This window comes from Thalassophryne amazonica, chromosome 13 (assembly GCF_902500255.1).
Source record: "Thalassophryne amazonica chromosome 13, fThaAma1.1, whole genome shotgun sequence".
Lineage (NCBI taxonomy): Eukaryota > Metazoa > Chordata > Actinopteri > Batrachoidiformes > Batrachoididae > Thalassophryne > Thalassophryne amazonica.
The window spans coordinates 67,532,023-67,676,201 of record NC_047115.1 but is presented as its reverse complement, the minus strand read 5'-3'; the positions used below and the strand labels follow the sequence as shown (position 1 = coordinate 67,676,201).

At 40.3% G+C, this 144,179-nt stretch overlaps 2 protein-coding genes and 1 long non-coding RNA gene across 3 annotated transcripts; 1 reads left to right on the top strand and 2 right to left on the bottom strand.

Annotated features, from left to right (window-relative positions):
• Positions 1 to 50,298: 50,298 nt before the first annotated feature.
• On the bottom strand, positions 50,299 to 91,576 carry si:ch211-195b21.5 (E3 ubiquitin-protein ligase RBBP6). Its single transcript, XM_034184627.1, has 8 exons — positions 91,301 to 91,576; positions 69,523 to 69,668; positions 68,855 to 69,422; positions 63,096 to 63,633; positions 59,721 to 59,779; positions 59,514 to 59,610; positions 56,023 to 56,141; positions 50,299 to 51,328 (listed from the first exon to the last, which is right to left on the bottom strand). The coding sequence occupies exons 1-8, from the start codon at positions 91,493 to 91,495 to the stop codon at positions 50,843 to 50,845; spliced, it is 2,208 nt and encodes a 735-aa protein (XP_034040518.1). The 5' UTR covers positions 91,496 to 91,576; the 3' UTR covers positions 50,299 to 50,842.
• LOC117523186 lies at positions 69,605 to 71,593 on the top strand. The gene is made up of 3 exons (XR_004564441.1): positions 69,605 to 69,763; positions 70,760 to 70,762; positions 71,582 to 71,593. It is a non-coding gene; the product is annotated as an uncharacterized LOC117523186 (long non-coding RNA).
• A 694-nt stretch (positions 91,577 to 92,270) lies between the features above and the next one.
• On the bottom strand, positions 92,271 to 124,216 carry fam98a (family with sequence similarity 98 member A). Its single transcript, XM_034185192.1, is given in 10 exon segments — positions 92,271 to 93,910; positions 93,912 to 94,041; positions 94,044 to 94,416; positions 98,866 to 99,033; positions 101,605 to 101,721; positions 101,809 to 101,888; positions 109,053 to 109,235; positions 113,505 to 113,639; positions 116,744 to 116,892; positions 124,063 to 124,216. Coding segments are annotated over 6 exon segments (999 nt in total). The 5' UTR covers positions 101,878 to 101,888; positions 109,053 to 109,235; positions 113,505 to 113,639; positions 116,744 to 116,892; positions 124,063 to 124,216; the 3' UTR covers positions 92,271 to 93,768.
• Positions 124,217 to 144,179: the final 19,963 nt, after the last annotated feature.

The following is a 144,179-nucleotide window of genomic DNA, read 5'->3' as shown; positions in this document are numbered from 1 at the left end:
AGATTACGTTTGTAGCACACTACACTATCACAGTTTAAAATCCTGCAGGGCACGCAAGGTCCCCCTGCTCACTCCAGCACATGTCCAGGCCCGTTTGAAGTTTGCCGGTGCCCTTCTGGATGATCCAGAGGAGGCATGGGAGAGGGACATGTGGTTAGATGAGACCAAAATAGAGCTTTTTGGTATCAACTCCACTCGCCATGTTTGGAGGATGAGAACAACCCCAAGAACACCGTCCCAACCATGGGGGTGGAAACATCACTTTTGGAAGTGCTTTTCTGCAAAGGGGACAGGACGACTGCACCGTATTGAAGAGAGGATGGATGGGGTTATGTATTGGAAGATTTTGGCAAACAACCTCCTTCTCTTAGTAAGAGCATTGAAGATGGGTCATGGCTGGTTCTTCCAGTATGACAATGACCCAAAACACAGAGCCAGGACAACTAAGGAGGGGCTCCGTAAGAACAATTTCAAGGTCTTGGATTGGCCTAGCCAGTCTCCAGACCTGAACCTAATGGAAAATCTTTGGAGGAAGCTGAAACTCAAAACCTGAAAGCTCTGGAGAAGATCTGTATGGAGGAGTGGACCAAAATCCGTGCAGCAGTGTGCAAACTTGGCCAATAACTGCAGGAAACGTCTGACCTCTGTAATTGCAAAAAAAAAAAAAAAAAAAAAAAAAAAAAAAAAAAAAAAAAAAAAAAGGTTTCTGTACCAAATATTAAGGTTTATTTTTCTACTGTATCAAATACCTATTTCATGCAATAAAATGCATATTAATTATTTAAAAATCATACAATGTGATTTTCTAATTTTTATTTTTTATTTATTTATTTAATTTTTAGATTCTGTCTATCACAGGTTGAAAATTGACAGTGGATCAAATACTTATTTACCTCACTGTAAATGTGGTCTAGATGAGCCGCTAACATTCAAATCAAGTATCACAATAGACAAGATATGCACTTTAAGTGAGTTTGAATGTGTTACTGAGTTGTTGTGTGTGCCAAACAGGCTGCTTGAGTATTTCAGAAACTGTTGATCTTACTGGAATTAAGAATGTTCCAAATAAAGAAGCAACATCCAGTGAGTGGTGGTTCTCTGGGTAAAAATGCCTTGTTGATGGTAGAAGTCAGGAATGACTAAACTGGATTGAACTGGTGGAAAGTCATTATATCCAAGGTAGCAGATGAGCATCTCTGGCACAACACATTGATCCTTGAAGCAGATAAGCTACAGGAGCAGAAGACCACAATGGATGCCACTCCTCTCAGCCTCAGATGAGCCTGTACCCACTGCACCCTCAAGTTAATGTCAGTTCAGAACAGAACCCTGAGGCTACAGTGGGTACAGGCTCACCAAAGATAGATACTAGAAAATTGGACAAACATGGTCTGCTCTTGGTTTGCACTGAAGTCCTTCATCTGGTAACACTCGAATTAGACTGATTCAATGGTTTTCTCGTTTATTTCAGTAAAATATATGTGGACTTGGAAATAGCCTATGACCAGGTCCCCCTGAGGTGTCTTGTGAGGTGTGCTGTGGGTGTATGGGATACCAGGTCATTGCAATGCACAATACAATCTCTATATGACCAGTGTAGGAGCATTATATTATACCTGATTCTGGTGGGTGTTGAACTCAGCCAGGGCCGCTCATTGTCACCGGTCCTGTTTGTGGTTTTCATGGACAGCATTTCAAGTTGGATTGAGGAATAGGGGACCAATTTGGTGACCTCAGAATTGCATCTGTTTTCCTGTGGATGATATGGTTCTGTTGGCTTCATCAGACAGTGATCTCCAATGTGCACTGGCAGGTTTGAGGCAAGAGTGTGAAGCCACTGGGATGAGGATCAGTACCTCTAAATCTGACGCCCCAGCCCTCTGCCAGAAAAGGGGGTTTTGTCACCTCTGGGTCAGGGGACAATTTATGTATCTCAAGGTCTTGTTCATAAGTGGAGATAAGATGAAGCATGAGATTGATAGAGGGATCGGTGTTGTATCTAAGGCAGTATCGGACCTTCATGGTCAAGAAACAGCTAAGCCAGAAGGTGAGGCTCTCTATTTACCAGCTGATTTACACTCCTATCCTAAAGTAATGTCATGAGTTTTGGGTAGTGACCAAAAAAACAAGGTTACAGATACAAGCAGTGGAAATGAGGTTCCTTCATAGGGTATCTGGGCTTGCAGACTTGGAGTAGAGCTGGTGCTCTGTCAGATCGAGAGGAGCCAAACGAGGTGGTTTGGGCATGTGATGATGCCCCCTTTTCATCTCTTCAAGGAGGTCTGCCAGGCATGTTGAACTGGGAGGAGACCCAGGGGAAGACCCAGGATACATTAGGGGGATTACATCTAGCTGGCTTGGAAACATGTCAAAATCCCCCAAGAATACTTAGAGGACTTGATAGAGGACATGGAATTGTGGGATTAGCTGCTTAGTCTACTGCCACCGTGACCTAGACCCAGATAAGCAGTAGAGAATAAGTTAATGAATATACTGTATTAACATGTTTTTACTGTTATGTTGCTTGTTTTACAGTTATCTAGTTGCATATTGTCAAACCAGGATGTATTTATGAGGTAACAAGTTTTGAATGTCATCATTAAAAAGAATTTCTTAGAAGCTAGTTATTTATTCATTGGTTGCTTTTTTGTTTTATTAATTCAAGGTGTAGAGGCTGCAGAATGCTATACAACAGAAGTCGTAGGCTACTTTAGAAATATTATCCACATGCTTAACACACGGCTTCGGCTAGCCAAACTGCCAGAACACTCTAGATACAAGAAGGATGGCACATTTTTCTTTTAAAGAAAAAAGAAATGGCAAGTTATTCAAAAGCAAGTCTGTTTTGTTGTTGCTGTATGTGTCTGTACTGTGTTTTGAACATGAAACATCTCAGATATCATTTGCTAATGTAATGCAATATTTTCTTCACATGCTTCTTAAAGTCATTCTCCTTGGCGATAATCATAAATAATTAACAACTAAGAAAAGAGCACTTCCCTGTCAACTAATCAGTCATCTTTCTGTTCTGACACTCTTTTTCCACTGACTGTGTGGACATCAATGGACTAAAGAGGACTAAGGGGATATAAATGAATGAATGAATAATAAAAATGTCCATTGCACAATGACAAATGTTTCTAACAGTGAAATAAAAAATGCTGATATGAAATGTATGCATGATAGTTGTTGACACTCTTTGATGAATTTGCAGTAAATCATCACTTTTACAGCCAGTTTTCTTTAGAAAAGTCAGGGGATGATTACATGAACATTTCCAATTCACTGAATATGTCTTGGACCCGATTTCCATTAATCAATCAATCAGAAATACCAACAGTATGGTCCTATTTGGTCACTGTCATGGCAATGCCTCAGTGGCAAGGAATATTATCTCTTGATGCATTCCTGGATGGGATGGTTGACGTGGAGATGACTGAACAGACCCAGTCTTGATGCACACTGTTTTTGATGGGCCCTGCATGTGGTTGCTGCAGGAAGCTTCTGCTGGTCAGGATCTTGCTGTCTTTATTTGCTCTTTCTCCTTTTCTCTTCTGTGTTGTTTGTCAATTTTTTGAAGACTTCCACTCCTGTGTGGCTCATTGCTTGCCAGCTTGCTCGGTCCCTCACTTGTTCTTCCCAGGTCTTCCAGTTGATGGAACAGCTCTTGAGGTTGTGCTTCAGGAGGTCCTTGTAGTGTTTTTTTTCCTGCCCTCCTGTAGACTGTTTTCCTTTGCTCAGCTCAGAGTAAAAGATCTGCTTGGGAAGTCAGCTGCCATCCATCCTAACGATGTTCTACAATTGCCGTTGGAGAAAGGAAGCGCGTTATTTAAAGACCTCAGTGGGAATGTTGTCTTCCCCGTGTGCTTTGTTGTTTTTCATGCCTTTAAGGGAAACAAGAGTTTCTTCGAAAGTTGGGGTTCAGCTGAGTTCTTCAATCATATCTTGTCTTGGTAAATGGCTGAAGACTTCCTCCTCCTCAATATTGGGTTGGAGGAGGAGGGTTGACTCAGGCCATGATTGGTTCAAAGAATGCTTGTCCTTGGGTGGAGGGGCTGTAGAATATTTTGGTGGCATTGAAAAAGCCTGTCTGTCAGCAAAAGTTTGGATTCCAGCAGCCTTGTTTATCCACCACTGATTTTTCAATTTGCGAGTTTCATTTTGTAGAGTTGCTTTGCTTTGCTGGAGTCAAGACTTTTTGTCTTGTGAAGTCAGATCTTTTTGGAGTTTGAAGAAAGCATTTTGCTTTTTGTCAGAGTCATTGGAGGACTTGATTATTCTCCTCAAACCAGTCCTGGTGCTTCCACTTTTGGTGTCCTTGGCAGGCTGTTGTTATGGTTGTCTTGAGCTCCTCCTAATGTTTAGGAGCTGGGACAGAGTACTTCATGAGGAGTTCTGCACCACCCATTGCACTGGTGGATAGGACATCTTTCTGATTGCACTTTCGGACAATGATGTAGTCAAGCAGGTGCCAATACTTGAGTGAGAGTGTTGCCAGGAGACTTTGAACTTTTGCTTTGGCCTGAAGATGGTGTTGGTGATGACAATCATGTTCAGTGCACTTCATGAGAACCAGGGTGCCACTGACATTGCACTTGCTCACTCCATTTATTTAGATGGTTCTGTTCCAGAGCTTGTGGTCCTTTTTGGCCCGGGCATTGAAGTTGCCGAATATGATAATCTTGTCAGATGCTGGGATAGCAGATAGCATGGTGTCCAGCTTGGCATAGAAGGTTTCCTTCTCTTCATGGTCGATGTCAAGTGTTGGTGCATAAGCACTTATGATAGTGGCATGGCATTCACTTACAAGTTGGAGACAGAGTGTTATCAGTGTTATCTCTCACTGGCAGCTCAGTAATTTCTGGAAGGAAAGAGTTCTTTGTGGCAAAACCGATGCTGTGGATTCATCATTTCTCCTCAGGAAGCCCTACAAAGGTGTAGCCCCTTGCTTCCTCCATAGCTGACTTTCTCCTGCTTTTCTGGTTTCAATCAAGGCAACAATGTTGAGGTCAAGTTTCTGGAGTTTGCCTGAGATGAGAACTATTTGCCTTTCTGGTCGGCCTGAATTTTTGTTTCCATCAAGGTTCATATATGCCATGTACCAAATGTCATCCCTTGTGTTTTTGTTTTTCTTCTGCAGAGTTGGTGTCCCTCTGGGCGTGGTAATCCAGACAGGTTAAGGTGAAGCAGACTATGTTTAGGACACCTTTTCTAATCCACTCCCTGCTCAGGTTGAGCAGAGCGGATCCTAAATACAACTGCTCCATCGCAGATGAAATTAGTGAAAAAACCCTCTTGCTTCTTAAAAGGGTCTGGTGACTGAAACACAAGTCCGCCCCTTCCTTGCCGGGTCATAGCTAAAGGCTTCCAGATTCACAATTCTGCCCCGTCACTGTTTACTAATCGCTGAATGACTTGGTGTGCAGTGCAACATAGAAAATCTTCATCCAGGGTGGATCTAGAGATGTCTGTGCATGGATTTGTTTCACACGTCATTGCATGCCAACTGACACACGGTCAATGACAGATCCTTAGCTTGGTCCGATGGGTAAGAAATCCCAGATATTTGGGTGTGAGGACCTGCTGCAGCCTTCATTCACCTTCACAGGGTTAGAAGCCACCAACTCCTGTGTTTGATTCATCATTGAGGACTTCTTGTGTCACCAGAGCACCGATAGGTGTCTCGTGTTCAGGGTTGTTCGTGGGCCTTCATGGTTACTGTAGCGGGCATGGAGCTCACAAGGTCCCCACCATATTTCACCCCAACAAGCAATCCACTACTTGATCCATTACCCAAGTGTCATGATGTGAATGAGGGGTTGGATTTTGACATTCTCCTTTATGGTATATCTGTATGGAGAAGGCAGTTTTCAAAAACTGAGAGAATGTGCATGAAGAAAACATCAGGGAAGCCACCAAGACACCATGACAACTATGAAGGCATTAGCCTTCTCTACCTTTGAGAGAGTGCACCTTGCAATTTTTGTCTGTTGCATCAAAAGTTACACAACTTCAATGATAGAGTAGAACAGAGAAGTACTTTCTTGAAAAGAAACAAAATATTAGCGGCAGTTTGGCAGATGGCACACAGGAGACACCAGCCTTGATTTTACCTATTTTTCTTGAGCAAGACTGTATTGGACGGAATGACACTTTGGTCAAATATTGTCCAATACAAGAAATAAAGTTTTATTTGAACTTAATAAATCCAGGAAAATGAAAGAAACACTCCTTCTTTGAGTTTTGACTGACAAACCTGAGATTTTAGATTGTAAGGACCATGCTGTGCTGCAAAATAGCAATTTCAATCCCTTTCATTGTAAGCTTTTAGCATCGCCTGTTTCAGCTTCTGTGCAAATGGCATTGAAAGAAGGAACTTTTGAAAAGCAATTAAGTGATGTTATCTTTTACTCTTCCCCTCCATCAGTCACCCATCCTTCCCGCAACATGGGGGGATGTTGGGGTCAGAGAAAGGACTAGTCAGTTACAGTGGACAGCACTTAGCTAGGGATGGAAAGAAGCAGAGTGGTGGGAAGGCAATAAGCAGTGTCAAATGACAGCAGATAGTTAAGTGTGAATCACTCCCTTTTGTGTAGTCTTTCTCACATTTTTGTATTTGTTATCTTAAATTCTCACTGCTCCCCCACTTTGCCTTGTGGAGACACTCTTGAAAAAGTAACTAACGATGAGCTACTTCAGTCACTTTGGTACTTTAATACAGTATGTAGCACTAAGCCTTTAGTTAACAGAGAGCCCAAAGAGGATAAATAGAGAGGATAGACATACAGTACATTAATATATTATTGTCAGACTATCAGGCAGATTATTTACTGATGATGATGAATGATTAACACAGAAATAAACCATTCTTCTGTCCTTTATTTTCCTGCTTCTTTCTGCAACTATGGAGCAACATGTTTCAAGCATGCAAGCTGTAGTGTTTAATCAAAACACACACACACACACACACACACACACACACACACACACACACACACACACACACACACACACACACACACACACACACACACACTCACTCATCTCCAACCACTGATCCAAGATCAGGTCGCTGGAGCCTATCCCAGCAGTCATAAGTCAGGTTACACCCTGGACAGGACACCAGTCTGCTATAGGGCCACATATAGACAATCACATTCACACCTGCATGCACACCTATGGACAGGAGTGCCAAAAAGGGGAGGAGAGGGAGAAGGATTCCAGGGGTCCATGATTGGCAGCGGGCCCAGAGAGGCCCCTAATACAATTGTAATGCTGACAAAGTAATAAAGGTTACTGACAAAGAAGCATATTACTTTATCAAAAGTCTGGGGCTTTTAGTGAAGCATTGGGCTAGTGGACGGCGATCATCTTAGCATTTCTTCTGTTTTTCTTGTTGCTTAATGCTGACAAATTATACCTTATTTGTTGTCTTTCTGCCATCTGATTCTGTTTTTTGTCTCTGTTTGAGGTGCGGCTCCATCCAGAAATGGGAGTGGGTGTCTTCTTCTGCAGACCTCCTGTCCTGTGCACCAGCATGGACTGACCAAAATTTCCTGTATATTTCTATTATCAATTGTGTCGATAGCATGGCTCAAGCAGAGGGTCACCCCTTTGAGTCTGGTCTGCCTGAAGTTTCTTCCTCAAATCATCAGAGGGAGTTTTCCTTACCATTGTCGCATGTGTGCTTGCTCTAGGAGTGAATGTGAGGCATAAAACGCTGATGCAGATGGAAAAGTGCTATATAAATGCAGTCCATTTACTATTTATCCAAAATCCTTGGCAGCATCCCTGCCTATGGACAATTTAAAGCTTTCAGGTCACCTAACCTACATGTTTTTTGATGTGGGAGGAAGCGGGAGGGAACCCACACAAACATGGGGAGAAAATACAAACTCGACACAGAAAGGCCACAGGTGGGAATCAAGCCCATGACCTTCTCTCTGTGAGGCAACAATGCTATAACTATTAAGCCACCGTGCTGCCTTTAATTAATGCAATCTTACCAAACATACCTGTACATATCTACAGATGTATATTGTGCACAAGCTGAACAAACATACAATCTCTCTCCCTTTGCATTTCATCAAACAAAATGCTGTATAAGATAACCACTAGAAATGCCATAAGCAGGTACCACGTTGGACTGAACACAGCAACACAGTCACCATGTTTGGGTAGCAACAAAGTGAAACATGTCCAGTTGTCATGGTGCAAGTGAGACATTTTCTGCCTACTGACAGGAATTAAACATGCTTCAAACATTGCTGTGTTCTTTATTGTACTATAAACCAAGAGAAGAACCTGCACCTGAAGTGTTGTTTGATACCACTTAATGGAAATCATGGAAGGAGGTGCACAAAAACCACAGTAAAGTCTGGTGTCCAAAACTGAAGTACACATGTCTGTTGAACATTTTTGTCAGCAGCAATTTTTTTTAGAAAGTTTATTAAGTGACATAAATAGGTTTGTGCATTTGTTTGATGGGGTTTTAGAATTGATTTTAAAAAAGAAAAGCAGATGTGGTTGAGAGAGATAAAATTAGAATTTACATGGATAAAGTCATAAATTTACCATAAAAAGTCATAAGATATCTCTGTCCCAGATACTGTCTCAAAACACAAATCCTCAAAAAAGATGATTGGACTCTGGTCATCCACTAATATGCAGGTTTGTACTCAAAATAAATATGGCCAAAGCTGTGAAATAAAGAATTTAAATTAGAGTAACGTCATACTAACGAGGTTTATTGACTGATTCACCCGTGCATTTATTTGTGCCGCCTCCTCCATAATCACAAATTCAGTCACTTAAGAGAACAACTATGGCATGTTGGAAATGTAAATAATTTTAGCAAGTAACATTCATACAAAAACTTGCAACTGAAAAAGGTAGCCTGCATTGTCTAACAAGCAGCCGTGATTGATGAGAACTGGTGAGCTAATAGACAAGCACAAAGCTACATATTTGGAGAGCCGACTGCATGTGATCAGTGTAACAGTGAAAGCTATTTCCATGACTGTATGTTGAAGCATTAGAAAAAAAATTGTCCAGAAATGTTTATTTCATCTGAAATGTTTATTTTCTTTGAAACGTTATATTTTGGCTTTCAATAAATTAAATGTGAATTTGTGGGGTCAAGTTTTATCTGAGTTCATGTAATCGCAATTTCTCACTGTGTACATGATCTTTGTATGCCAAGTGTGAACAAAGGTGATGTTTCACTTTTTGTCATGTTGGGGAAATGTGAGAAAAACCATCAAGTTTCAAGTTGAAAAAGATCACTTTGGGGTTTTCTCTGCTGTTGCACATAGCAGTAAGTCATCTTAAAGCCTGTAGTCTAAGATTAAAGGACAACAATGCTGAATGTTGGCAGGACAGGAGACATTTGTCTTCATTGGGGAAGTGTATATGCTTTGGACACAGTCATCCACTCTCACCTCGTCCTGTATTTGCCAGTATGACAATGATATGATGCCCATCCACTTTTCTTAAAGTGTATATGGGAGAGAGACGTCATTGCTAAAACACCACCACAAGAGGTGACGAATGCGGATGACCTAAAAACCCTGCAGGGAGTGAAGCCAGGAGGAGCTATAGAACTGCATTCCACCCGTGCATGCGTCCATGCTTCAGTCAAACTTTATTGTGCACATTATAACTTCAACATAATGTATCTGATTTTCACCACATTTGAACTGGATGTTCCAAATTAGAGTATCTCAGATGTGCTTGAATTTAACCATGACTGGATTTCACCAAGACCCTCTTAGAACCACCCACTTTACTGAACAGTGTATTGATTATTGCAATTTCAGATGACTGTTCCATATTCCTTCTCAAACCAGTCTGCCACAAAAAACTCAAAATTTGGTTTACATAAATTATAAGCATTCCAACTTTAAATTTTGAAAGCAGAACTGTGAATATTCGATTTATCTAAATCCCAGTGTGGTAGAGGGTTAATGAGCAACACAGTTGGTTGTTTTTGCTTCCAAGTTTTAATTAATTTAATATAATTTATTTGAGCAACACAGCTGGTTGTTTTTGTTTCCAAATACAGTATCACAAACAAAAAGACATGCTTCAGTGAATATTTCCTAATTTATTAACAAAAGTGACAACACTAAACCAACTGAATGCCATGCTACAAATTGCCAGCAGGAGATCCATGGCAGACAACTGTGTTTTGATTTTGTTCTTTACACAGAAGCGGACAGTTTTTTTTTTTTTCACATGGCAAAATAACGTGAATAGCAAGAGCAATCAGAGATTTCTGACATCCCCCAATCTGGATCCAGATCACCTCCAAAATTCAATGGGCTCTTCCATGCCTTATTATATTTCTGTGGTACAACTTTGGTGAGAATCTGTGAAATAGTTTTGACGTAATCCTTAAAAGCCTATAAAATGAAACTTGATCCAGAATCTGGATCTGGATCCAGATCACCTCCAAAATTTTATGGGTTGTTCCATGGTCTAATATGTATCTGTGGTGCAAATTTGGTGAGAATCCTTGAAGTAGTTTTGACTTAATCCTACAAAGTCTATATAAAGTGAAATCTTGATCCAGAATCCGGATCTGGATCACTCCAAAATTTAATGGAGTCTTCCATGGCCTAATATCTATATGTGGTAAGAATTTTGTCAAAATCCATGCAGTAGTTTAGACGTAATCCTGCTAACAGACAAACAGACAGACAAATAAATAAACATCAATGATTTTATTAGGTCCTTGGCGGACATAATGAACAGCGTAGCAGGGAGACTTTATGCAGTTCTATTTCAAAGTTATCCAAGGAGTTCAAGGCTGTGTATGAACAGATGTCCTTGAGTTGTTACTGTTCCTGTCCAGCAGAAGCTGATAAGCATTTCTACTCAGTTTACTTCTGCAAATGCTTCACTGGTGGCGCAGCAAAGCAGAAACCAGAATGTAAAACTTCAGTGAACCAACGTGAAAAAACAAAACAAACATCACTTCAGCTCAAATACTGTGTGATATTTCTAGTAATCCCAGGAACAAAGTATAACCCCAGATCAGAAAAAGTTGTGGAGATATGGAAAATGAAAATTTACAAACACACAAAAAACAAACAAACAAACCAAAACACAATAACTGACTTTTTTTTATTGCAGACAATATGGACCCAAGATATTTCATATTTTGTGTGGTCATGTTTTGTGTCATTTAATCTCTGCATATGCATGCATTCCTGCAAAGGCATCAACACATTCCAAATAAAGTTGGGACACTGGCGGTTTATTCTAAATATAAGGCTTAAATCATTACTTTTACAGCCAGTTTTCTTGAGATAAGATGAATACGAGGTCTGTTAGAAAAGTATCGGACCTTTTAATTTTTTTCAAAAACCTGATAGATTTGAATCATGTGTGCTTGCATGAGCAAACCTTGAACCTTCGTGCGCATGCGTGAACTTTTTCACACCTGTCGATTGCGTCATTTCCTGGTAAGCAGCCTTTGTGTGTGATGTGTGCAGTGCGCTCGGCGGATTTTCATTTCAAGGAAAAAGACGGAACGACTGGAGCAGCGGCGCATCAAATTTTGCCAGAAACTGGGCGACAGCCAGGTGGAAACCATTCGGATGATTCAGACGGCTTTCAGTGACGATGCTATTGGCATCAAACAGATTAAGGAACGGTACAACTGGTTTAAAGACATCTGCACAATGGTGGAGAGCGAGCCACGCTCCGGTCAGCCATCAACATGCTGAAATGACCAGATCATTTCCAAAGTGAACGCTGTGGTTATGCGGCACCGTCGTGTGACTATCCGAGAAATTGCGGAAAAGGTGGACATCAGCACTTTTTTGGTACATTCCACTGTGACAGAAGATTTGGCCATGAAAAGAGTGGCTGTGAAATTCATGCTGCTGCTGACGGAGCAAAAGCGCCTTCATGTTGAAGTCTCACAGGACATGCTGTGACATGCCCACCTCTTCCACCGTTTCTCGGATTGTCACACGACTGAAAAGTCACCGAAAGCCGTCTGAATCATCCGAATGGTTTCCACCTGGCTGTCGCCCAGTTTCTGGCAAAATTTGATGCGGCGCTGCTCCAGTCGTTGTCTTTTTCCTTGAAATGAAAATCCGCTGAGCGCACTGCACACGTCCCACACAAAGGCTGCTTACCAGAAAATGATGCAATCAACAGGCATGAAAAAGTTCACGCATGCGCACAAAGGTTCAAAGTTGGCTCATGCAAGCACACGCGATTCAAATCCATCAGGTTTTTGCAAAAAAAAAAAAACAGGTCCGATACTTTTCTAACAGACCTCGTACATGAACATTTCCAAGTTACTGAATATGTCTTGGACTTCATTTATATCAACCATTAAGAAATACAAACAATATGGTACCGTGTGGTAAATCTGTGTTAAGGCAGTTCTCAAAAATTGAGCAACCATGCTGGAAGGAGACTAGTGAGGAATGCCATCAAGACACCCAGATAACTATGAAGGAGTTATAGGCTTCTGTGATTGCGACTGGAGAAACTGTGCATCATGCAATTTTTGTCTCCTCAATCATCACTTATACAGCATCACGATGAAGTGGTATAGAGGAGGATTTTCTTAAAAACAACATGCCAAATTTCAGTTGCAGGTTGACAGATGGCTAGATTTGGTCGGTTTTGCTGTTTTGCAATCCGTCTCTACTCCATTCCAAGGTAAAGCTGTAAATGGGGATGTGACAGGCAAACTTTACACCATTCCCAGTTTCTTCATTCACATCCACAGAAGTCTATAATTCTTTCAGAGTTGCCTGGATGTCTTGGTGGCTCCCCTAAAGCCCCGGTCACACGGCACGAAGGACACCAAAGCCAAAACGAAACAAGCAATCTGGACCTACGCTGACTTTTGGAGGCATCGTTTAACCGTTGTCCAGCCTCGTTTCTGCAGCTGGTATTTCGTCAGAATTTTGAAACTGTTGAAAAATGTGAACGAATCCCGCAATTCATCTGTATTTCGTTTTGCTTTCTGTCTTGATAGTTTGCGTAGTTCCCGTAACGTCAGCGTTCTGTTTGACTGAGGTACAACTTCATCCAGCCTCCCAAGTCCGATGTCTTATATGAACGTTGACGATATCTGAATGGATAAATAACTAAAGCTCTGAAGAGCTGCACGTAACACCTTTGTATCGCTGATGACTCGTGCATGTGTGGGACGAAAAGCAATGTTTTCAAAAATGCTTTATCAACTACTTTAACTATTTACGCATGTTCCAGCCGTTTGTGGCTGGAACATGCATGTGCACCCACATTGTTGTTGTGAAGATAAACCTGTTGTTAAGACAACCAGATCCCGCACCTGCAGGTGCTGCAGACATGGGGACAGGGCTGGCTGCATTTGGTCTCATACCCGCTGTCGGTCACATCATCATGAATGTTACATTTTGATTTTGTTTAAAGTGTCAAGGTCGACGTTTGCTTCATTTTTCTTTTGTTAGTTTTGGTTTTGTTTCGTTCCTTTCTGCATTCTTGATTCGCATGCAGGATCGTCCGTCCACCTTTTCTTGACAATTTGTGACTTTTTTCCTTCATTCAGCTATCGCCGTGTGCTGTCTGACCTGGCCCTTACTCATTTTCTTTCAGCAGTAAATGTAAGGATCTCTGCATTTTTTCCTTAATTTTCCATATCGCCTGACGTTTTTCTTGTGGTTATAATTTTACTTTGAGCAGCTCCTGGGCTGAAAAGAAAGAAAGAATTTCCTCAGAGCAAACACAGAGCAGGTCCCTTCCCCCCACAGAGAGGTGATGTTGCACATTCCAAGAGTCCCCGTCCAATACTACTGCCCTTTGCCCAACAGGTTTTATACCCCTGTTACTGACCCTGCAGGTGCTGAAGACTGAAACACTTCCATATTGATTACTTAGCCTCCGCCCTCTCCATTAAGCGAGTCATGTGGCCAAACCAGGTGTCCTCTGACATTAACAGACATGGCTCAGAACAGAAACCTCACTGTGACTGACTGAACGTCTCCTACTAAAGCTGAGAGATGATTTCATCATACCCGTAGGTCATGAAGGTTTTATTTGTGGTGTCCCTCCCATGAAAGCTGATGGGCCTGTGAGGCATACAAGGCATCATGGCGAAGTTGAGAATTATGATGGTTAATCATTGTGCAAGTATGGGGGGGGCATGACTTCTTTGGTGTTTGCACAAACAACTTGTTTTTCCAGTCCTTTATTCAAACTGAGAAACTGACATCATCAATCTGCAGTTTGTATGATTTCTTTGCTCATTTAAATTAAAGGGGTCATGATATACTCTTTTTCATGAAGCTAAGGGTCTTGAAAAAAACAGACGGTAAAAAATGTCACCAAAAGTAAGATGCTTTCATTAAAGTGCAATTGACATGGTTTGTCTTGCTTTATATAACAACAATGTACATAATATACTAAGTCACATATAATATATTAAAACACAATAATTTAAAATTTCCCGTGCAAAATTTGCCTTCTTACGTCCCTGTGAAACAGCGAGGCGCATGCGATGTCACTTCAGGAAGCTTTCACTTTGAAAGCACAGACACCAGATCTCTGACACTGATAAGAAAAGGCCTTGTTCAGTATGGAAATATGCCTCGTACATGTGCTGAGTGGCTGAGTGCTCAAATGAGAGCGAGGACAGGCAGAATGTGAGCATTAAGGTGCACTGAAATGTGCATGACTTTGATTCACGCACTTGCACGACCTGTGTCGTGCAGGAGAGTAAACTCGTCTTTAACAGGTGCAGACTGAATGTGAGAGGGGTGCCGGTGCGTGCAACTGTGCAAAGAGAATTTTGAAATGTTCAAAAAAATCCTTTACGCATAAAAGTCATCACTTCAGAGTGCAGCTTGTCTGAAGGATTATAACGAGATGTTAAATCTATCATAAACATACTTTAACAGCTGCACACAAGAAGGAAAGAAAATGCAACTGTTTTACCAAGCCATGACAATGTAAACATGACAAATAATTACCTTTTTAGATGGCTCCAAATGCTTTCTCCAGCTCATTCAGCGCGCATATGCGAACAGGGCTGCTGGAGTCCTCTGTGATTCAGGAAGCAATTACAGCTGTTTTCAACAGACAACTTACAGAGAAAATGATTAATCCACTACGAAATAATTATTTTATATATGCAGCGTCCAGCATAGAGTGCGTGGCAGGCGGTGGAACAAAGCATGGCATCCAGCTGGGAACACAGTGGGTGGGATCATCACAATGACGTGTGTGCAAGTGCATGAATCAAAGTCATGCACGTGTCAATGCACCTTTACACCTAATGTAAGAGAACTACAAAATGGATCTATATTTGGACATATTTATTATGTATATTTTGGCAAATTGGGAACTTCAAATTGAACATAAGAGAGTGTGTTTGTCTGTCTATCTGTGGCCCTGCAATAAACCTCTCACCGTATGACTGCTTGGGATAAGCTCCAGCTCCGGTGTGACCTTTAATGAAAGTAAACAGGTATAGAAAATGAATGAATGAATATTATGTATATTTTCCTGTGGATCGCTTTGTGGAAGGACCCATGCTTTTGTTAGAAATGGGAATAAACATAAAATGTGGAGAGATCAACTTTTTTCTTTTCTTTTTTTTTTAAGTGTGTTGTTGTATTACTGTTGAGAGAGAGGAACCCCCCAAATGAATGAGGTCAGAACCAGGCACACACACACACACACACAGACACACACACACAGCTGCATGTCAGACGCCTGCTGCTGTGCTCCGATTGGTCCACCATCTATTATTACGAATTATTATTATTATTGCTGAATTTATGTGGAAATGATTGTTGTACAAAAGCTTCAGATATCGGTCGCTGAGATTGATGATGACTGGAGTGCAGTTTTAAGCAGAAATGAGGTGATAATCAGTTAACCACAGCTGATGCTTAGAAATGATGATGCTGACGCTCCGAAATGACGCATGTGCAGTGAAGGCAGTGGGGACCGATTTTTAGGGGGGACTGTTCGGTCGGCGACACCGCGTGTGCTGCTGAGCAGGCGGAGCCACACTCTGATGCACCAGCTTGGAAGAGGACTGCATGGCCCCAGTCTGCTACACTTGTTGCTTTTCATATAAATTTTTGTTTTTTGTTTTTTACAAGTGCTTGTACAGATGGGATTTGGTTAAAGAACTAAGGTAGAACATCCCCTGCTTAAAAAAATAAACTAAAAATCCTGTGTGCATGTGGACCAATCTGGTGTTAGGTTTATGCTGGCAAAATCCTGTAATTTCATATATAATATATAATTCATATTTAATGGAATAAATATAAATGACCATTAATTCTTATTAATATCATAAGACTGTTGAAGATTGTGGGAATTCTGTTCCTGTCACCTACATCCAGTCAGTCTGTGTTACATCCACTGCCTTTGTCATCTGCTTCAGGTTAATTTGGCTCAAACCTATCCTCTGGTCACCAAATATAAATGACATGTTACCTTGTCCGTTTGTGTTTGAAGTGTCTGTGTCATACTAGCTTTCAGACACTAACAATTAAGTTTTTCATTGGAGCTACTGGTGGAGATTGACACTATTTTCAGTTTAGGGCTGGTAATTGTGGCCTGGGTCTGTACAAGTTTGGCCTGAGTGGTTTGAAGGGTTTCAACCAACTGGGAAGGCTGACAAGACCTCTGAAGAATCACTTAAGTACCCAGCATGCAAACTAATCCAATCATATACTCACGCAAGCTGTAACAGTTCAGACACCTTGACTTTTGCACAAATTTGCACGGAATCTGGCATACCAATGAGTAAACGCATCATCAACTGTGCGTGAACTGTGAGTGGCTGCATACCACTGCGCAAAGAAAATTTTGAAATGTTCAACACTTCTGGCACGCATTAATTTTGTGAACTAGTCATGAACATTGTGCAACCTATTTGAAAACACTGCGTGTCACTGTGCGCAGGACATCTGAACTTGAAACTGAGATTATAACAAGATGTTACATCTATAATAAACAAACTTTACAGATACATTATCTAACTCATAAGAAGGAATGAAAATGCAACTGTTTTACCAATTCATTACTATATATATATATATATATAAATTACTTTTAATACAAAGACAGAGACAAATGTGTTCTCCACCACACGATGTGCACAAGACAACCCTGCAGCTGTAGATAATTTCTCTGTGATTCTGGGAGCGATGCGAGAATGGTTTCATCAGCCAAGTTCTGAGAGCAAACACGGCATCAGCTATGAAATGATTATTTTATAGAGTGTAGCATCAAGCGGGACAAAATGGGATACACTGGCACGACAAATTGTGCTGCAAAGTGCCTTTACTCAACACGGTCTACTAGACTACAGCAAAGGTGAAATGGGTGGGCAGGACAGCCCAAAGGGTGTTATGGCCATATTAATACTGGTAGGTTCATGAGTAACCAATCATTGTCATGACACGCAGAACGCTGGCAATTAACAGGATAGTTAGTCTGTACTCCAATGCAAAATACTGACTGCCCATTCTCACCAGGTTTATGGTCACAACAAATGGCACTTTCAAAGGTATTTAAACGATAACTGTGTTATCTATCACCTGTGAGCCCTTTCTCTGGCCCACTCCCTCTCCTACTGACATGTAAATGGGAGTTGGTCTAGTGGTTAAAGCGTTGTGATTGAGAGGATCCTCGGTTCAAATCCCAGCCTCACTGGAAAATCACTAAAGGCCCTTGGGCAAGGTCCTTAATCCCCTAGTTGCTCCCAGTGTGTAGTGGGTACCTTGCATGGCAGCAGCCTGACATCGGGGTGAATGTAAGGCACTGATCTGTAAAGCGCTTTGAGCACCATTTATTTATTTATTTATTTAAAGACTCATCAAAGCACCACAGATATTCAAAACATTGTCAGGTAGTTTGTACAAGGTCGGCATGTAGGCTGAAATCACCAGGCCGAATTCACTACAGGCAAAAATCAGTCAAGCCTGAGATTGGTAATATTTTGCTGAAAAAATGTGTGCATGTGCTCATATTTGCATTTGTTTTCTGCGTTTGTAAACGTTTTTTTCAATTTGCAAGACATTTTTGACACAACTATATATATATATATAATATTGGTGTTTTCTACGTTTGCTAGTGTTGTCTTAAACCGTAAGTGTTGTGGCCAGTCTTGGCCACTGTACAACTGTGCAGAAAATGTGAAATAACAGAAATGACAATAACGTTCTGTTAAAGCTGCACAAATAATGTGTTTGACCTCGAGATGTCGTGTCAGCTGTGAGACAGTGTTTATTCTGAGCACTTTTGTTATCCACTTTGGAATTTCTCACAGTGAAATATTCCCTCTCACAGAAACAAACACTGTGTCCCTCACTATCACACTGGAATATAAAACAACCATCCACACTCCAGATGAACCTGACTCTGGTTATTAATTAGTGGTGAAACTGAAAGGTGGGAAAATTGAGCAAGAAGCAGACAGTCTTAAACTGGTTAGAATCTTTTAAGTGCTACCTGTAAGTGGGGACAGCTGGGCTATATGCAACATGATGAGATGGGAACCATCCCAAAACACTGTTTTGTTCTATTTCACCTTCAATTTACACACATGACCTTATTCCCTGTTTTGTTAGCACTGAAGTAAAGGAGAACAATGTGATCCTGAAGCAAGCAGTCACTTCAAAAGGCGCGCAAGGAAGTGTTGGTGAAACTGGCTAATAAGTAATTCTGACAAGATGTTACTGTGCAGAAATCTTAGGCATGCTTTTAAAAAATTATAAAGCACAGATGCAGTAAAAATAACGAAAGGTTTCTATATATCAAGTAATTTATCATAAATAGTGTCAAATATGAAAAGCAAAACAAAACAAATATCCTTTACCTTTAAAATGGAATAATTGTGATGAACTATGTCATGGTGCAAGAAAAACATCTTGATCAATTCATTATCTTATTGCTTTATTTGTTGTTTTTGTGGAATCATGCATTGGGCTGTGAAATGACTAAATAATCAGGTTTTTATTATCTGATAAAGTCTGCTGTTTTTCTTAATGTACTACTTGAAAATATAAAACACCAAATTCTTTAACATAAAAAAATTTCTATGTAAATTTAAAAATTTCAAAGTTGGTCTTTCACTGACATTTATTAAAGTCACATTCATGCAAGAACACTGGGGTGCTTAAGACGTTTGGACAGTACTGTGTGTATCAAACTGCATGCATGCTTATTACTCATTACATATTTCAGTATGAACCTAATGAAGTATTTATGTTGTGAATTTTATCTTTTCTCACTTAAAAAAAAGTAACATTTGGAAGCAGTCATGCGTTACAAATAAACGTGACACGCTTGTCTTTTTACAACCTGGCACCTCATTTAACGCTGTCAAGGCCATTAGTGCCAAAGCGACAGTTTGTCAATTATTAACTGTCAAGTCAATGTTGATCTACTATCTGTCAACAGCAGCAGAGAAACACTGAAGTATTCACTATCTTTACACCAGGAAAAACCCAAAGTAGTTTAAGACCAAAGTCTAACAACTACGTAAGTAGCTGATGAATTTGGTTGTTTTAGGACATCACAGTGACAGTTTCAAAAAGTGGTCCATTAGAACTTGTAAAAACTTGCATCTTGTAAACAATTTCACACCATAATTAAAACGATAAGACCAGCAGCTCACGTGATAATGGTACAACATTCATGAAAGTCATTTTATAAAACAGGAGTGGCCCTGAAACTAAAATAATATCTCACCATTATTATTTTAAAAAGCAAGATTAGTGAATTCTGGGTTACAGAGTCATGAAATAAAAATAAGATCAAGGGAATCTTCAACTGGAATGGATCAAAAATATAATAAAATTATTTCAATTAAGAGATGGCAATCTGCTAAACACTATTAATACCAAGAATACTACACTAAAAATGTTTCCAAGCACAAGAAGATTTTATTGAATAAAGTCTTCGTGAGGTATCCTATAACAGCAGAAAAACAACTTACATTTGCAGTGGAATCCAAAAGGATGCCTGGAATTGAATTTAATGCCAATGATCATATTTCAATGTCATCTTTATTTATTTATTTTTATTAATCTAATTTATTTTCATGCAGTCACTTTGGGCTTTTTAAAATGTATTGGTCAATGCAGGCATTATTGAAAAACATGAAGATAAAAAATATAAAAAACTAGCAGCAGCCCAAAGAGAAAATGACATGTCTTCACGGCAGTGCTGGTGAGGCAGCAATGTCTGAATAATGGAAAGTGCGACCAAAACATTCAGTGCATCAAGCTAAATTTCATTGTGTTCAACTGAGAACAATTCTGGAATTGCGATTTGCTCTCTGAGAGCTGTTTAAAACAAATCTCCATTTACTCCTGGACTAACAATATTTGGCAACTTTCTGAGCAGATCATTTTAAACTAGATTTGCAGAGTAGAGTTTAATTCGATTTTGATCCACAAATTTTTAAGTGAAATAAACTGAGTTTGATTATAAAGTACATTTTGGCCTCGAACTAGGTTTAATCAATTAATACAAAACATCCATCCATTCATTTTCTATACCTGCTTACTCCAATTAAAGGCCATTGGGGGGTTGGTGAATGCAAAGCCATCCCTACATATTATTATTTTTTTAATAACCTAATTTTGAAGTTCTTCCATCTTTGGATTAGTTGAACCACGGGTTGTGCAATCATGTAACTTATGACCACTTTAAAAAAATTTGATCATCATATAAATACGTGCATCATATAAATATGATGTTATATAATCATCATCATGGCAATTCCTACACCCTAAAAACAGATTGGTTGAAACAACCAAAGATTGGTTGAAATGTTTTGGTTGTTTCAACCAAAGATTGGCTGAAATGTGTCCAATCCAACCAATCTGATTTAGAGTGCATGATTATTTTGCAATTAAGTATCAGAAAATGTTATGAAATACTTCAGATATGTAGCTAAAAAGGAATCCACCCCAACAAAAGACTTTTTCTTCCACAGCATGCGGCTGGTCACATCAGCATTTCAAAACTACTTTTCGATGATCGAGTGCATTTGAATTACAACCACAACAAGTAGGCTCTCCCATGGAGGCAAACTACAGTAAATATGCATGAGACATCACATAAAATTTTTAAGTTTGATAAGTTTGACATGCAAATTCACCCTCAAAGATCACTTTCACATGAGTATGCCAACAGTGCTGAGTGCTCAAGGGATCACACAGTGAACTGGAGAGGAGGCACTTCAAGTTCTCTTCTCATGCAAAGAAGAGCACATACCACCAAACCTTCCTTCAAGGCTTTTTGCACAAGCCACAACTACCAATGACAAAACCTAGTATCTTCCATTACTTGTAGATCCAACATTAACGATTTTTTCAAACAACACTGGAAACAGCTGATATTTACAGTAGATGGTAATTCTTAAAATATTAGTACATTATTATGTCTAAAAAGTGGTTATCCCCACTGATAAAACATGTACATAAAGTAATTTGAAAAAGAAAAAAAAATTGATTAATTTCTAGTGTTTTCAATTATTTTTGTAAGGCTGATGATGTCTTCCATGTAACCAATCACCATTGTCATGACTGGAGTACTACAAATGGTCAGCAATCCAATAATGATTGCTCTATTGTTTGGTTGATCAAGCTTCCAATCAATATCCTTCATGCTCAATCCTATTTTTAAAGGTATAATAAGGTCAGGGAGCATGTGCTGGTGCTTGAAAAATTCTCAAATCATATTAAAACTATACCATATTATTTGTCTGATCACAAAGATTTCAAAAAGGTAAAGTTTGGACTATCTGTGATGGAATGTTATGGAGTTATGGGGTAAAAAAACAGCAAGAATGGTGACAAAGGTCAGTTTCAGTTTGTACAGGGTTAAAAGTTAAAGTTGCTCCAAACGTGATGCCAATTATTGGTTGAGTTAATAGGGTTTTAAAAAGGAATAGTTTGGACCATGTATCATGCTTAGTTATCATGTTATGGGGTAACATATGTCACATGTCATAGAATCCAATGGACATTGACCTTGTTTGACCTTTACTTTGGAGACCAAGCATTCAACACTGTCAAAATTACTCCATTTATTAATCCTATTAGCTCAACCAATAATTTGCATCACTTTTTACCAAAATTGGAGCAACTTTAACTTTTGACCCCTGTACAAACTGAAAATGACCTTTGCCATCATTCTTGCTGTTTTTGTCCCTTAACTCCAGAACATTCAGTCATAGATAGTCCAAACTATACCTTTGTGGAATCTTTATGATCAGGCAAATAATGTGGTGTAGTTTTCAATATGATTGGAGCATTTTAAAATTTTGACCCCTGTGTAATTCTTCAATTGACCCCGACCTGACCGCCGATTGAAAATTCAACTGGCCAATCAGTTTTTCAAAAGAATAAAGTCTAAGGAGTATTTGTGCCAAATTTGATGCTTGTTTCACCTTTTGAAAGATTCCTCTGTAAATATTCTGTTATCTGTTTCACTACTGAGTTTTCAAATATAAACCTTTTCTTGTGTTAAGCAGTTGTGTAAACAGCGATTTCTTTTATCCCAGACACGTTGCACTCTGTGGTGTGTCGTGTTCATTGGCCCAGTCAGTTTACAGGAAACGTTCTATATGGAGGAGGACATTCTGTCTGCTGGTGAGGACACAGAGGAGTCCAGTGTTGTTTATCTTTATGTCGGCAGCTGACTGCAGCATAAAAGCAATTCCATCATCCAGTAACACTGGACTTCCTGTTAAAAGCCTATAATCATGCATTCATGGGCTGAAGCTTTTAGTTCCCATCAAATCTTTATGGTAGCAGAGCTGTTCGCGCTCTGATTAGGGTTTGCAACCTCAAGCTGGAAGCTTCTCTTCCACAAAAACAACACAAACATCTAAAGCAGCCACATGCAATGTGTGCAAACACAATCACAAACACCTTAGGCCTTAAAGTGAAACGGTACGAAGACAGGCACCTGAAACATCAGGGGACAGGAGTTCAGATTTCACAAGACTGTGGGTGTGGGCGTATTACAGGCTTAGACATGATTTTTTCCTGGAATGTGTGTGGTGTGCTTGTGGTTTCATCTGAAGGAGCACATTAAAGCACCAGAGGTGACTATAGAGGGAAGGGGGAGGAGACGTGTATGTGGAAGAGGTGCTCATCCAGTTTCTGACGGGGGTTTAACACAATCCTCTAAACCACGTAACAAATGTACGTAGAAGGGCTGTCCGAGAGCACATACCTTTGTCAAAGTTCCACAATCCCATTTACGTGCATTCACTCTTTTCCTGACAATTGATCTGGCTCACACATTTGATTGCAGCTGTTTGATGTAATAAAAATGATTAGTAAGTATTCCTTTATGATGTCATGTGACCACAATGTTAGGTTTTCTATTGTGATGTCATTAGGCAAAATTATTGCGTTTTCTTTACTTTAGGATTTCCTTTATGATATTACAGGGCAAGAATATATAGGTTTTCCTTTATTAGATACTATAATTGGGCTGGAATGTTATTATGTTTTCCTCTACAATGTCAAAATGCTAAAATATTGATTTTCTTGTCCGGTGTCATCAGGGTAGAGTATTATTAGGTTCTTCTGTATAATGTTATGGGGCAGGTAAGTTTCCCTGATGTCATAAGGCAAGATGCCTTTTCAAGTCAGACTGAACAAGTCAACATAAAAAACAAAAACAAAACAAAAAAAAAACTCATCAGTCTCACAACCAGAGAGCACATTTTCTTGAGGAAGTGTCATGACACGGACCCACAACAGGGGGCGTTAATGAAGGGACAATGGAATAGCCAAAAAGTAACATTTTACTGTTGTGAAGGTGCACAACGTGATACAGACAGATACAAATATGTGTTATATCAATCCAACAAAAGGTGACGTGTGGCAGGCTCGAAGATAGGAGACGTCCGGTGAGAGAGAAGCCGGAACCCACACAAGCCCCACCACCAACGGACCTGAAGAACACCGGAGCCGCCAAGCCCTGCGCCCCAGGTGGCCACTGTCTTCAGCAGTCAGACCCGGTACTGCTGGCAGAAAACAGAAACAGTTCTGGATGAGTGTGAGTCCGCACACTCAGTAATCCCACAGTCTGTGTTCAGTTAAGGAGGGAGAACCTCCACCTCCAATCACACACTCGTGCAGCTCCTGTTTAACCACTTATCTGGTTTGGGGTGTGAGGTGAAGCCGTCACAGTCCACACCAAACGCCAATCCCACAGATAAGGACACACCACAGGAAAACGGCTGCAAAGAAGTTCAGATTATTACTTAATGTAAGTCAGCAGAGAAGTTACCTGTATGGTAGACGATTTCTCGGCGAGGAGGTGGAGTTGCAGTCCGGTCTTTATAGTGGTGGTGATGGGTGACAGCTGGTGTTGATAGATGACAGCTGTCACCTCTAGCGGCTCCGACGCCCTCTCGTGCTTGGAGCCTGCACTCCAAGCAGGGCGCCATCTGGTGGTGGTGGGCCAGCAGTACCTCCTCTTCAGCGGTCCACACAACAGGACCCCCTCTCAACGGGCGTCTCCTGGCGCCCGACCAGGTTTATCCGGGTGCCGGGCGTAGAAGTCGGCCAGGAGGGCCGGGTCCAGGATGAAGCTCCTTTTCACCCAGGAGCGTTCCTCGGGACCATACCCCTCCCAGTCCACCAGATACTGGAAGCCCCGACCCTTGCGACAGACGTCCAGAAACCGACGCACGGTCCACGCCGGCTCCCCGTCGATGATCCGGGCAGGAGGCGGTGCAGGTCCAGGGGTGCAGAGCGGTGAGGTGTGGTATGGTTTGATCCGGGACACGTGGAAAACAGGATGGATCCGCAGTGAAGCTGGCAGCCGTAGCTTCACTGCGGCCGGGCTGAGGACCTTGGTGATGGGAAAGGGTCCGATGTATCTGTCCTTCAGTTTTTGTGATTCCACTTGAAGGGGGATGTCCTTTGTTGATAACCATACCTCCTGCCCAGGCTGGTATGCAGGGGCCGGGGAACGCCGGCGGTCTGCATGGGCCTTGGCCCTCGTCCGGGCCTTCAACAGGGCAGAACGGGCGGTCCGCCACACCCGGCGGCACCTCCTGAGGTAGGCCTGGACCGAGGGCACACCGACCTCACCCTCCACAAGCGGGAACAATGGGGGCTGGTACCCCAAACACACCTCGAACGGGGAGAGGCCGGTAGCAGATGACACTTGGCTGTTGTGGGCGTACTCGATCCAGGCCAGATGAGTACTCCAGGCCGTCGGGTGCGCGGAGGTAACGCAACGGAGGGCCTGCTCCAACTCCTGGTTGGCCCGCTCTGCCTGTCCGTTCGTCTGGGGGTGATACCCGGACGAGAGACTCACGGTGGCCCCCAGTTCCTTGCAAAAACTCCTCCAGACCTGAGAGGAGAACTGAGGGCCACGGTCTGAGACGATGTCTGCTGGTATCCCATGCAGACGCACGACGTGGTGGACCAGGAGGTCTGCTGTCTCCTGGGCCGTAGGGAGCTTCGGGAGGGCCACGAAGTGGGCCGCCTTGGAGAACCGGTCCACTATCGTCAAGATGGTGGTTTGGTCCTGGGACGGCAGGAGGCCCGTGACAAAGTCCAGGCCGATGTGGGACCAGGGGCGATGAGGCACCGGTAGGGGTCGGAGGAGTCCTGAGGTCTTCTTGTGGTCTGCTTTGCCCCTGGAGCAGGTGGTGCAGGCCTGGACGTAGTCCCGGACGTCGGCTTCCATAGACGCCCACCAGAAGCGCTGCTGGACTACTGCCATGGTCCTGCGCACTCCAGGATGACAGGAGAGTTTGGACCCATGGCAGAAGTCCAAAACCGCAGCTCTGGCCTCTGGTGGGACGTACAGCTTGTTCTTCGGGCCGGTCCCCGGGTCCGGGTTCCGTGCCAGGGCCTCCCGGACGGTCTTCTCCACGTCCCAGGTGAGGGTGGCCACGACAGTGGACTCGGGGATGATGGTTTCTGGGGGGTCTGACAGCTCGGCCCTGGCTTCCTCTTCATGCACCCGGGACAGTGCATCCGACCGTTGGTTCTTGGTCCCAGGGCAGTACGCAATCTGGAAGTCAAAGCGCCCAAAGAACAGTGACCAGCGGGCTTGCCTGGGGTTCAACTGCTTGGCGGTCCGGATGTACTCCAGGTTCCGATGGTCCGTGAAAACCGTGAAGGGCACTGTCGCTCCCTCCAACAGGTGTCTCCACTCTTCAAGAGCCTCCTTCACCGCCAAGAGTTCCCGATTGCCGATGTCATAATTCCTCTCAGCCGGGGTCAACCTGCGGGAAAAATAGGCACAAGGGTGGAGGACCTTATCGGACTCCCCGCTCTGGGACAGCACGGCTCCTATCCCTGAGTCAGAGGCATCCACTTCCACTGTGAACTGGCGAGTAGGATCGGGCTGCACCAGAACTAGCGCAGTCGAGAACCGGCGTTTCAACTCCCTAAACGCGGCTTTGCACCGATCCGACCAGGTGAAGGGGACTTTAGTGGAGGTCAGGGCTGTCAGGGGGCTAACTACCTGACTGTAGCCCTTAATGAACCTCCTGTAGAAATTTGCAAAGCCGAGGAACTGTTGCAGTTTCCTACGGCTTGTTGGGTGGGGCCAGTCTCTCACCGCCGCAACCTTGGCCGGATCAGGGGCGACGGAGTTGGAGGAGATTATGAACCCCAGGAAGGACAAAGAAGTGCGGTGGAACTCGCACTTCTCGCCCTTCACAAACAGCCGGTTCTCCAACAACCGCTGTAGGACCTGACGTACATGCTTGACATGAGTCTCAGGGTCCGGAGAAAAGATGAGGATGTCGTCTAGATACACGAAGACAAACTGGTGCAGGAAGTCCCGCAAGACGTCATTAACCAAAGCTTGGAACGTCGCGGGGGCGTTTGTGAGGCCGAACGGCATGACCAGGTACTCAAAGTGACCTAAGGGGGTGTTAAATGCCGTCTTCCACTTGTCTCCCTTCCGGATCCGAACCAGGTGGTACACATTCCTAAGATCAAGTTTAGTAAATATTTGGGCTCCATGCAGGGGCGTGAACACCGAATCCAACAGAGGTAACGGGTATCGGTTGCGAACCGTAATGTTGTTCAGCCCTCTGTAATCGATGCATGGACGGAGTCCGCCGTCCTTTTTACCCACAAAAAAGAAACCAGCCCCCATCGGGGAGGTGGAGTTCCGGATCAACCCGGCAGCTAACGAGTCCCGGATGTAGGTCTCCATTGATTCGCGTTCCGGACGTGAGAGGTTGTACAGCCTGCTGGACGGGTACTCAGCGCCCGGAATCAAATCGATGGCACAATCGTACGGTCGGTGCGGGGGAAGGGCGAGTGCCAGATCTTTGCTGAAGACGTCAGCAAGATCGTGGTACTCACATGGCACCGCCGTCAGATTGGGCGGGACTTTGACCTCCTCCTTAGCTATCTCACCGGGTGGAACCGAGGATCCTAAACACTCCCGGTGGCAGGTTTCGCTCCACTGCGTCACAACCCCAGACGGCCAATCAATCCGGGGATTGTGTTTCAACACCCATGGAAAACCCAAAATCACTCGGGAGGTAGAAGGTGTTACAAAAAACACTATCTCCTCCCTGTGATTCCCAGACACCACCAAAGTCACTGGCTGTGTCTGGTGTGTGATTAATGGAAGAAGAGTGCCATCTAGTGCTCGTACCTTCACAGGGGAAGGCAGAGCCACCAGAGGGAGCCCTACTTCCTTTGCCCATCTGCTGTCCAGCAGATTCCCTTCTGACCCCGTGTCTATAAGTGCTGGGGCATGAAGGGTTAAATCCTCACAAAGGATTGTGACTGGGATTCGTGCTGATTTTCGGGGTTCCCCCGTGTGCGTGTTATGGCCCACCCTTAGCCCAGTTTCTAAGGACGGGCGTTGTTGTTTGACCGTTTGGGACAGTTCCTCTGTATATGACTGTTAGACCCACAGAAAAAACACTCCCCGCGGGCCTAATTAATAATAATCATAAATCAAATTAGTAGCTGCAGAAAACTGTTGTGTGCCGTGGATGAAAAGAGGACCATCAGTGACATTTAAAAATCACTTATTGTTGAGGATTTAAGGATCCTGTTTGAGTTGAATAAGTGAATGTGACAGAGTCACGCTGCAGTGACTCTGTCTGGTCATGCAGTATTAACAGGAACTTGAACTGAAACCGCTGAAAGAAAAAAACAAACTCCTACCTCATCATAGACAGTAAGTGGGAGAAGACTGACTCATATCATCTACGACACTACAGAGGACGTGCACGTACGACATCATTTAAGGTTGAATCTTTGGAGTCATGTCCTTAATTCAAGTTGTAGTTTGCTTTTTATAAACACCTTGTTAAAAATATGTTACTGATCTACATATTGAAAAGAAACTATTTTAAGCTCACAATATACTGTTGTTACTGACACCAAGGAGGTCATCCTGGCTGGCTGGAATTGTTTGTAACCATGACTACTTCAAAACTTATAGATGTCCATATGTGCATTAGGTAGATTCCCGAATTGCCCAGAGAAAGTCAAATTTTGATATATATATATATATATATATATATATATATATATATATATATATATATATATATATATATATATATATATATATATTCAGTGGTTTAGAAATGTTTATATCTTGTCTCAAGAAAACTGGCTGTAAAAGTGGTATCCTTGAAAAATAATCATGTTTAATTTGTCCAATTACTTATAGGCTCCAGAAATTGAGACTCTCTCTCTCTCTCTCTCTCTATATATATATATATGTGTGTGTGTGTGTGTGTATATATATATATGTGTGTGTGTGTGTGTGTGTAAATTAACTGTGTGAATGAATGAATGACAGTGTGAATGTGTTTCTCTGTCTGCACGTGTTTCTGTGATACAGTGGTGGCCAGTTCAGGCTGAACCCCACCTCTTGTAGACAAACACATTTACATCCACATAGTCAATTTAGAGTTACACATTTACCTAATCTGAGTGTTTTATAGAAATTGCATCACTGTCCAACAAGCTTATGGATCTGACAGCAACTTATAATGATATGAAGACAAAGAAACTTGTTACAAAATGTTTGCAGACATTCCAGTGTCCATTGTCACATAGTTGTTTTTTGTAGGCTATGAGATCATAATATCTGCTTGCAGAGGTGGTGACAATCAAAACTTTTATTCTTACGTAAAGTCAGAAAAGGATGAAGCAGTAACTGAGCTCACGGAAAAAAAAAACCCTAACCATACTGAGTTGAAACACATCTGACTCCCTGTTCTGACATGTTAGATGAGAATTCCCCTAAAAAGAAATGCACTTCTTAGTGGAGCAGGTAACTGTAACAATTGTTCATTTCTGCAAATAAGCATCAAAACTGGCACACATACTCCTTATACCTTACTCTTTTGAAGAAAAAAAAAAGAAAAGAAAAAAACAACAACAACAAAAAACGATTGACCACTTCAATTTTCAATAGGCAGCCAGGTAGGAGTCAATTGAAGAATGACACAGGGGTCAAAATTTAAAAATGCTCCAATCATATTGTAAACTATACCACATTATTTGCTTGATCATAAAGATTCCAAAAAGGTATAGTTTGTACTATCTGTGACTGATTTTTATGGAGATATGGGATAAAAACAGCAAGAATGGTGACAAAAGTCAATTTCAGTTTGTACATGGTCAAAAGTTAAAGTTGCTCTAATTTAGGTAAAAAGCAATGCAAATTATCAGTTGAGTTAATAATGTTTTAAAAAGGAATAGTGTGTGCCATGTGTCATGCTTAGTTATCACATTACGGGGTATGTCACATGCCATAGAATTAATGGACAGTGACATTGTTTGACCTTTACCTTGCAGACCAAGCATTCAACACAGTCAAAACTATTCCATTTATTAATCCTAGTAACGCAACTAATAATTTGCACCACATTTTACTAAAATTGAAGCAACTTTAACTTTTGACCCTTGTACAAACTGAAATTGACCATCACCATTTTTACTGTTTTTACCCCATAACTCCATAACAATTAGTCACCGACAGTCCAAACTATACCTTTTTGGAATCTTTATGATCAGACAAATAATGTAGTATAGTTTTCAATATGATTGTATCATCTTTTAATTTTGACCCCTGTGTAATTCTTCAATTGACCCCTTCTTGGCTGCGTATTTAAAATTCAAGTGGCCAATCAGTTTTTTTCAAAAGAGTAATGTCTATTTGTGCCGAATTTGGTTCCTGTTTCACCATTTGAAAGATTCTGTAAATATTTTGTTATCTGCTGCACTACTTGTCTCATCACCCACGTGTTGTGGACTTGCAGTTAGTCCTGTGTCCAAAGAACACAATTCCACAAAAGTAGTCTTTTCTTTCCACAAGGGAATTACTTGTATTGTGTTGATCAGGTGAATTGTTTGCTTCCCCTTTAAATCTGCTGATAAAGCTGACGTGTGTGCCAGAGGCCTCGGCCTGTCTGCTGATTATCTCGTTTAACTGCAGACCACACCCGGCACCTGAACCTCTCTTTATATCCACTGTGTGTGTGTTTAACTGCCAGTCTATTGTCACCGCTCAGCCAGCGTGGGTGTGCCTTCTCTATAGACCTACAGCCATTGACATTAGTGAACACACCGTGTTTCAGGATAAAAAAATACAGCTGACAGCAGAAAACAACCAGAACTACACACACGTCGACTCATATCTCAGGTTTACAGGAATGGCTGGCTCCTTTTAAGCATAAGGAAGTGAAAGGGAAAGACATAACACTTCCATTTCTTTGGTTTCTATTTATGTATCTGTAGCTGTGTTTTTGTTCTTCTTCAGTGTGCTCTGAGTCTGAGATGGCTGGAGTTAAAATAATTAAAGACAATGAAGATGTCGTAGCCACCAGGGAGTTCCATATCAACGACACACATTCCACCACTTTAAATTTTTTTTATTATTATTTTTAAAGTTCATTATTTATAAAGCTGAGAAACTCAGCTTTGTCTGAGTCACACTGAGAGCTGTGGTTATTTGAACTCTCCTTCCTGTCAGCTGAAACCAGTCTGACGTTTATCTCTAACAGTTCCCCCGTATAACCAATCTGTTATTTTTTTCATTTTACCCGCACATACGAGGTGTATTAGATAAGAAACCGACACTTTTTTTTTTAACTATATGGATTTGAATGACGTGCGATTACACCAATCATGCTTGAACCCTCGTGCGCATGCGTGAGTTTTTTCACGCGTGTCGGTGACGTCATTTCCCTGTGGGCAGGCCTTGAGTGAGATGTGGTTCAGCCCTCTCGGCTGAATTCCTTTGTTTCACACGCTGCTCGAGACAGCGCGTTGCTTTATCAAAATTTTTTCTGGACCTGTGAGGAATATACGAGTGGACACTATTCGAGAAATTTAGCTGGTTTTCGGTGAAAAGTTTAACGGCTGATGAGAGATTATGGGGTGTTTCTGTCGCTGTAAGGACTTCCCACGGAGCGGGACGTTGCGCAGCGCTTCCAGGCGCTGTCGTCGGCCTGTTTCGACCTGAAAACATCCTAATTTAAGGCTTAATTCACCCAGGACGTCGTGAGAGAACAGAGAAGATTCAGAAGAGGTCGGCATGAGGACTTTATGCAGACATTCCACTGTTTAAGGACATTTTTTAATGAAAGACGTGCGCGCAAATTCGCAGAGTCGTTTAATTTGCTGTGTGTTAGGAATCTGTGTGCGCCGCGACAGGAAAAACACCTCCGTGTTGAAAACCATTTGTAAAATTCAGGCGGCTTTTGATGGCTTTCAACAAGTGAGTAACTGAGAAATTGTTTAACAGCTTGGGCATGTTCCAACTTGCCCGTTAAGGTTTCCAACGGAGGTGTTTTTCCTGTCGCGACCCCCCGCGGTCGGGTCCGGCCCGACATGCAACTCTGTCCGCACGTTCTTTCATTACAAAATGTCCGTTAACAATGGAATGTCCGAATAAACTCCTCATGCCGATTTCTTCTGAAAGTTCTTTGTTCTCTGACGACTTCCTGGGTCAACAGAGCCTGAAATGTGGAAGTTTTCAACTTGAAACGGCGAGACGCTGCCGCCCCGAAGCGCAGATCGCCGTCAGGCGCCGTGGGCCGTCCTTAAAGCGACACTACCAGACCAAAATCTCTCATCAGCCGTTAAAATTTTTACCAAAAACCAGCTGAATTTATCGAATGGTGTCCACTCAGTTGTGCCTTACAGTTTTGAAAAAATTTTGATCAAACAAAGCAGCAGTCTCTGAGCCATTCCTAAACAATGAAAAAAATCGACGAAAGGGTGGGCCACTCCTCACTCAAAGACTGCCCACAGGCGAATGACGTAACCGACAGGCGTGAAAAAACTCTTGCATGCCCACGAGGGTTCAAGCATGTCTGATGTAATCACACGTGATTCAAATCCATATGGTTTTTGAAAAAAATAATAAGGTCGGATACTTTTCTAATAGACCTCGTATGTTACTGACTGTATGCTTTTTGTTACTCCTATTGTATCTGAAAGGAAACTTTTAAACACCATGTTTGCATGCTTTGAAGTCTTCACTTTCTGTCACATAAATGGCTGACCAGATATTTGCATTAACAAATAGGATCATCCAATAAAGCAGCCCGTGTGTGTTCCACATGTCAAAACATGCTGAGCTCTTTTATTTACAGTGAAATTTTTAAAGAGATTTTCACATGTTCACATTTTCACTCTATGAGTAGAAAGAATGTTGAAACCTATCTTGATGGCATAATTCTGACACACAAACACTTATGTGTAATTTCCTGTTGGCAAATGTGTAATATGACTCATAGCATATTGAACAACATATTCATATGGTCCATGTTGTGTAAAAACTACTTTCATCTACCTTTTACAGGTAACAATACAGGTGTGTCTCAAACAGCCCAGTCTCATGTTTTTGTTTTTTTTCATGCTCCCATGATGAAATGAGTCAAATTTTCGTGACGGAGCTTTTTTTTTTTAACTCACTATTACTAACCGTACTCCCACCCCCAACCCTAACCTTAACCTAATCTTACTCCTTCCCCCCACCCTATCCATAACCACCCCGACCCCCTGCTTCACTTTTAATTTCGTGCAGCCATCACGGAATGAATGAGAATGAATTTGTGCTGCCGTGACAAAAATGAGGCGCTTTTCGTCACAATATCACGAACCAGTAGATTAATGTATATTTTGTGCTGCTGAATCACGACTTGCCATGAGACCAGGTTGTCTCAAAAGGGTAGCGTATTGTGAATAATTTCTTTTTTTTTTTTTGTCTGGAATTTCAGAAAGTAAACATTGTATATATTCCAGACTCATTACATATAAATTAAAATGTTTCAAGTTTTTTTTTATTTTTTATTTGTTAACTGCAGCCTACAACTCCATAAAAATAGAAAATGTGTATCTCAAAACAAAAAGAATTTATAATACAGAAATGTCAAACTTCTGAAAGGTTTATTTATCCACTCAATACTGGGTTGAGGCTCCTTTTGGATGAATTATTGCATCAGTGCATTGTGGCATGAAAGCAATCAGCCTGTGGCACTGCCGAGATGTTATGGAAGCCCAGGTTGCTTTGATAGTGGCCTTCAACTCATCTGTATTGTTGTATCTGATGTCTCTCATCATCCACTTGACAATAACCCCTCAGATTCTATGGGGTACTGTTTATGGGGGCCAATGAAGTACAGTAATATAGTATGGTCAGAAAACCAGTCGAGTACTTTTAGTACTGTGGGCAGGTGCCAAGTCCTGCTGGAAAAGGAAATTACAACCTGATTTCATGTCAGTTCATGATGGCATCATGAAAAGTGAATTCATGTTTTAGTTCATGACACCCTCTTGAAAATGTGGTGCATTTAGTGACACGAAATTCATATTGTGAGGGCAACACGAAATGTGGGGTGATGCGGGGGGGGGGGGGGGGGGGGGGGTCAGTGGGGGTTATAGGCTAGGGTAAGGGGGTAAGGTAAAAAAAAAAGAAGTCACAAAAAATGCGACCAATCTAGTGACGGGATCACAGTCGTATGAAATGAAGTACTGACACTATGAGAGGAAAAATGGGTACCGTATTTCCGTGATTAAAAGCCCAGGTGTTTATTTTTTCAATCCGTGCTCAGACCCAGTGCCTAAATGAGGCAGGGTGTAATTCAAGGCTGGCAATTATTAACAAAATGCTACTTGCTGCCTGCACTGTAATATGGTGTTAGGTTTCAGACGTATCCCTGGGTGTGGACAACAAAAGAGAACTGCTTTAGATCAGAGCCCTCTGGGAGGCTGCGAACCCTCTCCATAGCCTAGTTGAAATGATGGCGACCGCAAGGGCTGTGACTGGTCAATTTTCTGGCTTCACTCATTCCTCTTCCGTCATATTTAAAAAAATTTTGCAATGCACATGCCAATTACATTTCGATCATGGATCAAAGAGGAACATTTAGCAGAAAAGTCTGGAAATATGACCATCTTCACAACACAGAGTTGGAAAAAGACATTCAAATGGCCTACAATTCATGAAGGGAAATTACAAGTACCGTTGGTTTGGAGGTTGATGATTGTATAAAGAAGCGGAGCTTGTTGAGAGACAAACTGATCCAGAAAAAGCCACTGTTCCTGCAGTAAATTGCATTTGACACCAAACGCGACGGAGAACTTTAAAAGGGTAATGTGGACATCGCTGTCATTGCATGGCCATGGAGTTACGGAGTTGTAGAAGCATGAATCAAGCTTTCGGATTTTAAGGTACCACTCTGCAGAAGACTTGGAAAAAAAGAGTGACCCAACCAAATGTAAACTTTTTAATGCACATAATGCCCGGCACTTATTTAAGGCAGGTGTTTGTTTCTTTCAAATGAAGTTTTGACACGGCCATTAAATGAGACAGCCCCTATTCAAGGTCAGGTGTTTAATCAAGGAAATACATAAGCCTAATTGGTGCTGGGGATTCCCCGTAGATCATTCAGGGCCTCCTGACTGTAACAAGGTAATCTGTTACAGACATATAACGGATTTTGTACATTTAATACCTATAGGAGATTTCGATTTTAATGGACAAAATTTGCCTCGGAGGATGTTCATTCAGGTGTTTAATTTTGTAGAAAAAAGCAGATCACAGACATGACACAAAACTAAAGTCATTTCAAAGAAACACTATAAGAAATCAAGAAAAAAAATTGTGGCAGTCAGTAACGGTTACTTTTTTAGACCAAGCAGAGGGAAAAAATTATGGACTCACTCAATTCTGAGGAATAAATTATGGAATCACCCTGTAAATTTTCATCCCCAAAACTAACACCTGCATCAAATCAGATCTGCTCTTTAATCTGCATCTAAAAAGGAGTGATCACACCTTGGACAGCTGTTGCACCAAGTGGACTGACATGAATCATGGCTCCAACACGAGAGATGTCAATTGAAACAAAGGAGAGGATTATCAAACTCTTAAAAGAGGGTAAATCATCACGCAATGTTGCAAAAGATGTTGGTTGTTCACAGTCAGCTGTGTCTAAACTCTGGACCAAATACAAATAACATGGGAAGGTTGTTAAAGGAAAACATACTGGTAGACCAAGGAAGACATCAAAGCGTCAAGACAGAAAACTTAAAGCAATATGTCTCAAAAATCAAAAATGCACAACAAAACAAATGAGGAATGAATGGGAGGAAACTGGAGTCAACGTCTGTGACCAAACTGTAAGAAACCGCCTAAAGGAAATGGGATTTACATACAGAAAAGCTAAACAAAAGCCATCATTAACACCTAAACAGAAAAAAAAAAGGTTACAATGGGCTAAGGAAAAGCAATGGTGGACTGTGGATGACTGGATGAAAGTCATATTCAGTGATGAATCTCGAATCTGCATTGGGCAAGGTGATGATGCTGGAACTTTTGTTTGGTGCCCTTCCAGTGAGATTTATAAAGATGACTGCCTGAAGAAAACATGTACATTTCCACAGTCATTGATGATATGGAGCTGCATGTCAGGTAAAGGCACTGGGGAGATGGCTGTCATTACATAATCAATAAATGCACAAGTTTGCGTTGATATTTTGGACACTTTTCTTATCCCATCAATTGAAAGGATGTTTGGGGATGATGAAATCATTTTTCAAGATGATAATGCATCTTGCCATAGAGCAAAAATTGTGAAAACATTCCTTGCAAAAAGACACATAGGGTCAATGTCATGGCCTGCAAATAGTCCGGATCTTAATCCAATTGAAAATCTTTGGTGGAAGTTGAAGAAAATTGTCCCTGACAAGGCTCCAACCTGCAACGCTGGTCTGGCAACAGCAATCAGAGAAAGTTGGAGCCAGATTGATGAAGAGTACTGTTTATCACTCATTAAGTCCATGCCTCAGAGACTGCAAGCCAGAGGTGGTGCAACAAAATACCAGTGATGTGTTGGAGCGTTCTTTTGTTTTTCATGATTCCATAATTTATTCCTCAGAATTGAGTGATTCCATATTTTTTTTCCCTCTGCTTGGTCTAAAAAAGTAACTGTTACTGACTGCCACAATTTGTTTTCCTGATTTCTTATAGTGTTTCTTAATGCCAGAAAGTTGCCATTTGAAATGACTTTAGTTTTGTGTCATGTCTGTGATGCTTTTTTTCTACAAAATTAAACAACTGAATGAACATCCTCCGAGGCCAGTGATTCCATAATTTTTGCCAGGGGTTGTATATATATATATATATATATATATATATATCTATATCTATATATATCTATATATATATATCTATATATATATACTACAAAGTAACTTAAAACATTTTTTTTTTGTTAGAGGTAGGCCATAATTATCAACATTTTTTTTAAAAAAGCTTGAAACATTCTACATTTTTAAAATCAGTCTAAATATATTTTCCCTTTCTGAAGTATGTGACAAAAATACAAATTTGTTTTTTCTTACATGCACCTGTCATTGGTCTGTGTATACATTTGCTTTTATCGAACATAAGGTATGTCATAAAAGTCCATATCTGAACTCCTGCTTGCTCTGTGACATCCCCACAGAGAGTGTGCACTGGCTTGTTGCAGTGTTGTGCAGAGAAATGTGACGTTCAGTGAGACCCACATCAAAAGTTCAACTTTGTTGAACTTTCACAATGCAACACACAAACTGTTACATGTACAGCTCATAAGTGTAGCATACGTTTGTGATTGTATTTATAATGCAGAAGAAACTAAATAGTAGCAAGTCAACAATATAACTAATATGGAAATAGACTCAAGTAATGACGTTGGTGCTGCTGATAAAAATACCATCGGGATGACGTAGTGTGCCTGGTAACCCAAGAGCAGAGACCAATACAGGTGGATAAAAGTCTGTCTTTATTTACAACATTCATCAATAAGCACCAGAAGAGCAGTCCATTGTTAGATAACATCAGTGCTAATTCCTTATTTTATTATTTTATGTTAGTTATCAAGTATTTGCTTTTGTTATCTGTTTAGAAGTGCCTGGAACCTGGTTCAAAGTCTCAACAGAAGAGTTAAGTTTCACTTCCATTACACATGTGCAAGTTTCAGATGTAGGGAGGGCTTTCCTCTCTCTGTGGGGAGCCAGTAAGATTAGGTTTGTGAGACTAAAACCCACCCACTGTACCGCCTACATTGTCTTGTATAAAAGCAATTTATTGGCCATGTTTGGGGTCTTTCAGAAGATGGAGACCTGTGTGAGCTGCATCTCTGAGGACCCGGGCCTGGTTTTCAGCGTGACTTTCAATAAATTCAAACTGAGGAATATATTGTCTTTGTTCTTTGTAAGGGACAGCATTACAATAAGAACTGGGAGGATTAACACCATGGAGACACAGTCTTTGAGCATGACAGTAAATGAAGAATCCAGGCAAACCTGCAGAAGGTCAGGTTACACACTGAATGCAGTCCGCACGACAAAAATGTCTGTATGGAATGATCAGAGAGGCTATCCAGGAGACGATGCCAAGGGCCAGAATACAGTAAACCAACATACAGGAAAACAGTGTCCACTAAGGATAGCTTAAACTCTGGAAACACAAGGAGATCACAAGGGTCAGCAACAGGAGGTCAAACAGACAGAAAACGTGAAAAGACTGATGGAGCTAGATGTTCTGGCTCTGGAGTGAAGAACTGTGAACAACTAAAAAGTGTGTGACAATGAATGAAAAAATGAACATGCAAGTGAACTGTAAGCCAGTGTGCCCATGAATAGGAAGTAAAACCACAGAAATACACTAGGAAATATAGCATAAAAATAAAAGCACCAGAGGAAGCAATCAAAATGTGAGCCATGACAAGAAGAAAAAGATGAAGAAGAAGAAGAAGAGCAATCTGAGATTTCCGATATCTGTCAAGGGTTGAAGATGACTCAAAACAACAGATATGTGATTCACAGTGTGACCTGGACTTTATCTGGATCCGGATTCCACAACACAATGCAAAAATTACATACTGATCCAGAATGGTCCAACTGATCAGATGATGCAATCTGATATTTAATTCATAAGCTGAAACAAAAATAGTGTCTTCCTGATCTCAGTTTTACATTGTGATGTCCTATCTGTGAAGTAGTTTTGACGTAATCTTTTAAAGTCTACAAAATGAAATCCTGATCCAGAATCCCGATCCAGATCACCTCCAAAATTGAATGGTGTCTTCCAAGGCCTAACACCAACGTGTGGCGAAAATTTGGTGAAAATCTGTTAAGTAGTTTTGACGTAATCCTCAAAATCGGACAAAGTGAAGCATACAAATTGAAATCCTGATCACCTCCAAAATTCAGTGGAGTCTTCCATGGCCTAATATCAATCTGTGGTGAAAATTTGGTGAGAATTTGTGAACTAGTTTTGATGTAATCCTGAAAAGCCTACTTAAAGTGAAATCTTAACCCAGGTTCCGGATCCAGATCTCCTCCAAAATTTAATGGAGTCTTCTGCCCTAATATCCATCTGTGGTGAAAATTTCATCAAAATCTGTGCAGTAGTTTTGGCATAATCCTGCTAACAGTCAGACAAATAAAACACCGATAATTTAATCATGTCCTTGGCGGACGTAATAATAATAGTTTAGCTACTGAAACTGTTCAGTGATTTTTCTCCATTCAAATGGAACACACCTTATCAATTGCGTAATGCAGGTTTATGCTGTTATTTTGCCCAACTGAAAGTAGTATAAGGCCGGTTGAGTTGTCTTCACAAACTTTGACCAACAGTGTCGGAAAGGACAGCGTGTTGTGACGAACTGAGACACACTAATGAGAAATGAGAATGTCATCTCCTTTCATGACTCATCTAGATAAATATTGTGAAGCAATAGACATGCCATTAATATGTTTCTCAATAACTGCAGCAATACATCTCTTTCTATCAGGGCTGTGCAAAATTCAGACTTGAACTCAGAATGACTCTTGAATTTCAATGTAATTCCTGAATGTGTGTTTTGAAGTAAGGCACCAAACAGAACTACAATTCCAGAGTTTTGCACACCCTGGTGTCAATAGAAGTGCTTTCCTCTTGAATATTTGGATGTAGAGATTGTACAGTAACATGCACTGTCTGATTTTGAGGTATTGACATAAAACAGATTTTTTTTTTTTGCCACCCCTTCCTTCTTTCAGAGTGCACAAACAAAATATGAATTTTCACTGAATTTTTTTCCTGTTTGCATGAATCACCTTTGTGGACTGCCCAGGACTAACATAGACAAGTACCTCCATCTATTGGCCAACAAGGGAACATTCGTTATGGTGTCCAACACACACAAGAAGACAAGGACTTTTTTTTTTTTTTTGGATGATGTGCAAAAATGGAAAGATTTCGAAATAGCATCTCAATACAATCCATGTGCATTAAACCTCTGTTGCTATTTAGATTTGTTAAAAATAAAGTATTGTCTGTTTTGTGACTTTATTCCATGTCTCCTTGTGTTTGTTGTTTTATCATTAAAGCTGTACGGCCTTTCATATTTCACAAAACCGGCAAATCCAAGCATTCTAATGCAGGTTTATTTTTGTATTGTGTTGCAAAATTACAGCTTATTTAATGAAGAGAACATATTTAGCTGGAGGGAACTGCATAGTCAATATTTTATTGCCGTCTGCATGCACAAGGTTTTGAAATGAACCGAAGTTACCTTTGACCTCGTGCAATGGGCAGTCATAGGGCGTGCACGCTGATGTCCATAAGATGTCTTGTAAATCACTGTAAAGGTGTTATCTGGTTACAAAAAGAGTGTTTTTAGATCCATAAATGTTCATTTCTCACTTTTACAAAATATATAAGAAACAAATTCAATTTTTACAGACATAAACTGTTTCGGCACATTTTCCGCCATGTTGGATTATTTTGTTCCTGAGAGCAACCAGCTGACATCACCGTGCCTTTCGTTACTCTGATTAGCTGTCACCATGTGCTTCCAAGCATCTTTCATAAAAGCTGGGGGAAGGCCCATGTGATCTATGATGTCGCGATGGTCACTATCATAGACTGTATGGGTTACTATTGAATGTAGTTCAAGCCTGTCTGTTCTTTTGAAATTTTCCCTTTCAGGAGAACTATATATGTGAATTTTGATTATATTGGCAGTGCCATGTTATGAATCCCCTATTTAAATGCTAATAAAGAAAACTGTTTTTATGACTTAAAAAAAAACCCAAAGGCTGTATGTACACTTTTATCGAAAATGTTCTATGTTCTGGTGGTTACAAATGGACATTTTTCTGGTTCTGGTTGTTCAACACTGTGGTAAAAGCTATTGACAATTTTTAGGGTTATAATAGCAAAAATGATAATGATAATTTACTTCAGATTCTGTAGCAACAGGTTGACTACTGGGCTTCAAAGTATCCCTTAGTTATTGGGGGAGAATTTAATATGGTTTTGAATGAAAGTGTTGACAGATGGCCACCGAGACAACAATCCACCAATAATAATTCCATTACCTTTATTCACATTATTTATTTTAATATCTAGAATTGGAGATAATGTTTTTAATTTCAATTCAGTTTCAATTTATTTTCAATTATATAGTGCCAAATCACAACAAAGTTGCCTCAAGGCAATTCACACAAGTAAGGTCTAACCTTACCAACTTAGAGCAAGCACACAGGCGACAGTGGTAAGGAAAAACTCCCTCTGATGATTTGAGGAAGAAACCTCAAGCAGACCAGACTCAAAGGGGTGACCCACTGCTTGGGCCATGCTACCGACATAACTGACAAAACAATTTACAAAATGAATATACAGGAAATTTTACCCGTGCACAGGAGGGTTACAGAAACAGACGCCACACCCATCTCTTGGAGCCGCACCTCAAACAGAGAGAAAAAAAAGTGAATCAGGCATCAGAAAGACAACAAATACAGTATAATTTGTCAGCATTAAGCAACAAGTAAAACAGAAGACATACTAAGGTGAGCACCGGCCACTCGCCCTAACGCTTCACTACAAGACCCAGACTTTAGATAAGTTGAGGCCACGGCCCGCTCCGTTTCCTCATAAAATAAATTTAAAATGTAAAAAGCATAATACCGTACTATGCCAGTATGCTAGCCATACGAAAGGGAAAATAAGTGCATCTTAAGTCTGGACTTGAAAGACTCTACAGAATCTGACTCTTTTATTGACGCAGGGAGATCATTCCACAGAACAGGGGCATGATAAGAGAAAGCTCTGTGACCCACAAACGTTTTATTCACCCTAGGAATACAAAGTAGTTGTGCACCCTGAAAACGCAGAGCCCAGGCTGGTACGTAGGGTTTTAATTAGGTCAGCTAAGTAGGGAGGTGCCAGTCTGTGAACAATTTTACAGGTTAGTAGCAGAACCTTAAAATCTGATCTCACAGGGACTGTTGTGTGTTGGGGGGTTTGGCTGGGCATTGTTTTGCTGTTTTTGTGTTTATTTTCCTCCCAGGTGGTTTGGGGCTGATCTCTGGGGAGAGTGTGCTGCAGAAGAGTCTCTCACCTCTGTTACGGTGATCTGCTGCACCTGTTGCACTCACGTGCGGCTCTCTATCAGGACGATCTACAACACCTGTGGCATTCACGTGCAGATCTAAGGACTCTCAGCTGGTGCCAATGAAGAAATGAAGAGCTGCATTTAAGCCAGCAGTGATCAGGGCTGAATTGCCGGAGAAAACGACCATGTGACCATCGTTTGGGGACGCTCCAGATTCTGACATTGCGCCTGTGAAGGAGGACGAGGGTGAGAGGCAAACACGGTCAGCACATGTCAGAGGTGATTATTCTGCAAGGCTTATCTGTTGTAATTTGACGTTTTTGCGCCAATTAAATATTGGTGAAAATTGTCTGGTTTGCTCCTCACGGCAGTGGCGCGCGGATTGATTATCCTCCACTAGCTGTGAGCAGCAGCCCTTTTGAACTAAATCCGAAAGCAGACCTGAACGTGTAGCTGATAAGTGTGCCTCTAAATAATATTTTGTGGTAACAGTGTTGAATAACCTCACCTCTGTTCCTCCTTCAGAGTACAGTCCTGGGAAAAGCCACCTGGGGGGGTGTCGGCGGAATTCCTGAGTCCAAAACGTTCGGGCTCCGATCTATTGAGACGCTGAGAAAGCGCGCCGCCTCTTCGCCTCACCAGCTTTGTTTAGTATTTCATGTACAGCACAAGGGGGGGAAAAAAAATAAAACTTGTTTCTTTTGGAACTGTTTCTGGTTATTTGACGCTGGGTTCAGTCAGACGCTGGATCGCTCCTCAATCCGCGCCCAAACCATAACAGGGACAGGAAGCCAGTGAAGAGACGCCAAAATGGGAGTAATGTCAAACGTTCTGCACCTGGCACCGAGCCAGCACCTGTTGAACATGCTTTTCACTTTGAAAGCCTGACGAAAATGGGACGTTCAAACCATTGTTCAGAAGAACAGCGTAGTTTGATTAAAAAGTTGATTGGAGAGGGGAAAGCTTATACGCAGGTGCAAAAAATTATCATCTACATTGATCGCCAATGCTTTAAAATAGACAAAAACCCAGAGACGCATTGAAGAAAACGGAAAACCATCAAAATGGATAGAATAATAATCAGAATGGCAAAGGATCACCCATTGATCAGCTCCAGGATGATCAAAGACAGTCTGGAGTTACCTGTAAGTGCTGTGACAGTTAGAAGACACCTGTGTGAAGCTGTGTGTGGGCCTACCCTTACCAAAAAGTAGTACATGCAAGTATGTTTCAAGTATACTTCCAGTTTACTTTTTATATACTTATCAGTACTAATTTTGGGTAAGGGTATATATCACATACCAGGCATCATGGATCAGTTTGGATATGTCAAAATACTTGAAGAGGTCATGTTGCCTTATGCTGAAGAGGACATGCCCTTGAAATGGGTGTTTCAACAAGACAATGATCCCAAGCACACTAGTAAACGAGCAAAATCTTGGTTCCAACAAAATTAATGCCTCGCAGATGTGAAGAAATCATGAAAAACTGTGGTTATACAACTAAATACTAGTTTAGTGACTCACAGGATTGCTAAAAAAGCAGTTTGAACATAAGAGTTTTGAGTTTGTAGCATCAACAGCAGATGCTACTATTATTGTGAACATCCCCTTTTCAACTTTTTTTTACTGACAGCCCAATTTCATAGCCTTAAGAGTGTGCATATCATGAATGCTTAGTCTTGTTGGATTTGTGAGAATCTACTGGTACCTTGTTTCCCATGTAACAGTAAGAAACATACTCAAAACCTGGATTAATCTTTTTAGTCACATAGCACTATTATTATTCTGAACACTACTGTATGTCCAATACATGTGAAGAAATTCGACTTTGACTTTGAAGAACATGGCATCAGCTTAACTGGCAACAACTGATTTTTCTTTTTATGTGACTCTGACTGCTGTTTGCTTCTTACGTACCTTGAAAAGTGAAACTGTCAAATTTTTCCCTTCTGTAAGGTTTGTCTGTGAAGAAGACCAAAAACCACCAAAATCCACGGCACAGCCCTGGATCTTCATTCAAGGCTGGTTTGCAGGATGGTTGTTGCTGGGTGAGATTTTCCTTGGAGACAGACTGTGCATGCATGTGCATGTGGGAGTCAGAAGTACCCAAGAACAATATGTAGCAATGGTGCCCGGCATAAGCACATTACGCCACTGTTCCATAGTGTGGTGGATGCAGTGATCTGTGGCACAGTTCTCCCAGACAGGGCCTAACCTGGATTTATTCTTATTATGTGATGTTGTGTATTTATTCCTATGTTCTACAGGAGTATATACTGTAGATTAATTCTGTGTATATTAGGTGTTGATATATTGTTCAATTTGGCATTAAATAAGAAATTTTAAACCAATTTTAATGTCATTATTTAATGTAGTCATCAGTTATGTTGCAATTTCTATAAGTATGGCTTCTGGTACCATTTTAAAAGTATCAGTTTAACACCGGTATCACAAAAACCCCAAACGACAACCAAATGTCAAAGTTACAAAGCACACCGCAGAAATATACAAAAGGGAAACCTATGACAATACTACAGAACATAAAAATTCACTGATTCATTTAACCAGCTACAATTAAACAACTTCCATCATCTAAACTTATCACAAAATTCAGCTGTGATCAATACATCACTTTCTGAGATGTGATCACACAACCTCTGCCCTCCTGTGATTGCCAGAGGTTTTAAAAAAAAAAATTAATTTAGAAGCAAGTCCAATTCCCAGAGTAACTTTGTTAGAAAAAAACTTTAGATTCATGCAGCAAATATAAGGCAGAAATCATAAACAGGAGGTAACTGATCTACATATTAAAGAGTGATAAACACTAATAATTGTGAAATCAAAAGTGAAAGTAGGATATTTGAGACTTTATTTGATGACATGCTGTATTTAAATTTAACTACCAAATGTGATGTCATCTTTCTTAACATTACTTGCTTGAGTGGTTCACATCAAGTATCATGTTGTATGAACCAGGAATTCATGAAGTACAAAAATAGTAGGTAGTGGGGCGGCATAGCAAAACAATTGTTCAATTTGTGTTAAAAGCATGGAATGTGGCACACATATGCTAAATTAACTGTTTATTGTTTGAAAACTATACCACATTATTTGTCTGATCATAATGATTCCAAAAAGGTATAGTTTGGACTATGACTGAATTCCATGGAGTGATAGGGTAAAAACAGCAATAATTTGCATCACTTTTTACCAAAATTGGAGTAACTTACCCCTGTACAAACTGAAACTGATCTTTTTTGCAGTTTTACCTCATAACTCCACAACATTCAGTCATAGGTAGTCCAAACTATACCTCTTTGGAATCGTTATGATGAGAAAAATGTGGTATCAACATGATTAGAGCATTCTGACCCCTGTTGCTCATTAGAGGTCATCTCCAGGATGGCTCCATATCTGAAAATAAACAGTTAATTTAGAATATATGTGCCAAATTCCATGCTTTTATCACAAAATGAACAATTTTCATGGAAATTTTAGCTAAGCTGCACCACTAAGGGTGTTAGTCCATTTTCGGTCAAAAATACATACGAGTATATGCAGTGCATCCAGAAAGTATTCACAGTACTTCATTTTTTTTCCACATTTTACGTTACAGCCTTATTCCAAAATAATTTTTTTCCCCTCAAAATTCTACTCACAACACCCCATAATGACAACATGAAAGTTTTTTTATTAAATTTTTGCTAATTTATTAAAAATAAAAAACTAAGAAATCTCATGTACATACACTCGTACGTATTCACACCCTATGCTCAATGCTTTGTTGATGCACCTTTGGCAGCACTTACAACCTCAAGTCTTATAGTAGAGAAGCTTAAATCTTCGACTGTACTGGGTTGCTTGACGCGAGGACGTTTCGCTTCAAATCGCAGAAGCTTCCTCAGCTAAAATTCTTGTTCTGGAAGTCTGACTTCTGTCTGACTCTTGCAGAGACGAATAAACAAAAGCCAACAAAAGCTGGAGTTTTAAACCTAACCAGACCCCTCCTACTGAGAGGCAGACTGCTATAGGCTAGTGACTAAACAATAGCTCTAATTAGCAACTATTGTGCTATAGTTAGCACTCTCCTAATGACAGGGCAGCTGTCCCTCCTAATGATGGGATGGATACCTTTCCTGATTGCTCCCTTGATGACTCTCCTGATGACGTGAATGACTTATTACCATGAACAAAAGACTGAAACTCCTTTGACTTGAGTACCCCATTGTAAACAGGGGATAAAGCGTGTCTCAGACCCCCTCCCCGGTTAAGGCTGGGTTTCAAACGTTTCACAAAGAATGCCTCCTTGACCCCTCTCTCAAACCATTTCTTCTCTCTGGCTAATATTTTAACTTCCTTGTCCTCAAACGTGTGGTTAGTGTCTTTAAGGTGGAGATGAACTGCAGACTGAGGTCCACTGGCGCCCTCTCTGTGGTGCTGGTATAGCCTTTTGTGTAAAGGTTGCTTAGTCTCACCTCTGTAGTGTTCGTTAGTTTTCCTGACACCTGATCGAATACACTACATTGCTCTGTTTGTAACTAGGGATCATGTCCTTAGGGTGAACTAACTTCTGTCTCAAGGTGTTAACTGGTTTAAAGTAAACTGGGATTTTGTGCTGTCTGAAGATCCTCTCTAGTTTTTTCCCCTACTCCTCCCAAATAAGGGAGAGACACTCTTCTTCTTGTCTCCATCTCCTGTCTATCTGGTCTCTTTGTTCTCTGGGACTTCTGCACTTTGTCCAGGGACCATTGTGGGTACCCACATACTGTGAGGGCTTTCCGGACCTGTTGCTGTTCTTTCCGGAAAGCCCTCACAGTATGTGCGATCTGAAGCGAAACGTCCTCGCGTCAAGCAACCCAGTCCAGTCGAAGATTTAAGCTTCTCTACTATGGAAACCACCTGGACAACTGAGAGCCTACACAGAAACCTCAAGTCTTCTTGAATATGATGCCACAAACTTGGTGCACCTATCTTTGGGCAGTTTTGTCCATTCCTCTTTGCAGCACCTCTCAAGCTCCATCAGGTTGGATGGGGAGCGTTGGTGCACAGCCATTTTCAGATCTCTCCAGAGATGTTCAATTGGATTCAGGTCTGGACTCTGGCTGGGCCACTCAAGGACATTCACAGAGTTGTCCTAAACCCACTCCTTTAATATCTTAGCTGTGTGCTTTGAGTCAGTATCCTGTTGAAAGATAACCGTCGCCCCAGTCTGAGGTCAAAAGTGCTCTGGAGCAGGTTTTCATCCAGGATGTCTCTGTACACTGCTGCATTCATCTTTCCCTCAATCCAGACTCATCTCCCAGTTCCTGCTGCTGAAAAACATCCCCACAGCTTGATGCAGCCACCACCATGCTTCACTGTAGGGATGGTGACTGGTTTCCTCCAAACATGATGCCTGGCATTCACGTCAAAGATTTCAATCTTTCTCTTATCAGACCAGAGAATTTTGTTTCGCATGGATTGAGAGTACTTCAGGTGCCTTTTGGCAAATTCCAGGCAGGCTGCTATGTGCCTTTTACTAAAAAATGGCTTCCATCTGGCCGCTCTACCATACAGGCCTAATTGTTGGATTGCTGCAGAGATGACTGTCCTTCTGGAAGGTTCCCCTCTCTCCACAGAGGAATGCTGGAGCTCTGACAAGAGTGACCATCAGGTTTTTGGTCACCTCCCTGACTTAAGCCCTTCTCCAATCATTCAATTTAGAGGGCACCCCGCCCTAGGAATAGTTCTGGTGGAACGTCTTCCATTTGTGGATAATGGAGGCCACTCATTGGAATCTTCAAAGCAGCAGAAATGTTTCTGAACCCTTCCCCAGATTTGTGCCTTGAGACCATTTCTTTGACCTCATGCTTGCTTTGTGCTCTGACATGCACTCTCAACTGTGGGACCTTATACAGTAGTGTTCAGAATAATAGTAGTACTATGTGACTAAAAAGATTAATCCAGGTTTTGAGTGTATTTCTTATTGTTACATGGGAAACAAGGTACCAGTAGATTCAGTAGATTCTCACAAATCCAACAAGACCAAGCATTCATGATATGCACTCTTAAGGCTATGAAATTGGGCTATTAGTAAAAAAAAAGTAGAAAATGGGGTGTTCACAATAATAGTAGTGTGGCATTCAGTCTGAGTTTATCAATTTTGTGGAACAAACAGGTGTGAATCAGGTGTCCCCTATGTAAGGATGAAGCCAGCACCTGTTGAACATGCTTTTCTCTTTGAAAGCCTGCGGAAAATGGGACGTTCAAGACATTGTTCAGAAGAACAGTGTAGTCTGATTAAAAAGTTGATTGAAAGGGGAAAACTTATACGCAGGTGCAAAAAATTATAGGCTGTTTATCTACAATGATCTCCAATGCTTTAAAATGAAAAAGAAAAAAAAAGATGCATGGAAGAAAACGGAAAAACATTAAAATGGATAGAAGAATAACCAAAATGGCAAAGGCTCACCCATTGATCATATTTTTTTTTTTTACTAATAGCCCAATTTCATAACCTTAAGAGTGTGCATATCATGAATGCTTGGTCTTGTTGGATTTGTGAGAATATACTGGTACCTTGTTTCCCATGTAACAATAAGAAATATACTCAAAACCTGGATTAATCTTTTTAGTCACATAGCACTATTATTATTCTGAACACTACTGTATGTAGACAGGATGTACCTTTCCAAATCATGTCCAATCACCTGAATTTACCCCAAGTAGACTCCAGTTTAGCTGAGCTCAATTTTCAGCTTCAGGACAAAAGGCTCTGAATACTTATGTACATCTGATTTTATTGTCAAACAACTGTGTTTCCTCTTTTTAAGTCAAAATGACAACTACCCAAATGAACCTGGTCAAACATTTACATACACCTGTTAATACTGTGTATTGCTCACTTTAACATCAATGACAGCTTGGAGTCTTTTGTGGTAGTTGTGGACGAGGCTCTCTGATGGTAAAGCTGCCACTGAATACGTTTCGGACTTTATTTACATCAATTACAAAGAAATACAAACAGTATGGCACACTCTGGTAAATCTGCATGGAGTAAACAGTTCCCCAAAACTGTGCGTGATCATGTATTTGAGATAACGCTGCCAGATATACAGCAACCCAGATTTTACTGCAAAAATACCTCGTTGTCAGCCATTGAAAACTATCCAATATGTACACATAAATATGAAAAATGCTGACATTCCATTGTTGCTTTCTTACATCTTTAATAAGAAGGATGAAGTAGGAACATGAGATTACTCCAGATGTGTCAGACAGCAACATATTCACACAACTATTTGAAATACAAAAATATCACAACAGCATTTTGACATTTTCAAGTGTTTGTTTACGAACTCACTCAGATCAATTTCATCTCTGTATACCCAGAACAACAAAGAGTCCGATGAGTTTATTAACTGCACACATGAAACCTCCATTTCCAGCTCTGATCGTCTGCGTTACTGTGCTGATCAGATGTGTCAAAATAATGATAAACTTCTAAATTAATGGATATTTGGTGTTATCCTTTATTATTTGAACTGCATTTGTTTTGTTTTTTTGGCACAATTAAATATGAATTTCTGGCCTGGTGGGGGTTCTGTGTTATTATAGGGGGCAAACTGATTTATTACAGTGTTGACGGTACTGTGCAATCCATGTCGTCATATCGTCACAATTGCACGTGTGATGACTACTACAATGTGTTGGGAATCATCCACACCTACAACAAAGCTGTCCTTCAAAATGCTCGACCAACACCACACACTTAAAAATGAATAACGTGCATTTATTTTGTACTGTTACGTACCTCCTCTGAAACCTGGTAAAAGATAAAACTCATTAATCTTATGGCTGTGGTTTGAGAACAAACATATTTCCCAATACTGTCAGTTACTTCAAATGTACAATCACATGTCAAAGTTCCTCCCATGTTTAAGGTGCCGTGACACTTGCAGGACCTTGATCCATGCACTTGCACGCACTTTGTTGCGATGATCCCACCCACTGTGTTCCCAGCTGAATGCCGTGATTTGTTCCACTGGACGCTGCGATTTGTGCGCTGGACGCTGCGTATATAAAATAATTATTTCGTAGTGGATTAATCATTTTTTTTTCTCAGAGTTGGCTGTTGAAAACACTTCTAATCGCTTCCAGAATCACAGAAGACCATTTCATCTGCAGCTTTTCTCTCTCACTCTTTCATGTGCTTAATGAGGTGGAGAACGCATTTGGAACAGTCTGTAAGTCCCTTCGGCTGCTCCTTGTTTGCACTCGGGGTCGCCACAGCAAATCCAAGGTGGATCTGCAAGTTGATTTGGCACAGGTTTTACGTCGGATGCCCTTCCTGACGCAACTCCACCTTACATGGAGAAATGTGGCAGGGGTGGGATTTGAACCCGGAACCTTCTGCACTGAAACCAAGCGCATTAACCACTTGGCCACACCCCTAAGGTAATTATTTGTAATGTTTATATTGTAATAACTTGGCAAAACAGTTACATGCTCATTATTTCTTATGAGTAGCTGTAAAAGTACGTTTATGATAGATTTAACATCTTGTTATAATCGCTCAGGCGAGCTGCTCTGTGATATGGTGCGCTGATGCAATCAATCACACGCAGTGTTTTTTACTTGTTTGCGCAATGGTGAGGTGAAGTTCACATAATTAATGCGTGATGGAGATTTGGAACAATTCAAAATTTTCTTTGTGCACTTGGACAAAGCCACGCAGTTTACGAGTTTGAGAAAAGTTTACTCTCCTGCACAGCAGAGTGAGTGCAAGTACACGGATCAAAGTCGTGCAAGTGTCAAGGCTTCTTAACAAACAGACAGGGAAGGAATAAAAAAAAATACAGAAGGAAGGAATTTCACTCTTAAAACATTAAAAAAAAAAAAAAGCTGCATCCATAAACCAGGGTGGTTCTTCTACTCAGGAACCAAGTGACAGACAAATTTAAGACTTATGACTCTTCTTCTTTTTCTTCTCCTTTTTCTTCTTTTTCTCTTTTTTCTTTTTGGGAGACTTAGTTTCAGAAGTTTCTGTTTTCTCATTGTCGGAATCACTGCTGTCTTTGGATCTTTTCTTAGGATCTTCTGATTTGACCTTACCCTGGTTTCCAGTAGCCTTCTCCCTGCTCACCTCGTCCTTAATGATGACAGCAGGAGGCGTCAGCACGTGTGACACTGTTATGAGCATCCTCTCCTTTTTCAGCTCCTCTTTCAAGGAGATCTTTTCCTCGCCACCCCTGTGGTCGTCCTCACGTTTTTGTCTGTGATCTCTCTCCATCCTGCTGTCTCGGTGACTCCTGTGGTCCCCTGAGTCTCTGTAGTGGCTGTATCTCTTCTGCTCTTTCATATCTGATGGTTGACTGTGTCTGCTGCTGCTACTCTTCTTATAACTCTGAGAATGTCCTTTGCCGTTTCCAGGATGCTTGTCTGACTGCATATTGTGATAAAAACACAAGGAGACCAATGAATTGAGTCAAGGATTAAAAACAAAACCCCTCTGGTCATTTTTCTTTTCAAGAATCACTAAGAAATGATTCGATCCACTGACATCAATAGACTTTTTGCTTAGTGATTCCCTTATCGGCCCTTTAGTTCACATTACACTGGAGCGGCCATTGTTTTTGAGGCTGTTTATTGGGAAAATTATCATTTTTCTATGTTGATTGCAGACCCTACAGTGGGTCTGCAATCAACTGCTTCTACAGCGCCTTTGCTTGAAGCAACAAAGCAAAGTTCTGACCCGCCGCTTCGTTGGTTCTTTGCTTCGTTGGTTCTTTGCTTCGTTGGTTCTTTGCTTCGCTGGTTCTTTGCTTCGCTGCTTTTCAGAAGCAGCAGGTCTGCTTCTTAACCCCTCTCAAAGCCATTTGAAGCTGTCAATTGTGAGTCACCGTTGTGCGGAATAAAGTCACTAACTGGGACTCTTGTCTTGTTGCAGGCAAGAAATGAGAATCATCCTCCGTTCCGTTTGCACAGCTCCAAATGCAGTGCCGCTCTCTACCCAATAAAGTTAGACAGCTAGAGTCGGGTTGGAATAACTTCAAAGCGAATCGCCATTTTAAAATCAAATGACACCTCTTTCAAAACGTTGCAGTACAGACAACAAACTCCAACTGACCAAAACTGTTTTTTTTTTTGCTCCCAAAATGAGACATCTTGCACCCTTATGAATTGCATCCTGACTTGCACCGTAGCCGGCGGTGAGAGCTCAGCTCAGAGTCTACAGAGTTACATTTGTGTCATTAAGATCTGTATTGTTTGTATTGTCTGTATTGTTGAGTCTGGTGTCTCATCTTTCTCCCTGAGTCTCAATGGGTTCAGGTCAGGCCAGTTGGCTGGCCAATCAAGTACAGTACCATGTACAATCAAGTACCATGTTCAGCAAACCAGTTACTAGTAATTTTGGCACTGGTGAAGGAAATCAGCCTCTGTATGAAGCTTGTCAGCAGATGGAAGCATGAAGTGCTTTAAAATCTCCTGGTAGGGGGCTGTGTTCAAACTGTTGAAGCACAGGTACTATTTTGCTGAAGCAATGTGTGTTGGGGTCACCATTCAATCAGAACAAAACACACGTCACAAAATAGTGTGAAAGTGTAAAAAGAAAAATGAATCACATCAGTTGCACTTTAAGCCCAGCGTTTAGCCCAAGCAAATTTTCCTGCAGAGACAAAGTAAATTTTGAGCTGACTGATATTTGATTGATTTGAAATGAAATGTTTTAACATTTCGAGATACTCCCCCCCCCCTATTTTTTAAAATTTAATTTCACTTTCTGAAATAACTCAGCCACATGGGGTGTGCAGCCAATACATTGTGAGTGCCGGTCCCAAGCCCGGATAAATGAGGAGGGTTGCGTCAGGAAGGGCATCCGGCGTAAAACAAGCCAACCCAACTATGCAGACTCAGAATCGAATTCCCATACCGGATCAGTCGCAGCCCGGGTTAACAACGTCCGCCACCGGTGCTATTGCCCAACAGGGTGCCGGTGGAAATTGGGCTACTGCTGGGCGAAGACGATGAAGAAGAGGAGGAAAACGCTGCCACGAACAGCGGGAGAAGAAGAAAACTAGAAGGGTGGAAATGAGAGTGGGGACTTTGAATGTTGGTAGTATGACTGGTAAAGGGAGAGAGCTGGCTGATATGATGGAGAGGAGAAAGGTAGACATATTGTGTGTGCAAGAGCCCAAGTGGAAGGGAAGTAAGAGCAGGAGCATCGGCAGTGGGTACAAGTTGTTGTACCATGGTGAGGACAGGAAGAGAAATGGTGTTGGGGTCATTTTAAAGGAAGAGTATGTTGGAGTGTGTTGGAGGTTAAGCGAGTGTCTGACAGGGTGATGAGTGTGAAGTTGGAAATTGAAGGGGTGATGATGAATATCATCAGTGCATATGCCCCACAGGTAGGTTGTGAGATGAAGGAGAAAGAAGATTTCTGGAGTGTATTAGATGAGGTGGTGGAGAGTGTGCCCAAGTATGAAAGAGTGGTGATAGGAGCAGACTTCAATGGGCATGTTGGTGAAGGGAACAGAGGTGATGAGGAAGTAATGGGTAGATATGGTATCAAGGATAGGAATGGGGAAAGACAGATGGTAGTTGATTTTGCAAAAAGGATGGAAATGGCTGTGGTGAGTACCTACTTTAAGAAAAGGGAGGAGCACAGGGTAACATAAGAGTGGAGGAAGGTGCACACAGGTGGACTACATTCTTTATAGGAGATGCAAGCTAAAAGAAATCACAGACTGTAAGGTGGTAGCAGGAGAGAGTGTCGTTAGACAGCATAGGATGGTTGTTTGTAGGATGACTTTAGAGGTGAAGAAGAGAGTGATAGCTCAACAAAGGATCAGATGGTGGAAGCTGAAGGAGGAAGACTGTTGTATGAAATTTAGCGAGCAGGTGAGAGAAGCACTAGTTGGAGAGGAAGCAATTTTGGACAACTGGAAAAGTACTGCAGATGTGGTGAGGGAGACAGCTAGGGCAGTACTGGGTATGACATCTGGACAGTGGAAGGAAGACAAGGAGACTTGGTGGGGGAATGAAGAGGTCCAGGAAAGCATAAGGAGAAAGAGGTTGGCGAAAACGTTTTGGGGTAGTCGGAGAGACGAAGAAAGTAGACAGGAGTACAAGGAGATGCGGCGTAAGGCGAGAAGAGAAGTGGCAAAAGCAAAGGAAAAGGCATATTGTGAGCTGTACAAGAAGATGAATAGTAAGGAAGGAGAAAAGGACTTGTACCGATTGGCCAGACAAAGGGACAGAGCTGGAAAGGATGTGCAGCAGGTTAGGGTGGTAAAAGATGCACATGGTAATGTGCTGACAAGTGAGGAGTGTGTGCTGAGAAGGTGGAGAGAATATTTTGAAAAGTTGATGAATAAAGAAAATGAGCGAGAGAAAAGACTGGATGATGTGGTGAGAGTAAGTAAAAGGAAGTAAAAGAGATTAGGAAGGAAGAAGTGAGGGCTGCTATGAAGAGGATGAAGAGTGGAAAGGCAGTTGGTCCAGATGACATTCCAATGGAGGCATGGAAATGTCTAGGAGAGATGGCAGTAGAGTTTCTAACCGGATTGTTTAATAAAATCTTGGAAAGTGAGAGGATGCCTGAGGAGTGGAGACAAAGTGTGCTGGTTCCTATTTTCAAGAACAAGGGTGATGTGCAGAGCTGCAGTAACTACAGAGGCATAAAGCTGATCAGCCACAGCATGAAGTTATGGGAAAGAGTAGTAGAAGCTAGGCTTATAAAACAGGTGAAGATCTGTGAGCAGCAATATGGTTTCATGCTGAGAAAGAGCACTACAGATGCAATGTTTGCTCTGAGAATACTGTTGGAAAAGTACAGAGAAGGACAGAAAGAGTTACATTGTGTGTTTGTGGACTTAGAAAAAGCTTATGATAGGGTGCCAAGAGAAGAGTTGTGGCATTGTATGAGGAAGTCTGGAGTGGCAGGGAAGTATGTTAGGGTAGTGCAGGACATGTACAAAAATAGTGTGGCAGCAGTGAGATGTGCAGTCGGAATGACAGACTCATTCAAGGTGGAGGTGGGATTACACCAAGGATCAGCTCTGAGTCCTTTCTTGTTTGCAGTAGTGATTGACAGGTTGACAGATGAGATCAGACAGGAGACCCCATGGACTATGATGTTTGCAGATGACATTGTGATCTGTAGTGAGTAGAGAGCAAGTTGAGTCTAGTCTGGAGAAGTGGAGATATGCTTTGGAGAGAAGGGGAATGAAAGTCAGTAGAAGCAAGACTGAGTACATGTGTGTGAATGAGAGGGAGCCCAGTGGAATAGTGCAGTTACAAGGAGTAGAAGTGGTGAAAGTAGATGAGTTTAAATATTTGGGGTCAACTGTTCAAAGTAATGGAGAGTGTGGTAGAGAGGTGAAGAAGAGAGTGCAGGCAGGGTGGAGTGGGTGGAGAAAGGTGGCAGGAGTGATTTGTGACCGAAGAATATCAGCAAGAGTGAAGGGGAAAGTTTACAGAACAGTAGTGAGACCAGCTATGTTGTATGGTTTAGAGACAGTGGCACTAACAAAAAGACAGGAGGCAGAGCTGGAGGTGGCAGAGCTGAAGATGTTGAGATTCTCTTTGGGAGTGACAAGAATGGACAAGATTAGGAATGAACATATCAGAGGGACAGCTCAGGTGGGACGGTTTGGAGACAAAGTCAGAGAGGCGAGATTGAGATGGTTTGGACATGTGCAGAGGAGGGACCCAGGGTATATAGGGAGAAGGATGCTGAGGATGGAGCCACCAGGCAGGAGGAGAAGAGGGAGACCAAAGAGGAGGTTCATGGATGTGCTGAGAGAGGACATGCAGGTGGTTGGTGTGACAGAGGAAGACACAGAGGACAGGGTGAGATGGAAACGATTGATCTGCTGTGGCGACCCCTAACGGGAACAGCCGAAAGACAAAGAAGAAGAATTTCACTTTCTGAAATAACAGACAAAACCTTTTCATGACATTCTAATTTTCTTGAGCTGCACCATTCGGTTTCATAGTCTAGTTAACAGGGTACCAAATGAAAGTATACACTATCTGAGAAACACTGGTGATTAAGGTACATTACTAATATAATTCAAGCCAAATCAAACAGTAAATGCAGTTTTACTGTCCACAAGAAGACATTTAGGTACTTACATTGCTGGAGGCAGCATGGCGGGGATTAGCTGCATGAACGTCAGCACTGTCCAGATTGCCGATGAACTCCTCACACTGTTGGCAGTAGAAGCCAATCACTGGCTTCAGAAATCCTGAACCTAAAAACAGACAGGACAAGTTCATGAGGAAAATCAGTTCATCTGTCAAAATAGTTTCTACAATCTAAACAGTCAGTTCAACAATTACCTTGACTCAAAAACAAACCATAAAAACCAAACAAACGTTATTTTAGCTATCAAAAATGGATACAGGAGATGGAAGCAAATAAGACAATGTACAGTTGTGTTCACAAAATAATAGTCTGTTGTGGTGCATTTCTCTCTGAAAATATGAGTAAAATGGGTCATTCAGACATTGCTCAGAAGAACAGCATATTCTGATTAAAAAGTTAATTAGGGGAAATCAGATAAAGAAGTGCAGAAAATGATAGGCTGCTCAGCTAAAATGATCACAAATGCTTTAAACTGGCAACCAAAACCAGAAAAACGTGGAAGAAAACCACCGAATGGATCAAAGAATAGCCAGAATGGCAGAGACTCAGCCATTGATCACCTCCATGGTGTTCAAAGAAGGTCTAAAGTTACTTGTGAGTACTGTGATAATTAGGGCAAGAAGCCCTCAGAAAGTCCTAATAATAGAAAAAAATGACATGCAGAAGATGTTCCAATTTGCTTAAAAAAAGAACCAACCAACCAAAAAAAAAGACAAAAAACAACAACAACAAAAAAAAAAACACATGACTGGCCTAAAGAGAAATGAGACAACATTCTGTGGACTGATGAAAGCAAGATTGTTGTTTTTGGTTCTAGGGGCCACAGAGTTTGTCAGCTAACCACCAAAAACTGAATTCAAGCCACAGTACACTGTAAACACAGTGAAGCTCAGTGGCACAAGCATCATGATATGGGGATATTTCTCATACCATGGTGCTGGGCTTATTTATCGCATACCAAGGATCATGGATCAGTCTGAATGCATCAAAATGCTTGGAGAGGTCATGTTCTAGATCTGTCCATAAAAATCATAGAGGCATATGCTTTGCAAAGTTAATACCCATCACTACATTGGATGACGCTGAAATTGAGGATGGCCCGTTGGCTGTTCCAGCAATATCAAATCTTCCGTGTCTGCTACCTTCCAGGCATCTTACATATGCTACTCTGGAACCACCCCTAAATCCAAATTGTTCAACTGTCAACCCCACTGAGGTCCTTGGTCTGGGTCTCATTAACATGAGATCACTGTCCTCAAAATCATTGTTGATTAATGATCTAATTATGGATCATCACTTAGATATGATTGGGTTATATGAAACCTGGCTTAAACCTACAGCTGTCCTCCCCTTAAATTAGGCCTGCCCACCGGCGTACACATTTAGTCAGGTCCTTCGTGATGCAAAGCAAGGCAGGGGTATTGCTCTTATTTATAAATCTAGGTTTAGTTTATTAGCTGTTGGGAGTCACAAATATAACTCGTTTGAACATCCGATTCTCCGCTCTGCCCATGATGCTACATATCGCCAAGGTCAGACGAATAAAAATCAGCTGTATTACTGTCACTGTATATAGGCCCCCTGGCCCATACACTGAATTCTTAGATGAATATGGTGTGTTCAACTTGTCAACTAGTGCAGATAACATTCTGATTATTGGTGACTTTAACATTCATCGCAGCAGCTCATGGACGATCTTACTGAGAATAATCTCTTTGAGCCACTGCAGTCTGCTTTTAGAAAATATCATTCCACAGAGACGGCTCTCACTAAAGTGGTGAATGATCTAAATTCTAGGTCTTTTAGTGAAGCTTAGGGCTAGTGGCCGGCGATCACCTTAGTATTTCTTCTGTTTTGCTTGTTGCTTAATGCTGACAATTATACTGTATTTGTTGTCCCAATGCCTGATTGTTTTTTTCTCTCTGTTTGAGGTGCGGCTCCATCCAGAGATGGGTGTGGTGTCTGTTTCTGCAACCCTCCTGTTCCTATGTTCCGGCAAAATTTCCTGTATATTTGTTTTTTGTAAATTGTGTCGGTAGCATGGCCCAAGCAGAGGATCAAGTGATAATTGGCTCAAACCAATTTTGATTACCAAGGCCACTCTTACTGGAGTTGCGCGGAGCCTGGGGCTGTCTGTTCACACACAGGTGCTGACCACGCTGGGCTTCATGGCAACAGGGGCATTCCAGCTGGAGCTGGCCGATCAGTAATGAGTATGCCAGTCAACCGTGAGCTGAACCACGCCAGCTGTGTGGACTACAATCATCCGTATGTCATCCAGGTACATTACATTACAACATTACAGCACAATTAGCCGGTTTCCCTAATGTAATCTTATTTGTTTTTGTTAATAGGGAACAATTTAATTCCATCAATGTTCAAACCATAAGTGATGCGCAAATGCCTCTAATTCCAGAGGTTCATCGCGTGACTCATTCATCCTGACTAACAGTGTGGTTAGTGCATCCCATTTTCACGCCTTTCTGTCATGCTCCTGTCATGAATTGAGTGACATTTCCGTGACGTGGTTTTTTTTAATTTTACTACTCTAAACCTAAACCCTCTCCTAACCCATGACACCCCCAGACCTCACCCCGTGTCACCCTACATTTCATGCCCCCGTCTGGCATGTGCACAATGGTTAAATAGGTTATTCGCATTAATTGTCCTGAATGAAACCAGCGCGGGCACATATGTGCATATTCAAATATATTTTCTTTTTTTTTTCTTGATCTAAAACTAGAGCTTCTCCAGAAGCCCCTAATTGTCTCCCTGCATTTGTCAATAAATGCATGTGTAAAGTTGTGTATGTCAGACTGTCAGCCGTGGTGCACCTCACTGTTTTAACATCAGTGTGTATGCACTCCTCTGGTCTCACCCCCCCCCCCCCCCCCCCACACACACACACGCGCGTGCACCCAGTAGGTTTTTAGTTTATTCTGTGTGACAGCGTAAATAAACTATCCCTGCTCGTGTGTGTTCATATTTACTAATGTGACAGCATGGGGAATCCCTGCTCAGTTTTTAATATTTAAATGAGGGCATGGCCAGGGTGGAGTTTGGTGCGTGTGCATGAGCTCTCAATTCCACGTTCAGTGGGATGTACAAACGGGATGTGCATGGATCCATACCTACGCACACTTTGATACATCTGAATATTTTGTGCTTATGCCAGTTTCTGGGTTTTGGCGTACGTTGTGTTTCAGAAGGAAAGATACACAAGTTTTTGTAGATGAGGTTCCAGGTCAACAAGAAAAATGGGGGACATTTCCTACACAGTACTGTACTTCTATGCTGCCCACCGGATTTGGATGTCATAATATCAAATATGAAAATCTTCCTTTACATCTGCTTTCCACTCAAATAGCCTTGATGAAATAAAAATATCTGTATAATAATAGCCATAAATATATGCATGCTCAATCTAAAACACACAAAGATAAAGTATAACTGCTGGAGGGGATAAAAAATGCAATACCTTCCAGTTTCATCAATCTTTGTAGTTCTGTCATCAAGGATTCCATCTTGGAGATTATGTTTTTCTTCTCTCGTTTCCTTTCTTCTTCAGTAACAGCCTCAAAAGCAATTTCCAAATTTAATATTTTTTCCATTATTTAATGTTCATAGAAATTCATCACTCAGTGTCACGTAGTAAATAAACCGCCATACCTTGGAAATTCCTTACCTTATTGCTTTCAGAAGATACACCACTGACATCAGTTCTCTCCCGCTTCTCTTTTGTTGCTTAAGCAATAAAGACAACATAAAACTCATCAAATACTATAAACAAAACAAATGAATAAATAAATAAATTAAAAATAAATCAATTATATGTTATATCAGTAAGGAAATCCTATCTCTAACAGGGAGAATTCAGCTTGAAATGACTTATAATTCTGAAAACTGCAAAATATAGTGAATCAAAAGAAATAAATGTCCATTTGCAACAGTGGTCCCATCAAACAGTGTATGTTTTTGTCTTTATATTCAATTGCAAGAACATCACATTCTAGCTTATTTACAGTGTTAAAGACTATTATTGTGTCAATTAAAGTTTATATATGACAGGTCAAAAGGGTGTTGGCCATGGGACACTGACAAGTAAATGTCATTTTCAGTTTCCTGATCAAAGTCTTCTAATTAGTCTAACATTTCTCGTTTGCAATGAAAAACTGCATTATGAAGGGAAATACTGAAGCAGTGCAGCCCCTAACAAACATCAGATGCCACTGCATTATTTTGATCAAGTTTTTTGGGAGGGGAAAAAAAAAAAGCTGTTCAAGTCCAAACTAAAGACATCTGCCCTCCTTCTCGTATGGCTAGCATACCGGTATAGTATGAAATGATGTTTTCTGTCCTTTTAAATAGGGTTGGGACGACTAATGAGAATCATTTGTCGACTAGTCAGGTACCATTAGCCTTCGACTAATTTGACATTTAATGAATTAAACCAATTTTGAATCTTCATGGTGAACCTCGAATGTGACATTTATTCAAATATAAGCACAAAATCACAAATGCACAACACACACAAAACCAAAACTAAAAACAGCATTAGCAATACCAAGAATATAATACCTGTCATCATTTACTAGGCATAGAGTACCCGTTTGAGCTGAGTAATCCCCCTGCCAAGGTTCACAAACTTTCTTCACTGAGTGAAGGGAGTGGTGGCAGCTCCAGCAGATCTATTCTTTTGAGGTTTAAATGAACTTAAAAAATGGCTTTTGACTAGTCGACTAATAAAAAATTCTCTCGTCAAATATAAGCTAATTGTAGTTGACTATTATGACTAGTTGTCCCATCCCTACTTTTAAATCATAGTATTAACAACAGAACAGGTTCAACCTCACTATATCTAAACTCTGGGTCTGTGAAGTACAGGACAAGCTGCCGGCAACCACTTTACAAATCTCTGCTTTCCTGTTGATTTACTGGTGGTGAACAAATGCTTTAGGTCAATGGTGTCCAAAGTCACTCCAGAAAGGGCCACGAGGGTGCAGGTTTCCTTTGCAAACACTGACTCATCCCATCTGCTCAAAGTGATGTTAATCAGTGAAATCATCTGGTGGGTTCAGTGGTTGCAAAGAAAACCTGCGTCCTCTTTGCCCTTTCTGGAATGTGTTTCGACACCACTGCCTTAGGTGCTTATACAGTAGTGTTCAGAATAATAGTAGTGCTATGTGTCTAAAAAGATTAATCCAGGTTTTGAGTATATTTCTTATTGTTACATGGGAAACAAGGTACCAGTAGATTCAGTAGATTCTCACAAATCCAACAAGACCAAGCATTCATGATATGCACACTCTGAAGGCTATGAAATTGGGCTATTAGTTAAAAAAAAAAAAAGTAGAAAAGGGGGTATTCACAATAATAGTAGCATCTGCTGTTGACGCTACAAACTCAAAACTATTATGTTCAAACTGCTTTTTTATCAATCCTGTGAATCACTAAACTAGTATTTAGTTGTATAACCACAGTTTTTCATGATTTCTTCACATCTGTGAGGCATTAATTTTGTTGGTTTGGAACCAAGATTTTGCTTGTTTACTAGTGTGCTTGGGGTCATTGTCTTGTTGAAACACCCATTGCAAGGGCATGTCCTCTTCAGCATAAGGCAACATGACCTCTTCAAGTATTTCAACATATCCAAACTGATCCATGATACCTAGTATGCGATACATAGGCCCAACACCATAGTAGGAGAAACATGCCCATATCATGATGCTTGCACCACCATGCTTCACTGTCTTCACTGTGAACTGTGGCTTGAATTCAGAGGGTCATCTCACAAACTGTCTGTGGCCCTTGGACCCAAAAAGAACAATTTTACAAAATATTCCTCCATTTCTCTTTAGGCCAGTTGATGTGTTCTTTGGCAAATTGTAACCTCTTCTGCATGTCTTTTATTTAACAGAGGGACTTTGCGGGGGATTCTTGCAAATAAATTAGCTTCACACAGGCCTCTTCTAACTGTCACAGCACTTACAGGTAACTTCAGACTGTCTTTGATCATCCTGGAGCTGATCAATGGGTGAGCCTTTGCCATTCTGGTTATTCTTCTATCCATTTTGATGGTTGTTTTCCGTTTTCTTCCACGTGTCTGTTTTTTTTGTCCATTTTAAAGCATTGGAGATCATTGTTTCCCCCTCTCCAATCAACTTTTTAATCAAACTACGCTGTTCTTCTGAACAATGTCTTGAACGTCCCATTTTCCTCAGGCTTTCAAAGAGAAAAGCATGTTCAACAGGTGCTGGCTTCATCCTTAAATAAGGGACACCTGATTCACACCTGTTTGTTCCACAAAACTGACGAACTCACTGACTGAATGCCACACTACTATTATTGTAAACACCCCGTTTTCTACTTTTTTACTAATAGCCCGATTTCATAGCCTTAAGAGTGTGCATATCATGAATGCTTGGTCCTGTTGGATTTGTGACAATCTACTGGTACCTTGTTTCCCATGTAACAATAATAAATATACTCAGAACCTGGATTAATCTTTTTAGTCACATAGCACTACTATTATTGTGAACACTACTGTATCTCTGGCCAACTGATTCTGCTCTTTTCCCTCTCTGTCAGAGGTACTGTTTCCGGGACCCAAGATGCTGGAGCTGCTTCTAGAGGACCAGACTAACCTGGCATTGGCATATGATGCCTGCTATCAGAAGTATTCAAGAGCTGAAACAACAGACTGCACCAAGAGGGATCATTTATATCTTAATAACTGACTGTTTTGTATTCATCTTCTGTAAAATCCTTGTAATTCTTAGAGTGAATTACAGTGGGGTGGGGGTCGGTAAGGTTAGACCTTACCCATGTGAAGCGCCTTGAGCTGGCATTGTTGTGTTTTGGCGCAATATAAATAAATGTAATTGTTCCATAATGTATCGTCTTTCCCCAGGTAAATGTTTTCCCTCTACATAATTTGCTTTTGAACCTTTTGAAATGTCCAACATTATTCACAAAATCAGCCACAATAAAGAAACCAATTATAATTGTTTGCAGTGCAAAATTTTGTTTCTAATGACATCAAACATTTAATAATTCTCACCTTTTATCAGTGACTGGAGAGATTCTAGAGCCTGCCGTACATTTGGGCTACTCATTGCTGGCAAGACTGTTGCTTGGTGTACTGGATTAGGAAGTGTCGGTTGGGTTTGATTCTCCTCAACCTCTTTTGGCTTTTTCATAATTTTCTCATTGTTTGCTTTGCCATTACCTTTCAATATGTTTTTGATCTTTTCATAATCAATGGAATCCAAATTGGTTGCAGCTAGGCTTTCAGGAGTCATCTGAAAAGGTAAACTCTGCATTTTGTTGTAATGGAAGGAATGAGCTGCAATCTGGGAAGCCTCAGCAACAGGGCTCATATTTGGATTTTTTACTTCTGTATCTTCAGTCCCATACAGGAATGACTCTTCATCTTCAACACATTTTGCAGGATTTTGTGCCTGAATCCAAGAAAAGTCATTTCCCACTCTCTCATGGGGAAGGAGTGTGCTGTCATTGTCCATTGCTGCTGGAATCTCCTGACTGGCCGGTTTCTCCTCTGGAGGCAAACAATCAATTGTTTTGCTTCCATGTGTGGCCTGTAAAGAGAGCACACACTTTAAGATGAACTGATGTTACACTGTTCACAATTTGCATTGCTGCTGATTCAATGTATTTGGGGAATTATTAGGAGTGACTGAGTTAATGAAATAAAAGGCTTCACAGGTTCAGGCAAGTTTAATCTGAAACTAAGTGCCTGTGTAAAACACAAACTACAACTTCAAAATCAGTTTGGCACAGTAGGGAAAAATATAAAAATACAAAACACACTGGTGAGCAAAAATACAAAACATATTGCTTAGCTAAATCCATTTACACTCTAGTATACTGAGAACACTTCAAAAAATACAGAAAGCAGTTTTGTTAAAAAAATGTTGCTTCATGAAAATGTCCACTAATTTTAAAAAGCTTGGCACAAATGTGTCTTAGTAGGGAAGATGATGTGAAACGTTGAAATAAAATAACGCAATGAGGTGAGTACGATAATCAGAATCAGCCTCCAAAAATCCTATAACCTTCAGATGCAAGGGCAATTTGAGGTGCACTAAATTCACCCTACCACATATTGGGGGAATCAACCCATGGCTTTGTTGACATCAGTTTTGGTTTTTTTGTCTTCTCCCCCCACAGTCATCTATGCTGTTTCAGGTGAAGTAAAATCAGCAGCATGTGGTTGTGTTGCAAGGTACATTGGGGCCAAAAAGTATTTAGTCAGTCCCTGATTGTGCAAGTTCTTCTGCTTAGAAAGATGAGAGAGGTCTGTAATTTTCAACATAGGTACACTTCAACAATGATACACAAAATGAGGAAGAAAAAAAAAATCCAGAAAGTCACATTGTAGGATTTTTAAAGACTATTTATAAATTATGGTGGAAAATAAGTATTTAGTCACCCACAAACAAGCAAGATTTCTGGCTCTCACAGAACTGTAACTTCTTTAAGAAGCTCTTCTTTCCTCCACCTGTTACCTGTATTAATGGCACCTGTGTAAAAGACACCTATCCACAGCCTCAAACAGTCAGACTCCAAACTCAACCATGGCCAAGACCAAATTTCGAAGGACACAGGAAGAAAATTGTAGATGTGCACCAGGCTGGGAAGAGTGAATCTACAATAGTCAAGCAGGTTGGTATGAATAAAATCAACTGTGGGAGCAACTGTAAGAAAATGGAAGACATACAAGTCCAATAATAATCGCCCTCGATCTGGGGCTCCCCAGAAGATGTCATCCTGTGGGGTCAAAATGATTGTGAGAACGGTGAACAAAAATCCCACAACTACATGGAGGGACCCGATGAATGACCTGCAGAGAGCTGGGACCAAAGTAACAAAGGCTACACACTACGCAGAGAGGGACTCAAATCCTGTAGTGCCAGGTGTGTCCCCCTGCTTAAGCCAGTACATGTCCAGGCCCGTCTGTAGTTTGCCAGAGAGCATATGGATGATCCAGAAGAGGATAGGGAGAATATCATGTGGTCAGATGAAACCAAAATAGAACATTTTGGTAAAAACGCAACTCGTCGTGTTTGGAGGAAGAAGAATGCTGAATTGCATTCCAAGAACACCATATCTACTGTAAAGCATGGGGGTGGAAGCATCATGCTTTGGGGCTGTTTTTTTTTTGCAAAGGGGACAGGACGACTGATCTATGTTAAGGGAAGAATGAACGTAGCCATGTATCGTGAGATTTTAAGCCAAAACCTCCTTACATCAGTGAGAGCATTGAAGATGCAACGTGGATGGGTCTTCCAGCATGACAATGATCCCAAACACACCGCTCAGGCAACACAGGAGTGGCTCCATAAAAAGTATTTCAAGGTCCTGGAGTGGCCGAGCCAGTCTCCAGACCTCAACCCCATAGAAAATTTGTTGAGGGAATTGAAAGTCCTTGTTTCCCAGTGACAGCCTCAAAACATCACTGCTCTAGAGGAGATCTGCATGGAGGAATGGGTCAAAAAACCAGCTACAGTGTGTGCAAACCTGGTGAAGACTTACAGGAAATGTCATTGCCAACAAAGATTATGTTACAAAGTATTGAGCTGAATTTTTGTTATTGACCAAATACTTATTTTCCACCATAATTTACAAATAAATTCTTTAAAAATCCTACAATGTGATTTCCTGGATTTTCTTTCCTCATTTTGTTTCTCACAGTTGAAGTGTACCTATGTTGAAAATTACAGACCTCTCTCATCTTTCTAAGTAGGAGAACTTGCACAATCAGGGACTGACTAAATATTTTTTGGCCCGACTGTATGCATTTATTATTTGTTACTTAGTTTGTCCCGTCTGGTTTACACTGGTTGCAGCCCATTACGGTTTCACTGTAACAGCTGCAGCCTGTTACAGTGCAACCGGAAGAATGGTCTGTTCAAAATAAGGCAAATAATAATAATGCACACCCCCCCCCCCGCAATTCAAAATATTGTCAAATCTCTGTGCGTATAGGACACACTAGCAAATAACTCCTAAATGCCTCGAAATTCACTCCAGGAGTAAATAAAAATCCGTCTCTGTTCCACGCTACCATAAAGCTGGAAATGTAATTTTAATTGAACCTCTATTTAACCAGATTAGTCCCATCGAGATCAAGACCTCAAGGGATACCTGGACAAGGGAGACCTGGACAATTTCAAGTTTCCAATTCACCTAACCTGCATGTCTTTAAATGTGGGAGGAAACCGGAACATCTGGAGGAAACCCACACAAATGCGGGAAGAACATGCAAACTCCACACAGACAGGCCACAGGTGGGAATCGAACACATGGCCTTCAAGCTGTGAGGCAACGGTGCTAACCATTAAGCCACCGTGCTGCCTGTAAATGGTAGTATTACAGTAAAGCTACACTATGGACTGTTTCTCTGCAAAGCAAAATTGTTCCTAAAATGCAAGAAAATGTGTCAAATAGGCCCACAGATTGCAAAATCTTTCTGAAAGGACCCCAACCCACACCATCAGGGATATTTGTGTGTGTGTGGGGGTGGGGGGGTGGGGGGGGGTAGTCACAGTGCACATGCTGCTCAAATTCTTCATGTGCACATTGGGTCACCTTCTATAATTATGGCATAGTCTTCTGTAAATTAAGTTTGGGAAATCCCTGATATACCAGTCTGTGTTCAACAGATAACACTGACGCCATCAATTTATATACACCCAATCTAAACACTTTCAGTCAATGTTACCCACCTTTACACTAGTGTGCCTTAATTGAGAGAGTGGCATCAACTGAGAACATGGCGCCATTTTGGTTCCAACTGCGCTGAACTACTGAATGAGCCTTTAATGTTTTCAACATTTTTGTAAGTCAGTTAACCACATACAGCAACACATCCAGGTGCAGGTGCTATCAAAATAAATATAAATTTATCAAATTTATATGAATTTACAATTTATGATGATTTATTTAATTAATTTAAAGCCTGATTTATGCTTCCGCAGCTCTGTAACTCCGTGTCAATGATGTGCGTGACAGTTTAAAAATTCTCCATCTCTGGATTATGCTTTATTCTGGACTAATTTGATCCTCAACAAGCTTTTCTTTCTACAATCATCGTCGCCAATTCAAAAGGTAAGTTGTACATTTTCCACTTTTACTGACATTGTGCTGTAAATGTGTGGACTTTTCTGATCCATTCTTAATCAGCGCAAATACTATTATAATATGATGGCAGATGAAGGAGTAAAAGCAGTAAAGTGTCTAATCACAGCCTTGTGTGTCTGATTTAACAGGTACACGTCAGGCTGAGGGTCCGAGTCTGAGCATGGTGTGGAAAAAATAAACGGTTGGACTTTTAATCAGGGAAATGACTCTGGTCCCAATTTACTCAAATCGTCAAGTGTTAGCGCTGAACTTTAATTTGTACCTCTGTTACTGTGCACGTCCAGACTGCTCAGGGTTTTTAATGGAAATACATTGCGATTGGATGGGACATTTTACTTGATGTGAGCAAAAATCCGTTGTACAGAATACATTATATACGACGGTGTTTATTACATGGAAAACAATGCAAAAACACTGGCACTTTTTTGTCCGGTGACTGCAAATATTCGGCTTATACAACGACGGTTTGAGTTTTACTGTACATGGGACTGAACAATAACTTTACCTCTCAAAGCTTTGATGATGAAGTCGGCTTCCATCCCACATGGCTACTTTATTTTCCCAAATTTTTCTCCTGTTGGGATCTGAAGGGAACTTGTACATCTTGAAGTCCTTTCTGTATCTATTTGTGCATCCAAATGCACAGCAACCCGTCATTTTCGGGGAATAAATAAATGGATTTACATGCAGACAGATTAATAGCAAATGCCATTTTGAACCCAAGATGGCACCATGAGTCACATGACCGTTTTTTTTCCGACTCGTCATGTCGCCACTCTCTCACTACTTCACACATTCCATTTTATCAATTTGTGTGTTAAGTCAATTAGAATATCCCGTTCCATACAAAATTATTCAACAAGCAATATACAAGCATGTACAGAATCTGTGCTAAGTGTAGCCTTTATAAAAACATTGCAACTTTTACTTATTTTTCAACCATTGTTGCTTATATATTTATGAATCAAAACACTACAATCCCAATTTATTCACTTGTGTTAATGCTGTTTCAATACCAGAGGAGGCAAATCAGCTGGAACATTCTGAGACATGTTTTGAAACAGTCTGGGAGTAGAGACACCACCTGTAATCAATCTGGTGCATCAATGGTCATCTAAGCCAAGAGAGTTTGTCCTTATTGTTCTCTTAATCTGGCATGTTTGAAAATGATTACATTTATTGTTTTTGAGTTATTGTCTACAGAAGCTGGGTGAGATGGACTGCATTTTTACTGTCTATGGGCATACTCTCACTCGGCGATAGTCTGGCAGAGGCGAGGATTAAAAAAAAAAGATTATTAAAAGGTATCATATAAAGCAAAAGTAGTAATACTACAGTATAGTACACAGTCGCATCTAAAAAGTGAGAAATACTGATATTAATTTTAGGTCATTTAGCCAACCCTAGTATGCCATTAGCCATATGCTCTTGGTAGCACAGAGAAAAATCTACTTTGATATGTCCTTGTTCCAAGAAACCAAGGGAAGCATTTCTTGTACAAAACAGTGACCACATTTGTCTAATGATTTTAGCTGCATAAGAGCTATAGATACGACTCCACACACAGGTGCTACAAAGTGTTTCAGAACATATGTGTAAGTAAATCACATGAAAATCAAACTGAATACATTTTGTGCAATTAGTTACAAAGACTACCTGAATGGTGAGGATGGCATCTTTGAGGGCTGGTAGGCTGTGTTCTAGATCTTTGCTCTTCATGGCCAGCTTCAATCCTTCAAACAGACTATTCCCCGTCATGTTGTTACTGCTGCTGTTGGTGGGGCTTGTCTTTTTCTTTATGTCTTTGGAACGGCTCACATCTCTACTGCGACTTCGTGACCTTGACCTCCTGGCTTGGCTCTTGCTCCGTACATTGTGTTTTCCTGGACTCCGGCACCTACTTCTTGCCCTGCTTTTGCTTCTTCCACGAATCCTTCCATGACTCCGAGCACGACTTCTGCTTCTTGCTCTGCTTCTGCTCCTTGCACGGCTTTTGGCTCGAGATTTAGCACGTCGGCGACTTCGGCTACGACTACGGCTTCGGCTACGACTACTGCTTCTGCTTACACGCTTCTGAAACCGTTGTTCTAAATCTGTTGTTTCTTTTAGCACGTTTGCTGATTTGAATGCGTCTACCAGGTTGTTGACCATATCACCTTTGAGATAGTTTGGCAGAGGTTTGTTGGCTGCAATACATCTCAAGAACTCTTCACCAGCCCTTACACTGTCAAAGGACATTCACATTTAAATATTGGAAAAGCAAAAATCTAAGCATAAATGCATTAGTTTATACAAAGTGATATTTCATTAACAAGCATGCATACCTGATATCTGCTGGTCGAGGCTCCACAGGAGTGGAATTCCAATGTGGGACCTGAAGGTGCTGTGGGTCTGCAGGTGGGACAATCTGCTGGCTGCTACCCACAGCAGTTACTGTACTATGGTCTCTGGAGAAGCTGTTACAATGGGGCTGAGAATATTCAAAATTATATTATAGTGTTGCTTTACAAGGAAAAAACAAAAACAAACAAAACCCCAGAGAACATTCAGAGCAGTTTTACTAAAGTAGGAAATAGAAAATAGAGAGGAAAAAAAAAAAAAAAAAAAAACATAATTGTGAATGTCTTTTTGTCAAACATACAATTGTGTGGTTTGCAATATAGCATGAAAAATATATGTCTTGAATTCAGTGTTTAGTGGTTGCTATGTTTTCAGACATGGCTGCCAATCTTCCAAAACCAACAGCAGGGTTTCCCCAAAGATTATATCACCAACGGCTTCTACTGTTGCAGGCATAAGGTAAAATTCACCAAGCTACTCATAAGAACTCGTTTTCCTGAAAGTGGTTCACAACAAAACACTTTCATCTCACAGCATCATCATCACACCATATTCCTGTTATGTGCTAACCAACATTCGTAAACTTAATGTGGTGGAGCCAATAATTACCAAATTCAGATATGGAATTTTTAAAATAGCAAATTTTTATTTTTAAATTGAGCTTAATCCTGCATGAACCGTGTCAAGTACGCAGTTGTGTTTAGAACTTTATAACTCAACATGGACACAAATGCCATGAGAAAAAAAAAATAGATCTAATATTTTGGGCCATTTTGTGTGCATTGTGGTCGTTTTCGAACAGTTTTTGGCTGGAAACCAGGTGCATATGGCAACGCTGACACTCCTGACAACATGAAATAATTAACAGCTTTTACCAGACTTGCGATGATTGCAAACAATGGCACAGGTACATAAATAATAATTGTTAAATAAGTCACAGTAGTCACATGACTGCTGTCAAGTTAGAAATAACCTTTCTGCTCTGCCTTTTTACCAAACTCTCAGACTCAGCCACTCTAGATTATACCTAATGGAAAAGATGATGTAAATTTATGCATTATTAAATGTTCATTTTGTTTTCATTTGCAGTTTTATTTCATTTTCAGATCTTCTCCACATTATTTGTTATACATTTTTGTAAGAAGAAAAATAAAGAAAAAGTAAAAGTTATAAAAAATAAAGTATTTAAGAGGATGTGTGGTTTGAAAGTGCAGCTGACAGCGAGTTAGATTCAAAAATTAAATAAAATGCACACAGTGCACGTTATTCACCTTATTCAGGAAATCAGGGTGGGCGGCTCCATTTTGTCAAACAACTTCTGGTTTGCCACTGAGTCGATGATTAGCTACAAGGGAACACAGTACGCCAGAAATGTCCAAACATGAGCGACATTAATTGTTCAGTTCATGGGTGCCACAACAACTGGAAGAAGAGGAAACTATCGCTTTCAGGATGATGTGTTGAACATGGAGAGTAGAGATCTGAGAGCTTTGGACAAGCATTTAACTTGCTCCCTCCTCCATTGAAAGATGAGGATCTCCGGTGCTGGCTAAAGGAGCTGAATTTGAAAAATCAACCCAAACGTCCCTATGTCTGTTCTTTTCATTTTGTGGAGATAAAAACCCACATCACTGGATCTTTACCCAGAGAAATGGTTGGACTATAACACTCCAGTGAAGAAGCCAAGGTGGATGCCAGTGAGATAAACGGGTAAGCTGTGTTTGTAGCATTAGCTGCTATCTAATTTACTCATTTTCTGGCGTTTGATACAACCAAGCACTGCATGAAATAACACCATACGTATATTAACGTTATGTAATCTTGGCATTACGGTGGTACTACTTATCAGGTAGTATTTTAACTTGATTGTGCTTTTATGAGTTTCAACGGCACTGCACGGCACAAAGCTCATAGCTCCTCATAGCCAAACCGTCCACACAGAGTGACAACACAAAGTAGTTAGAAATAATTGAGGACCACTTTTTCATGTCATCTTCCCACTCTGTTATGACCCGTGGGTGAGCCAGAGTCAATTCCTTTGAGCTTTTCAAAAAGGTTTTTGTTTCTACCCATGGAATATCTTCCGTTGTTCTGTATTGAAAACGCCGCTCACCGGAAGTCAAAAGACAAAACGAAATGCCTCTGTTGTAAAAGTGGGCGGGGCTGAAAAAGGTGAATACGCACACAGAATATACGAGGTCTGTGAGAAAAGTATCTGACCTTTTTATTTTATGCAAAAAATATATGGATTTGATTCATATGTTTTTACATCAGCCAAGCTTGAACCGTTGTGCGCATGCGTGAATTTTTCCACGCCTGTCGGTTGCGTCATTCGCCTGTGGGCAGGCTTTGAGTGAGCACTGGTCCACTCGTCGTTGTTTTATTGCGAGGAAATGGCGGAATGATTTGGGCTTTTTTTTCCATCAGAATTTTTTCAGAAACTGTTAGAGACAGGCAGCTGGAAACCATTCGAAAAATTTATCTGGCTTTCGGTGAAAATTTTACGGGCTTCACAAAGAATAAGGAGTGTTACTACAGCTTTAAGGACGGCCCACAATGGCGCATGGCTCGCCGCGCTCTGAGCGGCCATCGAGAGGCAGAAACCACCACATCATTTCTAAATGGATCGCTGTGTGGAGCCGGGACCATCGTGTGCAATTTCTCTGGTTATCACAAGAGCTGGACATCAGCCATTTTCCGGCAGATTTCACTTTTAACAAGAGATTTTGTCATGGAAAGCTGCGCGGAGGCTTCGCGCGTCACGACCGATTCGCTGATGAAGCGAAACAAAGGAACACCTCTGTTTCTGAGTATTAGAGGACAAGTTGGGACATGCCCAGCTCTCCACAATTTCTCTTATACTCACTCGACTGGTAAGCACTGAAAGCCGAAATAGGCATGTCCCAACTTGTCCTCTAATACTCCGAAACGGAGGTGTTCCTTTGTCTCGCTTCATCAGAGAATCGGTCGTGATGCGCGAAACCTCCACGTGGCTTTCCATGACAAAATCTCTTGTTAAAAGTGAAATCTGCCGGAAAATGGCTGATGTCCAGCTCTTGTGATAACCAGAGAAATTGCACACGACGGTCCCGGCTCCACACAGCGATCCGTTTAGAAATGATGTGGTGGTTTCTGCCTCTCGATGGCGGCTAGGAGCGCGGCGAGCTATGCGCTATTGTGGGCCGTCCTTAAAGCTGTAGTAACACTCATTCTCTGTGAAACCCGTAAAATTTTCACCGAAAGCCAGATAAATTTTTTGAATGGTTTCCAGCTGCCTGTTTAACAGTTTCTGAAAAAATTCTGATGGAAAAAAAGCCCAAATCATTCCGCCATTTCCTCACAATGAAACAACGACGAGAGGGGTGGACCAGTGCTCACTCAAAGCCTGCCCACAGGTGAATGACGCAACCGACAGGCGTGGAAAAACTCAAGCATGCGCACGAAGGTTCAAGCTTGGCTGACGTAAAAACATATGAATCAAATCCATATATTTTTTGCATAAAATAAAAAGGTCAGATACTTTTCTCACAGACCTCGTATAGTCGATAACTCCCCACCCCAACACACATACAAAAGTTCAAATTAAATGCACATTAATAGTTTTGAAGACAAATTGCTAGAAATGTATAATGCCATCAAAAGAAATAAGCTTTTATTTGTTTGTGGAGATTTCAATATAGATTTTTTTTTAATCCATATAGTCAATCACAAACAACAGAATTTATTAACTCTGTTTTGCTTGGGACTACATCCAATAATTACACATACAAGCAGGATAATTACGACTACAGCGACACTTGATATATTAGCAAATATTACTAAAGGGAAGTTAACTGGTGGATTACTTATAACTGATGTCAGTGATCATTTACATGTTTTTGCAGTCTTTGAATTATCTATTGATAAAAATGATCACGACACTAGTAATTTAGTAAGGAAAATAACTGATGGAACTATTGAAAATCTTAGATAAGATTTACTGCATCAAAACTGGTATGACATTTGTGTTGAGGATATTGACAAATCATATGAATCATTTATTTATATTATTTCCAAATTATAATATTAATTACTTGTGACTAAAGTGGATAACAAACGGTATGTTGACAAACCTTGGATAACAAAGGGGCTATAGAATGTGTGCAAAAAGAAAGATCTATTGTATAAGCAATTTTTAAAATTTAGACCTAAGGATGCTGAAAGTAAATATAAGAAATACAAAAATAAATTAACTAGTATTCTGAGATCTTGAAGAAGCAGTATCACAGTGAATTATTGAATAAAAAATAAAAATATTAAATACATCTGGAAGATTTTAAATGAAATCATTAAAAAGAAAAAGTTGTTAAAGACTATCCATCTTATTTTCGTATAACTACTGACATAATCATTAAGGACAATAAACTTATAGCAGATAAATTCAGTGAGTACTTTGTCAATGTAGGAAAAAATTTAGCAAATTCAGTTGTACCCCCTAAAATGTCTTCCGGGGATGACAATGATGATAATAATAATAGTAATAATAAAATAGATATAATTTTAGATTAAATGTTTATTAAAGAAACTGATGAAAATAGACAGTTCATAAATTAAAAGGTAAAAAAAAATCAAGTGACAGTTATAACTTTGAGATGTCTTTTTTGATAAACAGTATTATTGACTGTATTTTTAAACCCCTATCTTATATTTGTAATCTTTCACTAATGACTGGGAAATTTTCTTCAAAAATGAAAAAAAGCCAAAGTGATACCACTGATCAAATCTGGTGATAAACATGTTTCATTTCATCGTTACCATAATTCTCCAAAATTTGGAAAAGATATATGCAAAGAGGCTATATGATCTTATAACTCAACACCAAATACTTTGTGAACAGCAATATGGACTGAGGAAAAAAATAAACCACCCTGTTAGCTTTAATGGACTTCAACAAATAACAAATACAATTGAAAACAAGCAATATACAAACAGGTATCAGTGCGTTCATATCAATAAGACAAACTCAGAATTTTTGAAGATTATACATGGGGTGCCTCAGGGTTCAGTCTTTGGTCCATTGCTGTTTCTCTTACACAGTAAGCGCCCCAGTAAGAAAGACGGATCTGATTCCCAATGCTACCTAAGCACAATGTAATGCAGCATTTTACAATTAAGAATCAATGCGCACACAGTGGTCCTTTGTTACAAGAACAATAAAGATGACACTCAGCTGGGACTAAAGGTGCATTGACACTTGCACAAATTTGATCCGCGCACTAGTATGCAATCTACCGTGCCAGAGAATAGAGTCGCTGTAAACTCATTGTAAACAGTTGCACACTGTGTGTGGCTTTGTGCAAGTGTGCAAAGAAAATTTTAAAATGTTCAAAATCTCTGGCACACATTATGTGAACTTCACATGAACATTGTGCAAACAAAAAAAAACAAAAACAAAAAAAAAAACACTGTCAGTGTGAATAACTGAGTCAGCGCACCGCATCACAGTGCAGCTCATATGAACAATTATGACGAGTCTTTCATAAACATAATTTTACAGATACTCATAACAAGGAATGAAAATGCAACTGTTTTACCAAGCCATTACAATATAAACATTACAAATAATGACATTTAGACAACTCCAAATGCGTTCTCCACCTCATCAAAACACAGGAGAGAGAGAAAGAAAAAAAAAAAAACTGCAGCTGTAGATTCCTCTGTGATTCTGGAAGGCGTTTTCATCAGTCAAACTATGAGAGAAAATGATTAATCCGCAATGAAATTATTTTATATACGCAGCATCCAGCGGCACAAATCGTGGTATCTAGCTGAGACACAACAGGTGGAATTGGCACGACGAATTGCATGGCAGCGTGGGGGTTAATTGCGCGCAAGTGTCAAGGCACTTTAAGTCACATTAGTGTGAGATCGTGTCTGCTCAAGAGTAATGGCAGCCTCTATAAGGGCTTATTTGAGAATAATGATCTCTCTCTCTCTCTCTTTCTATATATATATATATATATATATATATATATATATATATATATATAAAAATTTTTTTTGAAGAGTTCAGATGCAAACCAAAATCATTAATTTTTCAGATTAGGCCAACATGTACTCTTCTATCAAGGGGACCATCAGTGTGCAAAATATTAAAGAATTTGAACAAATTGTTTTCATTTTATTGATGAATGTGTGCATTTTCAAAAAGGGTTTCCTTAAAATCTCCATCTTCAACTGCATTTTTCTACATTTAAAGAGAAGAATATTTACTGGGTTTTGCATCTGAACTCTTCACACACACACACACACACACACACACACACACACACACACACACACACACACACACACACACACACACACACACACACACACACACACACACACACACACACACACATATATATACACACGCAAAACTGTATGCAAAAGTTTGGGCACCCCTGATAATTTTCATGATTTTCCTTTATAAATCATTGGTTGTCTGGATCAGAAATTTCAGTTACACATATCAGTAACAATAGCCAGTGGTGGGCACAGTTCAGCTAATCCAATAGCAGATAGTTATCAAAGCTAATGTTTTTGCTAGCGGATTAGCTTTCAGATATGTTTTAAACCATCATCGGACTAATTATGTTCCGATAACATTTTTTTTTTTTTTTTTTGCTGGTAAAGTGAGCAAACTTTAACGGTCAAAAACGTTTGTAAACCTTAAAATCAAACATTTTAGTCTATCGTGTGTTTATTTATGGCAGACTGGCTGTCGCTTGCTGATGTCATCATTAAGCACAAACGTGATTGGTCGGTTGACACAGGGAGCATTGTGGGTAGCGTAGTTCAGGTTCACTTTGGACGTTACAGTGTTTCCGTCTCTTGTTTCTTGGAAATCTGCTGCAAATCCCATCGCACATCATGCAAAAAGAATTATTTAAATAGCTAAAGGACACTGAATTACTTCATCGCATCTAAACAAATGGCTATGGCTGCCAGGAGTGAAGGTTTTGTAAAATCTCAGTGATCACTCACAGCGATAAATGCACCTTAAGTTGGTGCCGTCCGTCCCACTGGATCCGAAAGAAGTGTTATCGTCTGCTCAACACAAAAACAAAATGGACTAATTTTAACATTATTTTATTTCTTTGTGGCTGATGGTATCACCAAGACTCGGTGGGAGAGAGGAGCTCTCACTGCGCAGCTGTGATTATCTTAGGATAATTTCGGGATGATTATTTTTTCAGATGAATCCCACCAAAACTAATAGGTAAGAATTTCTATTTACTATGGGTATTTTACTCTGCCAATCAATGCATTAATGGACCTATTGTGGTTGTTTAAGCCCCAGGGTTGAAAGCATGTGACAAAAGCAGCAGCTTTTTAGTTCGTAAATGATGGTGTATCTAATACTAAGATAAACTGTGACTTCTAATAGTGTTTTACTGCTTTTGAAAGACGATAACAGTGTTTGGGGATTAATTTTTTATTCATTCATTTTTCATGCATTCTTGTATGTTTGTGATCCTTGAATTTACCCAGCAGCCCCTGCGGTGCTTAAAGTAAGTCCCTTTGGCTGCTCCCTTGTTTGCATTCGGGGTCGCCACAGCAAATCCAAGGTTGTTGAATTGAATTGGATGCCCTTCCTGACGCAACTCCACATTACATGGAGAAATCTGGCAGGGGTGGGCTTTGAACCCGGAACCTTCTGCACTGAAACCAAGTGCATTAACCACTTGGCTACCACACCTGACAGCGGTGCTTAAAGTGAAAATGGTTTATCAGAAGCAAACAGTGTAACCTGATGTGGCCGTGTCTGAATCAATACTATAAGTTATCGGTTATCTGTAATAAAGATAAATTTTTTTTAGCAGTTTATTGTCATAAAAGATAACTTTTCAGTTATACAAACATAAAAAGACACAGGACTCTCTTGCTAGGTCAGAGTGTTGTGCAATCTAATGGCATGAGGCACAAAGGACTTCCTCAGTCTGTCTGTTGTGCAGCGCTGGGACAGCAGTCTGCTGCTGAACATGCTCATGTTGAACTGTTCAACAGTCTGACAGCATTCGGGTAGAAGCTGTTTTTCAGTCTGGACAGAAATTTTTATTTACAGAAATATTTACAGAAAGTGTGCAATAATTATTTAAACAAAATTGTGCAGGTACATACATTTGGGCACCCTTGTCAATTTATTGATGTGAATACATTTAGCACTAATTATTGGAACACAAAACTGGTTTGATAAGCTCATTGACACTCGACTTCCTTACAAGTGAATCCAATCATGAAAAAGGGTATTTAAGGTGGCCATTTGCAAATGTTTCCCCCCTTTGCATCTCTTCTACTGAATAGCAACATAGGGCCTCTAAACAACTCTCAAATGACCTGAAAACAAAGATTGCTCAACATCATGGTTTAGTGGAAGGATACAAAAAGCTATCTCAGAGACTTCAGCTGTCAGCTTCCACTGTGAGGAACAGTGAGGAAATGGAAGACCACAGGCACAATACTAGTTAAGGCCAAAATGGCAGGCGAAGAAAAATCTCACATAAGCTGAAGCAAAGGATGGTGAGAACAGTCATAGTCAACCCACAGACCTGCTCCAAAGACCTACAACATGATCTTGTTGCAGATAGTGTCTCTGTGCATCGCTCACTATACAGCGCATTTTGCACAAGGAGATACTGTAATGCAGAGAAGGCCTTTTCTGTGTACACGCCACCAACAGAGTCGCTTGAGGTATGCTAAAATCACATTTGGACAAGCCAGCTTCCTTTTGGAATAAGGTGCTATAGACTAATGAAACTAAAATTGAGTTATTTGGACATAACAAGGGGCAGTATACATGGCTGAAAAAGAACAGCATTCCAAGAAAAGCACTTGCTACCTACAGTAAAATTTGGAGGTGGTTCCATCATGCTGTGGGGCTCTGTGGACAGTGCAGATACTGAGGATGTTGTTAAAGTTGAGGGTCACATGGATTCCAGTCAATATCAGCAGATTCTTGAGAACAATGTTCAACAATCAGTGACAAAGTTGGGCATTGGGGCTGGATCTTTCAACAAGATGTCCCTAAATACTGCTCAAAATCTACTAAGGCATTCAGAACAAGTACAACGTTCTGGAATGGCCATCTCAGTCCCCAGACCTGAATATTATTGAAAATCTGTGCTCTGATTTTAAGAGGGCTGTCCATGCTCGGAAACCAACAAACCTGATTGAACTGGAGATGTTTTGTAAAGAAGAATGGTCCAAAACACCTTCAACCAGAATCCAGACTCTCATTGGAAGCTAGAGGAAGCATTTAGAGGCTGTCATTTCTGCAAAAGGAGGATCTACTAAATATTGATGTATTTTTACTGTTGGGGTGCCCACATTTATGCACCTGCCTAATTTTGTTTAAAGAATTATTGCACTCTTTCTGTAAATCCTATAAAGTTCATTTCACTCCTCAAATATCACTGTGTTTGTCTGCTATATGATATATTTAACTGAAATTGCTGAGCCAAACAACCAATAATTTATAAAGGAAAATCATGGAAATCATCAGGGGTGCCCAAACTTTTACATACAACTGTGTGTGTGTGTGTGTGTCTATATATATATATATATATAGAGAGAGAGAGACACACACACACACGTCACTTTCTTCATCAAAATATGGCCAGCAACTTCTGTTAAAATGTCTATTTAATAGAATAATTATAGTATTAATAATGTGTGATGATAAATGAAATAAGTGTCGTTCAGTTTCATTTCATATCGATAATCAGTGACAAACATTTGGGTGACCATCTTCAATTTGTAAATGTGCACAACTCCATTTACCAGTCTCTAATCACCTAGACCTCTAGTTTAACTGGAATCATGTTTCTTGTGACAAAACAAAAATTTCTGTTGACTAGTACTCCAAACAGTGGCTACACTGGATTTACAATTTTATGTATAAAAATTTTTTTGACTTCCTTCAGACATTTATAGGTTGCAAAATAAAATCATGGAAAAATCCAACTGAAAAATCTAAAATGACTGTACCAATAGATTTCAGGAAAACTGAATCATGCATTTTCTGATGTGTTAATCTGTTATATTTTAAAGAGTGTCCCCCCCCCCCCCCCCCCCCAAAAAAAAAATTATATTAAAAAATAAAATAGACCAGTCGCAAGTATCAGAACATCATGCACTGGACTATTCACTAGATCAAAAGCAACTTATGAAAAGGGCCATAACTCATATGCTATGCAGTTTATTATTTATTATGTAAACATCAGATGGACTAAATCAGAATAGACCACATTGCTGCAGAAATGGTGCCGATGACCCATCAACTTATATATGGATGTCTTGTCCATTTTTGTGCTTCACTTGTTTAATGTCAAATTTAACTGTCAAGAGGTCAAAATATGAGGACTTTAACACTGCATTTGTGCCATGTATGTGAAAATAAATAATACAGGGCAGAATCTTTCCAATGAAAACAAATACTTGTTTAAGGTGTGTTGACGAAGACAATAGCGAGAGAAATCTCAGCTCCTCTCTGAAATACAGGCCCAGTCACACCATGAGGTGAAGTCGCGAACACTGGCTGACGTACCATATTCCTAAAAATCTCTGAAACGCCGAATAAGGCTCACGCCAAGAGTCCAAACTTCCTGTCTTCAATGCAGGTCGATATAACTCAGCAGAGGGTGATGTTTGGCAACGATCCACTTACTATCGGACGTGGTTAAACTTCTGTCGTAGGAGTGTGTGTGCATTGGTTGAATATACCACGGAGGAGTAGCATAGCTGATCTTTGATTCAACGTTTGAGATGTCACATGATGTAGCCAATATACAACTGACAACTCTGCGATTGCACCACTTGCTATTAGTGTGTCATCAAGACAGGTTCGACACATTCCTTCATGCCCAACTGACCCAGAGGAGGTGGTGTAGCCAGTCAAGCCTGCAATGTTGGCCAGTGGAGGTCGGCAGAGAGCAACAGAGCAGGTGAGGTTGCGGAAGCAGAGCTCAACTCTTGCTGCTGTTTTAGTATGAATGTCAAAGATTTTAAGCATGTTTCAAATTTTTGTAAGACCACGACGAACATCAGCGTTGCCCAAATGATATCAACTTAGCTCCTGCGGAGTTTGGTGGACCTCTGTGCTGGTCAGTGGTAAGCAACTTTTCAGACTCATCAGATTGTGAACAAGTTATAAGACAGTAAACAGAAAAATAAGCATAAAATGTCCATTTTTATTTCACTCTGTGGCTCATACCATAATGTACACAGCAAAATCAACACATTATCATCGCTACAGTACACACAAATAACATACATAAGACAATGATATTCTGATAAGTGAAAAGTACACTCACTACTTGCTTGCAACTTCTAATTTGAATAAAATTTTGTCCTGTTCTGGTCAAACATTCATAATGTAGGTTACCATTTTAAAGTTACAGTTGTGCTGTACTGTTGCCTATCCCTTCAGTCATAGGGTGTGAAGCGGGGTACACCCTGGACATGACGCCAGTCTGCCACACGTCCACAGAAACAGTCACACCCTCACACGGATGGTCAATTTGAAGTTTCCAATTCACCTACCCTGCACGTTTTTGGATGTGGGAGGAAGCTAGAGTACCTGGAGGGAACCTGTATGAACACGGGGGGGGGGGGGGCATGCAAACTCTACACAGAAAGGCCCAGGTGGGAAACGATCCCATGAGCTTCTTGCTGTGAGGCAGCAGTGCTAACCACTAAGCCACTGTGCTGCCAAATTTCAATTTTATCCCAATGAAGGCTAGTTTGTAATGAAGTCATGAATACATGAACTCTTCATGTAAAATATGACCACAGAGAGGGTTTGTGAGAGGTTTGGGGTGCAGAGGGTTGGGCCAGTTGAGACATTTTATGTTAATACAATAAGTTAATCTCCAGAGAATATATGAATTGTTTGGAAGAACCTATTGAATCCTTCTAAATTAAATGGCAAAATTCTGATGTGTGCATGCTCCAGTACACACAAATGAAAGATGAAAAAGAGAACATCTTCATACACTCAAAAAAATATAAACACAACACTTTTGGTTTTGCTCCCATTTTGTATGAGATGAACTCAAAGATCTAAAACTTTTTCCACATACACAATATCACCATTTCCCTCAAATATTGTTCACAAACCAGTCTAAATCTGTGATAGTAAGCACTTCTTTGCTGAGATAATCCATCCCACCTCACAGGTGTGTCATATCAAGATGCTGATTAGACACCATGATTAGTGCACAGGTGTGCCTTAGACTGTCCACAATAAAAGGCCACTCTGAAAGGTGCAGTTTTATCACACAGCACAATGCCACAGATGTTGCAAGATTTGAGGGAGCATGCAATTGTCATGCTGACAGCAGGAATGTCAACCAGAGCTGTTGCTTGTGTATTGAATGTTTATTTCTCTACCATAAGCCGTCTCCAAAGGCGTTTCAGAGAATTTGGCAGTACATCCAACCAGCCTCACAACCGCAGACCATGTGTAACCACACCAGCCCAGGACCTCCACATCCAGCATGTTCACCTCCAAGATCGTCTGAGACCAGCCACTCGGACAGCTGCTGAAACAATTGGTTTGCATAACCAAAGAATTTCTGCACAAACTGTCAGAAACCGTCTCAGGGAAGCTCATCTGCATGCTCGTCGTCCTCATCGGGGTCTCGACCTGACTTGTAACCGACTTGAGTGGGCAAATGCTCACATTTGCTGGCGTTTGGCACGTTGGAGAGGTGTTCTCTTCACGGATGAATCCCGGTTCACACTGTTCAGGGCAGATGGCAGACAGCGTGTGTGGCGTCGTGTGGGTGAGCGGTTTTCTGATGTCAATGTTGTGGATCGAGTGGCCCATGGTGGCGGTGGGGCTATGGTATGGGCAGCCGTCTGTTATGGACGAAGAACACAGGTGCATTTTATTGATGGCATTTTGAATGCACAGAGATACCGTGACGAGATCCTGAGGCCCATTGTTGTGCCATCATCCAAGATCACCTCCTCATGTTGCAGCAGGATAATGCACGGCCCCATGTTGCAAGGATCTGTACACAATTCTTGGAAGCTGAAAATGTCCCAGTTCTTGCATGGCCGGCATACTCACCGGACATGTCACCCATTGAGCATGCTTGGGAAGCTCTGGACCGGCGTATACAACAGCGTGTACCAGTTCCTGCCAATATCCAGCAACTTCACACAGCCATTGAAGAGGAGTGGACCAACATTCCACAGGCCACAATTGACAACCTGATCAACTCTATGTGAAGGAGATGTGTTGCACTGCATGAGGCAAATGGTGGTCACACCAGATACTGACTGGTATCCCCCCCAATAAAACAAAACTGCACCTTTCAGAGTGGCCTTTTATTGTGGACAGTCTAAGGCACACCTGTGCACTAATCATGGTGTCTAATCAGCATCTTGATATGGCACACCTGTGAGGTGGGATGGATTATCTCAGCAAAGTAGAAGTGCTCACTATCACAGATTTAGACTGGTTTGTGAACAATATTTGAGCGAAATGGTGATATTGTGTATATGGAAAAAGTTTTAGATCTTTGAGTTCATCTCATACAAAATGGGAGCAAAACCAAAGGTGTTGTTTATATTTTTGTTGAGTGTATGTAATAATTTGTGTTTCCTCCCACATCCAAAATCATGATTTGTTCAGACTTGTTGCTCTCTTTTATCGCTGAAACTCCGGGAAGTGGGATGGAGGGAGGGGAAAAAATTAAACAGTATTTCTTTTTCAGCTGGAGGGGGAACTTTCAACCCCTTGGGCTTTTACATATTGATCATTTCTGCCATTTCAGGGGAGGTGATTCAGGGATTTTCAACTTAAAAGTGCTCAGAGGGACACACAAATAAAGTGGCAGGCTTCCACCCCTACCCCCTACATACATTTTTCCTTCCCCGGACTTACACATTTCACAAAAACAACCTTGAATTTTTTTTTCTAAAACAAACAAAAAAAAATCCATTTAGCTTTCATCTCTGCTCAATGTGAAAACAAGACGTCAGACATGGTGTAACCGCGTCCGGAACTGCTTTGCTGTGAATGTATGTAGAGTGAGACAGAGCAAGAGAGGATGGTCCAGGTTATTTCAAATACACTTTTCCACCCTCTGGCCAAAATCCTTCTGCACCGCTCACATATGCCCACAGACGCCGCAATCCTGCTCGGTGTTAAAGAACATGGTTCGGCTCCTTTTGGGAGGGCTCTGTAAATCCCTATTTTTTTTTTTGTTAGTTTTGTTTTTTGTTTTTTTTAACACAAATTAAGAGCAGAGAGAAATGTTTTTCATGGAAATTCGGCAAATTATGAACAAAGCACCAGCCCCACGTTAACATTTCATTACATAATACCAATAATCATCAAAAATTACACCACATCAGACTGCAGCTTGTCAGACATGATCAGATACTGTTAAATATCAGGATCAGTGCAGGTCAGGCTGCTTTATTTTTGTAAAGGGCAGATAGAAAGGTTTATCAGGAATCATTCCAGTCTTTGGTTCTCGACGTGACTCTGGCTTTAATGCAGTCACTGTGCTCCTACTGGTCTTCCACTTTCAGCAATAATTTCTCTTCATTGCAAGTTGTGGGGTACACACACACAGCACTGACATTAAAGCTGTGACAATGTCCTAATCACCTTCCTGTATACTCCAAAAGCATGGATGGTCTCTTTTTACTGCAAAATAAATGAAACAAAGTGTAAGCCAGTTCTTATTCAACTTTCAAAGAACTATCAGAGAAATAGCACAGTAAGAGTACAACATTATAACATCTGCCAACTGACAGTGGAGTGCATTTAGAATTATGAGCTGACCATGTCTAGCCTGCATGCACTTATTTTGGGAGTTTAATATAAATTTACTTCAAATGCCAAATTATATTGAAAATGTTTTGAAGAGTTTGGCTTCAGACAATGAATTATGGCTGTCTCCTAGACAGCACCTATGAACACTAACCAAAGTACATGGAGACTATACATCTTTAACGTCATGTTCTACAGCACTGAAATAAGAGTAAAAATGATTTGATCTACCTAAATCAAATCAATATTCAAAAAATGTCTTCTGTACAGACTGTGTTGATCAGCTAACCTCCATTCTTCATCTGCACTTGTCTGTTGGTTAGATAAAATAAAATGCAATAAAAACATGTAACTTGAAAAATTGACCTTTGTGTTACACTTTCATAACAGTTTAGCATATTGTGAGCCCTATATAGGAAGAAAGACAAATTTACAAAAACGGGCAATTAATAACTAACTGCTAACCTTTGCCATAAATTATAAAATCAAACAGCAGACAACAGTTTAAACTGAAATAATACAAAAGAGAAGAAGCTTGTTAAACAGTACTTTGATATGTTCATTAATAGCGCTGTCTGTTAGCAGTTACACAAAGCTTTGAAACCTTCAATGGACTTACCCATTTTTATGTGAAGCAGAAGTGTAAAATTTAACAGATGACTTTTCTTGAAGGCAGAAGGAGAAGCTCTGATGCTGCTGTCATGCCGACAATCAAACTGAAGGGACACCACATTAACGGGTGTTTGGACCATGCCAGGCCCAAAGTAAAATATAACTCAATACTAAAATACCCTCAGCCATATGAGCACTGTCTTCCTTATAATTTGCAGTTGTTTCATTTCAGTACATTCTGGAATCACATTATATATATATATATATATATATATATATATATATACACATATATATATATATATCTATGTGTGTGTGTGTGTGTACAGACGCATGGTACAAGTCCAGCATGTTGTGTTATCAATCTGCTTGCTAGATCACATTCATGGGCAACCATCACCTTCACATAAGTTTGTCTTCATAATAGTTCTTTAAGATGTAACACTGTGAAGGACTGAGTAAACTGATTAGTAACAGATTCAAATCATTTGTCTGGTGGCAACAAAATCACCTAATCCGTCCGCCTCCGGTGGATTTGGGGCTTTGATCAATCAGTGGAGAACCACTGAATGTGGGGGTGTGCAGCACTTCCAGATACGAACAGAAGACAAACATAACACTCAGATAAAACTAACATCTACTGGATGTCCACTGGCAAGCTAAAGAACATGTATGCAAATGTAACCACTGGAGAAGCTCTCCATCTGATATCCGCTCAACGTTTTGAGTATGGACAAAGTTTTCCAACAGACTCAAATTCAGTGGTTGTCTACTCATTCCATCAGAGGCCCAAATGGACTATAGGCAAGATGCAATTACGATGTGACTGAAACACAGACTTTCAGCTTCAATTCAAAACACTTGCCAAAAATATTCCATTAGCCATTAAGGAATTATGGCCATTATTATTAACAGTCTGTCCATTTTTATAAGCCGTAAGTAATTAGACAATTTAACAATAACAGTCTTCACCTGGGTGAAGAGTATTTACAAAGTTGAAAGCATTTTAGCTTAAATTCACCCATTTCAGCAGCAGAACGTGACTGTCACTCTGAGCTAACAGCGCTAACAGCTAGCAGCGCGCACAGGCCGGCGTTCTGAAGAAATTCCGCGTCCCGGCAATACTGCACATGCGCAGTTGTGCGCAGACGACAGGAATGACATTCGACAGTAATCACATCTGGTCAGAACACCGGTCAGGGCATGCAGTAATACATCTTTTGCCACAGTTGTTGCAAAAATTACACGTATATAAGATATTATACAGTCTGCGCTCTCACACGATTAACCAATCAGATTTGTGGAAAAAATGTAATTGGATTAGAATGATGCTTAGGTGACCAATGTATTCCCTCTTTGTAACAATGTACCAAAGTGTTGAGTTGGCAACTCCAAAAGCTTGTTCCATCTGTCTCACAGGCTTCGACCATATTTTATCAGAAGGAAACAAATGAAGCATGCAAGTTGTCATATGGTGGGGAGTGTAGGGAACATTCTTCTGCACGCATGAAATGTTGGAATGTGCGAGCAGTGACGCCAACTTCCTGAGCACCATCATCACAGACGCCAAGTTTATGGGTACAACCTGGGAACCAAATTTCAATCTTCACAATGGAAACATCCAACATCACCAAGGCCAAAGCATTGCAGGTGCACAACAATGTCAAAGTCATAATGACCATTTTCTTTGACTCTTGTGGGGTGGTGCATCATGAGTACACACCAGAAGGCCAAAAATAAAAATAAGGAGTATTATTGGGAAATCCTGCATTGCCTTCATGATGCTGTGCGCCACAAAAGACAGGATCTGTAGGCAGCTTCGTTGTGACAATATACAGTGGAGTAAAAATATTTAGTCAGTCCCTGATTGTGCAAGTTCTCCTACTTAGAAAGATGAGAGAGGTCTGTAATTTTCATCATAGGTGCACTTCAACTGTGAGAGACAAAATTAGAAAAAAAAAAAAATCCAGGAAATCATATTGTAGGATTTTTAAAGAATTTATTTGTAAATTATGGTGTAAAATAATTATTTGGTCACCCACAAACAAGCAAGATTTCTGGTTCTCACAGACCTGTAACAACTTCTTTAAGAAGCTCTTCTGTCCTCCACCTGTTACCTGTATTAATGACATCTGTTTGAACTTATCTGTATAAAAGACATAACCACAGCCTCAAACAGTCAGACTCCAAACTCAACCATGGCCAAGACCAAAGAGCTGTCAAAAGACACCAGGAAGACAATTGCAGATGTACACCAGGCTGGGAAGAGTGAATCTACAATAGTCAAGCAGGTTGGTGTGAATAAATCAACAGTGGGACCAATTGTAAGTAAATGGAAACCATACAACACCATTGATAATCTCCCTCGATCTGGGGCTCCACACAAGATGTCATCCCGTGGGGGCAAAATGATCATGAGAACGGTGAAAAAAATCCCAGAACTACATGGAGGGACCTGATGAATGACCTGCAGAGAGCTGGGACCAAAGTAACAAAGACTACACACTACTCAGAGAGGGACTCAAATCCTGCAGTGCCAGGCGTGTCCCCCTGCTTAAGCCAGTACGTGCCCAGGCCCATTTGAAGTTTGCCAGAGAGCAAATGGATGATCCAGAAGAGGATTGGAGAATATCATGTAGTCATATGAAACCAAAATAGCTCATTTTGGTAAAAACTCAACTCGTGTTTGGAGGAAGAAGAATGCTGAGTTGCATTCCAAGAACACCATATCTACTGTGAAGCACGGGGGTGGAAACATCATGCTTTGGGGCTGTTTTTCTGCAAAGAGGACAGGACGACTGATCCATGTTAAGGGAAGAATGAACAGGGCCATGTATCGTAAGATTTTAAGCCAAAACCTCCTTCCATCAGTGAGAGCATTGAAAATGTAATGTGGCTAGGTCTTCCAGCATGACAATGATCCCAAACACACCACTTGGGCAATGAAGGAGTGGCTCCGTAAAATGCATTTCAAAGTCCTGGAGTGGCCAAGCCAGTCTCCAGACCTCAACCCTATAAAAAAAATTTGTGGAGGGAGTTGAAAGTCCTTGTTGCCCAGCTACAACCCCAAAACATCACTGATCTAGAGGAGATCTGCATGGAGGAATGGGCCAAAATACCAGCTACAGTGTGTACAAACCTGGTGAAGACTTACAGGAAACGTTTGACCTCTGTCATTGCCAACAAAGATTATGTTACAAAGTATTGAGTTGAACTTTTGTTATTGACCAAATACTTATTTTCCACCATAATTTGCAAATAATTTCTTTAAAAATCTTACAATGTAATTTCCTGGATTTTTTTTTTTTCATTTTGTCTCTCACAGTTGAAGTGTACCTATGATGAAAATTACAGACCTCTCTCATCTTTCTAAGTAGGAGAACTTGCACAATCAGGGACTGACTAAATACTTTTTACCCCACTGTACCCGCCCAGCTAATTCAGGATTTCCTTGCCAAACAAGACTCCATCCTCTCCTGCCCCGGCTCCCTCTGATTTTTGGCTGTTCCTCAAGATCAAAACAACACTAAAATGGACTATTTGAATCACATCATGTAGAGTGTGACAGCCCAGCTGGATACCATTCCAAAAGAGGACTTCCAGAAATGCTTCCATCAATGGCAGAACAGCTGGGAAAAGTGTGTGCAGTCCCAAGGAGACTACTTTGAAGGAGGTTAGGATTTCAGACTGCCAGGTGAGTAATGGTATTTTTCATAGCCACAGGTTGGATAATTTTTAAATGTGTCAGTTTTAGGTTTTCAACCTAATTATGGCCTCTTTCATTTGCATCAACACATTGGGACCTCAAATTTTGAAAATTCAACACTGAATCATCTCAAGACTTTTTATCTGCTTAATTTGCTATGGATAGCAAAGGAAACGAGTCACACTTGGAACCTAAATCTGCTTGCCACTCAACTGTCCAACTACTTATGAAAATGGAAGGACTGTGTACATATAAATATTATGCAACTGTAATTCCTAAATCATTAAGACAACATTATTGTTAAACTTCTGGAATTAAAGCTGAAAGTCTACATTACTTAAAGAATATAATACATGTGAGCCCTGTTAACTCATGCACACTTAAGTCGCGATTCTGCTTTACTCGCAGTCAAGTTGTGGACCCCGAAAATTTAGACTACCTATTAGGGCAGCCACAAACATTATTTTTGCGGTTAGTTGACTAATCAGATCATACGTAAATTGTGGCTTAACGCACCAGCACACAGCTGCTCTTATATAACCATCATTAGCTCCAAGCTTGAAAGGTTTATGGTATGTGCTAACTAAAAAAAAAATAAAGACAACTGAAATCTTGACCGCCAACCATGCACAGTGAACTCATGTTAGTCACCAACATGCTCAAGATTGCTTCAAGATTTGCTTGCCGAGGTGTGCATGTTGCTGTCTTAGTAACTTACTACTAGCCTATAAAATTGTTCACTAACTGGCACCTCCCTACCTAGCCAATCTAATTACACCCACGTGCTGACCCGGGCTTTGCGCTCGCAGGATGCAGGGCTGCTTTGTGTTCCTAGGATGAATAAAAAGTCTGTGGGTGATAGAGCTTTTTCTTACTGTACCGTTTTGTGGAACGGCCTCCCTGTGGCAATAAAAGAATCAGACTCCGTGGAGACTTTCAAGTCTAGGCTCAAGACCCATCTGTTCTCTTTGTCTTACAGCTAGTTACTGTGGTTTTTATTTTTATTTGTTTTTATTCTTTTGTTGTGCTTTTTGATCTTTTAATTCTTTTATGTTTTTGAATTGTTTTGTGTAAGCCGCCTTATAAGTACATATAATAGAATAAATACATATAATAATAGAATACATATAAATGTATTCTAATGGTTTTAGGAGCCATGCTGCATTGAACACAGCAGCAGCTCAGCAACTTGAACAGCGCAGATCCGTGTAACTTTCAACACTAATATTTCAGAACGTGCGGGTGTCAGAGTAACTTTAATACTTTCCTTACATGATTTAATGTTACTTAATTTTACTGGCTCGATATCCAGGTCAGAATGACATTTTAACACGTATTTTGCAGCATTTTTATGAGTGTGTTCAGTTGCAAATCCCCATTGAAAATGCATTAACATCCAGGAACTTTTTCTTATTTTGCCCAGTGTCACAGACTGAACGGTCTCCCTAAACCCCCCCCCATAACGCGGTTCACGAATTAACACCTCGTTTCTGCTTCAAACTGCACTCCAGTCACCATCTATCTCAGTGACAGATATCTGAAGCTTTTGTCCAACAATCATTTCCACATAAATTCAGCATTATCTCATCATAAAAGGCGGCAGAAGCGATCAGAGCACCAAGGCTAAAAGAGGTGCTAACTGATGCATTCACTGCGTGTCGGTCATTTCAAAGCGTCACGGAATTTCGCCAAGTTTCTTAAAACTGACTTTAAAATGATTTAAGAGGTTTTAACTTTACCATTTGATGGTAAATAATCCCATTAACCCATCTGATCGCTTTGGGTGAAGAGACTCCGTCTCAAACTTGCTGCTGTGGCCCAAAATGACGCATGCGCAGATGTAAAAGATCAATTTTTAGGGGAGGACTGTACAGTCTGTGACATTGGTTAGGTGGCATCATGTCGCTGTCCATGAAGGGACATTCGCGTTTAGTGGGCAGCATTGGGAGTGTGGACTCTAGTTCTCATATATAACCTCTTTGGTTTCAGCGCTCCTAGTCCGAGCATTAGGGGAGTGCGCATGCATGAACACGTGTTGCAGTCTGATTGGTCCCCTCCTGCCTTCACGGTGCATGCGTCATGTCAGTGCGTTAGCAACGATTTACAGATTCACTTTGTTTCTGCTTAAAACTGATTTTAGAATGATTTAAGAGCTCTTTGTCATCTGATTAACAATCCTTTTGATGGTAGAGTCAGATTCAGAGAGTCAGACTCAGATGTGCTGCTGTGACGCTCTGGTCGGTCCCGTCTTTCATTATGAAATAATGCAGAATTTATGTGGAGATTATTGCTGTACAAAAGCTTCAGAAACCTGTCGCTGAGATGGATGATGACTGGAGTGCAATTTTTAGCAGGAACGCAACGCTCAGAAATTACAAAGATGTAGTGTAGGCAGGGGGGACCGTTCAAAATGCGTCGGAGAAAGAAAAATACGCTAGTTTGACGGCAAACGTAACATACATACATTTATTTATTTGTGTGCGTAAATAAATGAATAAATAACAGTAAGTAAATGAATAACACTGGTTGGAACACAGTGATGCTGTTAGCGTTGTGCTAGCTACCCAACTAGCTAAGCCACGTCAAACATGCCTGGAAAAACTGCTTTATTAACCCGAGGACTACGTACAGGGACGAAAGGGCCTCTTGGCGGTCTGTGATAGATAAAGCTGCTGTCCGCTCCAAATGCTGGAAACAGTCCGCTGGTTCTCGGAGGCAAATGTCCAGGAGGAGGAACTTCAGGAGGACAGGGCCCTCTGAAAGGAGCTCTGTGTGGTGGAGGCCCAAAAGACGGCGGGCCAGGTGCAAGTTTGCCGCGGTACATCGTTTTAACACGATGTAGGTAATGTTGAATACTAAACTGAACAAATATCCCACCATATATTTTTTCCCCAAACGTGTTACGCAACCAGTGCGCGTTTCTACCTGGCGTCATCAAGCGCCGGTGCAAGCTGACGGAAGTACAACTGAGACCGGAAAACTATTCCGAAGTACTAATTCAAAATAAGTCTTTTTTTCCGTCTGGCAAAAATATTTTTCATTCAGTTTTTATTCAATATATAAATTCATTTACTGCATCCCATTAGTTTATTCAAGTATCCCAAGAGTGGGAATTCTCAAAAATGTAAAACATACACTCCACCAACTGTGGAATTGGTCATGAGGGGAGCAAAAGCTTTACAAAAGTTGATTTCTCCATGACACCTCAAACAGCCGTACTCCCAGAAATTTGACACCTATGAAAATTCTTTAAAATCTTTGAAGTAACTTATTTTCACTAGTATTAAATGTTTACTGCTCAAATTTGAGTAAGATTTTGGCAACAGCTATGCGTAGTTGTATTGTGAAATTTTATTTGTATGTAGTCTTTCACTGGTCAATATACATCACGTGGTCACGAGGCTACATACTTGTACATGTATTTGCCTGCTTGATATGTAGCTTCCTAACACTACAACCACAACCACTAATTCCCAACCCCTAACCAAACAAAGCGGAACTACCTACAAATCAAAGTCGTAATTCCGTACAATAGCCACTCTTTTTTTTTCAGGGGGGATCTCTGTCTGAGAAACAATTTCATAATCACACAAGCAAACTTGCAATATTCTCATTTCAATATTTTATTGCTCATTCTCTCATCCATGCAAGCTTTCCAGCACCCACTTTTGTATGCACAATATTCCAGAACCAGCTCAAGCTGGCATGTCTTTTAAATAAGCACAAAATCAAATCTCCTGTAAATTATGTCACACTGGAAGGACAAAAGTGTTTTCAAGTAAATGAATTTCAAGTATTAAAAAAAAAAAAAAAAAAAACTTACGCAATAATGACAGGGAATTCTAATTTCACTTGTAGAGCAAGAATACTGAACATTTTCCAACTTAAAAGGGGTGTGAAGGCAGCAGAATCCATTTATGACATCTTTTGGGTTTGATGCCATGGAGACTGAGAAAATGTGTGAGAGCAAAAGATCAACGAAACCCTGTCGTGTTTGCATATGGTAGATCTTGTATGAGACTCTGCCCACGCTGAAGCTTTTAGCCTATTTTAAAATCATGCTCAAAAGTCACAATTTGACAATAAGGCATTTTTAAACGTGTTAACGGTTGATAAGCTGCAGGGCTGCCAGGTCTGTAATAACACCAGCTCAATGGCCAATCAAAGACAGCCCAATTAGTTGAATGGGCCAAACAGGATTTCAGTACCATGTAAGGTGACATTCCAGAGCAGTAGCAATAGCCAAGTAGGGGTCCCCTTTAAATTTTGACCCCTACAGGGTCAATACTTCTAAATGCACCAGTGATATTGAAAACTACACATTGTCTGATCATAGATTCCAAAAATGTACACTTTGGACTATTATTCAATGTAATGGGGTTTTTAAAAAATGACAAGAGCAGATTTCAGTTGGTTCAGGTGTCTTTAAAAAAAAAAAAAAGGTTTTTTCGATTATGATGAAAAGTGATGCAAAGTATTGCTCGAGTCACGGATTTTAAAACTGATGAGTTATCTTGTTACCCGAAAACACTTGCATCACAGAGTCAACTGGATGTTGACCAAGTTTCTCCAATATTTTGGAGAGCAAGGATTCAAAACAAAAGTATTCCTTCACTATTCCATCTTCATCATATTGAAAACATATTGAAAACAATCAAACTAGTTCTTTTTTTCTAAAACCTGTTAGCTAAACCAATAATTTTGAGAAAAATTGGAGCAACTTTATTTATTTTTTTTTTTTTACCCACTACAAACTGCCCAACACATTTTTCCTGTTTTTAACCCCATGACTCCATAATTTTCAGTCACAGATCGTCCAAAGTATTACAGTTTGGATCTTTATGATCAGACAAATGTGGAATACTTTTTGAAATGAGCGGAGCATTTTTAAATTTTTGACCCTGTGTAATCTCTACCTGGCTGTCTGTCATACCCATCATGTTTCTGTGGAGGACGTGGTGAACTAAGGCTGGACTCCAAATGTTGTTTAATTCCTCTTAGGTGGGTACCGATTAGGTCAAAAAATGCTGTCAGCTCAGACTAACTACCTGGCAGATCCGGTGAAGCAGCACTCTGCTGTAATCACAGATACCATCCTCAACTAGTGTAGTGTCTCCCTTGACCAAAGCCTGCTTGATTGTAGTGCTGCCCGCCATGTTGGAAGAATTGTTCAAACTGTTCCTCCTTGGCTAAACTCTGGCCCCCTCTCCCTCCCAAACCTCCCCCTTGTCCTCCTTTCATCCTCTCTGCCCCCACGACTTCCTCGACCCCCGCCTCTTCCTGGTGCCATCCTCATCTTGTTGGTACAACTGTCATGTAACCCACCTCCTCCCCCGTGATAGCCAGATTCTTGGAACCTCCGTGACTGGTTCCTCCTCCTCCATAACCTCCTCTCCCTCCTCCCCCATGATGACCTCCTGCATCCTGATAGTGGCCTTGGTTGTAGTCACCTCTCCCTCCTCCACCTCCATCCACCCAGCCTCCCTGCGCCTTTCCCCCTCTGCCACCTCCTCCCCTACCTCCCCTTTCTCCATGCCCCCCTCCTCGTTCATAGCCTCCATGGCCACCTTGAGAGTACTGATCATAGCCCCCTCTGCCATCTCTTCTGGATCCTGCTCCGCCTCCGTACCCACCCCCACCAGCTTGAGGTGCATCCTGGCGCTTCTGCCAAGAGGGCATCTCTGGTGGAGGAGGTTCAATCTCACAGGGTCGGCCTCCCCTGTCTGGCACTCGGCCCATCAGAACCTGAAAAAACAAGTATGTATTTTGATTTTTAAATGCAAAGATCATCCATAGGAGCAGACAATCATATAAAAAAAAAGCAATACGAGCAAATCGCCGCAAAGCTCGCTCTTATGGTAGACTGAGGCACAAACCGGAAATTAGAGCCCGACCGATATTATCGGCCGATATAAGCCCTTTTCAAAGTACTCACTATCGGCCGAAATTTTGCCGATAGAATGCCGATAATTTCTCATAAACAGAACAGTTACTGAAATAATGTTTGTGTCAGCAATGTAAAATGTCCTTGCACCGTTTGTCCAGTAGATGGAGCTCTGACTCCATTCAGCTGAGAGCTGCTTACACCCCTGCTTAAATGTGTTCCCCACCGGCCCCCGTAGTTCGCCATCACACTGCACTGATCGGCTGACAAAAGCATACAAGTAAGTTTATAAGGATCTATATCCTTATCCTGAACCTCTATCTAAGTTGCAGCAACAAGAGGTACAAGATCAGATGTATTTCACAACTCTTTTTAAGGATATGTAATTGCTAATTTCACAAAGGTTTAATTCTTGATTGCATTTTCTAACTTGAAAATTGTTCTCTGTTATAAAGTTAATAAATATGAGGACAAAGCTTCAGCTTTTAGCTCATACCTTTTTTGTTAAGGGTCCAAAAAGAACATTTTATTCATAAAATAAATAAATAAATATCGGCTGATTTATCGGCTATCGGCAAATCAACCGATTTATCGAATATCGGCATTTTTTTCATCCAAATATCGTTATCAGCATCGGCCTCAAAAAATCCATATCGGTCAGGCTCTACCAGAAATGGCACAAAACAATCCGGAAATGGCATAAAAAACTTCCCAGTGGTGAAAAAGCCACAAACCAGACAACATCGTTGTAAAAAGCCACAAACTGGCTCAAGTTGTGGCTCTTAGAACAGATAAAAACATCACAAGTCTAGAATTATTTATTTTATTCTGCTTTGCTTTAACAAATTTCCAGTCAATTCTTAACATGCAAACAGAATAACTCGATCCAACAAATGTTTCATTTCAGAAGGCCTGTGCCCCTACAGCACTGTGGAATTACAAGAAAACCGAATGTCTAAGTGTATCTGATGAGAAGCTTTGCGGTTTTAAAATGCTGGGGAAAATCACCACAAACCTTCAACAATTCAACAAGTGTATTTTGTCAGATAACATTTATTTCAGCTGTGCGAAACACTACATTGAGTAAAATGGTAATCAGAAATAATCTAAAATGCTTTTACCAAAAAGACTAAAATGTCTCGATTGAAACAAAACTAAAATGCATTCAGTTTTCTTTTGACTAAAACCGGACTAAAATTAACAGACTTTTAGTTGACAAAAACATGACTAAAGAAAATATGGTGTGTGAATGACTAAATATGACAAAATAAAAAGGATATTTAACCAAAGACTAAGAATAATAAAAAAAAACAGGTGGCAAAATTAACACTAGTTGTCATGTGTCTGTGGTTTCCTTCACTTCTTGCATGGCCTTCTTGTCCACACAGATTAACCATACAGTACTTCACAGTTTGTATTTCTTAATGACTGAAGAAAATAAAGTTTAATACATATTCTGTAACTTCGAAATGTTCATGTCTCATCTAATGACTTGACTCAAGAAAACTGGGCTGTAAAACTGATCATTTTGTTCGATAAAATTGTTAACTTATTTATGGCGTCAAATCAGTGACAAAATCTCACCCGCGTAAAAAGTGTGTTCACAGGTAGATATTAACTGCGTGCAAATTATGTCTGCGCACGCGCTGTGCGCGAGGACCAGCGCTCCCCCCGCCCGCTCGAACTTGAGCGCGAAGAGACTTCCTGCTCGCTCGTTTGAAGCTGATGGCACTATTTTGGGGAGGGGGTCCAGGTCAGCACTGGCTCTGCTGTGATTGGTCATCTTTGGAGAGCGAGGTTTGATTGACAGCCCTCCTCTCTGACGCAAAAGTCAGTTGGAGACAACGGCGTTAAGCGATTATCACCTCGTTTCTGCTTAAAACTTCACTCCAGTCATCATCTATCTCAGCGACAGATCTCTGAAGCTTCTGTACAACAATCATTTCCACAAAAATTCAACATTATTTCATAACAAATTACAGAAAGTCCTAAAAATCACCTCCTGACACTCGTAGGCAGACTGACTCTGTACACCCAAACCAAAATGCAACAGAAACGGCCACAAGTTAGCAAAAGTTGGGACTATATGTAAAATGAAGATAATAAAAATGTTGCACTATTCCCAGTTTCTCCACTTACAGAAGCCAAAAGTTCTTCCAGAGTTGTGTAATTATACTACGTTAATAGAATATAAAGAAGGGAATAAAAAGAAAAAAATAGACAATATATTCATCAATCGCAATTAACTGTCTGACAATCAATCATCTCCAGAAATTCCTAATTGTGACAGCCCTCGCCACATCCCTCAGTCTGTGTTAAAAAAGAGGAAACAACAAGCTGGGCACTTAAAGCAAGTGTACGAATTATTTCCAATTGGAACCTTTGGGACCATAAAAGGAATTAGTTCATTTATGTTTTTCTTCAAAAACATGAACCTAAAAGTAAAGTGTACTGATAAGTGTTTTCTGTTAAATCGCTGTCCCAGATGAGATCCGTTCACATTTGCCTTTACACAGAAAATGCCACAAACTTATGAAGTGACGTTTCATAAGAATTAGTGTAAAATTTCATGGATGAGACAGCCACCGAATAGCAATACTGTGTACAATAATTTCAGATCTGTACAGAGTGAGACTTTATGACATGCTGTCATTTGCACAAAAAACAAAACAACAACAACAACAAAAAAAAACTTAAAATGAGCAAAATATTGAAGGGAGTCTGGCATCCTGTTTCCACTGATCCATCTTGAGGTGTTTCTACATCTTAATTAGAGTGCACCTGGTGTAAATTCAATTTATTGGGCATAATTTGGAAAGACACACACCTGTCTACATATAAGGTCCCACAGTTGACAGCACATGTCAGAGCACAAACCAAGCATGAAGTCAAAGGAATTGTCAGGATTATCTCAAGACACAAATCTGCTGAAGTGTACAGAAACATTTCTGCTGCTTTGAAGGTCCCAATGAGTACAGTGGCCCCCATCATCCATAAGTGGAAGAAGTTCAGATTCATCAGGACTCTTCCTCGAGCTGGCTGCCCTTCTAAACTGAGAAATTGGAGAAGGGCCTTAGTCAGGGAGGTGACAAAGGAATCAAACAAGTTGTCACGCACGGATCATGCGCAACTGCCAGCTGGAGAATAATGTCCAGGTCACAGCATCAAAGAGGTCCTGATTTGCACAGTCATGCACAGACGGCACACCATCTCTAGCCATGGAACCATCATCAGGTCCATGTCATCAAAGAGGTCCCGACTGGCACTGTCACGTACGTATGGTTTGCGACTTCCAGCCGGGGAACCATGTCCATGCCATCCTTCTGTGGAAAGATGCCCACAAGAGAATGTGTCTGTGTCCTCCATGTTTCCACTGTGTTTAAGCCCACCTCTGCGCGCAGGGGCTGACCACAGCCACTAGCATGAGACCTTTTCCCCATTGTGGTCCTGATTTAGAACAGAAGAAAAAGGATAATCCCAGCTGGTGCATACAGGTGTGTCCAGCCCACTGAGCATGAGCTACGGCTACTGGACTCTCTCAGCCACTTCCGAAAGCAGCTATTTTAGCGTGCACCCACAGCAGCTCCACCGTCAGCAACTCACGAACGTCTCTCACGATTCTGACACATTAGACAGAAAGTCCATTAGCTCCTGAAAATAATGTATTGTGACTTTTTCCAATGCTAGAAACACATGTGCATGTTCAGGCAGCCTGTAAAAACAGTGTTGTAAAGACGTTCCACGTACACAGTGGCAATAACAGCATCCTGTGATACAGACAGCAGAGTCAGCACACATTAGGATCCAAAATCTGATAGACTCCCCCAAAAAATAAGAGTTTCGGGGTGAAGTGTGTTGTGTCCTTTCTGTACATCCTATGTAAATCTGGCCATCACTTTCAAATGCAGCAGTGTTCATTTCACTCTGTCGGCCATCGGGATGTTTATGAGTTTGCTAAAATGTACGTCACATGTGTCACATGCCAAGAAATGGCAAGAAATGCTGAGCAAGACATATTCTGGAAATGCACCTGCTGACTTGCCAAGTGAGAGGGATAATTAGCAACTAAAAATACATCAGCGACCACTAACTTGCTAACTGGAACATTAAATAATGTGCAACATGTCTCTTAATTCCTTTTGATGCCATTGTAGTGATGTACAGAGTGAATGTACAAAAATACAAAAGTTATGTCCAACTAATTTGTACCTGAGTGTATAACACTTAAGTTAAATTTAATTAAATAAATCAAATATAAAGAATATAATTCTTGTTTTCCAATAAAGACAAAAACTGATGTGATTACCAACCTTATTAATGGCACAAGCAGTCTTCTCCCTCGTCTTGCCACTGCTTGTGCGTAAAATCTTGGAGAAATCTTGTCGTGCAGCAAGAAGGTGGGCAACAGAGATTTTGCTTTTGACATTCAAAGCTGAACGCAAAGGTTGGTAAACTTTGGCCAACTTCTCTCCATGCGTCTGTGGTAAGAGATAAAATAAATGTTAACTTTTCAAGTATTAGTTGTACTTTACTATTAAAATTTCTTTTCTCTTACATTTGCAATACATAAATACAGGACTACTGGTTCATTTGTTTATTCTGTCGAAAAATTACTAACATCATTACTTCCAGAACAGACTACAGGAACACCTGAACAATACTGTAATTGGATGTAGCAGATATATCTACTTTACTTATGATTACCTCTACAACAGCAACTGATTTACATATTTAATACAACATGTCAGACAAACAATGTACAGTGGCTTGCAAAAGTATTCGGCTCCTTGGTATTTTACGCATTTTAATTTATTCATGCCATTTCAACTATAAAAAGTAAATTAGGCTTCTCAATGTAAAACTTTCGAAAATTATCTTCCTTAAACTCAAAGTCAAACCAAATCTCTACAACTTGATAGAAATTAATTAAAAATACGTTGCATACATAATGGGCCCCTTTGGTATAATACCTGTAAATAGCCAGTTTTATTGTCAGTTTTCTTCAGTTCTCAAAACCTGACTGTGCAAGAAGAAGAGTGATGAAAGCCAGCAAGACACCCAGACAACCAAGAAGAAGTTAAAGGCTTCTTTGGCTATGATTGGAGAAATTGTGCAGAGTGCATGTTTTACATTTTGTATCCCGTTATACAGCTTCATGATGAAGTGGTATAGAGGATTTTCTTAAAAAGAAGAGCTGAAAGTTCAGCTACAATTTGCCAGAAGGTACATCTGGGATGCAAACCTTGATTTGATGTTTTGGTGGAAGAGAATCCTTCTCTGCACCCTCGGGATGCCTAACTGAAAACTTAATGGATTTTCAATTTAAAAGTGCTCTGAGGTACAGTACAGCAGAGAAAGATTTTTAAGATGTAAGGACCCTGTCACATATTGACGATTTAGTCAGCGTATGCCAGCATATGATAAAATACACTGGATACATCAAATACAGTGGCTTACAAAAGTATTCGGCCCCTTGGTATTTCACGCATTTTGTTTGCTATTTCACCAAAACAGATCAAATCTATGCTTGCATCTCAGATGTATCTTCTGGCAATTTGTAGGTAAACTTTCAGGTCTTTTTAAGAAAACCCTCCTCTATACCACTTCATCATGAAGCTTAGGGCTGAAATGATTAGTCAAGTAACTCGAATAATTTGATTACAAAAAATGTTCGAGGCAAATTTTGTGCATCGAAGCTTCATTTGTTGTACTACATATGCCAGACCTGTGTGTGGCGCTGTAATGCCCTCAGAAAAACAAACAGAAGAAGACTAAAGCATGCATAAGCCGTGTCAGTCCTAATCAAATTAGCACAAAAGCTACAGCTTTCCAACATGACAGAGTGAAATAAGCCTTTTAGGAGAAAAATGGTCCACGCTGATCATCTGAAGTAGCTTACTGCGCATTTAAAGTGAAGCAGTGTGTTTGTCTGGCTAAAAAAACAAAAAACACTTTCATCCGCTGCCTGCTCTCCACTCTATGTGGGGAGTGGCTATTCGCGCAGCAGGCGGTGGCTGTCTCTCTCTGCGCAGTGACCCAGTTCACCAACCTTAAAAACCTTAATGATTACCCAGGAAAACAGAAAGGGATACACTAAATCTGACAATCTCCGTGATGACGCAGCGACATTGTGCCATTGCTGAGGGAGAGCCCTGGACTGCTGATGTTGTTAAAAATGCAAAAGTACTTTTTATCTGATTACTCGATTAATCGCCAGAATAAGCTATAGAATACTTGATTACTAAAACAATCGATAGCTGCAGCCCTAATTTAGCTGTATAACTGGTGATGCAAAATGCAAAATTTGCACTGTGCACAATTTCTCCAATCACAGCCACAGAAGCCTATAACTTCTGGGTTGTCTGGGTGTCTTGGTGCCTTTCCTCACCCTTCTTGCAGTCACTTAGTTTTTGAGAACTGTCTACTCCATGCAGATTTACCATACCAGAGTGCCATACTGTTTGTATTTCTTCGTAATTGATGTACATAAAGTCTGGGACATATTCTGTAGCAGCTTTACCACCAGAAAGCCTCAACCACAACTACCACAAAAGACTCCAAGCTGCCATTGATGTTAAAGGGGATAATAGATTATATTAAGAACAGGGGCGTGTAAACTTTTGATCAGTGATTTGTGTAGCTTCTGCTGTCATTATGATTTAAAAATAGTAAACACAGTTGTTTGAAATGGCTTCACTCAACCCCTAACCATGACTGAAAAAAAGGTTTTGTGTCATCATTCATATTCTCTGAAAATGCCCCCCCCTAAAAACCCCCAAAGATTCTACCAGGGTATATAAACTTTTGAGCACAACTGCATATAGAAGAAATAGTAGTACGCTTTGCGCCCAAGCTGCAAAACCAGTAGGAGAAATTTACCTCCCCCCCAATTTAATGCGACAATGGCAAAAGGTGCAAGCCCTTCCTATTCTGTGCAAAACACCCCTTCTTACACAAACTGCTTTAGTAAACAAAGTGCGAAGTTTCTCTAAAATACATTTGTTCTGAATCTGTTCATAACTTGGTTTTCTGTTTCATTTTTTACCGACCTTAGCTCTATCAGACCAACCAAAGGACTGAACTGTAACATCAAGACGTTTCAACAACAGCTTTCGTCTCACGTCATACTCGTTCACAAGTGCTTGGTTAATAGCTTCTATTTTTTCCTAGGACGTAAAGAAAATAACATGTTATTTACATTTCACGCAAAACTTGACTTGTCATATTTTTCCCCTAACCCCTCAGGAACATACCATGTGCACAGGTCCAAGGGGCTTCTTCATCAAGGGGTCCCCTACATGACTTGGTGGGACTCTACTCATGGCTTCTTTAACTGCAACAACAAGCTTTGTGAAGCACGATATAAAGTATAGACTAAAGAAGACACCAAGTACAAGACAGAATAAGAAGAATGACAGTGACCGGAAAGAATTACCACATTTTTGGGAAACCCTATAGCACAAATACTTTGAAAAGTAGAGGTTTACTATATGTAGCAATTTGGAATCAGGATGACTTCATGATTTTATCTACAATAATTCATTTGTAGATGTGATGAAAGTTCTTGATGCTGTGATTCATCTCAATGCTGACAAACAGCTCTGCACTGATGTAGTGACAGACCATAATTTGGAGTTACGATCAGTAGTGTACCGTACTCTATGCGAGACACAGGACCACACCATATACTTACAAAACAAAAACATTAGATTTTGTATTAGGATCTACAAGTAGGCCATCACGATAAAAGTAAGACACTAAGTCAAATGACAGTCACCAAAGGCTGACAATCATTAAAATGAAAGCAAAATGTTTGAATACAGATGAAGTGACAATATTAAATTTGCATACTTTTTCATTCAAGGTTTTACAGAGAAACAGTTATTTTAATGTTTGTGTTCGTCTTTCAGATATCCCGATTTCGCTTCAGGGTCACCAGAGCAGAGCCAGTGCAGACCTGCATTTGGACATGTCCCAACTCCAGAAACAAGCACAGCCCCCTTGTCCTCAGAAGAGGTCACCCATCCGAGTACTAACAGGGCCGACCCTGTTTAGCTTCCGAGATCTGACGAGATTAGCCTTACACAAACCCGAGTGGCTGCAGACAGTTATTTTAATGTTTTTTCCTAAATTATTATGATCAAACACCTTCAACACGGTTCCTACACATTTTCCTTTTCATAATTCCAGACTTTTTCCATACATAAATTTTCAGACTTCAGAGACTTCACCATACAAATAACTCCTCATTTATTCAAACAATTTACATGAAATCCAAATGTAAACATGTGCTGTATAACACACTGTGGCATATCACCCTATAATATGCCAGGCATATCATAATTAGGGATGCACAGATCCACAATTTTTCCACTTACGATCTGATCTCGATACTTTAATTTGGATACTTTCCAATCCAATATCAGAGCTCTGTCTGCTTTAATATTATTATCATCATCATCATCATTATTGTTGATTTTATATGAGGATTTTCTTGAAAAGGAGACCTGAAAGTTCAGCTACAATTTGCCAGAAGGTGCATCTAAGATGAAAGCCTAGACTAGATGTTTTGGTGAAAGAATTAAGTACTTTATCTTTTTAAAGACTTTTATAGCCTTATTGTTATAGACTTAAAGAGAAAAGACAGCACTCTCTGTCTCTCCTTCTCAATTTTCAATTTCAATGGAGCTTCATTGATATGGGAGATATATGTTTACATTGTCAAAGCAAGTGTAATGCCGCGTTCACACCGGGTGCGACCAGACACCACAAATTCACGTTGGTCGCGTGGCGCTCTGCTTTCGCTGCGAAAATTCGTCCCAGTGCGTCATCAAATAGGAGCTTCCATTCCACTCGCCGGCTCCGGTTGTCAGTCAAGTTAACATGACAGACCTTGATCACAAGGAGCAAGTTGTTGTGGAAAGCTGACAAACGTCATGAGATGTTCCCAATTCGGGGAGTATCATTATTTGCTGCAGGAGCTGCGTCTGGATGACGGCCACTTTCAATGGTCCTTCCACCTCTACTGGGCCCAGTTTGAGGACCTCCTGTCCCGTTGATGCACGCACATGTAAACAATTAAAAAAAAAAAAAAAAAAAAAACTCTGCTCCCCCTGCTGTGGGGCTGCTGCTTGCTCCAAAACTCTGTCATAATTGTGTTTAGAAACCAGTCACCATTTGCTTTATTATACATCTGTGTAGTTAATAAAATAATCTTCAGGGATGATTCGCTAGCTCGCGCACGCAGAAGAAGAAGAAAAAATCTCTGCTGCTTGCTGTGGGGCTGCTCCTCGCTCTTCCCCAAAAAACTCTGTCATAATTGTGTTTAGAAACCAGTCACCATTTGTTTGATTATACATCTGTGTAGTTTATTAATAAAATAATCTTCAGGGACAATTCGCTCGCGCGCACACGTAGAAAAAAAAAAAAAAAAAAAAAAACCTCTGCTGCTTGTGCGGGGCTGCTGCTCGCTCTTCCCCAAAAAACTGTCATAATTGTGTTTAGAAACCAGTCACCATTTATTTGATTATACATCTGTGTAGTTTATTAATAAAATAATCTTCAGGGGCAATTCGCTCGGGCACGTAAAAAAAAACAAAAACAAAAAAACCTCCGCTTCCCCTGCTGTGGGGCTGCTGCTCGCTTCAAAAACTGTCAATTGCGAAATAAAGGACAAAAGGGACTTAAGTCCTGCTCACAGGCTGGCTACGAGAGACAGGACATGTTCACATCCAACTCAGTCAAACTCCAGACATCTCCCCGTCACTACATATTCAGTCCCTGATTGGTCATCGTGGCGCGAGAAGATGAAAAAGTTCAGATTTTTCAACTTGGGGTGGAGGGCAACGCGACACGTCGTAACATCGTGCCACAAATGCGCCAATCTCTCAAAATCGCTTCACTCGCGTCACTTCATTTGCGTCCATCGCGTCTCGCTGTGCGGCTTAGCGCCAAAACGCGTCCTTCCATAGGAGTTACATGGCAACCTATCGCTGCTGTCGCACCCGGTGTGACCGCGGCATTAGAGAGTAAAAATTAAGTCCTCTTTGTCTGTCTGTCTCTCTCTCTTTCTCTCCCTCTGTCTGTCTCCCTCTTTCTTTCTGTCATTTGCTCTGTCACACTTTTGCTCTCCTTCCGTTTCTTTTTCTTTCTCTCTCACTGTGTTCATGCTGTGCAAACTTTGAACTTTTGAGAAACACAAAGCCTTTCAACTGTAAAATTGGCGTATCATCACTGATGCGCACACGCAGGATTTTAATGGAGACTTTTTCCTTTTCAGCGGACAGAATCTCTGTTCAGCTCCTTCTTGGCTGCACACTGAGCGGGCTTTTCATAGCATTTTACAGCCTCGGGACAGTGAAGCGGCTAACTTTTTAGCACACATTTTCAGCAACAATTCAGTTATTTTTTCGGAAAATCCGTGCTCGACGAACAGACAATTTGAACCCGAGAGTTGGGCAGACATTTGCCGCTAACCGCAGCTAGAACACTGCAGAAGAGAGCTCTCAGCCCAGCTTCAAAAACCTCCCCCTCCTTCAGCTCGGCAGTAAACAAGCAGAGCACAAACAACAGCAGTTGAGAGGATTCACAGTGGCTCTTCTCTGGTATTGGAAAACGTCGCGGGTTGGATCGGTATTTTCCGATAAGTGAATTATGTCAGATCAGTCCCATCCTTAATCACAATATTTAGTAGAGCCCAAAAGTTGTATCAGCACCCATGGGTAAGTAGGCTACTCCTAGCCGACAAGAGCCAGGAGAGTCAAACAAAAGACGTTACTTTACAAAACCAATTTTTGAACATTTTGAATGTGCAAGCGTCCCTGTACATTCTCGATTGTGCATTACTCCCAGGACAAGTGCACTTCTGCATCACATAAGCACAGGGACAACAACAATACACAAGTGCATCCCAGGAACGCGCTATATTCTACATCAGAGGTCTCAAACTGATTCCAAAATGGGCTGAGAGGGTGCAGGTTTTCTTTGCGTCCACCCATTCCACCAGGTGAGTTCACTGATTAATTGATTCCACCTGCTCAAAGTGATGTTAATTAGTGAAATCACCTGGTGGAGTAGGTGGTTGCAAAGAAAACCTGCACCCTCTCAGCCCTTTCTGGAATCAGTTTGAGACCCCTGGTCTACATAATGCGCCCAGCCTGGTTTATTTTGCTTCAGGACAGACTAAGCGCAAAGCCTGAAGCTGGTTATATACATCCAAGCTTTCTAATTTGTCACGTTCTCTGATGTATAGGGGCTAGGTGAAAATAATAATTCACAATGTCCATGCTAGGCAGTGAACACTCACACTCTGGCCACTCAAAATGACATTTCGTAAGGATCTTCACCACGATAATTTCATTTCATCATCGTATTGCAACCGTGTTTCAAACCATTATTTGTCATAAGTTTAACACCTAAAATAAAATTTGGTTTATTGATCAACAGGAATCACAAATTTCACAGAGGTTTGTATCCAATATAGTACAAGAGAGAACCACAATATTTATATAGTAGTATCAGGCCAATACAAGTTTGAAAATGTCTGCATACTGAATATCTGAGAAAATACAATATTGTGCATCCCTAAAATAAACAACATGCAAGAGATGGCCATTATATTTTCAGCAGATCTTTGTTTGACATCCTGAGAGAAATTTGATGTCCAGTGCGGGGCAAGTCCCATTTTATACAGGACATGTGAAAGTGTCCCGTATAAAAGAAAATTCTTTCATGACTTAAATCTTAAACGGCTTTGGGGTTTTTAAGATGTAAGGACCCTGAACACCAAGACAAGTTAGTTAGCATATGCCAACATATGATAAAATACACTGAATACTCTGGATACATCAAATACAGTTGCTCGCAAAAGTATTCCACCCCTTGGTATTTCACGCATTTTGTTTATGCTATTTCACCAAAACATTGAATCTAGGCTTGCATCTCAGATGTACCTACTGGCAAATTGTAGCTGAACTTTAAGGTCTTCTTTTTAAAAAAATCCTCCTCTATACCACTTCATCATGAAGCCGTGTAAATAGGGATACAAAATGCAAAACATGCACTGTGCACAATTTCTCCAATCATAGCCAGAGAAGCCTATAACTTCTTCAGGGTTGTCTGGGTGTCTTGCTGGCTTTCCTCACTCTTCTTCTTACACAGTCACTCAGTTTTTGAGAACTGTGTACTCCACAAAGATCTATGATAGACTGCCATACTGTTTGTATTTCTTTGTAACTGATGTAAATAAAGTTCAAGACATATTCAGTGACTTGGAAATGTTCATGTATCCATCCCCTGACTGGTCTGAAGAAAACGTTCAATAAAATTGATTATTTACAAGTAATATACCAAAGGGGCCCATTACGTATGCAACCCATAATCCTGGCTTTTATATTTTTCATTAATTTATATCAAGTTGTAGGAGATTTGGTTTGACTTTGAGCTAAGGAAGATCATTTTAGAAATTTTTATATTGAAAAGCCTGATTTGCTTTTTATATTTGAAATGGCATAAATAAATTAAAATGCGTGAAATACCAAGGGGCCAAATACTTTTGCAAACCATTGTACGTTATGCAGATATCACACCATGACGATTTAGCCAGCTTTTGCTGACAGCTCCATTTCCACCAAGTGGTCCAGGTCAGTACTGCATGGTACAGTGTGGGTCGGAACAGTTAAGTCTGGCTTGATTTGTGTTTCCACCACCGGCAGAACCCTTTTATTTGGCAGGCAGAATACGTAAATATTGATGAGCACGCATACGCCGTTGTGCGACCTCTCCCCTCCAAACAGAGGCCAAACAGAGAATTTTGAAGAATCGAGTGGTGACTGTGGTAAATGCTGATGTGAATGAAATGAGGCACTGTGACTCGTTCAACTTTTACAATAAGTTAATTTTCTTGTGGTGGCACAAAGTACTGGTGTTCCCTGGTTCAGGCTGAGAGACAAAACACAGAGCGACTTCATTTAAAATGCTACATTTCTTCAGCCACAACAAGGAACTAAAGTATTTTCAGACGTCGTTTTTCAAAATTTGGACGCTTTATGTGGATAAGTTTTTGTCAGGCTATGATGATGAATCTGACAAACAGGTAAGATTAAGACTTTTGTATTACTCCATGTGTGAATGGTTTAATGTTTGAAACAGTTTGAACTGTTGTATGAGGAGTGCTGCTTTCAGTTATTCAGACAATCAATGGACAGCATCTCGACTTATGAGTAACTTAGAAGAAATGTGTATCAACAATCGCATAACTTACCTTCAACTTATGACCAGTGTTTGTGGGACGTATGAGCCATACACTTTTTCTTAACATACTCGCCGAATTATGACGTCGCCTGTGTATGTCAGCATTTTTGATACGGTCAGCATACGCCGGCTAAATTGTCAATGTGTGACAGGGGTGTAAGTCATAAGAATAATTTCTTGGCACATTACAATTTTATTTATTAGCCCTGAAATAGGGGAATCATAATATGACATTTAGATTGGCATCCTGTTCAGGGTGTACGTCTGCCTACGCCCTGTGACTGTTGGGACAGGCTCCAGCAGCCTCCTGCCCCCGTGACCCTTCATTGGAGTAAGCGGGTATAGAAAATGAATGGATATATGACACTGCTAATATTATCAAAATTTACATTGTCTGGAAAAGTTAATAAACTGTTCCCCTGGAAGGAAAATTTCAATCTAACAGACACTACTTATGGCAGCAACCCATATAGTCGATGATGGCAGCCATAGCGGGATCATAGGTCATGGGGGACTCTTCCCCCGACTTGCACCATGGATGCTGGGATACAAAGGGCGACAGTTGGCGGAAAACGCTCCCGAACAACTTATTTCTGTATAAATTTGTTTCTCATATAATTTACAAAAGTTAGCGAGAAATAAACACTTTAAAAACGCTGTTTTTGTAACCACGTAACACCTTGGAAGTGATTTACAAAACATCTTATGGACATTAGTGTGCAGGCCCATCCCACAAGGTCAAAGGCCATTACCACCAATTTCAAAACCTTATGCATGTGCACACACAGACGGCATTAAAAGGAAAATAAAATATACATTATGGAATTCTCCCCCAGGTAAATATGTTCTCTTCATTAAAATGAGCTGTAATTTTGCAATGTTTCAAAAATAAACTGAAAATATATGATTTCATTAGAAACTAAGTTTTGTCAGTTTTTTTGAAATTTGAAAGGCCGTACAGCTTTAACGTCTAAGCCTGCACAACAGATTGGAAGTGAGTTTAAAAAACAAACAAAAATTATATTACATCAGCATTTACCAATACAATTCCTTATTGGCAAACTCCATAAATTCTAATCATGCTCAGAGCTAGTCTCAACTGAAATAGGGAGAGCAGGAGACCAGCAAAAGAGAATATCACAGGTTGTAATTGTGTAATTCTGTCAGGAATTGAACTTTATTTGATATTAGAAGGATAATCTAAAATGCATGAAGTGTAGACCATGTCTGTGACAACAGAACTGACCTTCTTCTCAATCCCACTGAAGAACTGGAACATGGTGATGTTGGCAGGTGGCTTGGACATGCCCAGAGCCATGCAGATGCCCTTCAGTTCCAAAACGCTGGACTACCCGACCTCCTGGACCTTCGTCTGAGGTTTACTAACCAGAATCATTCTTGATGCTTCCAAATTCAGATACCAGAAAGGCTGCAAGAACGAGTCAATTACATTATTCTAAATCACAATTTCCAGTACATGCTATGGCAGGATTTTACAAAGACATCAAAAACTAATTTTAAATACCATCTGGTGATTAAATATAAGTAGAGGTTTTAAAAAGGTCAACCAATTGCCATATCAGAAATGCTAAAAAAAATATTTACCAAAAGGGTAGTGAGATGGTTAGTTAAAGCCATCAGCAGGCCTGCCATGATAGTTACTTTATTGACTTATCATAGAATATGAGTTATTGACTTATCATAGTACAAGGACAATGGCCTTGATCTTTCTGATGAGCTCAGTATTGCTTGTTGCATTGCATGGGCCTAAAATTAAACTACATGACACCACAACAAACAGCCAGGTTTTTCAGATTCATAAGGCTTGGCCCATGTTTTATGCCGATGCCCAACCTGATGCAACTCCACATACATGTAAAATGTGCCAGGGGTTGTGTTGGAACCGGGGCGACAACTCCTACTGAAAAATACGGACAAATAGCCATTAATTTGGATGTCAAGTTGAATATGTTACTCTGGCAGTCACCTGATGCTTAATTCACATGGCAAGATTTTAAAATTATTGGTAGATTTTCAATACCTGAGAGACCCCACACATGGTGATTAAAAAAAACACAGATATAACAGTTTTGGTCGTACAGTGTGTGGTGTGCAGCCACATGGTAAAGACAACATACCACACACACACACCACACACAACCACACAAACACACACACAATCTAGCAGCTGCCTGTGGGGACCAGGGGCTCTAGATTGGGTAGCTGGCATTTTTCAAGGGTGGTAATAAATTATGCAGTTTCTATAATGAGTTGGAATGGCATGCGAGTCCACAATGTTTTTAGAACCTTAGAGCTCAACCCATTTATTTCCTGTTAATTATGTAATTTTAATGTTAGTTTACTGTCTTAATGTATTTATAAATTGTTTAGGTTCTTGGTATCATATACACACTATTATAATAATAATCTGCAGGGTTCTAGCTATGGTGAGCGGCACTGCCCAGTACTGCAAATTTCGGCTCAGCTCTCGGGTTCAAATTGGCTGCACCGCTCAGCACCGATTTTCCAAGGAATTATGTCAGATCAGTCCCATCCTTAATCACAATATTTAGTAGAGCCCAAAAGTTGTATCAGCACCCATGGGTAAGTAGGCTACTCCTAGCCGACAAGAGCCAGGAGAGTCAAACAAAAGACGTTACTTTACAAAACCAATTTTTGAACATTTTGAATGTGCAAGCGTCCCTGTACATTCTCGATTGTGCATTACTCCCAGGACAAGTGCACTTCTGCATCACATAAGCACAGGGACAACAACAATACACAAGTGCATCCCAGGAACGCGCTATATTCTACATCAGAGGTCTCAAACTGATTCCAAAATGGGCTGAGAGGGTGCAGGTTTTCTTTGCGTCCACCCATTCCACCAGGTGAGTTCACTGATTAATTGATTCCACCTGCTCAAAGTGATGTTAATTAGTGAAATCACCTGGTGGAGTAGGTGGTTGCAAAGAAAACCTGCACCCTCTCAGCCCTTTCTGGAATCAGTTTGAGACCCCTGGTCTACGAGGAGGAGGGCTTCCCTCATTTTCACATGCTAATATTTAATAGTTTTCATGTTTTTGACATGTTTCATGTCAATAGTTTTATTTATTTTTTTCAATATAATCCCACTCGAGAAGAGGGGAAAAAACTGTATGACAGAAAAACTGCCTGCTTCACTGGATCAAAGGTACAGTGTCATTTTTGAAGAGAGCAAATTCTATGTGAAGCAAATATGAATGTGTTTTTAATCTTTTAAACATTATTTCTAACCTTTTCAACATTTACTTCATTGACTTAGACTTTGACAGAAACACGCAAAAATAGAAACTTCTGAAGAATAGGTACAGATGGCACTTGTTTCAAAGCTGCACTCTGCAGCACCAGTGTGGCAAAGTATTGGGTTTAAGGCTGATGGTCGGCCAGTTCATGAAAACAAAGGAGGATGAAAATCCACTGATAAAATACAGCTGGGAAGATAGACAGTGCTATAAACTAATGATAGATGTGCATCAATGAAAATAATGAGCTCTTACCACTGAAATATCCACATGGAAAGTCGGCATTTAAGCAGAATTTGACGATTTCATAAATGCTGCCATTGACACTATTTTAACCATTCAGAAAACAACCCCAGGATCGCTTGTGGCGCTGCTGTGACGTAGTTTGAGCACAGAACGCCACAGGTGGTGCACAGGCGCTCGTGTGTAAAAGTCCTCTCACTCTCTCCCCTCTCTCACCGCATTCCATCTCTCTCTCCCTCCCTCTCACCGTTCAGCAGGGAGAAAGTGAAAGTGATCGGCTGTTGTCTTCAGCTCAATCACTGCAGCGCGGCTGCAGACAGCAGTTGATCACAGGGCTTCAGCTCGGAGTGCAGCTGAACTAAACAGCTGATCACTTTCACTGTCTCCACGCTGAACGTTAAGAGTGAGAGGGATTAAGAGAGAGACAGAGAGAGCGAACAAAGGAGGAGAGGGAGAGAGAGGGAGGGAGAGGGAGAGAGAGGAGGGAGAGGGAGAGAGAGGGAGGGAGGGAGGGAGAGAGGATTTTTATGCCAGCGCCTGCTGGCCACCTGTGGCTTTCTGTGCACGTGATGTCACAGCAGCACTGTTATAGCAGCCAACATGGCCGCCTGCTGGTAGCTTTAGACCAGCTATACAAAAACACTTAACTTTAACATAAATGATCACCCATGCCTACATGTTTCATATGGGCTGTTAATTTTAGAATCTACCAACCCAATAGTAAATTATCAGTGGCTTTCCTTTTCCTTTAATACCAGTTTTAGTATTTTTTTTTTTTTTTTTTTGGTAAAAATGGTATACTTGCATTATCTGTGGTTTAGCAGCACAACAAATTCTCAGCAACTAATGGTCCAAAAAAAGTTATTATGACACTAGCTGTCAGACGTGTTCATATTAGCAGGGCTGTGAAATGAAAATTGTGAAATCCAAGGAAAATTTGCAGGGGGTCTGGGGGGCACAGCATTAAATTGTTATCTAATGATATCTCAAAATTAGTGCATATTTAAATTATCCTATACTGAACTTTTTATTTGACCTGTCAATGATGATGTTGAAATAACAGAATATGACATGGAAGTAGGACCTTGAATGATTTTCCTTTTAATTGTAAACAAAATTATGCATGAACTCAGAAGAGATAAACTACATGAAATTCATGGACTGAAAAGACTGTTAAAGCATTTCAAGAACCACAGCTCAAGCTTGTAGAATATTTGGAAAATCATGGTAAAATATCAATAACATACCTTATAGTAAAAAGTCCCTTATATTCTTGTATAAATTCATGCAGCCTAAATCTATTCAAAGCCACAATGTCTTTTTTACAATGAAAGAAAGTCTAGATAGTGAAAAAAGTCTCATATTCTTATCTATAATCCTGTTTGAACAGCAGAATGTTTATTTTCCAGGGAGAGAAAAATTCTTACCGTGTTTCCTGATGGCACAGTTCACTTTTCCTGTTTCTTTTATCTTTCAGGTGTGTTGATGAAGCCAGCGACGATTCCACGGACTCTTGTGCTTATAAGACTTTTTCAAACAGTCTTTCTCGCCATCTTCTCTCTGTCCGACGTCGGTCCGTGGCACAGACATGCTGCAAAATTCTTACTTTACAAACTTGAAAGCTCTAAAAGTTTGGGATGTCCACATGTTACATTTAGCATAAGTGTTGCACAGGAGCCACACCAGCGTCGCTGCAGCACCCAACCAGTCCCGCTTAAGACAACTGTCGCACCAGCTATGCTATGAGTGGCATTTTTCCTCCTCGAAACTCCACGGATCCGAGGACACTGATTGTATCTGTAACACACAGATCAGTGTCCGCGGACTAAACTTACACGATGTCGTAAAACAGAGAACGCTCTGCGATAAGCATTTTAAAAAGTCAGTGATGATCATGATTAAAGAGTACAACACTAACAGTCCGCCCCCCCTCGCCATGATGAAATCCGTGGAATCCGGCGGATCTGCAGTTTTCAAAGCCCTGTATTAATTAGCGCTTCCATTACCAGGAATCCTGACATGAGAAATAGCAGGTCTTATATTAATTTCAACCCCCGGACATACATTCATTTCTACAACCTTTCAAACATTCAGACTAATTTATTTAGATGTAAGCTTTCCATTTTGTGTTGATCTCTAAGTGAAAATGTGATGGAAAAGTAGCTTTATCATACTAAGCAGCAGCAGACAGTCAGTCCTGTTGAGGAGCCTCTGGGTGACGTCTCCACTGGTGAGGACAGAGTAAGGACAGGCAAGCTCAGACAGCAGTCCGCTCATTTCCAACTGGAAGCTGTCTGCCTCACTTGGACCTGGAAAGCATAGACAGACAAATGCAATAAACATAATTTTTAAAAACAACCATCTGAAAGATTGGTGCTACAATTAACCCCTTGGCATATGATTTATTCAGTTGGTAAATCTTTGAAGTCAAAGTGTTGTCCACTTGCCCTATTGACAAGTCGGATATGAAATGCTTTTAAGTCTGCACAACAAATTAGATGAGAATTTCAAACTTACCCTTTAAGCCAGTTAGCAGCACGGTCTTAAGCACAGATGCCTGCCAACAAGGTGAGCTACCTAAGGTTACCGTGCTATATCATGTTATCAATCAACAACTAGGCAGGTTGGACTGCTTCTTGTTTGGATTCCATCTTGTAATAGTTGCACAGAATCACAGCTTTGAAGAGTGTGTCATGCTACAAAATCCACCGGTTAGCAGCCACAGTTTTAAAGCACAGATGTCTGCTAACAAGGTGGATTACCTCACATTTCCTTGATATCTAACATTACCCTTCAAAAACTAGGTATCATAGCTTTGTTTTGGCTGCTTCTGATTTGATTTCAGTCTGTGATGGTCACTGTGAAGAGAGCTTTGAAGAGTGCTTCTTGCAAGAAAAAAAACACCAATTGCCAGCACAGTTTAGCATGTCTGCCATCATAGTGAATTACCTTGATATCTAATGTTACTAAATGATAACTTTTTGTGGCGAGTAGGTGAGACTGGAAGGATGACTGCAAAGTGTCCATATGCTAAGTCCAAAAACCTTAAGCCGCCAACAACAGGGTTGGAGGACCTCTCCCAAGACGCTTTTACAAATTCCCCATGGGGCACATTCTACAACCCCTGGCAAAAATTATGGAATCACCGGCCTCAGAGGATGTTCATTCAGTTGTTTAATTTTGTAGAAAAAAAGCAGATCACAGACATGACACAAAACTAAAGTCATTTCAAATGGCAACTTTCTGGCTTTAAGAAACACTATAAAAAAATCAAGAAAAAAAGATTGTGGGCAGTCAGTAACGGTTTACTTTTTTTAGACCAAGCAGAGGAAAAAAATATTGGAATCACTCAATTCTGAGGAAAAAATTATGGAATCACCCTGTAAATTTTCATTCCCCAAAACTAACACCTGCATCATATCAGATCTGCTCGTTAGTCTGCATCTAAAAAGGAGTGAACACACCTTGGAGAGCTGTTGGACCAAGTGGACTGACATGAATCATGGCTCCAACACGAGAGATGGCAATTGAAACAAGGAGAGGATACCAAACTCTTAAAAGAGAGTAAATCATCACGCAATATTGCAAAAGATGTTGGTTGGTCACAGTCAGCTGTGTCTAAACTCTGGACCAAATACAAACAACATGGGAAGGTTGTTAAAAGCAAACATACTGGTAGACCAAGGAAGACATCAAAGCGTCAAGACAGAAAACTTAAAGCAATATGTCTCAAAAATCAAAAAATGTACAACAAAACAAATGAGGAACGAATGGGAGGAAACTGGAGTCAACGTCTGTGACCGAACTGTAAGAAACCGCCTAAAGGAATGGGATTTACATACAGAAAAGCTAAACGAAAGGCATCATTAACACCTAAACAGAAAAACACAAGGTTACAATGGGCTAAGGAAAAGCAATTGTGGACTGTGGATGACTGGATGAAAGTCATATTCAGTGATGAATCTCGAATCTGCATTGGGCAAGGTGTGATGATGCTGGAACTTTTGTTTGGTGCCTTTCCAATGAGATTTTATAAGATGACTGCCTGAAGAGACATGTAAATTTCCACAGTCATTGATGATATGGGGCTGCATGTCAGGTAAAGGCACTGGAGAGATGGCTTGTCATTACCTCATCAATAAATGCACAGTTATGTTGACTATTTTGGACAATTGAAAGGATGTTTGGGGATGATGAAATCATTTTTCAAGATAATGCATCTGCCATAGAGCAAAAACTGCAAAAACATTCCTTGTAAAAGACACATAGGGTCAATGTCATGGCATAGGGTCAATGTCAATGAGCAGATCTGATTTGATGCAGGTGTTAATTTGGGGGATGAAAATTTACAGGGTGATTCCATAATTTTTTTCTCAGAATTGAGTGATTCCATATTTTTTTCCTCTGCTTGGTCTAAAAAAGTAACCGTTACTGACTGCCACAATCTTTTTTTCTTGATTTCTTATAGTGTTTCTTAAAGCCAGAAAGTTGCCATTTGAAATGACTTTAGTTTTGTGTCATGTCTGTGATCTGCTTTTTTTCTACAAAATTAAACAACTGAATGAACATCTCCGAGGCCGGTGATTCCATAATTTTTGCCAGTGGTTGTAGTAATCAAATCAAGTGGTTTCTGGTCAACAGAAACTCGAAACATTACATTTTTCAGACTGAAATTATTATTATCACTATTATTATAAAGGCCCAGCATGTGATTCATAAAAGGTACAGCAGGTGGGCCATGAGAGGTCATTAAAAATAAAATTTAAAATTATTTGATTTTCTATTTTTACATAATGTTTAAAATTAACAAATCAAAACAGCGAGCATAGTCTCTGGACCTGTTGCCAGATATGGCGCAGCTCTGCACAGCAGGCGTTGTGAGTGGCCCGCTGCTGCGTTTACTGAGCCCATAGACTCTGTAAGCGCAATCGCGGTGATGCCGACCGGTGCCGCGACCGGCCCGCCTGATAAGGACGCAGAACACAATGCACTGTTAAAAAAAAAAGCATGCAAAAATGCACTAAAAAAAATCTGCGAAGCTGCGAGGCCGCGAAAGGTGAACCGCGTTATAGCGAGGGACTACTGTATTTGCAGTTTTTCTGAACGAATCCCTGGTTGGTGATGCCTGATGTACAGTACTCATATGTTACAGTATTTTCAATACTTTAAAGTATCTGGGTCATATCAGATTTTAACAGTATGGTAAAAAAAAAAGCTAAATACTGCAAAATATCACCAAGTTTGTTGACAGAGTTTGTGGCATCAAAAAGGAAAGCTGCATAACATTTTCCAGCCACTGTCAGTAAACTGTTGTCACTTTGCTAAGGTATGAGCTCTAATAGATACTACTCCAGCATCTAAGAACAATGCGCTCTTAATTCTTAAGCCAACTTTGAATGTAACTTTTTCTTACAGTTCGTGGCATGGACATTCTCTTCCAGTCTGCAGTAGAGTCTCAGCTCAGAGACAATCCAGGCACAAAGCTTTGTGAACTCAGGTGAAGTTGCTCCTCCACTCACAGCTGATTCCAGAGCACCTTCCTCCAAAAGAGGGCCTTGGTACCTTGAGCAATAAAAAAAATGGGTCACGTAAGAACAATGCACTCAAGTGCATCCACTTTTCATTTATTCAATCTGTGATTCAGAAAGAAAGAGTTTTATCATCAACAGATGATAAAAAAAAATATCCCGGTGGAATTGACCTAGTTCTTCACTAGGATCAACGTAGGGTCGCTGTCATGTTGGAAGACAAAGCAATAACCCAGACCCAGTTTTGCTGTTGACTGCTTGAGGATTTCTTTCAAAATCTTCACATAGCCGTCTTTCCACCTTGAGGAGTTTCCCAGTTCCAGACGCACTGAGGAATCCCAACCCATTCTTCTTTGGCAAACCTCTCAAGCTCCTGTCGTGACTGTCCATCTTGAGAGAAACACTTTTTGATCTCAGCATCTGAGAGCTGGTGTGATCTCAGCATCTGAGAGCTGGTGTGGACAATTCTGCAAGTTTCTCTTTCTACAAGCAATAAACTGAAGTGTGTAAGTTTACCTTTGATAACTCGCTTTTCTGAATACAACTTAAAAATCAGTAAAACAGAAGTGTCATTTTCTACATTCACCACTTGGCAAGATCCCTTAATTTGTACACATGCTTGAGTTTTTGATATCAATGGATGGCAACAATGGAAGCCTGCTTTCTGAAACTTGATTTAAAGTCAGCTATTCATTGACACATACAGTTATATGTAAAGGATTGGGCACCCCTGATGATTTCCATGATTTTCCTTTATAAATCATTGGTTGTTTGAATCAACAATTTCAGTTAAATATATCATATAGCAGACAAACAGTGATATTTAAGAAGTGAAATGAAGTTTATAGGATTTACAGAAAGTGTGCAATAATTATTTAAACAAAATTAGGCAGGTGCATAAATTTAGGCAACCCAACAGCAAAAATACATCAATATTTAGTACATCCTCCTTTTGCAGAAATAACAGGCTCTAAACGCTTCCTATAGCTTTCAGTGAGAGTCTGGATTCTGGTTGAAGGCATTTTGGACCATTCTTCTTTACAAAACATCTCAGGTTTGTTGGTTTCCAAGCATGGACAACTCGCTTAAAAAAAAAAAAAAAAAAAAAAAAAAAAAAAAAAAAAAAAAAAATCACACCACAGATTTTCAATAATATTCAGGTCTGGGGACTGAGATGGCCATTCTAGAACATTGTACTTGTTCCTCTGCACAATAACTTAGCAGATTTTGAGTATGTTTAGGGCCGATGTCTTGCGAAAGATCCAGCCCTGGCACAACTTCAACTTTGTCAGTGATTCTTGAACATTATTCTCAAAGATCTGCTGATACTGACTGGAATCCATGTGACCCTCAAATTTAACAAGATTCCCAGTACTTGCACTGGCCACACAGCCCCACAGCATGATGGAACCACCTCCAAATTTTACTGTAGGTAGCAAGTGTTTCTCTTGGAATGCTGTGTTCTTTTTCAGCCATGCATACTGCCCCTTGTTATGTCCAATTAACTCAATTTTATTTTCATCAGTCCACAGCACCTTATTCCAAAATGAAGCTGGCTTGTCCAAATGTGCTTCAGCATACCTCAATCGACTCTTTGTGGTGTGTACACAGAAAAGGCATCCTCTGCATTACTCTCCCATACAGCAACTCCTTGTGCAAAGTGCTCTGTATAGTTGAACGATGCACAGAGACACTATCTGCAGCAAGATCACGTTGTAGGTCTTTTGAGCAGGTCTGTGGGTTGACTATGACTGTTCTCACCATCCTTCGCTTCAGCTTATCTGAGATTTTTCTTGGCCTGCCACTTCGGGCCTTAACTAGTACTGTGCCTGTGGTCTTCCATTTCCTCACTATGTTCCTCACAGTGGAAACAGAGCTGAAATCTCTGAGATAGCTTTTTGTATCCTTCCCCTAAACCATGATGTTGAACAATCTGTTTTCAGGTCATTTGAGAATTGTTAGAAGATGGCTATAAAAGTTGTAGGGAGGACTGGAAACTCTTCCCTGCAGTCCATGTATGAACAGTCTGTTCTCAAACAAGCACAGCGAGCTTTGTCGGATCCTTCCCACATCCTCTATCCTGAGTATGAACTCCTACCGTCTGGTAGGCAATACAGCGTCCCTCAGTGCAGACTGAATCGCTTTAAAAACCCATCTGTGCCCACATCAATTAGAGTCTTAAATAGTGGTTCCTGGGATAAGTAGTAGGATTGTGCATTAATGACATGGCAGCATTGCTATTTCAGTGTTATTTATTCACTGTCAGCATTTTCCTTTTAACCATATGTGGGAGACGGCTGTGCAATAGGGGTATGTGCAATTTGGATATGTGTATTAGGGATATGTGCAATATGTATGAGCCAACTGTGCAAAACTGGTGTGTATCAAGTTATATGCAATATGCATGAGTTATGTAATTATGTCATGGCAGTTTCATTTGTGCAGCTCTTGGAGTCCAAGACAAATTTCCCGGAAGGGACAATAAAGTGTATCATATCGTATCTTTAGAGGCTCCCATGTTGCCACGCATTAAAAGAGATGCAAAGAGGAGAAACATTTGCAAATGGCCACCTTAAATACCCTTTCTTATGACTGGATTCACCTGTGTAAGGAGGTCAAGGGTCAATGAGCTTACCAAACCAATTTGTGTTCCAATAATTAGTGCTAAATGTATTCAAATCAATAAAATGACAAGAGTGCCCAAATTTATGCACCTGCCTAATTTTGTTTAAATAATTACTGCACACTTTCTGTAAATACTAGAAACTTCATTTCTCTTCTCAAATATCAGTGTGTTCATCTGCTACATGATATATTTAACTGAAATTTCTGATTCAGACAATCAATGATTTATAAAAATACAAATCATGAAAATTATCAGGGGTGCCCAAACCTCTACATACAACTGTAAAACAGACTCAGTTACAGAGTTCTACCCAGACAATGGAACAACGGCATTACGCCATTATACTGTTATCACAGTGCCATTATACTGTGTCCTGCTCTCAGGTAGTTTTTTCCATCCAGCCAGGCTGTGTCTGTGCTGAGCTGCCTGCTCGCTCCTCCCCCACCGGCAGAGAGCCAAGCAGAACAGCGCTGCAGCTCAGAGTGGAAAAAAAAACTCTGTCAAAGTCTTCCAATAAAAAGAGCTCCTTCTGCCTGCGTAGCTCCAGAAATTCAGAAATTTATTTACAGGCTTTATTTTACAGTTGAGCCTTCATGTTTCCAAAGTTTGCTCAAATAAGCCGCAAAGATGGTGTGAGACGAGTCTCTTAGTTCCCTCACAGAGAGAGGAGAGGACAGGAGGGGCTGAATTGTTGGTTGCAACCAATAAGTGCTAAAATGTTTTTTTACATAATACCAAGTAGGACGACCAGCAAAAAGAGAAAGATGGCACTAACTATGACTACCCATATTGGATTACCATTGGTTTTGCTCCTCACATTACAGAGAAGGTGTTGACCCCCAAAACGTCAATCATCTGCAAATTGTGAATTATCCACAAACCATTACAGGGTTCCCACCAGGATTATTTTCACAACATAGAGGAGAACTTGCAGGCATGAGTAATGCAGGAGAGTCTGGGGCAACCCACCTGAGAAGATTTTGAAATTAAGATACCCTTTGAAACACTATTTCCTGCATTTTAAGGGTCACATTGTGTTGCTAACTGGGATTTTAAATGGCATGTCCTTTAAACCCCCCCCCCCCCCCAAAAAAAAAAAAACCAAACAGAAAAGCCCCCTATGGTGGTTAAATCACAGCATAAGGGATCCAAATTACAGCATAGGGGCCCCCTATGCTTAACTGCGCTGGCGAGAACCCTGCATTAATGAAAATTTAATGCAAACCATGAATAGCAACAAACCATTAATTTTGCTGCAAACTGTGAATAAAATATCCCTAAGTTGCAAATATACGTGAATATCATTCATGACATATATTTACTTTCACTTTAAGTAGTTCATGGATTTCAGTTTATGGATCAGTTAGTTCATGAAATCTTGACCGCAAACCCTATAGCCCCTTTCACACTGGGCCTGCTTTCAGTTGTTTCATACAGCATCATGATGACGCAGGAATGTCTGCGTCAGATGCGCGCAGCAGGGGGGCAGAGAGGAGGTGAGAGCACGAACCATCTGTGAATGGACATGGAGATGTCCGGAGTTATACTGGATGTGGACATGTCCTGTCTCTGGCATTCAGTCTGTAAGCAGGACTGATGGACTTTATTTAACACAATCGTGAGAGAACTTCTGGAGGTGAGCACGAGGAGCTGCAATGTGCATTTTTTTCTTTTAATTCTTCACATGTGCTCGAGTGGTGTAGTTTTACTGCATTTTGTACACAGTATAAAAAAAAATTTGTGTCAACAATCCTACATGATTTATAGCTCGGCAACAATGGAGCACAGGAGGAATCGTAAACTGGCATCAGGTAACGTTATATTGTATGGGTGTGGCATCCAGTCACGTTGAGTACTGTTAAGTTGCCTCAACTTGTGAGAAATCTACTTCCTTTCTGTGTCCTGTGCTTGATGCAGAAAAAATTAAACAATTATTTAATTTTTGGCATCTGTTACGCTCCGCCATTTGCGTACCTCATGGTGTTGTGGTATTGAGCTGCATCGTCTCGGCACCAGGTTGCATCAATGTGACGTCGTCACGATGCAGCTCGCAAGCAGGTCCGGTGTGAAAGGGGTTTTCCTCCACAAAAATATATGTATTTTTGGGGGAGGGGGTAGAGGTCACTAGAGCCCGTGAGGCAGGGAGGTGAGCACCGAGCGCACTCTCGCTTCTGGCGTCAAATAGGGTCCCTTTATTGAGAGAAGAGCGCAAACTCAGAACATAGCACCATTTTGGGGCCAATTGTGCTGAACTTTTGAATAAACCTTTAGTGTTTTCACCGTGTTTTTTTTTTTATCATTGAACCGCATACAGCAACACATCCAGGTACAGGTACTATCAAAACAAATATAAAAATAGTTTTATGTATTTAGATTTATGTTTCTGTAACTCTGTTGCTGGATTATGCTTTATAATGGATTAATTAGACCCTCAACAAGTTTTCCTTTCTACAATCATCACCTCCAATTGAAAGATAAGGTGAACAATTTCCTCTTTTTCCGACTCTGTGTTGTAAATTTACAGACTTTTCTCCCAAATGTATGTGATCCCGAAATGTAATCAGTGTGTGCACTGCAAAAACTATGATGGGAGACGAAGGGGTGAAAGCAGAAAAGTGTCAAATCAAAGCCTTTTGTAGTGTCTGATTTAACAGGTGCACGTCAGGCTGCGGGTCTGAGTCTGAACATGGTGTGAACTGTCAGGCTTTTAATCACGGAAATGACTCCAGGACATTTTATCCGATGTGAGCGAAAAATCCATTCCACAAAATACATTATATGCTGTGTTTATTACATGGAAAACTAAACCAAAACATTGGGACTTTTTTTGTTCGGTGACTATGAATATCCGGTTTATACGATGGTGGTTTAGGTGAGTTTTACTGTACATGGGACTGAACAATAAATTTACCTCTCAAAACTACTGAACAATAAATTTACCTCTCAAAACTTTGACATTGAAGTTGCTTCCATTCCACACGGCTGACTTTATTTTCCCAAATTTTTCTTCTGTTCGGATGTGAAGGGAATCTGTACATCTTGAAGCCCTTGTGTCTATTTGTGCATCCAAATGCACAGCAACCCAGCATTAACAGCGAATAAAAAATAAAATAGCTGGATTTACATGTAGACAGATTAACAACGAACGCTATTTTGGCCCCAAGATGGCACCACGAGTCACGTAAACATTTTTGTTTCAACTTGTCATGTCACTAGACTGTCTACATAAAGGGACTCTAGCATCGAGTGCCCAGCCCCACTGGGTGTGACCCGCTCTGGGGACAGTGACAGCTGTGGAGTTTGACTGGGGCGGTACACCTGTCAAACTGTAACGCAGGTGTTAGGGAGGACAGAAACTTCCCATGGAGCAGAAGAGCAAAATCTAGCGTAATCTTGATTTTCAGTATGAATACAGACCGTGAAAGTGGGGCCTCGCGATCCTTCTGTCTTTTTGGGTTTTAAGCAGGTGGTATCAGAAAAGTTACCACAGAGATAACTGGCTTGCGATGGCCAAGCATTCATAGCAATGTCACTTTCTGATCCTTCGATGTCAGCTCTTCCCATCATCACGAAGCAGAATTCGCCAAAGCGTTGGATTGTTCATTCATCACCACACGCGCGAGTTGAGGGGTGGCACGAAGTCCTGTGGTGTAATGAGGTGCACAGTCATAATCCCACAGATGGTAGCTTCGCACCATTGGCTCCTCAGCCATGCACATACACCAAATCATGAAGAACTTGATGTTTTGCAACTTACATTTTTCAAGACCTGCGTTCACGTTTTTGAGAGATATTTTTCCCAGTATTCATGGTTTGTGGATAATTCACGATTTGCATCTGATTCACACTTTGGGGGTCAACAGAAGGTATGTTGCTCATTGACATTCTACCTCTTCTGCTGTAGCGTTCATGAATGTCACAATTTTAATTAAATTACAACATTTCAATATCATCAACAGGGCATCCAATCTGCTCTGTGCACACCTGATCCCATCAGATGTCAGAAGCTACGCAGTTAGGTAGGCCTGATTCCAAAAACCAGGTCTGGAGTAGAGTTGGACACTGTTAATTTTAACTGGATTATTCGGTCTACATTAAAACACTGCGATAGACAACGAAATCTAAATTATGGTCATTTTAAAAACAGAATGGTTTATTGATAAAGGACAGGACATGCCGTACTTTGATTTGTAATAAATAAAGGGAAGCTACTGGACGTTTCGCTGAAGAATAAATAAATATCAATGCCGTTTTCTGTCTTCTTAGCGGGGAGAGGAGAATGTATGGGAGCTAACTTGGGAAGGTAGAGCATTTGCTGACACAGCTTAACCATTTTATTTTTATCGTTTCACAGTTTGTCAGCTTTAGTTCTAGATCGATTAACACCAATATCATCGTTAGTTATATAATCACCCCGTTACTCAAATTTAGACTAACGTCACAAACTACGAGTTTGCGATTTAGCTAAAACATGCTAATTTGCCTTGTGCTGGCTCAAGTGGGAAAGCTATGCAAGAATGGCCACTCGTGTCCAAGCTACCAACAACATGTACTGATATATTCCGTGCCTCCACTTACCCCAGATCTTCAAGAGAAACAAGAACATCATTCTCCATGTTAATAACTTAGAATTTATGCTTTAAATTCACGTAATGTTGAAAGAGAGTTGACATCAGCAACCCCAACTATACACGTCTTACTTTTTATTCTTCTTCTATGGCGTTTAACGGCAGCCAGCATCCTAATTATTACAATGCTTCCACCTTCTGGCATTAGTCCGTTATAGCAATACTGAATTTTAGTGAGCCCAGTGTCTTTCAAATATTTAAACACTTCCACACCACCACTTCCCCCTCCCACTCGACCCTTTGTCTAAAATACTTCCTGCAGAAACCTCTTTCAGGCCTATTTATCTAAATTCTGATAGAAGCGCTAACATGCTGCACTGTCTCTAGCTGTGGACATTCCAAACATAAAACATCCTGGTGCTTTCCTAGTGGGAAGAAAGTACTGTTCAAGAGAATATGACCAATTCAGTCTAGCAACAGTGACTTCATCCTTTCTTTTCCACCCTCTTCTTCTACAACTATTGATTGAATCTGTCCCTCTACTATCATAACATTTTTAAAATAATCATTGAATTTTCCAAATGTAAGAGTACAAGTACACTCTGCACCGTCTTTGATCTACAGTGTTGTCAGGCTGTGATCAGGAATTTGGTATGTTGGTTCATGCAGCGTCCAGACAAGTCTGTGAATCCCATCATATGTGCTGCTCTTGACACCACCTTAAGATATACAGTAGGTCCAGGATAAGAATCCACTGATTATGGATGTTGCATACAAACGTCACTGTATAACTCTGTAAATGCCCACATATGGACCTATGTACATATTATGTATCTGTGTACTCTTGGGCCTGTGTTGGGCAGTATGTCTCATGGCCAATTTGCTACTTTTCTAACTTCATATCTTCTTATACAAATAATAATAATAATAATAATAATGTCTTATCTCCTCTGGAATGCCATGATGAATACTGTTCTTTTTCTTACCACGCTACACAGACAGAACACAGTTTTGCTTTTACACATACCATTTTATATAATACAATGCGAGCAGTCACTGCATATAAAGGTCAAATGCACCATCTTTCAACCAATCACATAACTTTTACTGATCCACGTTGAGGGGAATGGCCCACCCAGTTGGGTGCAGTGCTGGAGAGCATACAGAAAAGCAGGCAGAAATTTGCAAGCTGAGGTCGTCACTTTCTGTTTAGTGAAGGTATCTTTCAATACAACATCTAAAATTGTAGTCCATTTCCTATCAGTTTTTGAACAATCGGGAAAACCACCCCAACATCTGGAATAAAGTCATTATTACTTGCTCATCTCACTCACTCACTCACTCACTCACTCACTCACTCACTCACTCACTCACTCACTCACTCACTCACTCACTCATCTTCAACTGCTTATCCAAGATCAGGTCACCTCCAGCAGGGGATCCCGGACTTCTCTTTCCCAGGTCACATTGACCACATTGACCACCTCTGACTGGAGGATCCCGATGTGTTCTCAGGCCAGTGTGAAGATAAAATCTCTCCATCTAGTCCTGGGTCTCCTCCCAGATGGATGTGCCTGGAACACCCCCCTTTCATTACTATAATGAGTCATTATTAAAACATTATTATTATTACAAGCTATTGAAAATAATTGCCTACCGTTGGTCTCCTGCTCCCAACATTTTTGCCACACAAGTTAATGTCTCTCAGTACAATACACTTGCCTTCTGCTTTGGAAAAATTTACACTAATGTCTGTTTTCCTTTGTCACACCATTTTTGGCCAACCTACCCACCTTTTTCATTTGTTGGGATACCACATCCTTGAGACATACAGTATAATATTAATGTTGTTTCCACTGTCAGCCATGTATAAATCTGGCTAGGATGAAATGGGTGATAAAACTGTAGCAGACTTGTTTTTCAGTGGTGGGGGAAGATATCCAGGTCAGGATAGCTTACCCCCTACCCAATCATAAATGGGGAGGTCAAATAATACATGAGCAGGGAAGAAATTATAGATGTGCCATTTGATTGGTGCTTTGTATGTCACATGACATGGAATAATTCATCCCATTTGTGTTGCATTGCATTTAGAGTACGGCTTGGTTCCATTTAGAGTGCAAATTTGGTTCCATACGTTTGGTACCATTGCACTCTGCACACACAAGCATACACACACGTCCTCATGCACGTGCGCACACATGATCGCGCATGTACATGCGCACACACACGTGAACGCGCGCATGCGCACGCCCTCGTGCACACGCCCTCGTGCACAGCCTCGTGCACGCTCGCACACGTGATCACGCACGCATGTGTGCGTGCACGTGATCGCGCACACATGATTGCACCCACACATGTGCGTGCACACACAAAACAAATCCACTGTGCTGTCTGGAGGCTGTTGGCAGGAAGTTGGAAAGAAAAGCTGGACTCATTTCTGACATGATTTTTTTTCACTGCACTGAGGACATACACAGTCTTTTTTTGGTAGTACGCGCTTGCACAAGCGCCAACCAGGTTGTGTGTGTGTGCGCACGCGCGGGGACAACGACTCTCCCGAGACATAATTTGATTGAGCTAACTGACAGTGCTAATTCACACACACACACACACACACACACACACACACACACACACACACACACACACACACACACACACACACACACACACACACACACACACACAACAACAACAACAACAAATCCACTGTGCTGTCTGGAGGCTGTTAGCAGGAAGAAAGAAAAGCTGGACTCATTTCTGACGTGATTTTTTTTTTTCGCTGCACTGAGGATGTACACAGTCTTTTTTTGGTAGTACACGCACGCACAAAGGCTGACCAGGTTGCGTGTGTTCATGTGCGGGGACAACGACTCTCCCGAGACATAATTTGATTGAGCTGACGCTGCTAATTCACACACACACACACACACACACACACACACACACACACACACACACACACACACACACACACACACACACACACACACACACACACACACACACACACACAAAACAAATCCACTGTGCTGTCTGTGAGCAGGAAGAAAGAAGAAAAGATGGATTCATTTCCGATGTGCGCGCGTGGGGGACAACGGCACGATGATTTGTTTGAGCTAACTGATGCTGCCTGTAACACACACATACACACACACATAAAAAATCCACTCCGCTGTAAGCCATCTGGATGCATGAAGACCTGTTCACATGAAAGGCTGATGTGATTTTTGGCTGGACTAAGGAACTACACAAAGTCTTTTTTTTTATGGAAGTCACCAAAATGTAAGTCCCTTTTCTGTTGTTTAGAAATTAATAAAATATCAAATGACAAGGATCTATTTTAGCCGTTACAGTATATAAAACAAATAATGTTTTCACATTCTTTCAATGTGTACCATTGAACTCATCAGCATTCATTATTTGTATAACAGAGTACATGGGTCATTCCATCTCAAGTGACCTAGAGGCTCCCAGGTCACCCCCCTCAGTTCTGTTCTGTCAGTTTGATATGATATTCCTTTTACAAAGTTATGGTGAAATGCCAAATATTAGGTCTGTATCTTGCAAACATTTGAAGCTACAGCCTTTGGAAATTTTGGGGAATTTTTCACATATCGTGAGAACTGTGCTTTCTAGCAAATTTGCATGTTAATAATGACCTCCCTATATGCCTCACAGCTTTGAAACTGCTCATGCCAGGCTATTTTTTGGTGTAGAGTTTGGAAATGTTGGCGGTTTGGGTATATCTAGTGTGATCTGCCTTCCACAAAGGCCTCATAATGGTAGAAAACCTAAAATTTTAAATGTTGTTCGTATCTTTAATTAGTTAAAAATCAAGCAAATATAGAAGGTATGGCTATAGAACTTTTTGTATGATGGTTTGGGATATGATGGAACATATGTACACATTTAAATGATACACCAGTTTTTTTTTTTAAACTAAATTTATAGTTGTTGAAAAATAACAATTTTGAAAAAGTCTCAAAATATGCCAGTTTTCATCACCCCATATGCCAATGTGGACAGTTGACTATCATATTCATATTTTTTACCATATATTCTTACATATCTCAAGAAGATATGCTGCAAATATGGTGTTATTGAGCTTCCTTCTTGTGGTATGGTGCTGATTGGCAGAATCAGTAACACACTAGTGACACATTAACTAAGCAGAGTTCATACAAAACTACTGATAAACTGGACATTTTTTTACAGTCTGTATTGTATTACAGCTTTATCAATGTGTGTACAATCAAATACAACAACATGTTAATTTGGTTTTCAGGTAAGAGCTTTTATTTTACAACACACGTTAATGAATCACATATTACAACATTCATGAGGAATATTCTCTTCTTACTACAAAACCAATGATCGACACCAATGCTGTCAACAGTTAACACTGATTCAGACTCATTAAATACCCCAAGTGTTCCTGTTATGAAGGCCAGTGAGATCTCTACTCAATCAAATCAGAGATATGTAAAATGCTGATACCATACACATGCACTGTGAACATTATTCTTAGGCTAATAATGTGAAGTCACTCACTATGAAAAAGGTGAAAAATTACAAATTTGCATAAATAAGCAATACTCTCCTTAATCTATGATTATACATACACGAATCGTGACAAACAATGCACAGTTAACAAGTTTAGTCATACTTCTTGTACTGAGTCTCAGTCTTTGTAAGGTCAGCAGAACAGTGTGTGAGTGTCTACATTGAGGACTAGGCACAGACAACAGCAATACAAGGAATACCAAACACCTTTATTTCTGTAAACCAGTGTAAAACAGTAAATAGATCAATTTACAAGGTAAATAAGAGATGTTCTACCAACTCTTTTAACAAGAAAGATATTCAAACTCTGTATCTATATAATTATTGTAAATGTGAGCATATATGTTTTACAATTCTTCATGACAAGTGCGAATTTAAAACCTGAACAGTAAAAATCAGTTGAGATTATATAATTTTTAGCAATTTATGAAGTAAAACAATGAAATTGTGTACAAGATAGTCTTATTCTAAATGTGCATATGCCATGAGATAAAGGTTGTTGTGATAATGACGCTCTGCCCGAATTCCAGGCTATTTTAAGTGAATTGGCATATTTGATATAATCACACAATTTAACCTAATTCAAACAAGCCAGACAGCGCCTTGGGAATTTCACACAAGGAAATTCTTTGATAAGTCATACAGACTAAACATAACCAATAAGGCACTCAGATTCCTGTACGTTTTGAACACTGCAGCTTAAACAATGATGGGGCTAATTTATGGATTTTTACAGGCTTTCATGTAATTTACTCATAAGTTGAAATACATCCGTCAATGCTGTCCATTGATTGCCTGAAAGCTGCAGTCCATCATGTGGAGTAAATTCACACAGAGAGTAAATATAAAGTCTTACCCATTTCAGTGGAATTCATCATCACACGACCCTGAAGAAAAATAATCCACACATAGCCTCCTGAGTTTGGAAAACAACATCTGAAAATACTTTAATTCCTTGTGTGGCTGAAAAAAGTCCCTCTGTGACACCGCACTTTGCGCTGCAATTCCTCCACCAGAACCTGATGGAAGACCTCCACCACAGTTTCAGTGGTGGAGGTCGTCTATCAGGTTGGTGAGTTTCAGCCCTTGGTGTGGGTGGTCAGGTTGATGGGACACCGGCTCGGTCCGCTACAGGTGTAATCCATTTGTTGGATGTCTGTGGTGCTGTGTTCAGACCCTCTGCTCACCTCCACGAGCCACAATCACTGCGCCTCGTTAACAGCTCAGTTAGCACAGGCAATGGGCTATTCTGTCTGAATCCGAGGAAATTATCCCATCATCCACAAAGAAAAAATAAAAAAATGTTAAAATTACTCCATTTTGCCTCCGTGTGTTGTGGAGATGCTGCGCGACACCATGTGTGCATGTGCATGCACGCCGTGCTCCTCCAATATTACATGTTCCACCTTTGGGGGAAAAAAACATTTATGGTTTGTATTTGTGAATGTTACCTGTATGTATTTGCTTAAAAGTTAAAATAAAAACAGTGTGGAGAGTAAAAGGCTTAGCTCAGTGTCAGGCGCACAGCTGATAATGCAGAGAAGCTTCTTTTCTTCAAAAAGAATCTGTCCCTCATGTTTAAAAAAAAAGGCTTAGTGCTAACAGACATAAATAAAGTTAGTGATGGACAGTTTCAGTTCTGTTCCTGGTTTTGTATATTTTGTAGTGCTGAAGTCCACAGGTTACATTTAAGTGAGATGTCTAGCAGTGTCTGTTACATGTCACACACTTTTATCTTTTCCTCTGCGGACAGTTCTTGGGTTGTGCGTGCGCGCTATGACGTCATTTGTTTACGCACAGCGGGCGGGTATGCCAATACTCGTTCGCTACTGCGGGCGGGTATAGCCAGGTAGCGTCGACGTAAATCTACGCTATCGGCTTAGCAATGCCTCAGTAAAGTGATAATAATGAACAATACTGATTCTATCAGCGAGGGCCCCCTGGCCTTTGGGAACAGAGGACATCCCTCAGAGTGGACTGAACATCAGAGCCCAGAGAAGGTCAATTCTCAGACCTCACCAAAGGAAGTTTCTTTAGTATTTGTCTAAGGGGTTTATGTTGAGTTCTTGTTATACTTTGTTTAAAGTTACTGTAGCAAAAAGGGAAAATATGACAGGGAAAAGAGGAGGGAGACAAAAGGAATAGAGAAAAATGAAAATACCCAAAAACTGCATTAAAGTAGCCTCATATAATGTAAATCATGTACTCAACCAAAAGGAACAAGATAATAAGAAAGATGAAAAAAGGAGTCGAGGTGATAATGTTACAGGAGACCCACCTAACAGAAAAGGAACATGTAAAGCTCAAGAGGAAAGGCTACAACTAGATATTCTCTACCTCCTACAAATCAGGACACCGGAGAGGGGTAGCTAGTTTAATTTTGGGGAGGATTCCATTCTAAATAATACATGTAATAGGGGACAAAGAGGGAAGGTTTATCATAGTTAAGGGGAAACTAGAGGGAGAGATGGGAACTTTTCTCAGTAACTACGCTTCACCAGACTTTGATTGGAGATTCTATAGACATAATTCATAATTCATTTTAATTCATTTTATTGTGTAAAATATTTGTATACATGATTGCATATAATGACACATCATAACAAATCATAACATTCAATAAAAACAGCTATTAACAATTAAAAATTAAAATCTGGTGGCATTCATTATACTATAATACAGATCATAATTTGCTTTAAAAATATCTGTACTTGAGGATAAGACCACTTCAGGTGGCAAACTATTCTAGATCTTTACTGCTCGGTTACTAAAGAATTCTTTCCTCACATTTAATCTAGATCTATTGACTTCCAAGCACAATTCATGACCTCTAAGGCCAGTATACCTTCTCAATTAAAAAAATACAGTGGGGTCAATATTCTCAAAGCCATGCAAAATTTTGTATATTTCAATCAAATCACCTCGAGTTCATCTGTCTTTAAGACTTGTGAGACCAAGCTGCAAAAGCCTATCCTCATAAGACAAATCTTTAAATTCTGGAACCAACTTAGTGGCCCTTCTCTGTACTTTCTCTAAAATATTTTTGTCTTTCTGCAAATATGGTGACCATGCCTGCACACAATATTCAAGGTGAGGACGAACAAACGTTTTGTATAAAAGAAGAAAGGAGTCTTTGTCAATAAACAAAAAGGCCCTTTTTATCATCCCAAGAATTCTATTGGCTTTAGCTGCCGAAAGAGCAATGTGGTGGGAAAAGGATAAGTCTGTAGAAATCAACACTCCTAGGTCTCTTTCTTCTGAAACCGATTCTAATTGTTTTTCATTCATAAAATAATCGTAACATGGATTTTTTTCTACCAATATGGAGAACTTTACATTTTCCTTCATTAAACCCAAGTAACCATTCTTCAGACCAAGCCATGAGACTATCTATGTCTGACTGGAGGTCTTCCCCATCAGCTAAAGAAAGGATGGGGTGATACACCTTCATGTCATCGGTGAAAATTTTACAATTTGACTTTATTGCACATGGAAAATCATTAATAAAAAGCAAAAACAATATCGGCCCTATGACCGATCCCTGGGGGACACCACTGGTGACCCCCACACCATTCAAGAGGACCTCACACCATTCATACAAACTCTGTTCCCTGTCACTTAAGAAATTTTCTATCCAATTACAAAGTCTTCCTTCTATACCGTACTTTCGCAGTTTATAAATGAGTCTGGCACTTGGCACAGAGTCAAATGCTTTTCGAAAATCGAGATACAGAGCATCAAAGGGTAAGCCCTCGTCATACTTTGCGTCCATTCTTCCAGAGTAACAAGTAAATTAGTGAGACAGGATCTGCCCCTTCGAAAACCATGCTGATCGTTCGAGAGCACTTTTTGTATAAAGATTACAAGCTTATCTCAAATGATTTTTTCACATAATTTGCAAACCTGTGATGTCAGACTCACAGGCCTGTAATTACCTGTTATGGTCTTTTCACCTTTCTTGAAAACTGGGGTCACACTGGCCCTCTTCCAAGTGTCAGGAAGTCTACATTGGTCAAAAGATTGTCTAAGAATGCAAAATAAGGGTAAATAGATGGCCTCAGCTGACTCTTTAAGAACTCAAGGATGTATTTCGTCCGGACCCATCGACTTATTAGCATTCATCTGAAGCAACAACTTTTTCATGTTTTCAGGTGAGAAAAATATGTCATCTAAAACATGATGTTCAACAATTTGACCATAGACAGATGTTTGACCTGATGACCTGGGAGATGGAGGGTACTGTGATTGCTGGAGATGATGTAAACCAAAGACTTAATTCACAGCTAGACTCTTCGGGAGGTGGAATATGAAAAAGTGCAATAAGTAAAAAAACAAGAGGACTGATGTCTGAACTGGGTATTATAGATGTGTGGAGGGATCTGAACCCCACAAGTAAGGATTATACTTATTATTCATCACCACACAATGTATACTCAAGGATCGATTAATTTTCTGATGTATAATAAGGATATGCATAAGGTACAAAAATGTGACGTCGGAGTAAGGGACCTATATGACCACATCCCCCTTTATTTAACATTACGTCTGGTGAGGGAAAGAAAAACAACAGTCTGGAGATTAAACAGATGTATTAAAAGGACACATGAATGAAGAAATAGTAAAGGATCTTAAGACAGATGATAATGGTGAGGTGTCTCCGTCTGTGTTGTGGGATGCGTGTAAGACTGTAATGAGAGGGAAGATAATAGCAAAAACAGCCTATTTTAAAAAGGTACAACAGCCAAAATTTGACACATTAAGATTTGATCTAAAAAAGCAAGAAACTGAGCATAAAGACAAATTGGAAGGGCACATAAACCAGGAAATTAAGGAAAAGAGGGTAGAGATAAATGAGATATTTTCAAAGGAGTTCCAAAAAAACTGCTGTTTACAAAACAAAGATATTATGAAGTGTGTGTGTGTGTGTGTGTGTGTGTGTGTGTGTGGGTGTGGGGGGGGGGGGGGGGTAGGTCAACAACATTATTGGCCTATAAACTAATAAAACAGCAGGCAAAAAAAAAACAAAACAAACAAAAAAAAACAATATTTACAAGATAAGTGTTCGTTGGGGTACTCTTGGTTGTGGGCCTTGATAAACCAGGGAAAGCACTCAACACAAAGAAACCAGATCAGATATTGAGAAGTGTGAAGTTTGACTATCATTACAGGATTTGGTTCTCGATACCGGAACACAAACAATGATAGGTTGGACAGCCCAGTCTCACGTTTTGTTTTCATGCTCCCGTGATGAAATGAGTCAAAATTTCGTGACGGAGCTTTTTTTAAACTCACAATTACTAAAATTACTCCCAACCCCAACCCTAACCTTAACCACAACCTAATCTTACTCCTTCCCCCACCCTAACCATAACCACCCGACCCCCCACCTCACTTTTAATTTCGTGCAGCCATCATGGAATGAATGAGAATGAATTTGTGCTGCGATGATGAAAATGAGGCGCTTTTCGTCACAATATCAAGAACCAATAGATTAATGTATATTTCGTGCTGCTGAAGAACGACTTGCTGTGAGACCAGGTTGGTTTTGGAATCATGCTCAGATCACTTCAAATGGAAGCACTAATGATCATCATTTTGATAAGTGCTTTTCTTTGGGGTCATCATGGTTGTGATTTGTGTAACCAGTGGAGTTTATTGAGAACTGTGAAGTGAAGTTTGACTTCCATTACAGGTTTTGGGTATCAGTATCAGAACACAATGACATTTGTAATTATTATTACCCTAACATGGGCACTGACTTGACTTTTGAATGCAGCAAGTGCTTCTTGTTGGGGTGATTTTAATTGACAAATTCAACAGAATGGAATGGAAGACATGTTTTGAACTCACCCTCAGATCACTTCAAATGGAAGCTCTGATGATCATCACTTTCATAAATGCTTCTCTTTGGGGTCATCTTGGTTGTGATTTGTGGAACCAGTGGATTTTTACTGACTATAACCTTGATGACTAATGAAATACCTGCCAATATTATGATGCAATCCTCCAGAAAAGAGGCACTTCAGTAGTTACATTTACGCTGTTCTGAAAGACACTTTGGGTCATTATTATTACTCTAACTTCAGCACTGACTTCACATTTGAATGCAGTAAGTGCTACTTGTTGGGGTAATTTTAATTGACAAATTCAACAGAGTGGAGTTGAAGACATGGCAGGTATTCTGAAGACATTTATGCTGTTCGGAAATACACTTTTGGTCATTGTTATTACTCTCACTTGAACACTGACTTGACTTTTGAATGAAGTAAGTGCGTCGTGATTTTACGTGTCAGTTTCAACAGAGTTGAGTGGAAGAAATGTTTTGGAATCATCATCAGATCACTTCAAATAGAAGCACTGATGACCAACATTTTCATAAGTGCTTCTCTTTGGTGGTCAACTTGGTTATGATCATTTTGTATACAAGAAAACTTACTAAATGCATAGAATATGCAGTAGAAATTGAGAACTGTGAAGTTTGACTTCCATTACAGGTTTTGGGTATCAGTATCAGAACACAATGACATTTGTAATTATTATTATCCTAACATGGGCACTGACTTGACTTCTGAATGCAGTAAGTGCTTCTTGTTGGGGTGATTTTAATTGACAAATTCAACAGAACGGAATGGAAGACATGTTTTGAACTCACCCTCAGATCACTTCAAATGGAAGCTCTGATGATCATCACTTTCATAAGTGCTTCTCTTTGGGGTCATCTTGGTTGTGATTTGTGTAACCAGTGGAATTTAATGACAATAACCTTGAAGACAAATGAAATACCTGTCATTATCATGCAGTCCTCCAGACAAGAAGCACTTCAGTAGTTACATTTACGGTGTTCTTATAGACACTTATGGTCATTATTATTACTCTAAATTCAGCACTGACTTGACATTTGAATGCAGTAAGTGGTTCTTGTTGGGTAGCTTTCGTACCTGCAAGCATCTGAATCATTCTAAATTGCTGACTAGGTTTATGATTGCAGTAAGTGCTTCTTGTTGGGGTTGTTTTCATGACTGCAAGCATCTAAATCAATAAGGTAATTTCCTTTCATTAATTGATATGACTTCTAATGACACACTACAGAAGTTATAATTGCATTGTTCTAAGATGAAATTGATGTCATTATTGTTACTCTAACTTGAGCACTGACTTGTTTCTTTTCAATGCAGTAAGTGCTTCATGTTGGGGTTATTTTACTTGACAAATTCAACAGAGTGGAGTGGAAGACATTTTTTGGAATCACGTTCAGATCACTTCAAATGGAAGCTCTGATGATCATCATTTTCATAAGTGCTTCTTTTAGGGGTCATCTTGGTTGTGATTTGTGGAACCAGTGGATTTTTACTGACTATAACCTTGATGACTAATGAAATACCTGCCAATATTATGATGCAATCCTCCAGAAAAGAGGCACTTCAGTAGTTACATTTACGCTGTTCTGAAAGACACTTTGGGTCATTATTATTACTCTAACTTCAGCACTCACTTGACATTTGAATGCAGTAAGTGCTACTTGTTGGAGTAATTTTAATTGACAAATTCCACAGAGTGGAGTTGAAGACATGGCAGGTATTCTGAAGACATTTATGCTGTTCGGAAATACACTTTTGGTCATTGTTATTACTCTAACTTGAACACTGACTTGACTTTTGAATGAAGTAAGTGCGTCTTGTTGGGGTGATTTTACGTGACAGTTTCAACAGAGTTGAGTGGAAGAAATGTTTTGGAATCATAATCAGAACACTTCAAATGGAAGCAAATGGAAGCATTATTATTACTCTAAATTCAGCACTGACTTGACATTTGAATGCAGTAAGTGGTTCTTGTTGGGTAGCTTTCATACCTGCAAGCATCCGAATCAACCAGTTAATTTCTTTTCATTAATTTGAACACTGCACCAGAGATGAACTCCAGTGCATTTGGTCTGTTCTGAAAGGCACTTTTGTTCATTATTGTTACCCTAACAAGGGCACTGACTTGACTTTTGAATGCAGTAAGTGCTACTTGTTGGGGTGAATTTACTTGACAAACTCAGCAGAGTGGAGTGGAAGACATGTTTTGGAGTCACCGTCAGATCACTTCAAATGGAAGCACTGATGATCATCATTTTCACAAATGCTTCTCTATTGGGGTATCTTGATTGCGATTTGTGAAACCAGTGTACTTTTAATGGCTACAACCTTGATTATTCATGAAATACCTGCAATTATGATGCATTACTCCACAAAAGAACATCAGTACCTGAACACAAGCAATGACATTTGCAGTTATTATTACCCTAACTTTGGGCACTGACGTGACTGTTGAATGAGGTAAGTGCTTCTTGTTGGGGTGATTTTAATTGACAAATTCAACAGAGTGGACTGGAAGACATGTTTTGGACTCACCCTCAGATCACTTCAAATGGAAACTCTGATGATCATCACTTTCATAAGTGCTTCTCTTTGGGGTCATCTTGGTTGTGATTTGTGTAACCAGTGGAATTTAATGACAATAACCTTGAAGACGAATGAAATACCTGTCATTATCATGCAGTCCTCCAGACAAGAAGCACTTCAGTAGTTACATTTACGGTGTTCTTATAGACACTTATGGTCATTATTATTACTCTAAATTCAGCACTGACTTGACATTTGAATGCAGTAAGTGGTTCTTGTTGGGTAGCTTTCGTACCTGCAAGCATCCGAATCAACCAGTTAATTTCTTTTCATTAATTTGAACGCTGCACCAGAGATGAACTCCAGTGCATTTGGTCTGTTCTGAAAGGCACTTTTGGTCATTATTGTTACCCTAACAAGGGCACTGACTTGACTTTTGAATGCAGTAAGTGCTACTTGTTGGGGTGAATTTACTTGACAAACTCAGCAGAGTGGAGTGGAAGACATGTTTTAGAATCACCCTCAGATCACTTCAAATAGATTTTGTCTTTGGTTTCATAAGTGCTTCTCTTTGGGGTAGTCTTCGTTGTGATTACTTTGTGAAACCAGATCAAAGACAAAACAAGGCTTGAAAAAGGCATCAGAGATTGATAACTGGAATGTTTGTCTCAGTATTCTTGTCTTGGTTCTTAATATTACCCTAACATGGACATTGACTTAATTTATGCTGTCAGAAAGTGCTTCTTGTTGGAGCTGCTTGAGTTACCTCCAGCTCAGGTTAAATCATTACCTTTTCTCAATTTATTTTTGCTCAGTCAAAGATACACAGTTCTTCTCTTCATCTACCTTGAACAGATAACAGGAAACCTAAAGGCTGGGATGGAATCCTATATTCAGTCATTTCTGAGTGTTTGCTCTGGTTTTTCCTATTTCTCTTGACTTTGCTAAGCAGCAGCACCTGAGGAACATCAGGTGGTAGTGTTCTTCATCAAGACGACATTGGCGTCTGATTGGCCACTCAATGACTGATAATGGCCTTCAGAAATTTGAATCAACCACTGTCTAATCATCAAGCTCGTTGAATGGCATTGTCCACTATCCATTGTCATGATCACTGAAACTGCAAACATCAGAGGTGGGGGCAGCGCTTCTTTGAGCACATCCACTATTTAAGTCTTGGAAAATCTGGCAGGAGTCACAATTTGCACTGCTACTATGAAAAGGAGGAGGACATGGCTGGAAGAAAGGTAAGTGCTACTTGTTGGGGTTATTTTACGTGACAAATTCAACAGAGTTGAAACCATGATCATTATTGTCATAAGTGTTTCTCGTTGGGGTATTCTTGGTTGTGGTCACGTGATATACCAGGGAAAGCACTCAATACAAGAAAACAGATCAGATATTGAGAAGTGTGAAGTTTGACTATTATTACAGGATTTGGTTCTCGATGCTGGAACACAAAAAAATGATAGGTGTCATTATTATTACTCTAACTTGGTCACTAACTTGACTTTTGAATGCAGTAAGTGCTTCATGTTGGGGTGATTTTAATTGACAAATTCAACAGAGTGGAGTGGAAGACATGTTTTGGAATCACACTCAGATCACTACAAATGGAAGCTCTGATGATCATCATTTTCATAAGTGCTTCTCTTTGGCGTCAACTTGGTTATGATCATTTTGTATACCAGAAAACTTACTAAACAAAGAAAGAATATGCATCAGAAATTGAAAATTGTGAAGTTTGACTTCCACTACAGGTTTTGGCTGTCTGTATCAGAACACAAGCAATGATATTTGTAATTATTATTACCCTAACATGGGCAATGACTTGACTTTTGAATGCAGTAAGTGCTACATGTTGGGGTGATTTTAATTGACAAATTCAACAGAGTGGAGTGGAAGACATGTTTTGAACTCACCCTCAGATCACTTCAAATGGAAGCTCTGATGATCATCACTTTCATAAGTGCTTCTCTTTGGGGTCATCTTGGTTGTGATTTGTGGAACCAGTGGATTTTTACTGACTATAACCTTGATGACTAATGAAATACCTGCCAATATTATGATGCAATCCTCCAGAAAAGATGCACTTCAGTAGTTACATTTACACTGTTCTGAAAGACACTTTGGCTCATTATTATTACTCTAACTTCAGCACTCACTTGACATTTGAATGCAGTAAGTGCTTCTTGTTGGGGTGATTTTAATTGACAAATTCAACAGAGTGGAGTGGAAGACATGTTTTGAACTCACCCTCAGATCACTTCAAATGGAAGCTCTGATGACCAACATTTTCATAAGTGCTTCTCTTTGGGGTCATCTTGGTTGTGATCATTTCATGAAACAGAAAACTTACAAAACAAAGAAAGAATATGCATCAGAATTTGAGAATTGTGAAGTTTGACTTCCACTACAGGTTTTGGGTCTCAGTACCTGAACACAAGCAGTGACATTTGTAATTATTATTACCCTAACATGGGCACTGACTTGACTTTTGAATGCTGTAAGTGCTACATGTTGGGGTGATTTTAATAGACAAATTCCACAGAGGGTAGTGGAAGACATGTTTTGGAATCACCCTCAGATCACTTCAAAAAGGAAGTTCTGATGATCATCATTTCCATAAGTGCTTCCTTTTGGTATAGTCTCGGTTGTGATTACTTCATTAAACCATACTGAGCGCGAAATGAAGGTGACAATTACAGCAAATGTTGTGAATGGATGAATTCATGGCTGTGATTATAGAGTTTTGTTATAATTATGACCCCAACACAAGTGCTGACTAGGTTTATGATTGCAGTAAGTGCTTCTTGTTGGGGTTGTTTTCATGACTGCAAGCATCTAAATCAATAAGGTAATTTCCTTTCATTAATTGATATGACTTCTAATGACACACTACAGAAGTTATAATTGCATTGTTCTAAGATGAAATTGATGTCATTATTGTTACTCTAACTTGAGCGCTGACTTGTTTCTTTTCAATGCAGTAAGTGCTTCATGTTGGGGTTATTTTACTTGACAAATTCAACAGAGTGGAGTGGAAGACATTTTTTGGAATCACGCTCAGATCACTTCAAATGGAAGCTCTGATGATCATCATTTTCATAAGTGCTTCTTTTAGGGGTCATCTTGGTTGTGATTTGTGGAACCAGTGGATTTTTACTGACTATAACCTTGATGACTAATGAAATACCTGCCATTATTATGATGCAATCCTCCAGAAAAGAGGCACTTCAGTAGTTACATTTATGCTGTTCTGAAAGACACTTTGGGTCATTATTATTACTCTAACTTCAGCACTCACTTGACATTTGAATGCAGTAAGTGCTACTTGTTGGGGTAATTTTAATTGACAAATTCCACAGAGTGGAGTTGAAGACATGGCAGGTATTCTGAAGACATTTATGCTGTTCGGAAATACACTTTTGGTCATTGTTATTACTCTAACTTGAACACTGACTTGACTTTTGAATGAAGTAAGTGCGTCTTGTTGGGGTGATTTTACGTGACAGTTTCAACAGAGTTGAGTGGAAGAAATGTTTTGGACTCACCCTCAGATCACTTCAAATGGAAGCACTGATGATCATCATTTTCATAAGTGCTTCTTTTAGGGGTCATCTTGGTTGTGATTTGTGGAACCAGTGGATTTTTACTGACTATAACCTTGATGACTAATGAAATACCTGCCAACATTATGATGCAATCCTCCAGAAAAGAGGCACTTCAGTAGTTACATTTACGCTGTTCTTAAAGACACTTTGGGTCATTATTATTACTCTAACTTCAGCACTCACTTGACATTTGAATGCAGTAAGTGGTTCTTGTTGGGTAGCTTTCGTACCTGCAAGCATCCGAATCAACCAGTTAATTTCTTTTCATTAATTTGAACGCTGCACCAGAGATGAACTCCAGTGCATTTGGTCTGTTCTGAAAGGCACTTTTGGTCATTATTGTTACCCTAACAAGGGCACTGACTTGACTTTTGAATGCAGTAAGTGCTACTTGTTGGGGTGAATTTACTTGACAAACTCAGCAGAGTGGAGTGGAAGACATGTTTTAGAATCACCCTCAGATCACTTCAAATAGATTTTGTCTTTGGTTTCATAAGTGCTTCTCTTTGGGGTAGTCTTCGTTGTGATTACTTTGTGAAACCAGATCAAAGACAAAACAAGGCTTGAAAAAGGCATCAGAGATTGATAACTGGAATGTTTGTCTCAGTATTCTTGTCTTGGTTCTTAATATTACCCTAACATGGACATTGACTTAATTTATGCTGTCAGAAAGTGCTTCTTGTTGGAGCTGCTTGAGTTACCTTTTCATTACCTTTTCTCAATTTATTTTTGCTCAGTCAAAGATACACAGTTCTTCTCTTCATCTACCTTGAACAGATAACAGGAAACCTAAAGGCTGGGATGGAATCCTATATTCAGTCATTTCTGAGTGTTTGCTCTGGTTTTTCCTATTTCTCTTGACTTTGCTAAGCAGCAGCACCTGAGGAACATCAGGTGGTAGTGTTCTTCATCAAGACGACATTGGCGTCTGATTGGCCACTCAATGACTGATAATGGCCTTCAGAAATTTGAATCAACCACTGTCTAATCATCAAGCTCGTTGAATGGCATTGTCCACTATCCATTGTCATGATCACTGAAACTGCAAACATCAGAGGTGGGGGCAGCGCTTCTTTGAGCACATCCACTATTTAAGTCTTGGAAAATCTGGCAGGAGTCACAATTTGCACTGCTACTATGAAAAGGAGGAGGACATGGCTGGAAGAAAGGTAAGTGCTACTTGTTGGGGTTATTTTACGTGACAAATTCAACAGAGTTGAAACCATGATCATTATTGTCATAAGTGTTTCTCGTTGGGGTATTCTTGGTTGTGGTCACGTGATATACCAGGGAAAGCACTCAATACAAGAAAACAGATCAGATATTGAGAAGTGTGAAGTTTGACTATTATTACAGGATTTGGTTCTCGATGCTGGAACACAAAAAAATGATAGGTGTCATTATTATTACTCTAACTTGGTCACTAACTTGACTTTTGAATGCAGTAAGTGCTTCATGTTGGGGTGATTTTAATTGACAAATTCAACAGAGTGGAGTGGAAGACATGTTTTGGAATCACACTCAGATCACTACAAATGGAAGCTCTGATGATCATCATTTTCATAAGTGCTTCTCTTTGGCGTCAACTTGGTTATGATCATTTTGTATACCAGAAAACTTACTAAACAAAGAAAGAATATGCATCAGAAATTGAAAATTGTGAAGTTTGACTTCCACTACAGGTTTTGGCTGTCTGTATCAGAACACAAGCAATGATATTTGTAATTATTATTACCCTAACATGGGCAATGACTTGACTTTTGAATGCAGTAAGTGCTACATGTTGGGGTGATTTTAATTGACAAATTCAACAGAGTGGAGTGGAAGACATGTTTTGAACTCACCCTCAGATCACTTCAAATGGAAGCTCTGATGATCATCACTTTCATAAGTGCTTCCTTTTGGTATAGTCTCGGTTGTGATTACTTCATTAAACCATACTGAGCGCGAAATGAAGGTGACAATTACAGCAAATGTTGTGAATGGATGAATTCATGGCTGTGATTATAGAGTTTTGTTATCATTATGACCCCAACACAAGTGCTGACTAGGTTTATGATTGCAGTAAGTGCTTCTTGTTGGGGTTGTTTTCATGACTGCAAGCATCTAAATCAATAAGGTAATTTCCTTTCATTAATTGATATGACTTCTAATGACACACTACAGAAGTTATAATTGCATTGTTCTAAGATGAAATTGATGTCATTATTGTTACTCTAACTTGAGCGCTGACTTGTTTCTTTTCAATGCAGTAAGTGCTTCATGTTGGGGTTATTTTACTTGACAAATTCAACAGAGTGGAGTGGAAGACATTTTTTGGAATCACGCTCAGATCACTTCAAATGGAAGCTCTGATGATCATCATTTTCATAAGTGCTTCTTTTAGGGGTCATCTTGGTTGTGATTTGTGTAACCAGTGGAATTTAATGACAATAACCTTGAAGACGAATGAAATACCTGTCATTATCATGCAGTCCTCCAGACAAGAAGCACTTCAGTAGTTACATTTACGGTGTTCTTATAGACACTTATGGTCATTATTATTACTCTAACTTCAGCACTCACTTGACATTTGAATGCAGTAAGTGGTTCTTGTTGGGTAGCTTTCGTACCTGCAAGCATCCGAATCAACCAGTTAATTTCTTTTCATTAATTTGAACGCTGCACCAGAGATGAACTCCAGTGCATTTGGTCTGTTCTGAAAGGCACTTTTGGTCATTATTGTTACCCTAACAAGGGCACTGACTTGACTTTTGAATGCAGTAAGTGCTACTTGTTGGGGTGAATTTACTTGACAAACTCAGCAGAGTGGAGTGGAAGACATGTTTTGGAGTCACCATCAGATCACTTCAAATGGAAGCACTGACGATCATCATTTTCACAAATGCTTCTCTTTTGGGCTATCTTGATTGCGATTTGTGAAACCAGTGTACTTTTAATGGCTACAACCTTGATTATTCATGAAATACCTGCAATTATGATGCATTACTCCACAAAAGAAGTGCTTCAGTATTTGGACATCAGTACCTGAACACAAGCAATGACATTTGCAGTTATTATTACCCTAACTTTGGGCACTGACGTGACTGTTGAATGAGGTAAGTGCTTCTTGTTGGGGTGATTTTAATTGACAAATTCAACAGAGTGGACTGGAAGACATGTTTTGGACTCACCCTCAGATCACTTCAAATGGAAGCTCTGATGATCATCACTTTCATAAGTGCTTCTCTTTGGGGTCATCTTGGTTGTGATTTGTGGAACCAGTGGATTTTTACTGACTATAACCTTGATGACTAATGAAATACCTGCCAATATTATGATGCAATCCTCCAGAAAAGAGGCACTTCAGTAGTTACATTTACGCTGTTCTGAAAGACACTTTGGCTCATTATTATTACTCTAACTTCAGCACTCACTTGACATTTGAATGCAGTAAGTGCTTCTTGTTGGGGTGATTTTAATTGACAAATTCAACAGAGTGGAGTGGAAGACATGTTTTGAACTCACCCTCAGATCACTTCAAATGGAAGCTCTGATGACCAACATTTTCATAAGTGCTT

Coding starts and splice junctions, on each gene's coding strand:
- si:ch211-195b21.5 (XM_034184627.1), bottom strand. CDS start 91,495: ATGTACCGCGGCAAACTTGCACCTGGCCCGCCGTCTTTTGGGCCTCCA. Junction 69,423..69,522: donor CCTCGACCAGCAGATATCAG/GTATGCATGCTT, acceptor GTCCTTTGACAG/TGTAAGGGCTGGTGAAGAGT. Junction 51,329..56,022: donor GCCATGCTGCCTCCAGCAAT/GTAAGTACCTAA, acceptor CACAATATGCAG/TCAGACAAGCATCCTGGAAA.